The 144,179-nt window shown below is 41.5% G+C and overlaps 2 protein-coding genes across 2 annotated transcripts; both read right to left on the bottom strand.

Annotated features, from left to right (window-relative positions):
- Positions 1–25,611: 25,611 nt before the first annotated feature.
- LOC136872202 (uncharacterized) lies at positions 25,612–57,465 on the bottom strand. Its single transcript, XM_067146039.2, has 3 exons — positions 57,443–57,465; positions 42,921–43,008; positions 25,612–26,625 (listed from the first exon to the last, which is right to left on the bottom strand). Exons 2-3 carry the CDS (start codon positions 42,972–42,974, stop codon positions 26,116–26,118), a joined length of 564 nt encoding a protein of 187 aa, XP_067002140.1. The 5' UTR covers positions 42,975–43,008; positions 57,443–57,465; the 3' UTR covers positions 25,612–26,115.
- A 5,421-nt stretch (positions 57,466–62,886) lies between these two features.
- Positions 62,887–143,006, bottom strand: LOC136872192 (uncharacterized). The gene is made up of 6 exons (XM_067146030.2): positions 142,900–143,006; positions 119,006–119,118; positions 107,563–108,048; positions 100,473–100,524; positions 83,331–83,788; positions 62,887–63,128 (listed from the first exon to the last, which is right to left on the bottom strand). The coding sequence occupies exons 2-6, from the start codon at positions 119,063–119,065 to the stop codon at positions 63,075–63,077; spliced, it is 1,110 nt and encodes a 369-aa protein (XP_067002131.2). The 5' UTR covers positions 119,066–119,118; positions 142,900–143,006; the 3' UTR covers positions 62,887–63,074.
- Positions 143,007–144,179: the final 1,173 nt, after the last annotated feature.

Genomic DNA, 144,179 nt, shown 5'->3' with positions numbered 1-144,179 from the left:
TTCTTCGCCAGGCAGTTCAACAGCCAAGGTAATGGCCACCAGGATTATCTTTCTGTGGCTACCTCCTCAGACTTACACGAGGGGAAGGTTCTAATTTCTAACTATTAACCACCTGTTTTCTAAAATGTAAAAATTTCATAAAGACTTTAATTGTAAATCGGGGGGAGAGAGTGCTTTACCCTCTTGAGTTCCCCTTCAATTTATCTTGAGGTGACTACGATTTTGTAACCGTTTTCCTCCTGTAAATGTCCAAGTAACTTGTTCATTCTAGTCACCTCAGTAGTTTGGGATTAGCCTCTGTATCATCGGGCCGTGAGCCCAATTGTGGTTTTGTACTTAATTTTCTAGGAGCGCAAGTGTACGCCTCCATACATTTTGTGTTTGGGCCAGTAATTTAACCTGCTCTTCTCTCCACGAAGGCCCAGTAGTTTGTGTAATAGATACCTCTGCGTACAAATTGTAAATGTTAGGGTGGGACTAGGGAGGCCGGAAAGTGTTAGATTTTGTGTAATGTTGCCTTGAGTAGGCTGTAAGAAATTGGGAGCGTAGTCTCTTTGGTTAAAGTTGGAGAGCATGAAAGCTCTTTTCTGAAATTGCTAATTTTACCGTAACATTGAGAGGTGCCTCTGGAAGGCTGTAAAATTTGTATCGGTTGGAGCAAGGTGCTCTGTTTTGGGAGATTTCTCTCCTTGTCTATGTACAGTAAATGCTAATTGGCGATACTGTAAAGCTGGAAATTAGGGGTTTGAAGCCCAAATTGTTAAATTCCCTATTCTGGGGTTTCTACTTTTATATCAAAACTATCATTTTACCTGATACATTGTTGTTAAATCTGCGATTTGAAAAGAAATATAACCTTCATATTTAAAGTTTTAAGTTAATCTTTGATGTAGTAGATAGATCCATTCCACCCAGCACCTTCTTTCATCTCTTTCCGCTCCACGAAAACACGGTAACAAGGGCATTATCCAAAGTGTATTAAACCCTCACCCTATACACAATCTTGAAGAGACTGACTCAGATGAGGAAACCGAAGAAAAGGATAGAACCAGCTGGGCAGAATGTTGTATACAAGGAACTTGGTATACAGTGACACAACATAAAGTTTATTGTTTCAATGATTTGATACAATATATATAAGAAATAAAACTGAATTCTTCTTGAAACTCGTTTGAATGCACGCAATTAATGTTGAAATTAAATCTTAAATTGAATGTCTGTTGCATATGTACAATTATACAATACGAGAGTTCTATATACACTTAGTTCAGTCTTGAGGAGATAGTCTGTTTCACTAATAAATTGTCCTGATAGTCGAAAACTACCTTCTGTGAAATTACAAGCGTAGCTTGTAGAGAGAGGCAGAATACTGGTACTAGGTTTATACTTGCAAGGAACTTGCATTAATTTATTCAAATAGAAGAATGCTAAGGTGGATGTCGGAGCACTGGTGGGGACTAAAGGGAGTAGCAGAATGCTATACTCGGGGCTCGACGTGGCTTCGGGGATCAGGATAATGAGGCAATGTTCAGAAGTGAAACCTCACGGCCAGCAATTTGTCCACCTGTTCAAAACACGTTTTTAAGAGGAATGCCTCCGTGTCTGACTTGCGGTGTGGTCTGGTCGTCGAACACTGGGGTAGCCCTGGAGAGGCTCGGAACGAAGCTCCTTATATATCGCTGGCTGACGCCATCGGTGAGCGTGCCAGGCGCAGTGAGGACACCTCGTAGATGCTAGAAACTTCGGTGCTCCTGCGGGTTGCGGAGTTTGTAGGCGCAGAGCTTGCGATGCGGAGGACACACAACACAGAAGCCGCAGAGTCCCTGAATAAATTCATCACTTTTGCTGAGTGTAATACTAATTATAATGCCACTGAACTTATTGATTTACATATCATCAGAAATAACTTTTATGCCAAGCGACAACGATCTCGAAAAAAAAAAGATATTCGAGATTAGTACAGTACATGTATGTAAACTGAATGTATTGAATGAAAATTTGGTGCTGTCCTGATTTTGAGCTAAAGTTATTAAAATAATGATTATGCTGATCAACATTTTACTGCAAAACGCCGTGTTACAGCTGTTTTCGCTGTGCGCCTTAACCTATATCGTAGTAAGAGGTACCGCCCGATAGTCCGGCATTTTCGGTAATTCGGCACCGGGCCGGTCCCGAACCTGCCAGACTGTCGGACTTCTACTGTATTTCGGTTCGCGATGACATGGGGAAGGGGGGAACTCATGAGTCGTGCGAAACAAAACAAGCCCTAGTACTCAGTTTACGTGGTGGATGAAACAGTCAGGAAGCATGAAGTTGTTCGCCACCCTTCGTACGATTTTTTTCCTTGGTTAGAAGAAATTGAATCTATTAGCAAAGCGAGCTATTATACATGGTGAGTAGAAATGTTATTTCATTTTCTCGCGTTTTATCTGTTCTAGCATTGATCTATAGCGTTATCTTATAGCCATATCCTAAATATGTTATGTGTTATTGTTCATCTTATGTGAGTTATGCATGTTGCTACGAAGAATGATTGATTGCGGATTTATATTCAAGTATATACATTTCCGTTCGTGTTATGTGTCGTGAATCAGCTGTTTGTACGCAACAATTTGGCACCAATGTCTGATTTCCAGTTAACTGTCAAGTTGAAACTTGTAGAAACGGAACTATAGCACCCTCCTGCCAATGTTTCCTTCTGTTTGTACCAGCAACACTATTCTACAAAGGTTCTACTTCTGGGATGAAAATATGTCATTCTAAAGTAATTTACAGTGCTAAATTCAAATCTGTAATCAGAATTGCGCTGTCAGGGATAGTTTTCCATTAATCTGAACATATATGCATCATATGTGGTATCATTGTTTGCGGCAAATACGGTACTTTTATATAAAAAATAGTTCGCGAATAACTTTACTATTTCGGATTCCTTTTCAAACAATGATGTTGTTCAAGCAGTGTGGCATGTTAACCTTAAAATCACAGCGAGAAGGCAACGATTTCTACCAATTTAAAATTTATTTATTTATTTATTTATTTATTTATTTATTTATTTACTTATTTATTTATTTATTTATTTATTTATTTATTTATTTATTTATTTATTTATTTATTTATTTATTTATTTATTTATTTATTTATTTATTTGGATTCCTCAGATATACCAAGTGAGTATTTCTGTGAATATTCTCTTCTTTTGTATTTTTATTCGATATGACTGTATATCTGGCAAAGAAAACCGAGCCTCGTTATGTTTCAAGAAAGTAACACAAAACTTCCTTGGAAGTAGAAGAGACCCTAAATATACAGAGTTTGTGAAAGAAATGGTCAAATCTTATAAAGATTTAGGATGGAATATGTCCTTGAAAATACGTTGCATGGACTCGCATCTAGACTTCTTTCCAGAGAGTTGTAGTGATACATCAGATGAACATGGAGTATGTTTTCATAAAGACATAGCTACCATGGAGAAACGGTCTGAAGGGAAATGGATGCCCACAATGTTAGCCGATTACTGCCGGAGTATAATTCAGAACAAGATGGATGCTCAATACAAAAGGAAGGAATAAGAGATGAAACTTTGTGATGGCAAATTTCTGTCCATATTTTCCATTTTTTATAAACATTCCTGTGCATGACAGTTAAAAAGTGTGAAGATTATGTGAGCACTTCAACTATCACCTTCTGTTACTATCCTAATGTTTGTAGGCCCCCATAATTTAATTTTTGTCAGTATGTCTATGCCTCCAAATTAAAGCTAAATATATATAAACTGAGTGGCCAAAAGTCATTGAAGGACACTCAATGTGATGTTAATAACGAGTTGCTCCTCCGCGAGCCCTCAAAACGGCAGCAATACGATGTGGCATCGACTCTACCAGGTGTAGAGGGATGCATGGATCTTGCACTGCTACCCACAATTGGAGTTTTTGCGGGGTTCATGGAGCATACACCAGCATCGACAGTATCCCATAAATGCTCGACTGCATTAACCCTAGAATGGTAACAATACGCCTCATAGACGTACACGCAAATGTAAATGCCCGCCAAAGCGAGTCACCTTGACAGGGCATCCCTACCCTCCAGCTATGCTTCAAACAGCGCCCCTACGTGTGTCAGTCACGTCCCAGCCGTGTTCTTGTCTACGTTCGGTGAGTAATAACCCTCTTACGTAATGTACCATCAATTGGTGTGGTTCTTTCTAGTTTATTTCATATGAGTTTTTATCAAATTTGTTGTAGGTTATTTACTTGAGTTACTTCTGGAACAAGAATTTACTTTCAACAAGCTAGTAAGACTGTCTTGAGAGCCTAGATTTTTACTGGTGTTTATTTTTATGTACCACTTGTGCCTTGTATATCTTGTGTTGGAAATAGAATAATTAATTCAAGTTTTAGAAAGAAAATATAATTTAATTCACCTCTATACTTAGTGATGTAGTTAACATGAAGAACGTTGGAGAAAAGAAAGATAGGAGACGATACAGATGTTGTTTTGCGCTGTGTACGCCTAGGAAGCGTATAGTTACCAATAAGCGTTACATTTCCTTGTTACCATTCTAGGGTTAAGATCGGGGGATCTGGAGGGCCAATCCATGGTCGTAACTTCACTGAAGTGCTCCTCCAACCACCTGCGTGCCACCACAGAGCGGTGGCATCTCGCATTGACCTGTTGAAATATGGCTTCTCCATCGGGGTACTCTATAACCGGAAAGGGATGCAGATGATCTGAAAGAATGTCCACATAACGTGCACATGTCAGCGCTCCCTGAAGCCGGGTAATGGGGCCTAATTGCAACAACGAGAATGCCGCCCATACCAGAACAGAGTCATCTCCCGCCTGGACTCTACCTTGTTGACACGCGGAATCTGTAGCTTCATGGAGCATACGCCACAATCTTACGCGCCCATCAGCTGGATACAGCTGGAACCGGGATTCATCGGACCATACCACACGCCGCCACTGTTCCATGGTCCATTGCCGATGTTCGCGGGCCCGTGCACATCCTTGAGCTCTGTGTCGAGGTGTCAGCAAAGGAATACGAGTTGGACGTCGGCTGGTGAAGCATATGCGGTGCAGTTGCCTCCTTACAGTCCTGACAGACATGGGTTCCTGACTCCCAACATTCAACTGGATGGTGATCTGACTCAGAATAGCCCGTCGAGCGCTCAGTATGGTTCTTCGGAGGCGACGTGATGTCCGTTCGTTAAACATCTGTGATCTTCCCGTGCGGCGGTTTACGCGGGTGGTAACATTCCCTCTGCGATATTGAAGATCCACCCTCGGAAACCCGAATTCGCATGTAATCTCCGCAATGCTATGACCCATGCGCCGTGCGCCGATGATCATCCCACGTTCAAAGTCGGTTCACTCGAGGCGTGTTGCCATCTTCACGACACTGGTGTCTGTGACAGACTGCTTAGCTACACCCGCCCATAACCGCAACGCTCAGGGGTTATACACGGCAATTTTTCCAACGGGGCACCCCTTCCTGTGACTTTCGTCCACTCAGTATATAATGATAATATGAAAATATTAAAATAAATTAAAAATAGGATTACTCTTAAAATAACCCTGATATATGAAAACTGAAAACCAGATTGAAATTCAGCGTTAAAGTGTGTATAAGAATCACATATATTCCTCCAGAAATACGACATTTTTGTAGAACAGTGCAATCATTCTCGCTAGGTTCATATCTTTTACTACATTTTTTATGAATAAGATGACCTTAGTCTTCCGAGGTTTCTCTCCCGTAGAACGTAGTTGAGTTTACTACGCCTCGAACGTTTAGAAGAAAATAATTATTATCACGCCACTTCCTACAAGAAATATCCTGTTTATCTTTGAAGACCTTCACAACCATTAAGGAACTTCCACTGTCAACATCTTCCGGGATACCCGTGGTCTCCCACCACATCCGTTGCTTCTTTTACTTCGCTGGATATTAATTTAACCTTTCTCACATCTTATTTTGTCTGAGGTAAATAAAATAAATGGCATATGGCTTTTAGTGCCAGGGGTGTCCGAGGACATGTTCGGCTTACCTGGTACAGGTCTTTTGATTTAACTGCCGTAGGCGACCTGCGCGTCGTGATGAGGATGATGATGAAAACGACACGTACACCCACCCCCCGTGTCAGTGAAATTAAGCAGTGATGGTTAAAATTCCCGACCCTGCAGGGAATCGAATCCGGGACCCCTGTGACCAAAGGCCAGCACGCAAACCATTTAGCCATGGAGCCGGACTTGCCTGAGGTGAGACTAATAGGTACCCTTATGAAATACGCCTCGTACCCAGGGCTAGATTCAGGACTAGGCTGAATCTACTACAGCCCAGAGACCCTGACAACTTAAACGTGTTCAAAGTTAAAACTATAAATAATACTCTTTAACACACACATTCTTTAATTGATGTGTTTCCTGTCTTCATCCTAATAGAACAAAATAAGGAATGTACTTGGGGTGATCAGAAATGATTGACACTTTCCTTCAAGGTAATACTTTGTTGAAGTAAAATGAATACAGATTATATCAGAGGTATTCTCCATCAATCCATCCATCTTTGCCATCGTTCCAACAGTTTCTGTATTTCCGCAGTAAATTATTCTTTGGGGTGGGTGCCCTGGCGCCACTGCTAGACAGCTGCTTGAAGCTCGTCTTTGAAGGCGAAACTACACATGACCTCTTTCATTGTGTAGTCGCTAGAGTTTGGTTGACCTTTTCGATTATTTTCACATGTCAAGGGGAAGCGGATCTCTGTGGCTCACTGCTATTCCTGAAGCGACGCACTATTTTTTTCCTCGGCCGGGTGACTACTCATCTGTATTTTATCACCTCGCAGAGCCCAAGAAAGCAAAATTGGCTGGCACTGCGAAGGAGGTCGGCCTTCTCATCATGCTCTTTACCTGCGTCGCTCGTTCTGTCCCTCTTGAGCTGACAGATAACACCATCACCACGGCCCTCAGTCGATCCGGAGTCCCTTCTGCTCTTCGGCTTCTCAACAGCTCCAACTACCAACCGTCCGCCGATGTCCTGCTTTCCTGCCGCACATCTTCTGATGTCTCTACTCTTCTGCAACATGGCGCCCGTATCGGTGATTTCGACTACTACGTAGAACCCACTTCGGAGAGTCTTTGTGCACAGCTTCTGGAAGACGAATCGCCTTTACCTATCACCACCGCTAGCCATACCGCGACGTCACCATTTCCCTACCCTTCACCCCCGCCAAACGTGTCCTGCACACCTACTATTACTACTACTACTCCTGTCACTGCCATCACCACCTTCGCCCATACTTCCTCCCCGTCCCTAGTTACTACGACTATGTCTCATCCCTCCTCTCTCATTACGTCATCTCTTCCTTTCCTTCCCTCCACTCATCTTATCGCAACGTTGAATACTGCACTTCCATTCTCCACCGAGGGACGTACATCTCCAGCTCCGGTTGAGAACTTGGACACACCACCATCTAACGGCACTTCTACCTACAGCTGCGTAGTCTGTGGTGTGGACCCCAGCATAACACCAGCTACCATCATCCAGGACCTTCGCCGGACAGGGATTCCCGTGCAACGCGTCTTCCGGATCTTCAACGAGGATGGTCCAACCTATCTCATACGGATACATCTCCCTACGCTGGAAGATACAGAACGCCTCATTGCCAACGGAATCAACCTCCATGGCCGACACCATAGAATCGAACCCTCCCGCTCACCTCCTCGCACTTCACCACATCGTAGTCGTTCCCGGCCTGCCCCACCTGCCTCCCCACCTAATTTTTCATTTCCCCCTTTTCCACCTCCCCCTAGCTTCTTCCCACCCCCACCGTCCTTTGACATCCTTCGCCTGGTTTCACTTCTCCTCCTTCTACAATACCATAGCCCTTCACCTCTTTCCCTCTAACTTAGGCTAAAACCATTTCGCGTATTGTCATTGCTATTTGTAGTTATGTCTTGTTATTCTTAATAAAGCATTTCATATTAATTAGCCCAGAGGTCGCATTCCCCCCACTTCTCCTTCTTTCAACACAGCTTCACCCCTCTCCTTCCTTCAACGCTTCTCCTCATCCCCGTCACCTCTCCTGGCTAGAGAGAGGGCGTAACCCTCTAGGTGGCCCGCCCCACCCCTCACGCACGCACTCACATGTCACTGCTCCCCACACCCACCCCTATGGGTGCTAGGTGTGTCTTACCACCATAGTACTTTTTTCCAGATAGTAAGTCATACGTTTACAAAGTTTTGTTGAAATCGGTCCTGTAGTTTAGGAGGAGATATGGAACAAACATACAAACAATAAATACTTTTATTTATGTTAAGATTAATTCTGACACCAATATGTGTTTCCCGAAGGACACAGACTCACAAGTTGTTTTAAAATAATTGAAATTTAGGTTCCGTAATAAATTATCAATCAAAAATCGTGAACATCATTGGTGTTTGAAAGAATGTTATCTGAAGGAAATTAAGTACTGTGCTTCCCATAAAATGGTTCCGCGTTTTAAGGTTGAAAACATTTCGTAGCAGACAAAGCAGGTCCCCATACTACGAAAAAACGTAAAATTAATACATTTCCTCAATTGTACCGAAAGTTGAAGGGCTAAAGGGTTCGGATAGGGTTCATATTGTGAGTCTTGGATAGGTCTATCAAACTAAAGAAACATTTCAAAAATCACTTCCGGCCTAAATGCAGTTCCGGAATAACAGCCTAAAATTGTTTGTTTCTTTACATGTTTTTTTATTCAAATCCTAGCCAAATTAACTTATTTACATAATTCTTTCTGTAATGTATTGCTTGGTCCAATACTCTCAAGCGTTTTTTGATTTTTTGAATAATGTCCATACCGAATGTACTTGTAAGGGCTTAAGTGAAACTCTGCATTGACTCACATTAGCCCTCGTAGTGGCGCTTAAGTGAAACAAATTCATTGACTCACATTAGCACTCGTAGTGGTAGAAGAAAGGCAAACTGCGGTTATATTTTACTTACCTAAAATTCGTAGCTCATATCCCTAGGATGTTTTCAACATTGAGTTGCTTGCCTGATGGGCTAGGACTGCGGATTTTTATAAAGAAGAAAGACGCGTGGAACCAGAGCTGCATTTAAGTAGAGAAAATATTCCCGTTGTTTTCCTCACCGAGCTACAAGGTGCTGTTACGTATCAGTCTACGAACCCACAGCCATATGTTAAATCATGAGTGCAAGAAGGGACACGTTCAACTGATAAAATAGTATGTTGGGAACGTGAGTACCGTGTTTTTTGAAACCAGTACGAGTCCATCTGGAGACTGTCCAGTCAATAAAGTAGGTTTCGGTAAATATTTTTTACTTAAATATGTCATAGAACCGGCAGTCATCCGAAAATTTGTATGACGTAATTAGTGTATGTAACAAAATGTGTGACGGAATTGTATCCATAGCAACCGTTCAGGCGGTGATGTAAGATATGGATGGATGGTCAGATATTGTTACCTAGCAACCGTGCAGGCAGTGATGTAAGATATGGATGGATGGTCAGACAATGTTACCTAGCAACCGTGCAGGCGGTGATGTAGGATATGGATGGATGGTCAGATATTGTTACCTAGCAACCGTTCAGGCGGTGATGTAAGATATGGATGGATGGTCAGACAATGTTACCTAGCAACCGTGCAGGCGGTGATGTAAGATATGGATGGATGGCCAGACAATGTTACCTAGCAACCGTTCAGGCGGTGATGTAAGATATGGATGGATGGTCAGATATTGTTACCTAGCAACCGTGCAGGCAGTGATATAAGATATGGATGGATGGTCAGATATTTTTACCTAGCAACCGTGCAGGCGGTGATATAAGATATGGATGGATGGTCAGATATTGTTACCTAGCAACCGTGCAGGCGGTGATGTAAGATATGGATGGATGGTCAGACAATGTTACCTAGCAACCGTTCAGGCGGTGATGTAAGATATGGATGGATGGTCAGATATTGTTACCTAGCAACCGTGCAGGCAGTGATGTAAGATATGGATGGATGGTCAGATATTGTTACCTAGCAACCGTGCAGGCGGTGATGTAAGATATGGATGGTCAGTCAATGTTACCTAGCAACCGTGCAGGCTGTGTCTTATGGCTGGTGGTCATCTAAAATTAGCAGCCGTTCATGTATGGCCATGGTCGCGAATGATTATTTCACAGATAAATTTGACTCCATTTATAAAAGATGGATATGTTTTTGGTCTATCTAGAATTACCGTTACCAATTTCCTGACACCTTTGTAACCATGGTAACCATTCTTCGTCTAAGTATACTAGGCCAGTAGCGTCATCTTCTCACTGTGCGCTTTCTTCCTGTAACTATGGGCATCTCGTATCAAGTGAACCCCGTTCTACTCCTTATTCCGGAATTAAAATACTCGAAATGGACGAAAAAACGGACCGTGGGCCTTGCAATAAGGGGTAGGCACGCTGTCTCTACACCGGGGCCTCTGAGGGTGTATGCACCGGTGCATTGCGCAGCGGAAGGTGCAAAAGAGGACTTCGTTATGTTGACCAGAGCGCAGAACTCCCACCAGCAATAGCGCTCTATTTCTCCACGCTTGTCTCGCTCGCTCCAAATGTCTTCCCCTTCCCCTCTTGCTCCGCTGCCCGCCACCACCACCACCCGAGCCGAGTTGAGCCGAGCTTAGCCGAGTCGCCCCGAGACAAAACGCTGGTCCGAACCGAGCAGAGTCGGACTGACGCACGGTGTACTGAACCTCTGCGCCTCGGTTTGCACGCGTGAGATTTTGGGCGTTTGAGATGCCCTGCTCTACTCCATAGAGCTGGCTAATAATAAAAATAATACTTGGAAGAAATAGCCAACAAGACAGGTTTGAGAACCTCGGTAGAAAAAGACAAAATTTATTACAAACATCAAGAACGCTCCAAAATTTTTGGCAACAGATATTGGTCCAGTGGAAGGAGTAACGAAATTCAAATTACTGGGAGAAATAGTTCAAGTAAATGGTTTAGACAAATCTGCAGTAGAAGAAAGGGTACACAAGATGGAAAGAGCATATGGTATCATAAATAATTTTTATAACAAAAAGTGTCTGTGTAAGTACCTTAAAATAAGACACTACACTGCAGTGGTGAAACCGGAATGCCAATATGCAAGTGAATGCCTGGTACTAAACTATAGATTAGATAAACTTGAGGTACTAGAAAGGAGAATCATGAGAAAAATCTTAGGCCCTATGAAAACAACAGAAGTATGGAAATTGAGATCTAATGAGGAAATATACAGGAACGTACATAACAGAAACCATAAGAAAAAGGAGAGTGCAATATTTTGGACATATTTACAGAATAGATGATTCCAGTTTAACAAAAAGGATTTTCAAGTACCTTCGGGACCCAAAGGCAACAACTAGCTGGATTCAAGAGGTGAAGAAAGATTTAAAAAGAAATAATGTATGAGAGGAAGAAGCTATGGACAGAACGATTTTTAGAAAGAGGGTAGTAAGTATGGAAGGATTCCAAGGAAGATTGAACAAGAAGCCTGGTGCGAAGTAGTCCAGGACAGAAAAAAACCAGCATAGTGAACGCATGAAAAAATACTGGAAGGAACGGAAGAGAAAACAACAAAGTATAAAGAACTGAATTGAAATTGGCACGTGGTCCTTAGCAGGCCTCATCTGAAATAATATTAATAATATTAATAATAATACTGTAATAATAATAATAAGCAGATTAGTATTTACGAGGTCTAGAAATACTTTCATTTTCTCACAATTGGTGAGCCTTACCATTCTTTTATGGATACACGCACTTTTTATCGATTTATCGGAAATCCCTCTTTTATTTTTTCAATTTGCTTTACGTCGCACCGGCACAGATAGGTCTTATGGTGAGGATGATACAGGAAAGGGCTAGGAGTGGGACGAAGCGGCCGTGGCCTTAATTAAAGTATTTGCCTGGTGTGAAAGTGGGAAACCACGGAAAACCATCTTCAGGGGGTTGAACCCACCCATCTCCCGAATGCTAGCTCACACTTGTGTGACGCTAACCGCATGGCCAACTCTCTGGGTCGGAACTCTCTATCTCCCTTGGGAGTGGAATCATATTATGTATCATCTGTATCCCCCGCTCACGCTGCATGTTGTAAGACGCTACTATGAGGAGAACAATCAAAGAATCTATACTAGCTCTCTCGTCCTCTAAGCCCAAAAGTCCACAGTTCTCGCCCTTCAGGCAAAGCAACTCAATGTTGAAAACATCCTAGGGATATGAGCTGCGAATTTTGGGTAAAAAAAAGTATGATAATATGTTCTTTATTTATTCCTAAAAATTACAATCATTTTCTTAATCATTGTAATCCCGCCGATTAGATTAGTAGTTTGTCTTTTTCTATCACTACGAGCGCTAATGTGAGTCAATGCAAAGTTTCACTTACGGCCTTATAACATTGGGTGTGGATATATTTAAAATAATAAAGGAGTACCTGAGGTATTGAAGCAAGGAACACATTACAGAAAGAATTATGTAAATAAGTTAATTTGGCTAGGAACTGAATAAAAAACACAAAGAGCAAAGAAACAAGACATTTTAGGCTGTTTTTCCGAAACTGCATTTAGGCCGGAAGTTATTTTTGAAACTTTTTTTTTCAGTTGATAGAGCTAACCAAGACTCACAATTTGAAACATTTCCGGGACCTTAAGTCCTTCAACTTTCGTCACAATTGAGGACATTGCTTAATTTTAGGTTTTTCGTGATATATGGGGACCCCTACTTTGTCTGCTAAGGAAGGTTTTCAACATGAAAACATATCCACGATTCTATACTTTTCCGTGTAGCAGAGGAAATGCGTGAGTTTCCTTTTCCCGACTGTACCACTGAATACAGAATGTTACAGAGTTAAAGCAAGAATAACCACCAACACAGTAACAGATTGAAGAAGGAGGTAGAGTTTGAAACCGTCGCTTTACCTGTTTACCAGTTCATTCAGATTGGTTGTTTCACAAACCGAATGTCTTTTACGAAACATGGTCATTAGCGATGTTCGGCTCCTCAAGTATTTGCTCAATCCCACCGAGAGCCGAATGTAGAAACACGATCATTAGCAGAGTGATGATACCCAGAATAATCAATTCCTCTTTCATTAACGGTGATGGCAAGTTATTTTTACTGAAGGATGACGGCAGAAAACAGAAAGGAATGTGGGTGGGGAACACATATCTATGGGTACAACGAAGCACAGCACTTTGCACCACCTTCAGCAGTTACTGCTAACAAAAGTTCTAGTCAAATTGTGCAGACTGCTTACGAACATGTGCGAAGTATCAGGGGTACACAGTTCACCAAAAATCAACGCCGTAGGTCCGTATCAATCATCAATGATCTGCATGTGGAGCGATCGTCGAAGTCGCAGATTCCTTATTAACTTTTCACTCATATTCACATGTATTTGTAATTCTTTACCCAGCTTTTTCCTAAATATTTTCAGCAAACTTGGAATTTATTCCAATCCCTCACTCCTCCTCTTATAAATGAATATTTTCCCAATCTGTCCCCTTGAATTCCAATTTTATCTACACATTGTGATCTTTCCTACTTTTAGAAGCTACACTCAAGCTTATTCTTCCACTCATGTCATTGACGCCAAATCACCACTGACAGCTCGAAACATATCACATAGTCGAGCATCTCGTCTCTTTACTCCCAAGTCTTCCCAGTCCAAACTTTGCAACATTTTAGTAACATTACTCCTTTGTCGTAAATCATCCAGAAACAATAGTGCTCCTTTCCTTTGAATTTTTTCCAGTTCTCGTATCAAGTAGTCCTGGTGGGGGTCCCATGCACTGGAGCCATACTCTAACTGCGGTCTTGCCAGAGACTTATACACCCTCTCTTTTACATCCTTACTACAACCCCTAAACACCCCTTAACACGTAGGTACTTACAGTGAGCAGTGAAGTTTAACCCCACCAACGCAGTAATTAAAACTGAGAGCCCTATTAGTGAAACTCACCACCTGACTTTTCATCCCATTTACATTCATACCATTGCCTGCTATCCATCTCATAACATTGTTTAAGCCCCCCTGCAGTCGCTCACAATCCTGCAACTCATTTTCTACTCTATACAGTATAACATCATCCGCAAAGTGCCTTATCTGTGTTCGAAATCTTTATTCATATCATGTATATATATAAGAAAATATAAAGGTCCAATAGTAGTGCCCTGCGGGACCCTCCTCTTAATCATTACAGGATCGGATAACGCTTCACCTACTCTGAGTACTATTTTCTAGAAATTCAGCTACCCATTCAGCCACTATTTTGTCTAGTCCAGTCGCCCTCAGTTTTGTCAGACATCTCCCATGATCTACCCTATCAAAAGCATTGGATAGGTCAATACAGTCAATACAGTCCATTTGACCTCCTGATTCTAAAGTATCTGCTATATCTTGCTGGAATCCTACAAGTTGAGCTTCATTGGAATAACCTTTCCTAAACCCGAACTGCTTTCTATAAAACCAGTTAGTAATTTCACAAACGTGTCATATATAACCAGAAAGAATGGTTGGATACCCTATCAGTACACTCTCTGATTAATAGTACCCGGACATGCCCATTTTCAGGGATTTATCTGATGTACAGTTATCGAAAAAGTGTTTACATGGTCGTACTCAAAATCAGAATGAGTGCATCAACAGTGTTATTTGGTCAAGAATTCCAAAATCAGTTTTTGTGCCAATTAATGCTCTTCATTTTGGTGTTTACGATGCTGTAATGACTTTAAAAATGGCAATTTATCGTGATGTGAGGCATTGAAGAAACTTAGTATTAGCATTGTGTATCACACCAAACAAGTCCTGTACAAGCATGACAAAGAAAGGGTTAGGGCTCAGAGAAGGCGTTGAGGGAAGTGGAACATAAGACACGAGAGGAGAGAAGAAAATTAAAGAGAAGAAATTTATCAGGACTATCCATATGACCCAAGTTATGGTTCTGGAATTCATTGAAACATTGACAGCAGTTTCCCCAAAGTTTACTTTTTGAATGGTTTTAGTGTACCTTTTCTCGGAAATTACCTGCTTGAACTTCCTAAAGCTTTCACAGCCTTGAAAGTATATTTCTATGAGTATTTTATTATATGAGTATTATATTGTATTATACCTCGTAGTGTGTAAATTATTGGGTGTACAGAACCTCCAAAATAGCAAAACGAAATTGGAGTATTAAAAAAATCTACCAAACAAAACGGCACTTTTAGAAATTCCTGTGTTAAAGTATTAGAAAACCATCATAGGTTCGCCCTATTTATTTTCAGACCTTAAATAGTCGTTGAGAAAAGGTGCAATGAAATTTTTGAAAAATGCATGGGAAAGATGCACCCTACCGGAGCCCCTAAACAGCTGTACAGTTAACTTGCGATTTTGAGTTTGTTCGAGATAGAAATGAAATATAGACAATATAAATACCAGTAAAATAAAGATTAAAATAAGACTGAAACATTCTGTTACATGAAACACACAGCCAGTTTCTGCCATGGAGTTATGGTTCTCTAAATGTTGAGTTTTCTTTCTGAATTTCGGGAGCAATTTTTGACAGTATGTTTTCAATTGTGCCAATGTTCATTCGAAAGTATTGTAAAAAATACTTTCATGGTTCATCAAGTGAGGAAAGAAGGTATAAAATTCCCCTTCAATTTCCTATTTCTTAAGCTCGGATGTTTCCAACATGCCCTCAATTTAACTATCTACACTGACTGACAGAGCAAATGCAACACCAAGAAGGAGTGGTTCGAAAGGGATGAAAGTTGGGGAAAAAACAGAGACGGCACGGACGAATAATTGATGTTTTTTGAAACCGATATGCAGGTTACACAATGCGCACGGCATCGACTCAGTAGGATGTAGGACCACCGCGAGCGGCGATGCACGCAGAAACACGTCGAGGTACACAGTCAATAAGAGTGCGGATGGTGTCCTGAGGGATGGTTCTCCATTCTCTGTCAACCATTTGCCACAGTTGGTCGTCCGTACGAGGCTGGGGCAGAGTTTGCAAACGGCGTCCAATGAGATCCCACACGTGTTCGATTGGTGAGAGATCCGGAGAGTACGCTGGCCACGGAAGCATCTGTACACCTCGTAGAGCCTGTTGGGAGATGCGAGCAGTGTGTGGGCGGGCATTATCCTGCTGAAACAGAGCATTGGGCAGCCCCTGAAGGTACGGGAGTGCCACCGGCCGCAGCACATGCTGCACGTAGCGGTGGGCATTTAACGTGCCTTGAATACGCACTAGAGGTGACGTGGAATCATACGCAATAGCGCCCCAAACCATGATGCCGCGTTGTCTAGCGGTAGGGCGCTCCACAGTTACTGCCGGATTTGACCTTTCTCCACGCCGACGCCACACTCGTCTGCGGTGACTATCACTGACAGAACAGAAGCGTGACTCATCGGAGAACACAACGTTCCGCCATTCCCTCATCCAAGTCGCTCTAGCCCGGCACCATGCCAGGCGTGCACGTCTATGCTGTGGAGTCAATGGTAGTCTTCTGAGCGGACGCCGGGAGTGCAGGCCTCCTTCAACCAATCGACGGGAAATTGTTCTGGTCGATATTGGAACAGCCAGGGTGTCTTGCACATGCTGAAGAATGGCGGTTGACGTGGCGTGCGGGGCTGCCACCGCTTGGCGGCGGATGCGCCGAACCTCGCGTGCTGGCGTCACTCGGGCTGCGCCTGGACCCCTCGCACGTGCCACATGTCCCAGCGCCAACCATCTTCGCCACAGGCGCTGCACCGTGGACACATCCCTATGGGTATCGGCTGCGATTTGACGAAGCGACCAACCTGCCCTTCTCAGCCCGATCACCATACCCCTCGTAAAGTCGTCTGTCTGCTGGAAATGCCTCCGTTGACGGCGGCCTGGCATTCTTAGCTATACACGTGTCCTGTGGCACACGACAACACGTTCTACAATGACTGTCGGCTGAGAAATCACGGTACGAAGTGGGCCATTCGCCAACGCCGTGTCCCATTTATCGTTCGCTACGTGCGCAGCACAGCGGCGCATTTCACATCATGAGCATACCTCAGTGACGTCAGTCTACCCTGCAATTGGCATAAAGTTCTGACCACTCCTTCTTGGCGTTGCATTTGCTCTGTCAGTCAGTGTATAATTATAAAAGGAAGTGTTTGTCTGTCTGTGTGTCTGTGTGTCTGTGTGTCTGTGCGCGATGACCAGCAAAATCTACAGCACGCAGCGACTCTATACAGGATTTGATAACCGCCTGGATTCGGTTAGGAAGTGAGTCCACAGGGTTGTGCAGGTATGTCGCATCCAGGTTAAGTCACTCGCTGGGAATTACATCGCGCAGTTCCAACAGATTACGGGGATGCTGATGTCGGCGTTTTGTCCGCAGTTCCAACATGTCCGACAGATTTTCAATAGGTTTCAAGTCAGGTTATTTTGCAGGCCAATCGAGATGTAATAGGATGGGGAGAGTTTGTAAAACCAGTCACATATGCGTCCAGCTCGATAAACGTTGCTGTTGTTATCTTGACAAATCGGGGTGTCAATAGTGTACTCATCATGCAGTTAATGACTGAAAGGCAACACCTGATCATCCAGAATGTTTACATAAACATGCTGGTTCAAGTTCGTTGTCACCTCAGTGAGCAGTCCAATCCATGATATGAAAAGCACCCTCAAAACATCACAGACGCACCTTCGGCTTGAACCTGACCTTGCACACATCCAGGATGAAATGCCTCATTTGGCTTCCTGTGCACTCGACGACGTGCGTCTTTGGAATACAGGCAAAAACGTGATTCGTCAGACCACATTACGTTCCGCCAGTCAGCTGTTGTCCACATTCGATGATTTATAGCCCATTGAAGACGCTCAGCGTTATGTGCCGGTGTGAGCAATGACCTTTTGCGAGGTGCCGACTTCAAATGATTATTGCATGCAGTTCCCGTCGCAAGGTTCGGATGGACCTTCATTCACTGATTGCAACAGTTCCTTCCGGGGTCGGGATCGATTTTGATTCACAAGCCAAGAAACGCGCCTCCGGTCCCTCTCCGTCAAGATCTTATTCAGACCACAATTCTGACGTTGGGTTCGTGGCCTCGTGTAGTACACCACTGCTTGTAGCCACGTTGAACAGTCCGCAGCGAAACACCAACTAATCCAGCAACTTCAAGCCCCGTATGGCCATGGGCACGGCCAAACATGATTGCTCCTTTTTGCCACGCATGTTGACGTACAATGTCCGCTTGAAACATCAATGTCTCACTGATCGCTACTGCCTTATGCTCACGTAAGGACAGTGAGTGTGCGGTTGAGCACTAGACTCGTTCGCTGAACCATCTGTACAGGCTTAACGATCTATCTGCGCGTTCGCACTAATGTGACTAATTTTGTCATGTGAGCTTACTACAACCGCTGAATACCCCATACTCTTATGAAGAGATCTGTAACCTTTCTTAACAACCTTGTTAATGTTTACCCCAATGAAGATCACTCCTTATATCAGGGCCTCTCAGGGTGCATGCACTGTGCACGGTGCAAAAGACGACTGCGCTTGGTTGACCAGAGTGCAAACCCCCCACTCCTCGATTTGGAGCGATAGCGCTGTCTCTCTCTTTCCCCACGCCTGACTCGCTCGCTCTCCCTGTCTCCCTCTTCCTCACTTGCTCCGTAGCGTTCCAAATCCGAGCCGAGTAGAGACGAGTTGAGCCGAGCTTAGCCGAGTAGCCCAGAGACGAAGCGTTGGTCCGAGTCGAGCCGAGCGGGAGCGATGCACAGTGCACGGAGCTCTTGCGCCTCCATTTGCACGCGTGAGATTTTGGGCGTTTGAGAGGCCCTGCCTTATATTAACACGTAGGTACTTACAGCGTTCGCCATGAGGTCAGAGGTACTGTCACCCCATCAACACAGTAATTAAAACTGAGAGGACTTTTCCTCGTGTGAAACTCACAACGTGACTTTACATTCCATTCACTATCATACCAGTGTCCACTGTCCATCTCAGAACATTGTCTAGGTGTTTCCGTAGTCACTTAAAGTCCCGTAACGTATTTATTACTTACATCGTTTCTATACATAACAAAAAATAAAGGTCCAATGATACTGCCCTGTGAGACCCCCCGCCTTAATCATTACGGCTCAGAAAATGAACCTCGAATATTTTAGCATTTTAATTTTCTTGAATAATTATACAATAATTTACGTCGGTATCCACGCTGAAACAGTCCTAGTTCAGTCGTGAATCGAATACAGACACATGTTATTTACCATCGAGGGTCCATTGCACGTTTTTTTGGCAGAGTTCTTGTCAAAACAACAGTGATATTAGCACTACAGTCCGACACTGGTAAGAAAGAACATGACAGAATTGGCGTACGTCAATACGATAGTCGCTGACTTAGTTTCTATTGGCTGTTAGGTGACACAGTTGTCAGTGCGTGCTACTCATACAACAGAGAGAAAAATAGTTCGATTTTTGTTTGCCTGGAATTGCGGGTTACCACAAGATTTAGTTAGAAAATAAGCAGTAAGGTGATTCTGATTCGATATGTATCAATAGCAAGAGAACATGTTAAAATAAAAGTTTTTATCGATAGTACCCTATTACGGTTTTAACTATGACATTTGCATTACCCCCCGCCAACTTTTTAAATATTTTTTACAATTTGCTTTACGTTGCACTGACACACGTAGGTCTTATTCCTGTGAATCTGAAACGCACACCAGTTGGTTTCTGCTTGAAAAATGAATTCATTTCTCTTGGTAATATTTCTCGAGCTTTACCCTAATTCGTTTCTATGCTTTATTGTAAGGAGTGGCAACATATTAAGGTAACTTCTGGAATGGTAATAAAATATGGAATAGGAGATACCAGGGCAAAAGGATCATGGTTTACACCTGCCCGATTGGTGTTGCCATCGTGTGGAGAATTCGAAGAATAAGTCTTCACTTGAGGTCATGCCTGTGTTGTGAGTTAGATTCGCTCAGCTTTATTTTTGAAAATTTTAGACATGGAAACGTTGTTTGTCATCCTTATATAAGGTGAGTGATTGTTTTGCATTTTTTATGTCCCACAGTGTGTAACTGAATTTATGATACCAATATACAGTAGTTGGTCTGTTATTGGACATTATTATTTACCCAGCTAAATCATTCCTGGTTGCCAGCGTTTCGCCCCAGTGTGCTAGTGCACTAGCCATGCGTCTTGGTAGATGTGTTATTTAAAAACTGATGAGCCCAACTTAGCACACTGGGGTGAAACGCTGGCAAAAAGAATGAGTTAGCTGGAAAATTTATAGTGTCCAATAACGGACCAACTATATTGGTATTATAAATTTACTCGTTCGGAGCAAATATTTCAGGTTTCCTATGGGAATCAAAATCTATGTCATTAACTGAATATATTCGCGAGTATGTACGCCTACATTTCAAATATCATGGCATCGATTCGAACAGCAGCATTGAAGAATGCACGTTAGTTTGTCAGAATCACAGTTAAGTATCGGCAGATACCGAACTCCTCATCTTTTAGGAAAGAATTAGTCGCAAGTTGCTTTCCGTCGCACCGACACAGATATATCTTATGGCGACGATGGGACAGGGAAGGGCTAGGAGTTGGAAGGAAGCGGCCGTGGTCTTAATTAAGGTACAGCCCCAGCATTTGCCTGGTGTGAAAATAGGAAACCACGGAAAACCATTTTCAGGGCTGCCGACAGTGGGGTTCGAACCTACTATCTCCCGAATAGTGGATACTGGCCGCACTTAAGCGACTGCAGCTATCGAGTTCGGTACGAATTAGTCGGACAACGCTCTAGGATGTTAAATCAAACCAACCCACACCCTATGGCGCAACAGCCCCGGAGGACCATGGCCTACCAAGCGACCGCTGCTCAGCCCGAAGGACTGCAGATTACGGCCCTTATTCTTGGCTTTCTAGACCGGGGCTGCTATCTCATCGTCACATAGCTCCATTGCGATCAAGTAGGCTGAGTGGACCTCGCAACAGCTCTCAGATACAGATATAAATCACTTACAAGGCTGGAAATCGAACCCGGGGCCTCCTGGTAAGAGTCAGGCAACGCTATCCCTACACTGCGAGCGATCTAGGATGTAACTATTGTTAAAAATACTAACAATTACTTTGGACATTCAATTGATTGTAACCGGGCGAGTTGACCGTGCGGTTAGGGGCACGCGGCTCTGAGCTTGAATCCGGGAGATAGTCGGTTCGAATCCCACTGTCGGTAGCCCTGAAGATGGTTTTCCGTGGCTGTACCATAATTAAGGCCATGGTCGCTTCATTCATACTCCTAGCCCTTTCCTATCCCATCGTCGCCATAAGACCTGAAGCCATGAACAAAAAATATATTGTAACTTGTAAACATGTAAAACAGTAGCAGTTATAAAGAACATATAATAATAATAATAATAATAATAATAATAATAATAATAATAATAATAATAATAATAATAATAATAATAATAATAATAATAATAATAATAATAATAATAATAATAATAATAATAATAATAATAATAATACTGGCGTGTGGCCTCTATACAGTACGTTCTACGAGGATATGATGAAATCTAATGATGAAGACGACACTCATATCTAGACCCAGGTCCATGGAAATTAACCAATGAAGGTTAAAATCCCCGACCTAGCGGGGAATCGAACCGGGACCCACAGAAACAAAGGCCAGCATGCTAAGCATTTGGCCATAGAGCCGGACATAAAGAGCATAACGGACTAGTTCATCTAATTCCATGATTTCTCTTTCGGCTCTCCACATGGTACTGGAATGAACGAATCAAGTGAACGAGTCAACGAACGAATCATTTCATTGAATCGTTTCAAATGAATCGATTCTTCTAAGTGAAACCGATTGCCCACCTTCTAGTTCGAACACTCAAAACGTTGCTCTTATTTGATGACAACCTTATTCCACAAGCTGGAGAAGTACTGCAATGTTCGTAACAACATGCCGACTGTAAACTTTAGCCTAAAGACGAACTAAACCACCCTCCCCCCCCCCCCACCGGCCTATTATCCATCTCCTGAATACAGTACTTAACAAAATTGAATGACCACCAGGGAAATCTAGTTAATGAACTCCTGGTCCTACTCTTATGTTACTAATTGGTCTGCAAATATTGTTTGGCTTATCCGTGCTGATGTAGCCTACAACTTATGATAAAGAACCGTTCAAATGTGGATGAAGTTTACGAGTTATAATTTTTGAAACATTTTGACTACCTATAAAAATATCCCACTCTTTGGTGTAAATGCCACGCTCTTCACTAAACAACAGCAGGTATTATGGCTACTTGACATTTTAATTTTGAAAACACTTCTTAGCAGACAAAGCAGAGGTCCCATACTATGAAAAAAGTAAAATTAAGCAATTTCCTCAATTGTGTCGAAAGTTGAAGGGATAAAGGTCCCGGAAGGTTTCAAATTGTGAGTCTTGAATAGCTCTATTAACTGAAAAAAAAAAACTTTCGAAAATCACTCCCGGCCTAAATGCAGTTTCGGAAAAGCAGCCTAAAATTGCTTGTTTCTTTAGACGCTTTCTTTTTATTCAAATCCTAGTCAAATTAACTTAGTTACATAATTCTTTCTGTAACGTGTTCCTTGGTTCAATACCCTCGAGCGAATTTTGATTTTTTGAAAAAGCGTTTAAGTGAAACTCTGCATTCACTCACATTAACGCTCATAATGGTACTTAAGCGAAACAATGCAGCGAGTCACATTTAGCTGTTGTAGTGGTAGAAAAAAGCAAACTGCTAATCTAATCGACCGGATAACGATGATTAAACCCAGATAATTCTATGGTCCTATAGGCCTATGTAGGACGGTGACAGTTTCCGCTTCTGTACCTGATACGAAGAATGCTCCATAGGTACTAGATTGTTGATTGTTATGTGGGTACTCAAGAATGTGCACTTGAAATCTGCAACAGTCATTCTTTGTTCGAGTTAGGTGGAAGGCAAACGCAGAAACAGTAGTAGCTGACAGAAATATTTTCAATTGGCAGTATCTCATAATATGTAAGTAATAGATTATTGTTTCTATTTACTTTGACCAAATTTTTCAACAATCATTTTTTTTTAACTTCGCTCCAGCTAGAAAGTCTAAGGTGTAAGATAAAAGACTTCGTCCAGTGGAGCGTTATCTGGAAAAGTGCCCATAACACTGGCAGCATTTCCTCGCTGGATAGCAATTCCTATCCGCCGTCTCAGGAATTCTGTTGAAGAGGTGTCTCCAGTGATTGCTGTTAGTCGTTTGCCAATATCTGAAATCAGACTTAGCTTCTTGACACCACGTTTCGACTGCGAATACCACGAAGGTGTAGTTGTCCGTTATTGCTCTGTATTTCGCCCTTTTATTGCGCACGGCCATTTCTGCTGCAGAACCAGCAGCCTTGCCAGTGTGAGGCAAATGCGATGGTGCTAATGTGTCCACACACGTGGCATCCCACAGGAGAGATCTGCCTTTGTTCCATGGGACTAAAGTCAGACCATCAGGGCGTTTTCCGTCTGTGCGGCTAATTCCACTCCGTTCTAGGACAGAAGGGACATCGATAGATGTAAAAGCTCTTTTGATAATGTCATTAATTGAACAGTGTCTTGAAAATCGGCCAGCACACTTAGGGCAACTTAAAGCATGGCGTCTATAAACGCCGACTTCCGCTCCACATATGCACTTATGTGACTGGCATAGTTTCCAACCAAGACGTAAGCCGATTGCGATTTTGAACGACATGTTATCCATAAGTGTGCCCACACTGGGTGACGGCAAAGCCTTAAGCCATGAGCCCGCTTCCTTTTCCTGGATAGCAAGATGTCGTGCTCGATCAGTTTCTGTTGGACATGACAAAATCAAAGAATCGAAAATTCGACGGGTGTTTATCATATCCCAACTTCTTTGTGAATTCAGGGATACTGGAGGACTCAAGTTATTGGTCATGATATTCCAGTGATATCTTGCGTCAACCAGATGGCATATCTCGACATTATCACCGTAATCAGAGAACAGAGACTTGATAAAGTCAGATACTCCATGAGCGGAAGCAAGAAAAGCGGGGATGGAAATATCACTTAATCTACGAATTCCGAGGCCTCCAAATCTTACTGGTAAATACGCCAGAGTCCAGTTATGTTTCTCAAACGGTATATTTAGTAGAGACACGAGACAACTTCTTGTCAAATCATCAGCCTGAGCAAGGAACGAAGGAAATAACCATAGAGGTGTGGTCCGCAGAACGTAATTAATTTTTTATGTTATTAACGTATTCGTAAGGGATGAACTCACTACACTGTATCTTCAATTGGATGCTATACTCCTATAATCAGGATTTATAACAACACAAATATTGGTGTCCTATATGTAGGTCAATAGGATAATACAATAACTCTTATTTATTTACAGAATATATATTGTGAAACATTTTACTCTCAGGGCTTATTGGAAACATGAAAATCCCCCTACTCTGGACAAGACTGTAGCTATTCTGGAGGAGGATCGATGTGAAATAGCTGATTGCGATGACTGTAATGTTGCAGAATGTGGTGATAGACTCGGTGTAGATATTCCAGAATCATCACATGAAGTAACTCCACTTTTAGAAACAGGTGCTCGAATAATGCTGCGTACTGGGCGAGTTGGCCGTGCGGTTAGGGGCGCGCAGCTGTGAGCTTGCATCCGGGAGATAGTGGGTTCGAACCACGGCCGCTTCCTTCCCACTCTCAGCTCTTTTCTATCCCATCGTCGCCATAAGACCTATCTGTGTCAGTGCGACGTAAAGCAACTAGCAAAGAGAATAAAAATGCTGCCTGGTACTCATGTTTACTTTATCTTCTTCACCATAATCTTCGTCACTGAGGTCTACAGAAGCATTGTCAGGAGGAGAAATATAGAGAGGAAGACGATTATCGAGATTATGGACTCGAGGAAAATGTCATTCTTCAGTACTCTGATGTTCTTCAAACCCAAAAAACTGGTGCCATGTACCATTTGTATTTTGATAACTCTTTTACCAGTGTACCATTGTTGCCTTAATTAACAAAATAGGAATTTTAATACTACTGGTACTGCACCCTCTAGTGCTTACTCGATACAGTGAGGTGTTCTGATCTGAGCGATCTACACCACCCATATGTTTGCTGTAAGCAGAGAAGTGTCGAAGCTGCTTTACCTGAATTCTTTTTTGTCTTGCCGCGAGAACCTGGTGACACTTTGACATGGAAGAACGGGAACTGCATTTGAACACTCAAACACGACGTTGTTGTCATTTCATTTTCACACAACAATCCTTCCCTCTGCTATTTTATAATCAAAAGATCCCCTCTTCATCTTCATTATAGAAGTCTGTACTAGGGGACAGTGGAGAACCCTGTTGTCATAGAATTTTAAGACTCGGCACATGTTGTACAAACTAACAAGAAGGGAATAATAAATCATTATGCACATTGATATTTACGGGTAATTCATAGGAAATATGTTTGACAAACTCAGTTTTTCCATAATAAAGTAATTCAGGATAATATGGGTTAACAAATGGATTGTAAATATTGGGAATAAAAATAATATATTCTCATACTTTATTATACTCGTATTTTATTTATATAAAATTCGTAGCTTACATCCCTAGGATGTTTTTTACATTGAGTTGCTTGCCTGAAAGGCCAGAACTGTGGATTATATCTTTTGGTTCTTAAAATGTTTGAAAAAATCATAACTTCATTCGATATTTTAAATGGTTGGTTTTTCATATCAACACGAATAAGCCACAACATATTTTTCAGATCATTTCGCACAATAAATATAGGAACAGGAGTTCATTAACTGACTTTCGCTGGTGGTCTTAAAATTTTGTCAGGTACTCTACTTCCAAAAATTTTTTAAAAGCCGTATATATGCCCATCGCTCTTCGGCGTAGTACCCGGCACATGTATGTACGCATCCTTAGCTTCTTACCCACCAGATTCTGTTTTGCAATACAACTCATCTTACTTCTGTGCCACACCTGTTGTGTTCTTTCTTACGAATATCGGACTGTATCTTTAGACTAGAGTCACACTGGGCTTCCATCGTGTTCACTCCTAAATTAGCGGCCGAAAGGCCGGAAATCAAAGCTGGTTCCCAACTTTCCTCCAGTAGAAATTTCTGCCTTTCCCTCAACTCCTCCATTGTATTTGCGGCGCAGTTCAGTTCCAACTTTGCCCATCAATCCCCCGGTGATTCTGCCCTCAGCTGCTTGTCCACTTTCCCCTCGTCTGTGTCCTGCAGTTCCAAACAGTGTTCCTCCAACAGAGCCTCCAGCACCTGCGTGAAACTTGCGTCCTTTGTCGTCGTAGGTATCGCCAGCATAGCCACCCACCTGGGCGTGCTTCATGAGCCCCACGCCAGCGTCCAGGTCACTTCCCAGGATGGAACTCCCGACGTTCAGTCCGTACTCCGATTCGTGGCCCAATGACCCTGCGATACGATGGCCGCCATTGTCGGGCACATACTCGCCCATCGCCGTCAGCTTGCCGGCACGGCTTGCTCCGGCACGCAATCCAAACCAGCGATCTAGAGCATTCGGCTCTCCTTGTGACATCCAGTACGGTTCAGGCTGCAAATAGAGAGCCAGATTAAATTAGACATCTTCGTAAATATGGGTACAAGTCTTAAAGAAAACTGCACTTGCAAGCAAACAATCTGATCCAGTTGGATGAAATATGCAAATCTCACGCAAGGGAAAGCACTACTACAATACACGGGTATGGGCCCGATTTTCAAATGTATATAACATACCATTTCAAGGAGTGTTTTATAGATTAGAGCTATGGATAGTAAAGAGATATAGATAGATATATGTCTTTATTGGCGTAGTTAAGGCCATTACGCCTTCTCTCACAGTAAACCAATGGAAAATGAAATGTCGTATGGCTTTTAGTGCCGGGATATCCCAGGACGGGTTCGGCTCGCCAGGTGCAGGTCTTTCTATTTGACTCCCGTATGCGACCTGCGCGTCGTGATGAGGATGAAATGATGATGAAGGCAACACATACACCCAGACCCCGTGCCATTGGAATTAACCAATTAAGGTTAAAATCCACGACCCGGCCGGGAATCGAACCCGAGACCCTCTGAACCGAAGGCCAGTATGCTGATCGTTCAGCCAACGAGTCGGACACTAAACCAATTATTGTATATTACAATCAAAGTTATCACTACCGTAATTAATACTAGGTAAAGCACAATTAAACTCAATCAAAAAAACCTAACTGAAATACAATTCCACCCCAGTGAGACATACTGCTAATACTACTACTGCTACTACTACTACTACTCCTACTACTACTACTACTACTAATAATAATAATAATAATGATAACACCCGTGTGGGGATTTACCGGTTACCTCCATCGGGCGCGTCCCATTGGAATTGGGGAAGCTCGCTGGCTCTGCCGCCAGCAGAGTCAGAGGGTAGTAGGGAAATAAAATACCACCGTGAAAAAAAACTGGTCCCTTGCCAGGGTTACGGCGAAGACTGGTAAATGACCAGACGCCATAAAACATCTTGAGGCAACCTCTAGGGCTAACAACCCTAGTTGTAAAAGGATGGGTACCCGTCCAAAGCAAAGTCAAGTCAAAAAGCACGATGGCACAGCATTTCAAGAAACATACCCCAGGGGGTAAATCTTCGGATAAATCCCTCTTCGTGAACACCACGGCGCACGAGTCTCGTTCGGATTCTGGGGGAGACTCGACATCATGCAAGAGACGAGTCGGAGCGTCTCGGTGTACCCCGAAGAGTCAAAAACTCAGGCTAAAATCTAAAACCTTTCTAGCAACTTTCAACATAAATTCACTTATACAAACTGGCAAGCTGAAAACCCTCACCAAAGCTCTTCACGAAAATCAGATATCCATAGTGGCCCTACAGGAAACAAGGTACCCAGATGAAGAGATTTTTGAATCTGAAGGCTAGAATTTTTCAAGAGCAAAGCGCAAAGAGGAATCCTCAATGGTGCAGTGATGCTTGGAACCGCGTTTGCTGTTAGAACCAAGATCCTTAAATAGGTTGCAAATTTCGAACCTGTGAATGACAGATTGTCTATACTCACAATTAAATGCGCGAACAAAACCTACGCCCTAGTTATCGCACATGCTCCTACAAACGATAAGAACAAGTCTGATCCAGACGAAGTTGATAAGTTCTGTGACCTACTGGATGAAAAATTGAACAAAATCCCCAAACACCATGTCAAGCTTCTTTTGGGTGACTTCAATGCCCAACTAGGTCGTGAGCAGAAGTACAAGAAAGTTATAGGAAATTATCCTGCTCACAAAAGAACCAATCCCAACGGCAAATTGCGAAAATCACAACCTGCAGGTCATGTCGACCCCCTTTCGCCATCTACCCAGAAAGCAAATGGCTTGGCGTTCTCCCGTCCAAGCTCTCGGAGAGTTCCAAATTGATCATGTTGCGATCTCCAGGAGAAACAGCCCTGACAATATGAATGTCAAGGTAAAGAAAGGCATCAATGTGGCCTCAGATCATTATATGTCTCTTATCAAATTCAATCCAATTCCCGCAAACACAAGGAAGACAACCAAACAGATCACACGCTTCGACAATGATAAACTTCGGCAAAGGGTCGAGGAGTTCCAGGAGAAGGCTAGACCAAATGACTGTGACTTTAACAACGCCAAAAGTCTCCTTGTTGAGGCCGCCAAAGACGTTGCAGAAATCAAGAGAAGCAAAAAGCATGCCTGGTGGAATAGTACCTGCGAATCAGTCCTCCAAGAAAGACTCAATGCGTGGAAACAGTACTACTCTACGAAATCAGAAAATGATTGGGAAACCTACAAAACCCAACGTGCCCAAGCAGCTAGGGTGTTCAGAACTGAGAAACGTAAATACGAAAAATCTCTCATTGAAAAGATAGAACAAAACTTTAGGAAGAATGAAAGCAGAGAGTACTACAGAGCCTTCAAACGCAAACTCACTGGCTATAAACTACCATCTCTATGCTTTGAGCGAACGGACGGCACACTGGCGACGTCAAATGAAGAAAATTGCAGCATTCTGGCAGATTACTTCAAGAATTTACTTAATTGCTCTAAACCGCAAAGTGCCATTGAGACCAAGGAACCCTTACTCAGGTACCCAGATTCCAGACCACCCGACAGAGATGAAATCAAGCGCCACATTGCCCGTCTCAAAAATAACAAAGCGCCGGGGGAAGACTCAGTAGTAGCAGAACTATGGAAATATGCCCCAGAAGAATCACTTGATATCTTGCAAAAGCAAATAGAAGAAATTTGGAACAAGGAGACCCTACCCGAAGATTGGAAAATAGCTTTGATCCACCTATTACACAAAAAAGGCAGCATGAAGAACATCAACAACTACAGAGGAATATCTTTGCTACCCGCGACTTACAAAATTCTATCACTTGCCATCCTGGAGCGTTTGGAAGCACAAGTCGAACATCAAATAGGTGAATACCAAGGAGGGTTCAGAAAAGGTCGCTCAACAGCTGAACAGATCCAAAATCTCAAACCGATCATCAGATATTGTACACTAAGGTCCAAGCAGTATGTGTCTGTCTTTGTGGACTTTAAGAAAGCGTACGACTCCATTGACCGGGAAGTCCTGCTAAACATCTTAAATGAATTTGGAGTTGATTTGAAACTACTGGCATTAATTAGAGCCACCCTGACCGATACAAAATCCAAGGTGAAATTCCACGGATGTCTCTCGCATTCCTTTGACATCAAAACAGGAGTCCGACAAGGTGATGGGCTATCCCCGATACTCTTCAACTGTGTTCTTGAAAAGATCATCAGAACCTGGCGGGTGAGATTACAGGAAACCAACTACAGTCCATTGAGAATAGGAACCAAATCCAAGGGGATTGCAACAGACTGCTTAGCATTTGCCGATGATATTGCTGTTCTCTCAACCGACATAGAAACCGCTAGGGCTCAAGTTGAAATTTTAAAGGAAATTGCCGAACAAACTGGTTTGCAGATATCGTTTGAGAAAACAGAAGTAATGACTAACATCAAAGAGGCTCCACCAAAACTCCATACAAAATACGGGGACATCACCCGAGTAGACAAATTCAAATACCTGGGTGAGATCATCATGAAAAATGGACTGGACAAAGAAGCACTTCAGGAGCGAGTACGCAAACTGGAAATAGCCTACCAAACATCCCGCACAATCTACAACAAAAAATGCCTTTCCCAAAACACCAAGATACGTCACTATGAAACAGTTCTGAAGCCAGTAGTTCTATACGCAGCCGAAACCCTGTCTCTAAATGCCAACAAAGGACTCCTTGAAGAACTGGAGAAAAGAGAACGCAAAATTGTGAGAGGAATCTTGGGATCAAAGTACAGAAATGGAATCCATCAAAAGAGATCCAACAAGGAAGTCTACAGCAAAATAGAGAAAATTACCGACACAATCAGAAAAAGACGGGCACGATTTTACGGTCATCTGAAAAGAATGGACAGAAGAAAGTTAACTAAAGAAATCTTTCACTTTTTTGATTCCAACCCCAAAACCACAATTCCCTGGTTTAGAAATACCAAAGAAGACCTGCAAATGCTACATATCTCAGCTGAAGACGCCTTTAACAGAGATCTCTTCCGCAAGAAAATATTGACGAACGGGCTAAACCGAGACGAGCAACCGAAGCGGTAAGTGGTATAGCAGGATACGAGTGAATTGTGCGTTTCTGTCTTTCATTGATCGAGCTATTACAATATTATTACTAGCTATTGTTTTGTACACGTTGCCCCTTGGACAGAGGAGCGTAAGCAGGCCCACTCACAAAGAATGAGGGAAATTTGGGCTCTAAAGAAGGCCAAGTTCAGTGTCAAATGCAACAAGACTTAACGTGGTCCTTGATGGCCCCAGCGAATTATATATATAATGATAACAATAGCTAGACCGGACGAGATGGCCGTGCGGTTAGGGGAGCGCAGCTGTGAGCTTGCATCCTGGAGACAGTGGGTTTGAACCCTACTGTCGGCAGCCCTGAAGATGGTCTTTCATGCTTTCCCATTTTCACACCAGGTAAGTGCTGGGCCTGTACCTTAATTAAGGCCACGGCCGTTTCCTTCTCATCCCTAGGTTTTTCCTATCTCATCGTCGCCATAAGATCTATCTGTATCGGTGCGACGTAAAACAACAGGTCCAAAACAATAGCTAGTAATAATATTGTAATAGCTCGATCAATGAAAGACAGAAACGCACAGTTCACTCGTATCCTGCTATACCACTTACCGCTCTTTCAAATGGCACTGTAGTTGGTATTCCTCTGACGTCATCCGGTAAACGGTTCCATTCTCGTGCGCCAAACACAGAGACTGAACTGTGATATGCGACAGTTCGATGGTGAGGAATGACGAACAGGTTGAATGTTTGAGCCCTTGTATGTCTGTCATGAACATTTGAGAAGTAATGGAAACGTGAAGAATGGTAAAATGTGGGCGATGTAGTAAGAACTTGTGGAGGAGAGACAAAGTATGATGGTTACGGCGCATGTGGAGTCGCGACCACTATTGTTCTAGGAAAGATGATGGCACGTGGTCATATTTTCTTAAATTGCATATTATATATCTCACACATTTATTTTGAGCACGCTGTAGTCTTAGGAAAAACTGTGGCCCCACATCATTGAAAACAACATCACAACAGTCAAAATGTGGCATTACAAGAGCTTCGATTAATTTCTTTTTAGGTTTTATAGGAAATATATCTTTATATTTATATAAATAATGTAAAGTTGAGAGAACGTTTTAGCAAATATGTAAGACATGTTCAGATCAAGTCATGCGTTCGTCTATGATAACTCCGAGGCTCTTCACTTGTGATACAAAAGGAATTAGAACATCCTGAATGGTTATTGTTGGCAACGGACGTCCACTTATACTTGTCATTTGACTTTGATGGCCGAGAAGAATTACTTGCGACGTTGTAGGCTTCAATTTCAGGCCGTGCGCAGCAGATCAATCACTAACAGCCTGTAAGTCAATGTTTAGTAAGTCGATATGTTCCTGAAGGTCTCGTGCTGTAGAGTCTGTGTAGAGTTGAAGGTGATCAGAATACATATGGTATTTGCAATATCTTAAATTCGATATGTCATTCACAAAGAGTGCGAAAAAATAGGTCCAAGTACAGAGCCTTGAGGGACTCCTCTTTCCACATGCTGCCACGAGGAAACGATTCCATTATTACCTTTCACATATTTTTAACGTCCATGAAAATAGGAATGCATCCAAGCAATCGTTCTCTTAAGAAAATATGGAGCCTTCAGTTTTATAAGTAATATGTCAATGTCTACGCTGTCGAAAACTTTACTGTAATCTAGTAGTGCCAGAACTGTGAATTTTCCTCTGTCTATTGCTTGTCGAACGTTCTCAGTCACTTTAAGTAAGGCTGTAGTTGTACTATGTCCTTGTCGGAAATCGGATTGGAAAATATTGTGCTTTTAGAAGTATTCAGACATTCTAAGATTTTAGATAAAGCTGATAAAATACAGATTGGACAATAGTCTCCCTCGTTCGAAGGCGTTTGACTTTTCAGAAGATGTAGCACAATAGCCTTCTTCCAGAGAGATCGATATGCTGAGTATAGAAGAGAGAAGTTGATTATATGTGTCAAGTTTGGTAATATAAAATCAAGAACTAGTTCGATCGTGTCATTCTCATTGTCATTAATTCCTTACGCTTTCGTGCTTATTTTCATCATCATCATCATCTGTTTACCCTCCAGGTTCGGTTTTTCCCTCGGACTTAGCGAGGGATCCCACCTCTACCGCCTCAAGGGCAGTGTCCTGGAGCTTCAGACTCTTGGTCGGGGGATACAACTGGGGAGAATGACCAGTACCTCGCCCAGGCGGCCTCACCTGCTATGCTGAACAGGGGCCTTGCGGAGGGATGGGAAGATTGGAAGGGATAGGCAAGGAAGAGGGAAGGAAGCGGCCGTGGCCTTAAGTTAGGTACCATCCCGGCATTCGCCTGGAGGAGAAGTGGGAAACCACGGAAAACCACTTCCAGGATGGCTGAGGTGGGAATCGAACCCACCTCTACTCAGTTGACCTCCCGAGGCTGAGTGGACCCCGTTCCAGCCCTCGTACCACTTTTCAAATTTCGTGGCAGAGCCGGGAATCGAACCCGGGCCTCCGGGGGTGGCAGCTAATCACGCTAACCACTACACCACAGAGGCAGACTCGTGCTTATTTTAAGGAATTATTTTCTGATTTGTAGGGGCGTCATGTGACTGAAATAGAATTCCTCTACGTCAGGGGTAGGGTGTGTGTCCTAAAGGTTCAAGAGTCACTGTTCGTCGTCAGGTCGTACTGCGTACCAAGTCTTACAATGAATACTTCAACAAATTTGTCAGAAAATTGACACAAGATGCCGAGAGATACTGGGCAGTACCGTACCGAGGTGATCCTGCCCCCTTGGCACAACTGCCAAAGATGCTGCTCTCTTCTCCCCTTTACTACGTGCCACATTTCTGTTCAACTTTTCATCCCCTCTATGATCCGCTCCTCGCCTCAGGGAAATGCTATATTCCAGAAAACTATTTCTAAGCAGATTTAGAAAATTTTGTAAATAAAAACGGTATCTTCTTGAAAAATTATGAATTAATGAAACATTTATTGTAGCTAATTGCCATAATAAATTATGAATTATACACAATATTGTAGTTCCAATATAGCACAGAAATAACACAAGATTAATTTACACAATATAACAATCCTCACAGAGCATAATTTCTTCCAGGATTCATTCCGGAGTTTGCAGTACATTGCGTGGTAGCGTTCTCAAAGATTTTCACAGCGATCACATACATAATCCGGTCTTGGCTCATGGAAACGTTTCATTTCACACATTTTAAACTCAAAACCATGGACGGCGAACCCAGTGACTATGCCGGGTGAGTCAGCTGCGCCTGACGTTTTATGCTGTTAGGCATCCCACCGAACGTCACTGGGGTGATGGTCGATTTTCCTTTGCCATACATCAAGCTACAGTCGCCTTTAAAGCACTTACTGCGTCATCACTGCACGACATTTGCAAAAACATCTATGCGACAGGTATTTACACAATACATCAAACTGCCATACGGTTATGTAAAATGTACGACCCGATTATAAGCTTTCGATTGGTTATAAAATAGTAGCTAAAAGCGATGATATACTGATAGAAAACGTGTGTGATTTTGTGAAGCGGGACGTAGTTTTACACCAAGTAAGCTTTCTGATGTACAGGCAACTGTCACCGTAGTGTAGTGGACTAACCACAGACGTGTGTAACGCATGTTGCGTTGGTAGCTAGGTACGAATCCCACGACCGATAAATACTTTTACTCACATTTTAAAGTTTGAAGATCAAATATGAGGCTATTCGTGCTACATTCGACCAATAGCATGCATATTGATTGTGTAGTGGCCTGACACTTGGTGTAGCCTTGCAGTCCTGGTCATTTCTTCGCTATGAATTCAACAACATGCTCGTCATCTACAGTGAAGCAAGACAGAACGCACAGAAAGCACAGCGTCTGTACCAGGAAAGATTTCCACACAGACAACAACCAAACGTAAATACGTTAAGGATTGTGGAGCGACGTTTGCGTATAACTTCGTCACTTTCCGGAACAGGTCCTGTGAAAGAGGCACCAGTTACATCCAGCGAAACTGCGGAGATGGTTTGTACACTTTCTGGGAGAATCCTTACACGAGTACCCGGGCAGTAGCACAACAGGCCAACATCAGCCAGTCGTCTGTTGTAAGGATATTGCATTCCAGTTTTTTCGTCGGTATCACCTGCAACTACATCAAGAACTCCACGGACGATATTTCGAAACTCATGTTGATTTCTGTGCGTGGAAACTGACGCAAGTAGCAAATGATCCAGCGTTTGTATCTCACATTTTATTTTCGGACGTGGCATGATTTCATAATAATGGCTCAGTGAATCGTCATAATATGCACTACTGGGGTGTTGAAAATCCCCACTGGCTAAGGCAGACAGCGTTTCAGACACGACGGGGAGAAATTCTGGTTTGGTATACTAGGTGATCACCTAATTGGACCATATTTCTTTGAGGTTCATTTTACAAGAGCCCGGTACCTACAGTTTCTTCAAGAATAACTACCACTGCTGCTAGAGGATGTGCTCCTAGGTGAACGTGTAACCATATTGTGGTAGCAACACGACGGAGCTCCCCCTCTTACGTCAGCAGATGTTCGCAACTACCTAAATGTTACACATCCCGGTCGAAGGATAGGAAGGGGAGGACCTGGCACCTGGCCTGCTAGATCGCCCGATTTGACGCTACTGGACTTCTTCCTATGGGGCTATTTGAAGGATGTAGTGTACACTCAGCAGCCGGAAAATCCTGAAAGCTTTCGAAACCTTATTACGGAAGCCTGTTAATCCGTAACACCTACAAAGCTGTAAAGAGCCCGAATGGCAGTTCAACGGCCTGCTGAAACGTGCATTACTGCAGAAGGCCATCTATTCGAACACTTACTGCGCTAACAGGCTGTTGCTTAGTCAAGCGGATTCAAACCCCCAACCATCTATCCTCGTCCAGCCCAACTCATAAAACATCCACATAACCAGCACTAATGCCCTCGAACAGTGCCTAAATAAATAAATAAATAAATAAATAAATAAATAAATAAATAAATAAATAAATAAATAAATAAATAAATAACCCACGACGTGATGGCATTCGCATACATTGGCTCTGTGGATGATTCTCGAAGTACAAAATGCGAACAAAACTTACAGACTAATGTGGAATTCGAACTCACCTACCAAACGCAGCTGTATTAACAGAACAGCACTTAACCTATGACACTACGGCGACTCCAGCGAGTACGTTTCCAGAAAGCCTAGATGGACTACTACTTCCGCTTCACAAATGCATACACGTCTTGTATCAGTATGCCATTGATTTTAGCGTTTACTTCATACCCTACTGAAAGCTCATAATTGGCACGTACTTTTTACATAACCGTATGATAGTTTGATGCATTGTGTTATTGCCTGTCGCATACGGTACATGTTTTTGCACCTTTACAATTCCCATAAAATTTGTAATCAGCCACAAAGGCTAATTCTTGAGTTCTTTATTTATACGGCAGCTCGTACCAATCTAACGTTCTTGTTTATTTTCGTTCGTTCGTTCGTTCGTTCGTTCGTAATCTGTTTATTGTCCAGGGTCGGTTTTTCCCTCGGACTCCGCGAGGGGTCCCACCTCTACCACCTCAAGGGCAGTGTCCTGGAGCTTCAGACTCTCGGTCGGGGGATACAACTGGGGAGGATGACCAGTACCTCGCCCAGGCGGCCTCACCTGCTATGCTGAACAGGGGCCTTACGGGGGGATGGGAAGTTTGGAAGGGATAGACAAGGAAGAGGGAAGGAAGCGGCCGTGGCCTTAAGTTAGGTACCTACCATCCCGGCATTTGCCTGGAGGAGAAGTGGAAAACCACGGGAAACCACTTCAAGGATAGCTGAGGAGAGAATCGAACCCCCCTCTACTCAGTTGACCTCCCGAGGCTGAGTGCACCCCGTTCCAGCCCTCATACCAATTTTCAAATTTCGTGGCAGAACGTGGATTCGAACCCGGGCCTCTGGGGGTGGCAGCTAATCACACTAACCAGTACACCACAGAGGCGGACCTTGTTTATTTTAATAATCATTTTATGTGCTCCCTCTCTACTTTCGCTCTTGGCGGAGACCATTCTTGTCATCACTTCAGTACGGTCCTGATCCTGGGACTGTAATGAATACAAATCACACGTTCTTATTCAGAACAAGCATTTGTGCCCGTTCTTCGACTGGAATTTTCTCTGAATTCGTGTGAAGTTCAATGGCTTTTATATGTTAATTAGGGCATGTTGAAATATTTACGTATAATTGTAATAATAATCATATGGGTAGCAGCCAGGGACTCTCGCTCTACTCAGGGAGTGGCGTCCCTGCCCATGTGAGTCCCAGAATACACTGACCAGCACCTGGTAAGCCTCGCAGCACAGGGTTACGAGTGAAGACCTCAACGGTACCAACAGCGGAGAAGAAGGCCTTCAGTGCGGTGTCGGAGACGGAAGAGGCAACCCCAGTGCTCGGGTTAACTCAGTAAAAGGTATCTGTATTAAAACCGTTCAATACCCTGCTAATAGGCATGTCATGACGCCCAGCAAGACGTATGTGTCATTTTCCGCATCATTCTATGAAATATTTCGTTGTGACAGCATTTTATGCCCGGTCCGGGATACGCGAGCTCGGACGCAGAAGCTCTAAGTACGCGTAAAAAGACTGAGAGATCTCAGTACAGTGTGGCTTTGGAATTGCGCTCTCCATTGTGGAAGCGAGTGCGAGATAGGACGCTAGGCTCAACTGATGCCTACGTCAGGGGGCGGAGTTAAGTTTACAGGGTTTTAACTTGAGAAGTGGATATTCTCACCGAATTCCCTGCCTATTCTTGGATACCAACACACAAATTTCGCGCGTCAAGTAATAATAATAATAATAATAATAATAATAAAAGTTCGTCACGAGCCTAAGAAATTTACAAGTAAGAATTCAATGAACTCAGCATAATTTGCAGTATTTGATAATGTAAGAGAATTAATTACTTATCGAGCTCATTCTTAATGACGCACTTTAGACAGACGTGCGGTGATGAAAGCCAGACGTTTTCTTTTTGCTAGTTGCTTTACGTCGCACCGACATAGATAGGTATTATGGCGACGATAGGACAGGGAAGGCCTAGGAATGGGAAGGAAGCGGCCGTGGCCTTAATTAAGGTACAGCCCCAGCATTTTCCTGGTGTGAAAATGGGAAACCGCGGAAAACCATCTTCAGAGCTGCCGACAGTAGGGTTCGAACCCACTATGTCCCGGTTGCCAGCTCACAGCTGCGCGATCCTGACGGCACGGCCAACTTGCCCGATAGACGGTTTTAGTACTTATCTCAACACAGATAGGGAAGTCCCAATAACCCCCTTCTCCGCGCGCTAAAATATAAGATGACGCTTTAGAATTGACCAGTAAACCTGTGATGCGATCCAAACAAAAATAGACCAGAAAATAGAGGATGTCAAGATCTGTTGAATGAATACCTATTCGACTATGAGAGACAATTATTAGCGGAGCGATTTTTCAAATGTGGGAGGAGTTTCCCTCTCCATAGCCGACGATCCGAGTCTTTCATAATAGGCCAAGCCGAGAGCCATCGATGCTCAGCATATTCGGTATTATGCCAGCCAGAGGCTTACTCTACGTCAGTCCGATATGCAGTCATAGTGCAGGTACAGTTTCTTTGTGTGATGTTTTAGTTGTGGTGTGTGCATGTGCGAAATACCAAACTCAGTACTCAATAAGGGAATGCAGACAAGTGGTATCAGTGTAGTCTAAATGAAAATGTTTATAAAGAACGGGTAACACTCCTAAAAGTCGTCATGACGTAGTGAGTTACTGAAGATAGAGAACCAGTAGTTATTGTATTGTAATTAACGTATATGCAGTTGTCTGAGGCATCCAACATAATAAATAAACGTTGTCAGATTAGCCGGGAAAGTGTACCACCAGATGACAGCAGGTTACACATAAAAATGATAAGTACATTCCCATGACATCTTAGCATGAAAATCAGCCGTGTCGCATTAAGATGTAAAACTTAACTTTGTAAGTAGAATCTAGCAGCATTAATTTTGATTTTTGTAGAACGTGTAGATGACGCAATATGCGAGTTTCAGTAGGGTAAAGTTTCCTTTATTAGTTTTATTTTCTTGTCTTCTGTGATTATTGGTTAATCACAAAGTTACTCCGTGAATTTGCATGAGGTAATGTATAAAGCCCCATAGTTTGTTAGGTGTTTGAGTGAAGCATTCGTAAGGGTGGTCTTAAATAATTTGGCGGACTACATAAGCCTTTCCAAGTTCAATCAGCTGATTTGGAACTTCTCAATTTCTTGAATATAGATTTCTTAGATGCTTCACAACTTTAATGCATGAATACAGTTACTCTCCCTTTTAGCTTAAGGATGCTGACGAATGGAGAAAGGAAGGCTGACTCGAGGTACGAACCAATAACCTTAGATAGATACGCGAGTAAGTGATATGTTTTATGTTAACTCCCTGTCGTTAGCACCATCACAATGTGTGAATAAAATGAATACCAGGAGTACGTCTGTGAAAAATGGAGGGTAAAACATGTATGTGAAAATGTGCAAGGCGAAAGATTTGGTAATAATAATAATAATAATAATAATAATAATAATAATAATAATAATAATAATAATAATGAGATAAACCCTTATTGAAATAGGCTGAGGCATTACGATAATATTATATTTGAAGAATGTCCATAAATGGTCATATGCCCGGAGAATACGAGATAATTGAATTAAGAATTACATACTTGTGTCTGGATGAAATTGTATGTGTCTACTCAGCTGTGTTGAGAGCTGTCCTAGAAATGAGTGATTTATGACCTCTGAAGGAATGACAAGGGAGGGTGTGTGCTAGACCCTTAGCTGCTGTCCCGTTAAATACACGCCGGCTGCTTGCACAAACCGCATAATATGTTTTCCCTTTTCACACTGTATTGAATATTCATTTGTCAATAATTTGTTATCATCGCGACGCTGTGTGTTTTCATTGAGCCGATAGGTGATATACTGCTCCAATTAATATATTTAAATAAGATTGTAGTAGAGATTTTTAGATAGCACCACGAAGTCAAGATAGCGTGGTTTGATACCCGATTGTTATTGTCCTTGGACCAACACCACGAGACCTGAAAGAGGTCACAGATTTTCGGAGAATATTTATGTATGTGTATTATTTATTGTATTTATGTATTTACAGTGATAATGCTCCATCGTTATAGGTTCTTATATTTTTGTGCATTGTGTAAGTGTATGTTGATTTCTGTGGAGTTACAAGCTAACCAACATCATGTGTCCGCTTTCTAAATATTAGAATTAGTTATAACCCCGGATGAACACGTATATTCGATGGTGTGATGATAATTAATGTGATAATATAGACCTTATTAGCGACAAGCGACGACATGATTTTCATGACTAGATAATTATGCGGGAATGAACTTTTATTGTTGTGTCAACACAACGACGATGATGTAAGGTAATATATTATTGTTTTCTCACAAGAATGCCATCCTTTCCATATCATTAGTGTTGTTATGTAATAATATAGTGGATACCTACGGGTATCAGTGTTAAGGTAAAGGGACAGATCACTGTCGATTAATAATGAAAGTGTATACAAGCAGTGTTAATGAGTTGGTTCGGGAATGCCAGAATGAGTTTCAGAAGTAACCAACGAACTGATAAAGACATTTAACAGCATCAACCATATGATAAAGTTGAGTGTAAAATGTTTTAAAATTGCCACGAAGGCAATAATGTGGCATTTCTAGTGTGTGTAAATATTTTCATATGACTCTCTCAGTAATTAAAATTGTGCTTTTGAATTGGGAATAATCCATTCTTATCATTTAGTAGATTAGCGTATTCCTCTTACTTTAGTATTCTACTTTCAATATATTTAGGTTAAATGCCCATTTTTAATTTAACGAACAGGACCATTGACCCGTACACTCTCGAGCGTAGCCGTTGTGCTACATAGTTGAAGGTAGGTAGGATGGGACTTCGATGTCCGGGTTTGATTTTCCGAAGTCCCTCGCCCATAAGATTTCCTTCCGATGATATATATATTGTGAAGTTGGATTATATATTCAGCATTCTGTCGGGCCTGGGACAGGTGCAGTATCCAAGTTGGAAGCAGATGTCAGCCGTAGCGTCTGTAACTCAGAGAGGCGGTTATATACAACCGCGACTCTTCCATATGTTAAGGCGGTTGATGAACAGCCTAAAATGTTATTCTAGAAGGCAACGGGAAACCACCCCAATTAATTTTTCCTAAGACGTCGTGGAGCTGCCGAATGGCAGAACAACTTATGATGATGATCATGAGGTGGTTATGTTGATGGTATTAATAATAATTTTACGTCCCACTTCAACGTCTTTCGGAGACTCCGAGGTGACGGACTTTCATCTCGCAGGTGTTCGTTTACGTGATAGTGAATCTACCGATATGCATCAATCCGCAAGTGCGATGAAACATGTACTTCATGCACAATGGAGCTCCTCCTTATTTCAGCGTTATTGTCCTTCAATTTCTAAGTAGTAGGTTCCGTGACAAATGGATAGGTAGAGGTGGAGCAGTTCCCTGACCTCAGCGCACTCTAGACCTCAATCCAATAGACATTCGAAATCTCTTGTGTATCGAACCCCGGTACAAGATGAAGAGAGTCTTCGTACCCGTGTTGTGAAAAGCCACGAATCCAAATGCAATACTCCAGGGACATATCAGCGCTTCCGGGATTCAGTGCGATGGAGGGTTGATGTGTGTAGAAAATGAGTTCTAACATGGAAATAAAGCATTTCTGGACCCATATCCATATAAACTTTTTTCTACGTGTGAGGAATGCGACCAGAATGTTTGACCATATCATTTCTGATACAATTTGTAATTATTTGTGTACTTTTTGGGTCATCATCAATTCAATTATTGATTCAATAAAACAGCCAGTGTTTTATTCGTAAGACAAATGATATGCATCAGAATGGAATAAAATATCATAAGTACTAATATTGAAAGAAGCGTTCTGCTAGCTAGCGCAGAAGGCAGGGCGTACTGTTGTACCGTTGCGTGGTGCTGCCACATTCCTCATTCTTCTCGCTCTCGTGTTCATTCAGACCGCTGTATTCTCTTGTAGCGTGCGACAAGGTCTAGCTGAGAAGTGGAAGGTTTGGCAACTCCAAGCAACACCTAATGGGCAGCAGGCTCGTCTCCACATCGATCGCAGTTGCCAACCCACATTTTTACGTCAACCACACCCTTACTCCATTCTGTCCAGCCAGACAGACACCAATCGGAACCTCCCTGCGCTAGCTATCAGAACGCTTCTTTCAATATTAGGACTATAGCTGACAGAACTCTTCTTTCAAAATTAGGACTATAGCTGTCATAACGTTTCTTTCAATATTAGGACTATAGATGCCAAAAATCTTCTTTTAATATTAGGACTTTAGCTGTCAGAATGCTTCTTTCAATATTAGGACTATAGCTGTCAGAAGGACTCTTTCAATATTATTACTATATCTATCAGAACGCTCCTTTCAATATTAGGAGTGTAGATGTCAAAACGTTTCTTTCAATATTAGGATTTTAGCTGCCAGAACGCTTTTTCCATTACTAGGACTGAAGATGTCACAATGTTTCTTTCAATATTAGGACTTTAGCTGTCAGAACTCTTCTTTCAGTATTATTACTACATCTTTCAGAACGCTTCTTTCAATATTAGTACTATAGATATCAAATCTCTTTCAATATTAGGACTGTAGCTGTCAGAAAATTTCTTTCAATATTAGAACTATAGCTGTCAGATAGCTTCTTTCAATATTAGGACTATTGCTATCAGAACGCTTCTTTCAATATCAGGACTATAGTTTTCAGAACGATCAGGACTATAGTTTTCAGAACGATCAGGACTATAGTTTTCAGAACGCTTCTTTCAATATCAGAACTATAGCAGTCATAACGCTTCTTTCAATATTAGGACTATAACTGTCAGAATGCTTTTGTCAATATTCTATAGGGGAGAGGGGTTTCTGGTGAAATATCAGGTCACGCAAATCTTTAACTACTGGGCTCAGATGAGAAGAGAAGCTGAGGAAAGTGAATCAGATAGCAAAGACCTAAACTGAAGGAATTCTGACTCAGATAGATTCCACGTTTTCATATTGAGAATCATTTAGTACTGGTATTCAAAGTAAGAAAAACAGACTCACAGTTGGAAAGCATTGAGCCGCACTGAATATACATAGGACCAGTAAAATGCGCATCTTGCTAATCAGCTCCAGCGAATGGCAGCACCTCCTGGAACAGAAGTACATGAGTATTACAAATAGCGGCTCGTCTCTGAATAGAAGGAAAGACATGTGGAATGGCAAATAACTCTTGTTAACACTTACGACTGAAACAATGATTTGAAAAACTTCCCAAGTCCAAGTTTTACCAAATCGAGTGTTTCGTGGCATGTTATTTTATTAGCTGACAGCGTCCAGTGACGAGAAATGCTATCCAACTTTACATTTCACTCTCGTGTATAATTGCAATTTAATGCCACTGTGATTTCAAGAGAATCCCAAATCCAGAACTTGGGAAGTTCTTGAAATCTCCTATCGTCTTCTGTAACGCTACTGTCACCAAACGAAGGATGGGTAGGAGTAAAAAGGAAGAAAATTTCGTGTGGCTATTTCTAGCCGGGTGCAGCCCTTGTAAGGCAGACCCTCCGGTGAGGGTGGGAGGCATCTACCATGTGTAGGTAACTGCGTGTTATTGTGGTGGAGCATAGCATTATGTGCGATGTGTGAGATGCAGGGATGTCGGGGACAGCACAAACACCCAGTCCTCGAGCCAAGGGAATTACCCATTTAAAATTTCTGACCCAGCCGGGAATCGAACCTGGGACCCTCTGGACCAAATACCAGCACACTAAACATTTAGCCATGGAGCTAGACTTTCGGACCATAAGACGCACTCTGATATTTTGATGAAAACTTGAGGAGAAATATAACTGTTTTCTTATTTTTCTTTCATTATGACCGACTACTCGAATTCACCTTCGTCTGTTTCTGGGCTTTAATCCTCGTTAGTACGCCATTCTTTCACTCTGCAATCTCTTTCTTCTGTCCATGGCGCTTGGGTACAGGATCTGACTTTTCCTTGAAACTTCTTTGTGGCCTTGATCCTCGACTTGTAAGCATCCCTGTTGTTGATTTCCTTTTCTTGTATTCCAGTTTCTCCCAGGCACCTGTTCATCTCCTGGTACCAGCGCACTGTAGTTTTCCGAATCTCAAAAAATAGTATTATCTGATTGGTCAGTCTTCCCGGGTTCATTATGTAGATATGGCCGAAGAACATGACTCTCACCTTACGGATGGTATCTGTGATATTTTCCATATTGAGATATAATTATTGGTTTCCTTTCTTTCCGTATGATCCATCCTCTGTTCCTTGGGGATCCCAGTATCTTCCTCAGAATCTTTGTCTCTACCACCAATTCAAACTTCTTGAGTAATCCTGTTTCTATCAGATTCAAACATTCAGCTGCATATGAAGCCTCCGGGAGGATCACTGTCTAGTAGTATCCGAGTTTTGCATTGTTCGAGACATTCTTGTTGTAAGTGTTCATAGTTAGTTTATATGTCAAGTTCATCTTGTTGATTCTCGGTAAAAATAGTGGATGATTCGCCGGCCGCCGTCGCCGCTGGCCCTCTGAACGAGGCCTCCACCTCACTGACTGTGCTCACTTAGAGTACATGCTTAACCTCACATGACCTACTAGGTTGGTTGGCTAAGGGTTCACCCTTAACCTCACATGATGTTACACTGGCTACTTGTTCAGGCTTAACCTCACAGACCCCGGGTTCGACCCTATGCTTAAGGGTCTAAGGCCCAAGTTTGTTGCCAAAAAGTGCAAACTGGACCCAACTGCTAACGTGATTATAGTCAAGAGTGTAAGCTTAACCTAACAGGCATGGATTCGACTCCAAGCTTAACCTCATAGGCCTTGGATTCAGCCTTAGCCTTATGGGTGTTAGCCTTACGGACCTAAGTTTGATACCCACTAATGCTAGCTTAAAAATAGCTTAACCTAACTACCAACGTGATTGTGGACAAGTCAAATATCAATTAATGTCAAATAACCCCTACTGATAAATATCCTATTTTCCCAAGACCATTGTCATCTTACTAGTCCTCATTTCAGATGAAGAGGATCCATTTTAGTTTTGGACATTTTCCAAAAAACATAAAATAGAACTGACAAGTTTTGATTGTGTTAAAATACCATAAATTTTATATTCCTCACATTTATGTACTGTTCACGTTTTTTAAATATCATTTTTAAGTGGTTATGACTGTGTAACATAATTCAAATTTAAGAAGGTTAAATAAGGTCCCGGACCTTGACCTTAAGGTTGTCTACAGGCTGAAGATGCCCAAAATAAGGGTAAAACATGTACCTGATAGGTCTATATAAATTCATGTAGATCAAACTACATTAAATATGGTATTTATTGAACAGGTGGTTTCATTAAATTATCCTGGAGATATTTATGCATACTTAAATGTGTCATACAAATTGGCGATTAGCATGTTTGTTGTTGATGTGATGTACGGAGACTTCATATTTTCAGGGCAGAACGGTAAGTCATTATGAGAAATGTGTAACTCTTTAGGTTATTGTAAGTCGACTTCAAGGATATACTCTTTATTAGCTTTATCGCCTAGTGTGTGCAATTTTATATCGTCAATCTCGCACTGCGGTAACCAGCGCAAGCTATTTAATGGTAGATGCTGACTCATTGCCCACCCATACTGATTCTTAGCATCAAGATAAAAAATATACTGAGATTAACGTAAAGAAATAAATGAATACTGGATTAAAGCCACTAGGCCTATATATATTTAATGAAGCCTAGCTTTCAGCCAAATTGCGTTGGCCTTCATCAGGGCTTGTCAAGTTTTGCTTCCGACAGTGAGCAACGAAATTCGAAGGAACGTGGAAGTCATGACCGTAATATCCACGGCCTACCCCACTAATTGGACTCAAGGATCGTCGCGCTGTGCTGTGGTGGTTGGGAGGGAAGTTAATAATTCACCGCCCTCTGTCGACAGTTCCTTGAGTGCGTCCCGCTGAGTCATGGTGGTGTTATGCATGCATTTCTGCAGTACAGGTCTCCATGTATTTGAGCACTTGAAGCCGTCTTCCCTGTTGATGTTATTTGGGCGCAGTTTTATCTCTATGGGTTCCCTCACTAGTTTTCACCACAGACCGGAAGCTCAAATCTCTGTTTCGACCATTCAAAGTAACACCACCACTTGAAACACCGCGCGTGTATGAAGTTCCATGCGGATGTGGTTGCTCATATATTGGCATGACGAAAACGCTTGTCAGCACCAGGGTGAAGGAACACATCAGGTCGGGTATGTTACTCTTTCATACTCCACGGAGAATGCCATAAGCCAGTCTGCCATAGCAGAACATCTCTACAGTACAGACAATGAAATCCTCTTTGACCAGGCGAAGAACATAGCGCCTGTAAAAGACTTCTAAGCTCGACTGCCTACTCGCCATAAAGCGAAACGACTCAAGAAATCTCAATGTTATAGTATGTTTCTCATATACTTTTACGCATTTTGTAAATGCAATATACCGCTCTTTGTTCTGAGGGATTAGATATTTTTTTCATCCGAAGCTCCAAATTCCTTAATAATAAAATGTGAGTCGTAACCACATAAGTTATGCAGCATTACAGGAATGAATTTAGGAACTCTGTACTTAAGATTGCAGCTATCATGTGCTGGACATCTGTACAAGCCAGTTAAATGGTCATGATTGAAAACTTTTGGGTCATTTTCTGAAAATTCACCATCACAAATACATTTTGTAGCACGTTCACGTTTCATTCAGTAGTTTCATAGGAATGTTAGTATTTTTTTGCTAGGGGCTTTACGTCGCGCCGACACAGGTAGGTCTTATGGCAACGATGGGATAGGAAAGGTCTAGGAGTTGGAAGGAAGCGGCCGTGGCCTTAATTAAGGTACAGCCCCAGCATTTGCCTGGTGTGAAAATGGGAAACAACGGAAAACCATTTTCAGGGCTGCCGATAGTGGGATTCGAACCTACTATCTCCCGGATGCAAGCTCACAGCCGCGCGCCTCTACGCGCACGGCCAACTCGCCCGGTATGTTAGTATTTAGAATACGGCTAAGACGTACTGCATCACTTTCAAGTCTTTGTACAAAATATCTTAGCAGCATCAGGTCGTCTATACAGCTCTAACGTGTTAAGCGTACTATCATAACTACACTTGATGTGATACGCGAAGCTATACGGGACATGCATGTGTGTAGCATTAGTGAACGAGATGTCTGGATTAGGCACGCATGGGTTAAATGGTTTGAGGATGGCTTCAAAGTCTGCGTAGATAACAAAAGGCACCCACAACTGCTTGTCATAATTTTTAAATTTCAAAACAATATTGCTTGTGGTAGGTATCTCTGTACATACATGATAGCAGTCATTTTAGAATGGTTTGATCTGATTTTCACTTCTAAAATACTGCAAGCATCCATCGCATAGTCACTTTTTGTTACACCTTTTTAACAATTGACTACCAACAAGTCTACTCAATTTTTTAATCCAACAAAAGTGACTATTCTCACTATTTTCTACATATAGTAAATTAACATGAGAACCCTTCTTATCACTTGTATGACACAGAGGTCCTACCACAGCCTTTTTGTCTACGCCATATACATTAATGCTAATATTATTTAGTTGTTAAAAACGCTTAATGTCTTTTAACTGCATAGGAAATTCTATACCTTCTAAATTTAGTTGTGTTGAATAGTGAGGATACGATGATGTTCTTTTGGATACGTCTGATTTTGCCGGGTGTAAAGCCGACGTAACAGCCCATGCAAAACATGCCTCGTCATTGTTTTGGACGTTTACAACAGCTTCTTTTTGCTTAATACATGTCGGTAGCTCGTTGTACGAGGATCCTCGCATTGGATTGTACTCATTGATATTAACCTCTAGACACAAAATTTCAACTAAAGCCCACCCTGATGCCTTCTCTTGAAACTCTGCACGTTTAGTTGAAGTAACGTTTGAGATATCTCCAAAAATATTACTAAAATCAGTTGACTCACTTGCAACTATATTCTTAGTATTAAGTGATTTAATATCCGTTATTTCACTTTCATCTGTGCTCTTCATATCCAACGCAAAAAGTTCAAAATTAACTTTAAATAAATTATGATCGGACTATGTTTTGTTAAGAAGCTGCTACACATACGGTTTAACACAGTTAAAGTTTTCAGTGCTTTGAAACTTCTCACTAGTACGAATTCTGCAACTCAAAATCCTACTCCTGAATGCACTGCCAGTTACTTCGATGTTTATTTTAGCCTCAGTTCTACAAGCATTGTTTTTATGTGCATTAATGCTTAAGTGGGCCTGAAAATGTGAAGATTGTACATTAGTGTTACAGTGTTCACAGTGTATAGTTTGAAGTTCTTCACTGTGTTCTATTTCATTTTTCCTAGGTTTTTTTTCTTACTAGAGCTTTTTTCATTTACATCAGTATTTACACGCTTTCTCCGCATAGCCTGAGGGCTTCAGAAGCAAGTAGATGCCTGAGCCTGCTGATGTACTCCTACTAAGTGAGCCTGGTACTGTTCTACATTAGCCAAATATTCCCCACAAACTTCACATAAGACAGATGTAATGCTAGAAGAAACTAAAAATCGATTAATAAAGATCAGATACGGTAACCAGTTTGAAGTTTGAAGAGAACAACAATTTATCAATAGAGATTAGACGTATGAGTAAGGTGTTACGTACAGTTACAAAGTTAAACTCAGAAGAAACCAAGTTTTGCCCAACAGAGGTCAGATATCGTCGCGAGTTTAAAGTAAGAAGAGACCGACAATTTACCAATAGAGATTAAATGTAAGAGTAAAGAGTCAAACATAGTTGCAAAGTTAAAATAGGAAGAAACCAAGTGTTGACCAGTAGAGGCCAGACATCGTCGCGAGTTTGAAGTTAGAGGAGACCGACAATTTACAATAAAGATTAAATGTATGAGTAAACGGTCACATATAGTTGCAAAGTTAAAATCGGAAGAAACCAAATGTTGACCATTAGAGGTCGGACACCGTCACGAGTTTGAAGTTACAAGAGACCGATAATTTAGCATTATTTATGAAATGTAAGAGTAAAGGTTTGCATATAACTGCAAAGTTTAAATCGGAAGAAACCAAGTTTTGACCAATAAACGTCAGAAATCGTCGCGAGTTTGAAGTTATAAGAGATCGATAATTTACCAATAGAGATTAAATGTAAGAGTAAAGAGTCAAACATAGTTGCAAAGTTAAAATAGGAAGAAACCAAGTTTTGATCAACAGAGGTCAGGCATCGTCGCGACTTTAAGAAGAGACCAATATTTTATCAGTAGAGATTAAATGTAAGAGTAAAGAGTTAGTCTTAGTCGTTACGTTAAAAACGTCGAAAATGATTCAGTAAGAAGAAGAAGAATAAGAATAAGAACGTACCTTATCTAGTTTCCTTAGAGTAATGACAGACACGCTGTTGATAACTCCCGACTTTAAACAGCAATCCAAAATTCAAAAAATACATTTTTTTCCACGTGCAGACCGGGCAATGGTATGTACAAACACCTGCACAAAAAGTTAGCTGTAACATGAAACTTCCTATTTGCTTGTCAGCATTATTGCGAGTCTTGTAGTTAGATGAACACCTTCGCATAAAGATATATTTGCAAATTTTTTCCACGCGCTGAGCGGGCAATAAAATGTATGAACACCTGCACAAAAAGCTACATTTGCAAATTTTTTCAATCAGTTCTGATGATTCCGAAGAATGTTCTAACGTGAAACTTCCTGTTTTCTTATCAGCATAATTGCGAGCCTTGTAGTTGCTTTCGTCTCTGACGTGAGTGATTAACACGTCTTTATTATAGATTTTGTAATTTCCAGCTGGGTCGGGGATTTTATTCTCTTATTAGGGAATTCTGATATTACGCGAACTCCTGCAGGACTAAATTCCGGTACCAGACTGTTTTTACGTCTCATGTTAAGTATTCAGTACGAAGGTGAGTTGGATCTTCTAAATTATTATGGGGTGTGTGTGTGTGTGTGTGTGTGTCCCTGTGGTTGGGGGCGGCAAAATAACTCCTACGGTACACCCTACCTGTCGTAAGAAGCGACTAAAAGAGGCCCCAGGGGCTCTAAACTTTGAAGCCTGGGTTGGCGGCCACGGAACCCTTAGCCGAGTCCTGGAATTGCTTCAACATGTGTTATGCTCCTCTTTTTCATCTATCCTATCCGACCTTCCTTGGTCAACTCTTGTTCTTTTCCGACCCCCACGCTTTTAGGTTTACGAGGGTTAGGGAGTCTTTTATTTTCACGCCTTTCCTAGTCCTTGTCATTCTTTGACCGATACCTTCATTTTCGAATTGTCAGATCCCTTCTATTTTTTTCTCTAGTTAGTGTTATATAGAGGATGGTTGCCTATTTATACTTTCTCTTAAAACAAGAACCACCATCACCTGTGCGTGTGTGCGTTCGGCACTTAATAGTGGAATTGTCGGGCTGAGTAGCTCGGACGGTTAAGGTGCTAGACTTCTGACCCCTACTTACCGGGTATTGAGTAACTCTTGGACATCAGGGAAAATTACATTGAGGATAGCTGCCAGTCCGTCTTAGTAGATTTTACTGTCACGTAAAAGAACTGGAAACAATAACTTTGTATCCCCTGTCTCAGCAGTTACTTCCAAGTCTAACCAGCTTGCACTTGCAGTTAATTTGTTTGCTAAATTGCACATGAATTTAACAGTATTCTTATTCCGTTCACACTTAGTCGTTAGGGAAAGAAAAGCTCACCATCGATTTTTCTTCTTATACACAAGTCCAAGTAAGCTCCAGGTCGGGGTGGGGATTTCCCGCAGCTTAAACTTTAAGTGTATCAAATTAAACAATAGCACTACAGCTGTGTTGTTCCAATTAAACATACAAACATTTAATGTACAGTTATGCCTGTTAGCTACCCAAGTAGAGGAGCTACGGGTTCGAATCCTAGTCGGGTCGGTTTGGTCCAAGAAAAATCTAGTGTTCGATTTCCCTGGTAATGTTGAGCTTCAGTCTAAGCGAGTTCTAAGTTCGATATCCGTCCCTCCTTTGTTCAAGGGAGTCCTAGACTCGGTCTCTGTGTAGGTTAGATATTTTTACGAATATTACTTTTGTTCAAGGGTGCCCCCAGACTCGATCTCTGTTTTTGGTCAACTATTAATAATGTTAACTGCGTTTTAGATACACCGGAATTTAGTGCTGGAATTTAGTCCCGCAGTCGTTCTTCGATCTCTGTGTGTGTCACCTATTAATAATGATATTACCTTTACGTCCTGCTAAATACGTTTTAGAGTCGCTGAGGTGCCGGAATTTTGTCCCGCGGTCGTTCTTCCCTTCTTCAGACTCGATCTCTGTTTAGGTCAAAGTCCAGACTCTAAAAATATGAATAAAGCACATGCATTAAGCCTTACACCAAGCCCTTAGTTCCATGTGCAGCCACCATCTTGTTCCTAGTTCAGCTCCAAAAGCCTCTGAACGATGTCTCATCTTGTCTAGTTATGTTAAACCTGGGATCAAATCTCAAACTTGAGACTGTAGCGCCCTGGTAAGGTTAAGCCTGGCGTCAAATGCATGCCTGTTAGGTTGAGCTAGCACTCTTGTCCATAATCACGTTGGCAGTTAGGTTAAGCTAGCATTCTTGGGTATCAAACTTGGGTCTGTAAAGCTAAAACCCATAAGCCTAGGGTTGAATCGAAGGCCTGCGAGGTTAAGCTTGGAGTCGAATCGGTACCTGTTAGGTTAAGCTTACACTCTTGACTATTATCACGTTAGCAGTTGGGTCAAGCTTGTACTTTTTGGCATCAAACTTGGGTCTTAGGCCCTTAAGCCTAGGGTTGAACCCGGAGTCTGTGAGGTTAAGCCTGAACTTGTAGCCAGTGTAACATCATGTGAGGTTAAGGGTGAACTCAGCCAACCGCCCTAGTAAGGTCATGTGAGGTTAAGCATGTACTCTTAAGTCAGCACAGTTAATGAGGTGGAGGCCTCGTTCAGACTGCCGGCGGTGGCGGTGGCCGCCGAACCATCCAAAAGTATACTACTAACAATGCCTCTCTTTCTGACCGGTTATTGTCTATCTACTCCCCCAAATATTTGAATTTCTCCACTTTCTGAATCCTTTCACTCTCAACTGTCATTCATCTGGGTGATGTTTTGATCTTGGTATTGTTCACTGTATTTTCAAACAAAACTTTACAGAAACAATTTAATTTGTATACAAACACAAATTACCGGTAGGGTAGTGCAATATTGTTACTGTTACCAATCACACAAGCAGGTAGGCACTCACAATTCTCACACTTCTTTCTGAAATTTCATCTTTATTTTCTGATTCTTCAAACATTGTATGGTGTCTTCAGTACTAGGAGCTACCTGGCCGAAGCGGTAAAGGCGTGCTCGGTTCGCTCGAAAGGACGTGGGTTCTGTTCTCCGTCTGGAAGTTGAAAATTATACGAAACGAGATTTTCACTTCTGGAGGTGCACATAACCTTGAGGTTCACTCAGCCTATACCATAAATGAGTACCAGGTTAATTCCTGGGGGCAAAGGTGGCCGGGCGTAGATCCAACCACTGTACCCTCTAGATTGCCGACGTTACGGGTGGTGGGAACATTTACCGTCCACCTCTCCCAGGTACTCTTAGGCCTGTACGGAGATGACTTTGCTTTGCTTTACTTATACCGCATTTCTTAAATGACTTGATGGCAGTTTCTCTGTTGGTGGAGATCCATCTTGATATAGGTTGAAGACAGGAATTAGGGGACCAGATAATTTACAAGCAATTGGTTCTATATTCCCACGTAATTCAGGAGTGGCAAAATAGCAGTATTAAGGTTTATTGAATTAGTTTTGTTTTGTGGATAATTAACTCTGTTAATCCTATACTTAAACAGCTTATGTTAAGAGCACAACACTGGAGATGTTGGGGAAGTTACTATACTTTTAAGTATTTATATAAATATTAATACATCTGTATGCATATAAAATAAAAGTTTTGTCTGTACTGTAACTGTTCAAATCCCGTTACAAGGTGATATCTGTATTATTATTATTATTATTATTATTATTATTATTATTATTATTATTATTATTATTATTATTATTATTATTATTATTATTATCTCCGCATTATTATTATTATTATTATTATTATTATTATTATCATTATTATTATTATTATTATTATTACCTTATCTGTGAGATTACTTTTATTGTATTATTATTATGATGCTTGCGTGATTGTAGTCAAATTGTTATGTATATGTGTGTGTGAATATTAGCATTTAACCATGTAAAGTAAGACTTGCTACGTAATATCATATATGGATATGCATTGTGATAAGTTTTGACATTGCAACGCACATGTTGCAATACTGCTGGCGTAACTGCCGAGTCATCGCTACGTCATCGTGAGTATTTAGCGGTGAGCTCACTTTCTTGGAGTTACCTAGGGTGCCCCGGGCAATTTCACCATTGTATGTAACATTTGTCGCTGAGTGGGTGTAGATCATAGTTATTTCTGGAGATTGCGTAGGTGTGTCAACTAATGTCTATATAAGCTGGTCCAGTGTCTTATAGCGTCAGTCGAAAGGAAGGAAAGGCCTCAGTGAGTCAATAGTCATTAGTCAAACGGAAGGTGAACAGTGAGGGAGTCGAAAGTATGGAGAAGCCTCAGTGAGTCATTAGTCATTGGTCATTGAGAGAGTGAGGCCACAGTTGGTCGGTCAGTGCAGTTTGAAGGAAAGGCTTGCCACGAAATCATGGAAAGGTAAACATCCCATGAAGTCATATAGGACAGACCAAGAAGTCATCTGGATGGAGAGGAAGCAGTCACATGGATATTTTGTCGTCAGTGAAACAAAAAGGATAGATCACCAAATTAAGCTTGATACATCTACAGCAAACACCAATTCAAAGAAATACGTCGTAATTACACTCAAAGTGTTGAAGGTACAGTCAAGTGAACCAGTGAGGGATACATTTCGTGTATAATTGTTAAATGTCCGGTCAAGAAGAATTCAAATTTAATGCGGAGTTTCCTTCACTTGCAATGTCATAATTTTATATTCTCATCTGTTTTATCGCAGCAGTTCTTACTATTTTTATTGAAATTATTTCAAGAATATATTTTGTTCTATCAAATTAATTTATCGTTTTATTTCAAGGGTAGAATTAGATAATCTCAAATTTAATGGGGAAACCGAACGCCAATCTCCTTTTCCAAGAACCTATATGGTATGTTGTCAAAAGTAAGCTTATTACCCCACACCGTAGAGATAGTCAAGATTCTCGTTCTATTATTGTTGCACTGAGTTGCAGCTGGCGCCCATCAAATAACGTATGTATAAGTAATCAGGTAAGAACTAAGTGTGAGTACAAGGTCCGACGATTATTTTATTTAATAAATATTAATTTTCATATTTTTCAATTACAGTGCAGTTTTATATTTTTCAAAGTAAGTAAGCGAGTCATGAACCCTTACAGTACATTGCTCGGAATTTAAAACGAATGGTATTTCTGTATCGGTCGTGTTCACAACAACACTTTTTAATTTTCCGTTATATCTGTGTGTCTGTACGCGTATCACGATAAAACAGCTGAAGAGAATTTCATGAAAATCGGTATGTAAAGTCAGGGGGATAAGCTACGTCAATATAGGCCCTATACAATTTTATTCACGCTGAGTGAAATGGTAGATTAAGGGAAGGCCTAAAATTTCATTCTCAAATATTAAGTTATTTGTGGTCTTATCGATAAATACTACATAACTAAAATTATATAGTACAGCATTATATTTCCGATCATTTATGTCTTATACATTTTTAAGATACCGGTTATATTAACAGAGATATTTATGCATTTGAATTTAAGTTGCTAAGTCCATATCAACGCCAAACCACGAAAAAAAAAAAACGGAAACAGAATTTAATGAAAACCGGTAAGTAAAATCTGGGAATAAGGAACTACAGCCTAACCTATAAATAATTTTATCCACCCTGGAACCGTTGTGGTGGTGATCACCATTACACGGCCTGCGCTACACTTAGGGAGGCGCCGGTATGCGCCAATTGCGCGGGGGGCCACCCGGCCTCCCATCGCAGTTGCCCTGTATACCGGGCCATGGCGCGGGCAGAGAGGAAGGAGGCCCGGCGCCATGTCCCACAACCATCCAGCAGGTCCCCGCCTCGGCGGGCTTGGCCTCATTCTCCGGGATTGGAGACTGGGTACGAGGGACCTCAAGGGGGTCAGGCGGTGCGGTAGGCACTAGTGGCTATTGCCGCATGGCTTGGCAACCGGCACGGCCCGCGCTAGTCACAGCAGTGCTCAGAAGGACTGATCCCCTGAATAACTGGAATGGCGAGGAATAGGCTTATGACTGTGCATGATACCTATTCCCAACTAACACAATTACCTGGACCTCTCCAGAACCACATCCTTGCATGTGCTATCTACAAAATGTCAGGTTTTACATGTAGGCACCTTTCTATTTCTGCCTATGTGGTTTTGTCCTGACCCTTACTACCTGATTACACCACTATTGATACCCACCACCTCATCTGGCCTGGTAACATGCTGAGCATGGGGACAGGCATATACTCCTGTAGTATCACACTTCAATTCCTCCCTGCTATTCTCTTCTTAGAACTAATAGCATGTCGGAGGCCATGTAGATTGAGTCGATTGTCACGCGGGGGGAGCGGGCTTCGGGGGCTCCCCCGAAAAAAAAAAAAAGGTTGAAATATTAACAGCTAGGTACTTACAATGATCCCCAAATGGATATTTCCCCCTTCCCCCGATCGTGGCTTCGCTACTGATAAAAGGGTTCAACTGGTCAACTGCTGAGAGTATTGTAAGGATTATTTTGAGCATTGGTGGAGCAAATTACGTGTATTAAGTGTGTGACAGATCTTCGGGCCATAAGACGCAGCCATATTTTAGGCAGTTAATTTTTGTAACAAGAATTGCGTCTTATGGTGCGAAAAATACGGTATAAACATTTCAAGTTTGATGTGAATGAAGTTAGGGTAGATAAAACAATGAGTGTAATTATATAGGTCCCGTGCGTTAGAAGTAGAAATGCACCGCCGCACTGTGAGTGGTCAAAATTGTAAGTTAATGCGTTTTACAGCGGACCGCACAAACATCAGCTGTCATTTCACCACGTGTTGCCATGGCAAACTTGATAATAACAGAGGGATCTCGGAGTATTTTATCTTATAGTAATCGGCCCAATTCTTCGAAGAAACCTTAATACTGAGCAAAGTGTGAAATGTTATAGTTTCTCAATGTCAGTGAATAAAGGTATTTACAGAAATAGGCCTACATGACAAGAAAAAGGAACATGATCTTAATAGTCTACATAAACATTTTACAAATGTGTCATTATATATAAACATTAAATAAAGGAGAATTACCGTATTTTAAATAGTCCTGCTAAAGTAATATTGTGAAACCAGATAGTCCCGAAATAATTTGAACTCCAAGTTCTCTCAGTTGTAATTACTGCGTTGATGAGTTAAAAGTTCCTTTTGGGGATCATTGTAAGTACCTAGCTGTTACTGTAAGGAAAGATCTTCATTTGGGTAATCACATAAATTGGATTGTAAATAAAGGGTACAGATCTCTGCACATAATTGAGGGGGTATTTAGGGGTTGCAGTAAGGATGTAAAGCAGAAGACACATAAGTGTCTGTTAAGACCTCAAATAGAGTATGGTTCCATTGTATGAGACCCTCGCCAGGATTACTTGATTCAAGAACTGCAAAAATCCAAATAAAAGCAGTTCGATTTGTTCTGGGCGATTTCCGACAAAAGAGTAGCGTTAGAAAAATGTTGCAAAGTTTGGATTGGGAAGACTTGGGAGAAAGAAGACGAGCTGCTCGACTAAGTGGTATGTTTCGAGCTGTCAGTGGAGAGATGGCGTGGAATGACATTAGTAGACGAATAAGTTTGAGTGGTGTCTTTAAAAACAAGAAAGATCACAATATGAAGATATCGTTGGAATTCACGAGGACAAATAGGGGCAAATATTCGTTTATAGGTAGGGAGTTAGGGATTGGAATAACTTACCAAGGGAGATGTTCAATAAATTTCCAAGTTATTTGCAATTATTTAAGAAAAGGCTAGGATAACAACAGATAGGGAATCTGCCACCTGGGCGATTGCCCTAAATGCAGATCAGTAGTGATTGATTGATTTCAATCAGAAGTGTTAGAAATGCTGGGGCTGTACCTTAATTAAGGTCACGGCCACATACTTCGAACTCCTAGCCCTTTCCTATTCCATCGTCGCCATAAGACCTATCTGTGTCGGTGTGACGTAAAGCAAAATTGTAAAAAAAGAAAAAAATCCCTGTTATATTTACGAGTCCTCACAGATAGACCACCACCCCAAACGAATACTTATGTTAAAAGACTGTTACTCACTATCACTCGCTCTTTCGGGGAGTGCTTTAAGATCTGAGAGTCTTGGACCGAACACTTGCAATGATCTGCGATACCTAACATTCAATCTTTCTCAACAGACATTCGAGTACAAGATATTCTACCGAGGACCTAGACAGACAACACAAAGAATAGTAGGCTACTTACAGTTGGAAGGAAGACTGGAGAACCTAGACTGACGAGTTCCTCAATGTGTGGCGGCCATTTATCGCAATCGAAGAACCGCAGAGAGGATGTTAGCTCAGGGTGACCGCGAATCATAATATCCTGCTCCGGTTAACCATCTGAAATTACCAACACGCAACATTTTTTTGTTTACTACAGTATTGTGATAATACGTGAGACATGCAGTTTTCCAAAATCTCCTAAACGCTATCGATTTTCCCTGCAACTACTCTTCTCTTTCTTAAGCTTTCTCATTCATTTCGACGTAATGCTGACATCTAATCATCGCCAGAACTTTCCCATCAAACATGTGGTCAAAAAGTATTGTTACCCTCCTCTGGATGTTGGCTATGTGATACTTTATCATCATCATCTGCAGTTTCCAGCTGTTGGCCGGGTCTGCTTGGAACATAAGCCTCTCCATCTCCTCTTGTCTTCCTACCACTTCTCCCCAGTCACTCTTGCCCAGTTCTCTTCTCTTCTCTGTACACACTCTTCCACTCCTTTTATCCACCTTTCTCTTGGTCTTCCTCTTGGCCGTTTACGTGTTATCTCCATTTCGTGCATCCTCCTCGGTATCCCTTCCTCTGTCATTCTCTTCATGTGTCCATGCCATCTAAGTCTGGATGCCTCTATCCTATTCCGTAGTGGGTCTTCTTTTACTATATCTCGAACCTTCTCATTTCTTATCTTATCCCATCCGGTCACTCCTATCCTGCTTCTCAGAAATTTCATTTCACTTGCCTCGATTCTATTCACGGCTCTCTGCCTCATTACCCAAGTCTCAGGTGCATACGTCAGAATAGGTATATAGTACATCCTGTATATCACCCTTTTGTTTCTCTGAGGGATATCCTTGCTCCAAACCAGGCTTTTGACACCTTTCAGGAATGGTCCTGCTTGTCTTCCATACTCGATTATTTCCTTATCATTTCTTCCACTTTCCTCTATGATACTTCCCAAGCACTTGAAACTCTCTACCTTCCTAAGCTGTTCCCCTCCAAGCATTATCCCTCTCGTAGGTCTCTCCTTCTTTCTAGTTGTGATCACTATCTCGCTTTTTTGGGCATTAAATTTCATTCCAATTCAGCAAGTTTACTGCTTGATTTTGCACAGTGTTGTAGTGTTGCGTGACTGCCTGCTCACTTAATTTTTGAAAATAGATTTAAAATTTTACGTACATTATAAGTATATTTGAGGTTGCCGGCCTAGCTCTTTATTGTATACGGTCAAAATACATGAACTACAAGGAACATAGATAACTTATTTCTAACAACGTGAATTGAAAATGACGTGGATTTCTGCGCTCTTTCTTTCATTATTTTCTGCCTCCGTTTCAAACTCGAGTATCGCCGCAGTGATCGAGAGTGACGGGAAGAACTTCGCCCAACCTTCACGTCACTGGCTGAACAGCATACGCTCATCGCCTGCCAGCTCGCCGGCTTACAGTGGTGTGCGCCCGAGGGACGGAATGCTCAACTTGAGCACTTCCGTTCTATAGTTCATTCCATGTTAAGAAAACAGTATTGTTCTTATGACAACCGTGTTGCCATATCGAACGGCTCTGTTCAACACCATCAATCGAAAACGGCGGCACATAAATTTGTGAAAATCAGTATTTAAGTTTAAGATAAAAGGCGGAAGAAACTAAGCTCCATTTTATTCTTATGCACTAACGGGAAGAGGGAGGGTGGTTTACAGGGGCTATTTTTGGTTTGTACAGAATTAGAGGTAAACTACGGTACATAAAAGTACCTCAGCATTGAAATGTAAGGTAAACTGGGAGAGAGAATAGAAAAATAATATGTTTATGGGCTCGACGGGTGAGCGATGCATTTAATAAATTTCCCCGGACAACGCGGGGTACTACTGTGCTATCGCATCGCGCACAAGAACAATAGTAAAAATTAAATGCGGTTGTAAAAGAAGTAGTGAAATTAAAATGCGCTTAAGAAAGAACACCAAAATATTCAGTAACAACTTCTGTACAGTACAAAAATAGTAGAACACACACAAATACTATGCAATATACAATAAACTTTCACGCAAAGCAAGACAACTACGCAGTGACTTAAAGCCTAAAAACACATACGCAAAAAGTAAACACTGTAGATGACTGAACTACAGAAGTGAGCTGCCGGCGGTTCACAGAGTGAGGGACTACACGAGGCTTGTACTAAATCAGGGCCTCTCAAACGCTCAAAATCTCACGCGCAGAGTTGCTGTGCACAGTGCATCGGTCCCGCTCGGCTCGGATCGGACCAACGCTTCGTCTCTGGGCTACTCGGCTAAGCTCGGCTCAACGCGGCTCAACTCAGCTCGGATTTGGAGCGCTGCGGAGCAAGTGAGGAAGAGGGAGACAAGGGGAGCGAGCGAGACAGGCGTGGGGAAAGGGAGAGACAGCGCTATTGCTCCAAATCCAGGAGTGGGGGGCAGCACTCTGGTCAACCAAGCGAAGTCGTCTTTTGCACTGTGCACAGTGCATGCACCAGGCGCATGCACCCTGAGAGGCCCTGTAGTAGAGCAACACAGAAGAAGGAGAATGAAAGAAGGCAACGAAGCGATGCTTGTTCCTGCCACTGTGCTTCCTCCCTACGAATATATTTATGAAAAAGAAAATGTTATGCAGTTATTTTAATAATTCAGGTCAAAAATGCCTCATCCTTCTTATCTATCTTTCACAATACATTACAAAGTACAGTATAATATCCCTTAATCACGAGGAATTATGGGTGTCTCAGAGGGGGGGGGGGTGTTCACTCCTTGTAGGTCCATAAGAGCAAAACTGTTTTCTTAACGTGGAATGAGCTATAGACCAATGCCATTGCATTGACATGGCCATAATTACACTGTTAAAGGAATTTGTTGTAGCTCATGAATATTTTCGTTTATTATGGCTCCAGGGTGTGAGACAAACTTGACTTTGTGAAAGCATTGACGTTTGGCGACATTCCTTTCATTGATTCTGCGATTTAAGTTACATCATCGAGCACAGAGACAGTAATTTCCCTGCCAAAGGCTATCTCGGCCATCTTAGATCCATTCGGAATCCATATGTATTGAAAAGGGTCAGGAAGGAAATTTATGTATTTTCCCTTATAGCAGCAAACTTTCCTTCCATTTCCACATCAGACAGGTTCCCGTAAATACTTCTATGAATATTTAACTACAATTCACGGGACTGTGAAAATATTCCGATATGGACAGTTTGCTGGTTCATAATGGTCCGCTAAAGGCAGGTTATTAGAACTATAGTCCATCATGAAATCGTTCGGATGAGCATGTCATTTTTATGGGTGAAAAGACACTCAAAACTTCCATACAACGATCTGGTTGACAGTCTGGCCAAACAAGGCACACGCACTGGCTTATTTATTTCATTACGCCTGCCCTGCACTGATTTTTATGCAAAAATAAGAAGGAAAACTTACGTGGAACAGGACTACTCAATACAGTGGTCTCTATTACCCCTCCATACTATACCTGTCCCACACAAGACGTCAAATGGGCCAGAGACCAAGTAACCACCATCATTTGGATGAGACACAGTGTTGTCAACTCTCCGTTTTAACTACCTAGCCTCTGAGAGCGAGCAGCGGGACTGGATAGAACTACGTGCAGTTTTGCAACACTAGAGACCTGACAAGCGAGTCGGCTCCAGGACCGACACGCTTTTGAAATACTCCATGTGGACTGTCACTGACAAAGCAACCATTGGCTCGTAATCTGCTTCAATTCCCACTCACCTCAATATGATTGGAGTCCTCCATTCATCACAATGCCCATAACTAGATAAATGAAACAAACAAACAAAAAAGCAATTAAATGGGATTTGGACATGGGCTCAAACGTGGTTTTTTTACAATTATTTGTTTTACGTCGCACCAACTGTGGGATAAGAAAGTCCTAGGAGTGGGAAGGAAGCGGTCGTGGCCTTAATTAAGGGAAACCACGGAAAATCATTTTCAGGGCTGCCGACAGTGAGGCTCGAACCCACTATCTCCCATATGCAAGCTCAAAGCTGCTCGCCCCTAACCATACAGCCAACTCGCCCGGTCCCAACAGCCTGAACCGGCGCCGATAGCTGCAGTGCCACCGTGTCAATTAAATTTGATACGCGCTAAAAGTCACGTGAAGCACGTCGGAAACTTGGACCGTCATTTTCTGGGAAACGGTCGAGTGTCTACGAATAAGCTGAAACATGTGTTTGCTTAATTCGACTCCTCTTTCACTAAAAGAAGTTTCTAGGAAATCGGGTTGTCACACTTGGCGGTTTCCCCTCGTGAGACCACAATAAAAAATGTCAAAAATAAGCTGCGCTGTCAGCGCAGCCCTCGGCATGTGCACGACAATCTCATAATCTGTTCACTCTGCATATGACTGGTTAGGAATAAGGAAAAAATCGTTCGCCTCCGTGGTGTAGAGGATAGTGTGATTAGGTACTATCCCCTGAGGCCCGGGTTTGATTCCCGGCTCTGCCACAAAATTTGAAATGTTGTACGAGGGCTGTAACGGGGTCCACTCCTCCTCGGGAGGTCAACTGAATAGGGGGTGGGGTCGATTCCCACCTCAGCCATCCTCAAAGTGGTTTTCCGTGGTTTCCCACTTCTCCTCAAGGCAAATGCCGGGATGGCACCTAACTCAAGGCCACGGCTGCTCCCTTCCCTCTTTCTTGTCTATCCCTTTCAATATTCCCACCCCCACAAGGCCCCTGTTCAACGTAGCAGATGAGGCCGCCTAGTCAAGGTACTGGTCCTCTCCCCAAGTGTATACCCGACCCAAAGTCTGACGCTCCAGGACACTGCCCTTGAGGCGGTAGAAGTGGGATCCCTCGCTGAGTCCTAGGGAGAAACCAACCCTTGGAGGGTAAAGGTATTAAGAAAGAAAGAAAGAAAGAAAGAAAGAAGGAAGGAAGGAAGAAAAAATCACATGATTTGTTTTTATTGACTTTTTATTATGAATACATCAAAAGCTGAAGTATAATTGTATCCATTAACAAATGATGTTCCGAATATTAAGAAATATTCGGAAGTGTTCTGGTGTATACCTTGAAATATTCATTTTGTAAGTCCTCAGTTTCATTAGGGCGACCCTTATAATTATTTCTTTGCATGTGACAATGGATTAATAATAATGTATCAGAGCAGCATTTCTTATAGTCCTGATATTGAAAGAAGCGTTCTGAAGCTAGTGCAGGGAGCGTCCGTTTACTGCCTGCCTGCCTGCCTGGACAGAAGGCAGTAGGGGTATAGTTGCCATGGAAACGTGGGGGGACCCACTGCGTACACCACGGAGACGAGCCTGCTGTCCACTTAGAGTTTCCAATGGCACTACAGTAACCCCTCCCTCCTGCACTAGCTGTCAGAACTGTTCTTCTAATATTAGAACTATTACTTGACGTAGTGTAGTTTAACTTTGTGTGTGTGTTGCCCTTTATCCCTACCGTTTTACATCCAGTCAGCACCTAATTTATCACAATGTTCACAGCATCAACACTATATTATATTTTACGACATATACGCGTACGTATTATTTACGTATCTTCAGGCGCGCAGTAGAATTTCCTCGGCCACACGAAGAATATGCTTGCTTACAACATAACAACAATAAATGTCTAACCGAAATTATTCAGAAACTGGTTTACGGACTTGAGGGCTGTAATTGGAATCTGAAACAGAAGCAAAACAAAAAAAAAGGTAAATTGAGAGTGAAAGTTTGGCAAGAAAGGTTAAAAAATGGGAATGTACCTTTTTGACAGAGGGACTAAATTGCCTAAGATCAAAGAATTTGAAAGTGATAAGAAATAAAAGGAATACATGACTTACAAATTTAGGAGCATTTGAATCAGGATGTCTACCAGTCAAGAAAGTACGAAAGGTGAATAATAAAATTAAAATAAACATTACATGAGCAGATGAACTGCAGTACTTCCGTTTTAATTGAAGACCTCCGCGGAATAACGATGTAACCAACAAATCAGTAATTTTTCAGGAGAGAGGAACATTATTTTTGTGGTTTATATCACGATATACAGTACTTGAACCAGTTGAATAGGCAAGTTTACAAATGAGTTCATCTATTAAAAACAATATTTTATTGTTGTAACTTAAGGTTTAAAAAATATGTGAGTTGGAAGTGACACGCTGGAAAATTATATGCAAGTATGTCTTACACTTGTATACACCAGAAGATAAATCCTATGCACTCGAAATCTTTAGGCCCTGTTAAATACTACTACTACTACTACTACTACTACTACTACTACTACTACTAATAATAATAATAATAATAATAATAATAATAATAATAATAATTGTTATCCTATAAAATCAAAGTAAAAATAACCTGGCATGAAATAATTATGATTATCAGAGACGCAAGGGCCTTTGGAAAATTCCTATGAAGTTATTGTCAGCGCTGATCAAACAATTAAATGCACTATATTGGAGTGGGATTATATCGTCCACACTTCATCACAATTAAATTACAGTTAATTAATTGTTTTCCTTGATTAGGAAAAGCTAGTATAGCCAGAATGTTTAACCATAGAAACATGTGAATCAGTTCCCGAAAAGAAAAGAAAAATGGAGTTTGGAGTGGCCTCTGAGTGGGCAAGCCCCACCTCCTGGAAGACGAACACATGTGACGTTGTCTCGGTTAATTCTCCACAAAATATTCGCCCAAACGTTACTTGTTTCGTTTTCCACCCGGAATTCTTGTGATCGCGATTGTACGAGTATTTAGAATATAAGTGATAGCATATAATATTAGTGTAATAATAAAAATAACAACAATAAAAATGTCAAGAAAATATTTCAAAATATGGATATGATTTCGTCTATGATCTGTTAGAGCTGGTGCTGAACCAACATAAGCACTGTCCACCATCTTGACTGATGTTCCATCCGTACACCACGTAGGACAAAGTTCTGCCGGCTGTAAATCAGCTATAATTTCAATTAGGGCATAAGATGACACCATAGTATAGATGAGTGATTTTACACCCCATTTCCACTGAAATCTCATTTTTCAAATATTTGTTGCGTACACCCTTATTCTAGGGAGGTCCCGATTTATGTGGATAATTCGAGTAATTGACCAAATGATACAACCGAAGAGAAAGAAAGAATTAAAAGATGAAATGCAAAATGAACAAATGAATTTAGCCTATGACTTAGAGACCATAGAAGGAAGGAAACCGACACAAATGGTTGAAAACTGAAGTAACTGAAACTCCTGAAACAGAGAATATGACATTGAACAAACTGTTAACGTTTTGAGTAAGTTCATTGAGTTGTGGTTAGGATTTTGTCTCTTAAGAATTATGTTCTTCTAAGGGTGAATTTTTCAAAAATATTAAATAACGTTATCTGTTATTGAGATCCAGGATTAAGTCTGAACCATTTGTGTTTACATAATTATATTAACTAAATAGACAAAGGAAGTCTATTTTTTTCTTAAAATATAGCTTCAGTTTCATTTTAACTGGCATTTAGGTAAGGGCCTTACAATTAATTTTATTTATTTATTTAATCCGTTTACGCCCCAGGGTTGATTTTCCGCGGAACTCAGGGAGGGATCCCACCTCTACCACCTCAAGGGCAGTATCCTGGAGAGTGGGAAATTTGGTCGGGGATACAACTGGGGAGGAGAACCAGTATTTTGCCCAGGCGCCTGACCTGCTATGCTGAACAAGAGCCTTGTGAGGGAAACGGAAGATTTGAAGGGATATACAAGGAAGAGGGAAGGAAGCGGGCGTGACCTTAAGTTAGGTACCATCCCGGCATTATTTACTGGAGGAGAAGTGGGAAACCACGGAAAAGTACTTCGAGGATGACTGAGGAGGGAATCGAAACCCCCCTGACCTCCCTAGGCTAATTGGACCCCGCTCCAGTCGTCGAACCACTTTTCAAATTTCGTGGCAAAGCCAGGAATCGAACCCAGACCTCTGGGTGTGGCAGCTAATCACACTAACCACTACACCACAGAGGCGGCAAGGGCCTTTCTATTTATTTAATCCATTTACCCTCCAGGGTTGATTTTCCGCTGAACTCGGGGAGGGATCCCACCTCTACCACCTGAAGGGCAGTGTCCTGGAGAGTGGGACATTTGGTCGGGGATACAACTGTGGAGGAGGACCAGTATTTTGCTCATGCGCCTCACCTGCTATGCTGAACAGGGGCCTTGTGGGGGCAAGGGAAGATTGGAAGGGATAGACAAGGAAGAGTGGTGGTGGTGGTGATTATTGTTTTAAGAGGAAGTACAACTAGGCAACCATCCTCTATATAACACTAATCAGAAGGAAAAATGGAAGGGATCCGACACTTCGAAAAATGAAGATATCGGCCAAAGGAAGACAAGGGCCACGAAGGGCATGAAAATGAAAGACTCCCTAGCCCTCGCAAACCTAATAGCGTCGGGGTCCAAAAAGAACAAGAGTTGACCAAGGGAGGTCGGATAGGATAGGTGAAAGTGAGGAGTCTGGCACAAGTAAGTGGAAGCAATGCCAACACTCAGCTGAGGGCCCCGTGGTCGCCAACCCACGCTCCGAAGTTCAGAGCCCCTGAGGCCCCTTTTAGTCGCCTCTTACGACAGGCAGGGGATACCGTGGGTGTTATTCTACCGCCCCCACCCACAGGGGGAAGACAAGGAAGAGGGAAGGAAGCGGCCGTGACCTTAAGTTAGGTACCATCCCGGCATTTGCTGGATGAGAAGTGGAAACCACGGAAAACTACTTCGAGGATGGTTGAGGAGGGAATCGCCCCCCCCCCCCCTCCTGACCTTCCGAGGCTAAGTGGACTCCGCTCCTGTCCTCGTACCACTTTTCAAATTTCGTAGCAGAGCCAGGAATCGAACCCAGACCCCCGTGGGTGGCAGCTAATCACACTGGCCTTGTGTGGCAAGTGGAGGAGGATAGGTTATTAGGAGAATAATGGAGTCTACTGCAGAGGGTAAGAGAGACAGGGATGTAGAACTAGTTGAGGTAGTTGGAAATAGTGGATTGTGGAGAAGTATAGGTAAATCACAGGGCCTTGCAAGACTGAACGCTGGAAAGCGTAATATGTATGTTATTAACATGCTAATTTTTTTCTATTTGCTTTACGTCGCACCGACACAGATATGTCTTATGGGGACGATGGGATAGGAAAGGCCTAGGAATGGGAAGGAATCGGCTGTGGCCTTAATTAAGGTACAGCCCCAGTATTTGCCTGGTATGAAAATGGGAAACCACGGAAAACCATCTTCAGGACTGCCGACAGTGGGGTTCGAATCCACTATCTCCCGATTACTGGATACTGGCCGCACTTAAGCGACTACAGCTATCGAGCTCGGTGTTATTAACATGCGTGGTTAGACAATGAGGTTAGAAAGGTTCTGAATCCATTTTACAAAATGAGAATTTTTAGTATCTCATTTCTGTTACGATGCCAATTAGGTGGTAATTGTAAAACTCCACCGTCAACAGAAAAACACATTCCAGAGATTAAAAACTGTTTTATTGATGGTAATTCTGGAAGTCATTCGGATCTTGTTAACTTTTTATCTTAATAACAATGACTTTCCAAGAATTTTGAACGTTCCACGAGCTTTATGTTCTGGCGAGAGACAGACCCTTGCATGATATCATAAATATTGCCATTAAAAATATATTCTCCTTGGTCATCACGACTACATTCATAGAAAGCCTCCTTCGCGCTTAATAGCTTCTAAACCAGGGTCTTCTGATAACTGATGTGTGACACACCAACGCAATGTGCAGTGATGGTGAGGCAAGCTCCATCTTACTCTGGCACTGATAATATTTTGGGTTTATCCCAAATGATACGAGACAAACCGACTGTCAATCTTGACCTTTCTCGGGGACTTCTACGTCACTTCACACAACTATTCTAATTATGCTGAAAGGTTTGAATTAAATGTCAGCGTAATGAATCTGATAGAAAGACAAACTGTAATATTCTTATAAATAAACTAGCAAGATACCCGTGCTTCGCCACGGTATTATACTGAAATTTATAATTGAATGCTTATTGTTTTATATATAACCCGCTGATATTCGCGATTTGACTCGTTTTCTGGGAGATTCCGCCAAAATTCGCAATCTGACTCGTTTTCTGAGAGATTACGGCAACGTTCCTCCCATTTTCAATCTTTTTTCCAGCAATCGATTCCGTACTTCCCGGGCTAGGTCCAGGTATTCCACCCGGTCAGTTGGGTCCCTAAATCTTTGCCATCTTTTCTATAAGCATTTTTAATGTGGATCAAATCCTTGAGGAGATCCGGCGTGGTGTCGTCTTAGGTGCCTTGGCGGTACTGAACCGGCGGCCGGACTGCAATCGTAGTCATTACCCGTCCAGGACCCGTTTCCAGCACGGTCCGCATATTTTGACGACGGTCCAGAACATTCTTCTTCTTCTTCTTCTTCTTCTTCTTATTATTATTATTATTATTATTATTATTATTATTATTATTATTATTATTATTATTATTATTATTATTATTATTATTATTATTGATGCTCTGGACCCCAACAGCAAGATACAAGACCTCTACTTGGCGGTAAATTACATCTACTACCATTGCCATTGATGACAGTATGACCAGCACCATTGTCGCCCGTAGGCAAGTGCGCAGGACTTCTGGCGATACGAATGACATACTTCCGTGCTGGTGAACAATTGCACGGACAATCTTATACCTATCGTTTATTTCAAATGTGTTTAAATTTTTATTTATATGCCAGAAGAATCTACTGTAATCTAAGAAGGTTCTCCAAAGGAAAAAAATAGCTCTTGAAAACGAACCCAGGAAAGATGAAAAATGATCGGTTTATGATCGGAATAAGTACATTGAAAATCCACAGCCCGTTTCCAGTCATTCAACCGGGTCAGGAATGGAATGAATAAGCCCCCAGCTAGCGGTGAGGATAGGAATTGTGCCTGCTGCCGAAGCCTGTCGCACTCCTCTGAGGCAATGAATAATGAATGACAAATGAAATGAAATGATATTGGAGAGTGTTGCTGGAATGAATGATGACGGGGAAAACCGGAGTATCCGGAGAAAAAACTGTCCCGCCTCCGCTTTGTCCAGCACAAACCTCACATGGAGTGACCGGGATTTGAACCACGAAACCCAGTGGTGAGAGGCCAGCGCGCTGCCGCCAGATACGGAGGCTCCTTATAAGTACATTAGGAACAGTAAAATCAATTGGTCTCACCTCCGTTTTCACCCCACCGCGGTTAAGTTGATTTACCCCCCCCCCAAAAAAAAAGAAGGCGTGTTTCTTTATGTTTAAAGGAGATTCCAAATACCAGTGTTCACGTGTGTTACCTTCACTTTTGAGATATAAGTAATCCCATAAAAATAATTCACTTTTATTCACTTACTTTCACACTCCTTCCCCCCCCCCCTGAGTGAATTTTCCGGCAAAATATTTTTTCTTTAATAGTAAAGGATCTTCTAAATACCGATTATCTTCAGTTTTTGAGATATGTGCCCCCATGAAACGAATTCAACTCGTTTTCACACCCGCCCCCAAAGATGATTCCCCGCCGCCCCCCCCCCCGAAAAACACGTCGTTTTATTTTTAAGAAGATCTAAATACTAATTTTTACGTCTGTAAGAACTTTAGTTTTTATTAGATGTAAGTATCCTCATACAATTAATTCATTAATTTTTCAACTTTCACCCCGCCCACCTCCCTTCATTGGATTTTCCGAGAATACCTGTTTCTTTACTTTAACAGGAGATTCCAAATATCAGTTTTTACGTCTGTAACATTTTACGTTTCTGGGATATACTGTAGAAATACTCTTTCTAAAAATTCACCCCAATTTGTCACTCCTGTTCAACCCCCGTTAATCAGATTTTCCAAAAACAAAAAATAAATGTTTTTGTATTTTTAAAGGAGATTCCATATACTAACTGTCTGGTCTGCAATATCTTCATTTTCTGAGATATAAGTATCCTCATTAAAGACATTCAACCCCTTATTCACACCTTTCACCCCTCCTATTGGGATTTACAGAAAAAAAGTACGTGTTCTTTTATTTTTAAAGGAGTTGCTAAATATCAGTTTTTACATCTGCAGACTTTTGAAGTTTTGAGATATAGATACACTCATTTTTAAAACACACCCCCCTTTCACCCCGCCCCTATTTGGATTTTCGTAAAACAAAAAATACACGTTTCTTTATTTACAAAGGAGATCCCAAATACCGATTTTCAGGTCAGTAACATTTTCAGTTTCTGAGATATAAGGATCCTTATTAAAGGCATTCAACAATTTTTCACCCCTTTTCACCCCTCCCATTGGGATGGTCCGAAAACAAAATAATACGTGTTTCTTTATTTTGAAAGTAGATTCTTTTTTTTTTTGCTAGGGGCTTTACGTCGCACCGACACAGATAGGTCTTATGGCGACGATGGGATAGGAAAGGCCTAGGAGTTGGAAGGAAGCGGCCGTGGCCTTAATTAAGGTACAGCCCCAGCATTTGCCTGGTAAAGTAGATTCTAAGTACCAATTTTTACATCTGTAAACTTTGAAAGTTTTGAGATATAGATACACTCATTTTAAAAATTCACCCGCCTTTCAACCCTCCACTATTTGGATTTTCGAAAAACAAAAAGTACATGTTTCTTTATTTTTAAAGGAGATCCCAAATACCGATTTTCAGGTCTGTAATATCTTCAGTTTCTGAGATATAAGTATCCTCATTAAAGGCATTCAACCCATTATTCACTCCTTTTCACCCCTCCTATTGGGATTTTCCGAAAACAAAAAGTACGCGTTTCTTTATTTTGAAAAGAGATTCTACATACCCATTTCTACGTCTGTAAACTTTTACAGTTTCGAGATACAGATACACTCATTTCAAAAATTCACCCCCCTTTTCACCCCCTACATTATTTGAATTTTCCAAAAACAAAAAATACGTGTTCCTTTATTTTTAAAGGAGGTTCTAAATTTAAATTTTCATGACTGTAACCTCTTCATTTTTTGAGATATAAGTCTCCTCATGAAAGGTGTTCAACCCATTTTCCCCCCTTTTTACCCCCCTTCATGGGATTTTCCGAAAACAAAAATTACGTGTTTCTTTATTTTGAAAGGACATTCTAAGTACCAATTTTTACATCTGTAAACTTTGAAAGTTTTGAGATATAGATACACTCATTTTAAAAATTCAATAAGTATCCTCATTAAAGGCATTCAACCCATTATTCACTCCTTTTCACCCCTCCTATTGGGATTTTCCGAAAACAACCCCATACTATTTGGATTTTCTAAAAACAAAAAAAATACTTGTTTCTTTATTTATAAAGGAGATACCAAATACCGATTTTCAGGCCATTAACATCTTCACTTTCTGAGATATAAGGATCCTTATTAAAGGCGTTCAACAATTTTTTCACCCCTTTTCAGCCCTCCTGTCGGGGTTTTCCGAAAACAAAAAAATACGTGTTTCTTTATTTTTAAGTAGGTTCTAAGTACCAATTTTTACATCTGTAAAATTTGAAAGTTTTGAGATATAGATACACACATTTTAAAAATTCACCCCCCTTTCAACCCTCCACTATTTGGATTTTCCAAAAACAAAAAGTACATGTTTCTTTATTTTTAAAGGAGATCCCAAATATATTTTTCCAGTCTGTAATATCTTCAGTTTTTGAGATATAAGTATCCTCATTAAAGGCATTCAACACATTTGTCACTCCTTTTCACCCCTCCTATTTGGATTTTCCGAAAACAAAAAAATACGTGTTTCTTTATGTTGAAGGGAGATTCTAAATACCAATTTCTACGTCTGTAAACTTTTACGGTTTCGAGATATAGATACACTCATTTTAAAAATTTACCCCTTTTCACCCCCCCCCCTATTTGGATTTTCCAAAAACAAAAAAGTGTTTCTTTATTTTTAAAGGAGGTTCCAAATTTAAATTTTCATGACTGTAACATCTTCAGTTTTTGAGATATAAGTTTCCACATGAAAGGTGTTCAACCCCCTTTCCCCCTTTTCACCCCCTTCCATGGGATTTTCCGAAAACAAAAATACGTGTTTCTTTATTTTCAAAGCAGATTCTAAGTACCAATTTTTACATTTGCAAACTTTTAAAGATTTGAGATATACATACACTCACTTTAAAAATTCACCCCCCTTTCAACCCTCCACTATTTGGATTTCCCAAAAACAAAAGGTAGATGTTTCTTTATTTATAAAGGAGATCTCAATGACCGATTTTCAGGTCTGTAACATCTTCAGTTTCTGAGATACAAGAATCCTTATTAAAGGTATTCAACCATTTTCACCCCTTTCACACCTCCTATCGGGATTTTCCGAAAACAAAAAATACGTGTTTCTTTATTTTTAATTGAGATACCAAATACCAATTTTTATTACTCTAAACCTTTAAGTTTTTGAGACATAGATATTCTCATTTTAAAAATTAACTCTCCTTTTCACCCCTTTAGCGACGGAATATCCAAAAATCCTCCCTTCGCGAGCACCTACATGTTAATATGAATGTATCCCCAAAATATCATTTCTCTATGTCCAGTAGTTTCGGCTCGGCGATGATGAATCAGTCAGTCAGTCAGTCAGTCAGTCAGTCAGTCAGTCAGTCAGTCAGTCAGTCAGTCAGTCAGTCAGTCAGTCAGTCAGACAGGACAAGTTCTTTTATATATATAGATTATAAGTAAAGTCGTAGGGATTCCACTGTCTGTAATGCCATTTTTTCCATTATATATATATATATCCGTTTTGGGTGAACCCAAGGTCGTATCAGCAGTTTTTAGCTTTCGTGTCTGTTTGTTCCACTATCACGGGTAAACGGCTGAATAGATCTCGACCAAACTTCATATTTAAAGTCTACACATCCAGAATCAGGTTTCGATACGCATATAATTTAAAAATCACTGAACAGACTGGAGGGTTTGTAGGAAGAACAGAACAGATTTCTTCAATTTTCTCTTACACTATTGATTACATCTCGACCGAACTTCATATATTGAGTCCAGTCATCGAGGAATAGATTTCAATATGCATAACATTTAAAAATCACCGAACACTCTGGGGGTTTATACAAAGAACAAAAATTTTCTCTTGTACTATTGAATATATCTCCGCCAAAACTAATATTTAGAGTTTACTCACCCAGGAGCAGATTTTGATATGTACATCTTTAAAAAATCACTTAATGGACTGGGGTTTTATAGGAAGACCACACTTTTTTTTCATTTTTTAATTCAGCCAAAGAGTCGGACAGCGAATAGACACATCAAAAGAGGTATATTTCAAAGAGAATCCCTGAGCCCTCTCTGGTTCTGTTTGACACTCAATCCACTCTCACAGTTTGTTAAATCAACCGGTTATCGGTTCGACATTAAAGGTAACACCAGTGTCACGCGCAAGAAACCGCATCCCCTGCATATGGGCGGCTCAAAATACAATTGAAATATCTATTTCCAGTCACCCATAGTTTATTTCTGGACATATGCAGTTTGGACTTGACAAATATGGCATCCAGACCATCTGGAACGATCTCAACCAGCTCAAGGAATACATATCACAAACAGACGGAACATTCCTCCCCTTGGCCAGAACGAAGCATACGAGATCGAAGGCTACAACCAGCGAACAACGATAATGCATAAGAAAAGCTCACCAAACTTCATCTTCAACGGGTATATGAGTTCCTGCATTCTAAGTTCACAGGAAAGAACATTATAAAGGCTACTTTCGTTATACCAGTTCTAACATATTCGTTTGGTACTATCCAGTGGAGGAAAACTGATCTCCAGCATACCGTCGTTGCCGGGACAAAACCTCTTATGTGATAATATTTTCGGAGATATACTAACCCGCAGCTCATACATTATGAAGAGCGAGAATGCCTTGACAATATGCATACAATATTGCACCTTAGATGACAGAATCTTACCGGTCAAAATTCTAAGCTAAAATATTTCACATAGGAGGTTTTTTCCCGGCAGCGACGATATACTGACGGGGAAAAACATATTTATGACCAAAAAAAAAGACAAAAAATGCATGCATCAGGCAAGAACCTCCTGACAAATTCTCATATACGGTGATGCTACCCATTCTCGGCAGCGGGTGCCCTACCAAGGGCTGCACAAGGCTAGAAATAGCCACACGAAATTAATTATTGTTATAAAACATGTATTACTAGAAACGCTCGTCCAGCATTAGTGCTGAAGTATTTCAAACTTTAAAATACCCACCGCGCGCCAACAGAGTAGCCGGCTACAGCAAGCATGTGGCGAGTGACGTAGGAGCCAGCTAAAACTCGCCAAGGCTAAGCATAGAAGTTTCCATACTGTGAGCGTTCACGGTACTATAGATACCATATCGTGACATCTCATATCAATAATATGCCGTTTTCCGCGTCATTCTATGATGTTTAGTCGCATAAATAGCAGTCTCTAGTGCTGCACGGGACACGAAAGATGCGCTACTGCTTCATAGGATGAAAGTCTCTTTGTGCGTAATGACAAAGGTGAGTCATACGCTAGCCAGCAATTGGGATGTCTCTCTCTCTCTTGTGGGAGTGAGTTGGAAGAGGTAATAGTCATGTGACAGCCTGCGAGCCATACTTAATAAGTCGGGTTAACCTAGGGAGACGTAATTCCCTAAATATTTGTTGGTGAATTTTAAAGTTTGCCGATGCCAACCAAAAACCTTCATTTGTTTCAAAATTTTCAATATTAATACCAATAATCACGTGATTCTTGACATACGCGCTCAATATTCATGAACAGGAGCTTGTCATAATCAGAGAACACTTTAGTTAATTATGACAACAAAACATCTTCCAGTTACTCAACTTATCATTAGTTACGTGATCTGGAGCGTGTGGAGAATTACAGAACGTCGTCACGGGTCTGGCGAGGTGAGCCTACCTTGAATTTCGGCAAGACGTAAGTCAATCATTGCACAAGCGCTAGATGACGCTTTGACGATTATGATCAAACCACCGATCCTACGAGAATAAGATTCGATCAGTAAAATATAGAAGGTCAGAGCTATCTTTTGATATGCAAATCAACACCGACAAACGGCTATTTCCGGAGCGACTTCCGACGTGGAGGCGTGGCTACCTCCCACTCTTGATTTTTACCCTATGTATTACAAAAGAAGTTGGACAGAAGACCATCTAGCTATTCTCTACTATGTCTCCGGACTGTCCAGACGTGTCGTTATTTTGCACGACCAGTGAAATGGTGCAATAATTTCATTAGTGATGAAGTACTACGATTTAAGTTATAAGTGGTAAAAATACTGTGTAAAATCTTATTTGAGCGCATTGATTATTGACGTGCCGCAGATTGTAAAAAATTCGTGTATTTACGATATTCTGCACTATGGTGTAATCATTGGTGTTAGTGAACAAGGAATATTCCACCTACATTGAGCTGCATAGCACCCCAGCTACTTTTATACATGTGTAATGGATACGCGTGAGGCTAATTCGATTCACGATTAGTCAAATATAGTGAAGTGTTGTGGAAGCGTAATCGAAATTACAACTATAAAGTTGAAAAGTAAATTTATCAAGAAAAATAGTGATTCCCGTATAACAATAATAATAATAATAAATGGGCAGCGTCTGCCGAAAATATAAACGTGATGAGTGAGTTGTCTTACATTGTGAGGAGTTGTGAAATAGGAGAATTTCTGACCCTTAACATCAAATTACAGTGTTAGTGAGTACGTGATATTTCAGCAACATTAGAATAATGTTAAACATACTAGATTGTAGTGCGTATTACAAGTTGACGCAATTGTAATCTCAGTGTTTCCCCTTTGCATATTGGAACGAGTGACCGTCGATCTTGGAAGAGAATATACGAATCACCTACCTATTCTGCATCTCATTGTGTCTGGTGTCTTCAAGATCATTCCGACCCGGTAAAATCTACAACATGGAGAATCTCATCCCAGCAGCGAATCAAGGACCTCACGACATCGAAGACGCCAAGATGATAGCTTAAGCCGAATGTGCCTCCTCGGACAAGAATGATCACCCTAGATAAATACACCTCAATTTACTATGTTTGAAGGTCATACCCTACCTATTTATAATAAAAAACTTGCATGTCAATTAGATAAAATGTGAATGATGATCGCGGGCTGTTTCAAAGGGATTATAGTCTCTTAGCTTGTGTAGTAGGAATTTTGTTCACTGGTATGGTAACCAGCATTTAATTTAAACCCCTTGGAAAGTAATACATGTTAATTATAATGTTTCAGTATTGCTATTTTGTCTTCGTGAAGTGTTATAATGAATGGAAGTGGTATCCATTTAGATAATTTCAAATATTATGACAAAATGAAACGTTGTGTATCTTCAGAGAGTACATGGATGACTTGTACCCCATGCGTAAAACAAAGTATTTGAGGAGTTAAAAGTGAAATTTTGGACGCAAGTACGATTTCCAGATCGTGGATATAATATGTAAATTTTTAGAATGTTCTGAATAATAAGTTCTTATGTAAATATATGCCGGTGTTTGTGGTGTTGAGCTGGAAACGGTGGTCGGTTAATATGTTGCCAATTGATAATCAAAGCAAGATAGAGATATGTCACAGATAATTTATGTAAAGTGTTAGGAATCGTACCACACTAATTATAGTGGAATTAGGTTGAATAGAACCATATGAGAATTAACATGTTAGAGTTAAGCTCAAAGGAGTCGTGTTAGCCCGAACTTAATATTGAGGCAGCTGATTGAAGAGAGATATCTTCCCTTAACTGAATGGAAGGGAGACGGTCTAGAATACCGTTACGCTAAGTGAAAGTGTCAGCTGTATAGGCTTTGAGGAGATTGCGGGCAGGTTACAAGCTTTCGACTTTGGAGTGTTGACTGACCATTTCCGTTCTAGCAATATCCGACAAACACTCACAGAGAGAATGGCTAATTGTCATCGCAATTGAATTAATATGTTAGGAAACAGTAGAATTCCTCCCAATTTTATTTAATTTATTTCATGCGATCTGCAGATTTAAAAACATGCATCCTGATGCAAAGAGACCACGAGTTCGACCCCATCCAAGGGCAATGTATATCATCACCGTTATTTTGGTGATGGAAGGACCATTCCTTCCATATAATCATGTACATATGAAAAAAGGTCATCATATTTGTTTAATAGTAGATGAGTGTATTATTACATGTAAAATATTGTGTTATCGTTAATGTGTTATTCATAAGTTCAGTGTTATTTTGTATTGAACGATTCAATGTATTAATTCCGGCAAAATATGCCTATGTGATTATTTACATCTTTGTAAATAACAATGAAGTTAGTTACTAGGGGCTAAATATGACTTTCAGATATTTTGGGATGTGCTTGTCATAATCAACATATTGTCTTAATTCCTTGATTGCGTAATGATATAATCACAGGAGATCATAATATTTCAGACTCCAACTCATGAATAGGAGGTTGGGATGATGACATAACATGTGATCATTATTGTGACTATTATTATACATAATTAATTGACTAATTAATTAATGAATGTTTAACAATGTCGTGAATAGTGGAAGTGATATTAAAAGGAAATGCCTCTTAACATTGGGATTATTTGGTGTGGAATGCAAATTCCACAGGACAGTTGAATAATAATTTACCAATTTAAATCCCACATACTTATGATTAATGCTATTTTATGGCACACTTTATTTTAGTTGTAAATGTTCTTTTCTCAGGTTATGATAAATTTTATTTTGATAAAACTTTTAAAATGTCATTCTTCTAATTAAGTAGTGATGTTGTATTCCTCTTAAATATTTGAGATCCCTACTTATAAATGATTTGCATAATGCCCATTAGTACGGACGCACCATCGACCCGTTTTGCTCTAAAACTTTAGCCGCGGTTACTATAAGTAGGGGTGATGAGATTTCGATTCTGGGGTCGTTCGTCGAAGATCTCATCACGTATTTTCCATTCAACCGATGCACTTACGAATTATTATTATTATTATTATTATTATTATTATTATTATTATTATTATTATTATTATTATTATTATTATTATTATTATTATTATTATTATTATTATGCACTGAAGCCCTGGACAGGTGCAATACCTTCTATCCTGAATACTTCGCATACGAATTATGACACGAATATGAGAATAACTACACCGTACACATCATTTTAATATCTCCAATACCACCAAGTTTAATTAAAATCCACCCTGGATTAAGAAAGTTATTGAGAGAAATGAAACAGCTGCAATTTCCGCGACTTCAGTATACAGTAAATGACACGCGAAAATTCGACACAACACAGTCTTCTCCCACAGTCGAACCAGGATGGTTGGCTGATGGAAGTTGATGCTACGATGTAATATTGCGAAATCAAAGTCTACTGTTTCAACTTTACTAAATTACGGCGAGAATAACTTTAAAGCAATTCAATAGTCATTGTGAACTGTGCCGCACCTCATTACCTTCAAATCTTTCTTTACTGATATCGCATTCTTTGCGATGTCATAGATCAGTCAGTTGTGATTGGTTTATTGGTTAGATTTCTCTATGCCTAACTTGACGTGTAATTCATCCCCATTGGACAGATGGCACCTCATGTAAAGGATTGCCAAAGCATTTCTTTCTAGCTTACCTTTGATTCGTGTGATCTCTGATCTTCGGACAATAATGGCTTGGATAAAAAAGATGGAGACGTTAGTCTACGAGATGATTTTCATATAAATGGTATTTCAAAAAGATTCATACTTTACTTTGTATGGCTCTCTCAGTTCAGAGTCAATGACTATGATTACTTAGAACCAATACAATTGATTTCTTCAATCTCCAGGTATTTATCCTATTTATCCGTCCTTGGTTTGCCATAGTTATGCTGGTTTTGTTTACTGAGAGATCCTTGTTCTCTGTATTATTCTTTACTTTTTTGCTGCAGGCTTATTTCAGTGCCCTTCCTTTTTCTTCATGTCTGCTTTTTATGTTATCGTTCCTACGTTGAGCGAAATAAAGCAATGACCCGATTGTTTCGTGTGTGTGTTGAGTTTGTTTGTGGTTTCGATTGGAGACCTTTTACATCTCTTTGGCTTCGACATCTGGCTTGAGCTTATGTTCTATAATATGGTTTAACGCTGATGCTGCACGATTTATGTTCACTTTGATGTACGATATGAATGCGTGGATGCGGCGTGTAAGTTATTTTGGTTACGGTATCGACTGGGTGAGCCAGTTCTATTTGCGGCGACCCAGATATCTGATCTGGGCTCTCAGATCAAGCTCATGAGCCATCGACTGATTCTTGTCATGCTGTTACGATTCTTATCGTAACGTGTCATGATATTCATTCTGCTTCGCATATTTAGTCTCTGAGTATATATGCGCGTGTGGGTGTGGTACGGTTATTGGACCTCTGTTATTTTTCGTTATCTTATGGATATTTGCTTTTTCATTATTTTTGTTTTATCTCGCTATTGTTTCCGGCTTGCTCAGTCGATTTACATACTTATTATTGGGATTTTGCTCTCATTTTACTTGTTTCATTTGACTCATGTTTATTTGTTTCCGTTACTATGGCAACTCCGTTTAATCTCCTTGTGTTCCATATTTTTTTTCCTTTTCTGCCAACAGTGCTTCACTGGCGTTTTTGATTTCTGCGGATACAGTCTCTCTGGAGATTTTTATAAAAGCCTTGACTTTGTCTGGGAAGCCGTGAGAATATTTTTCTTGTGTGAAAGCTACTACTTTCAACTCTTTATGATATCTGGTCTCTAGGAAAGAAATACTTTGGATCACGTTCTAATTACCATTGTCTGGCAATGATTGAATATAATATTGTATCAGTTTTCATGATACCTCTGTTGCGACAGTGTAAAATTTCATGAGATCCAATTTGATGAGTCTAACGACTCGATTGCAATTCATATATCTTCACAAACTATGTATGTGAGTAATCAACCCCCTGTTTATCCCCATTTTGCTTGTTCTATGCCCATAGCTTAATCTTTTCTTGATAAGCTTATGTTAATAAACCTTACTCATTTTAATTGACCTATGCTGTACGTCATTGTCTCTCTGCTTTGTGGACATGCCTTTTACACTTTGTTTCTTTAGTCTAACAGGCCCAGATTTAGCTCCTGGCAGTTTCTAGCCAGTTTCGACCGATCCAGAGTAAATATTATCCGCACACTTTATGTTGGTGCATTTACACCCTAGTGCTGAATCGGTCGACCTCGGCGATCTTCGAGATTCGTACTGGCAACCTTTGAAACACAAACTATGAATCGCTTAAGCATCGTTGTGCGACATCTGGCGTACACTTTACGTACTAGTACTGTTGTTGTTTACACAACAAAGCCAAAGTATAGAATTCATGCTAGGAACAAGATTTGCATCGAGAAATGTTTTATAATGTTATATAATGTGTATGTGACATAGTTGTTGGCTTAAGATGATAATGGTTTAGAAACTTCGTATCGATCGATCATATTCTCGATTCAATTCAGATTTCATTTTCCTTCGGTTGGTAGCACTATCGATACCGGGACGCCTCCCTCCTTACTCCTCACCCCGAACACAAATGCACCAACATAAAGTGTGCGGACTATAGGTAGGTAGGTGTTATGGAACTCAGCCGTAAAATTGAGAAGTGCGATACTTTAAATATCTCGAGGTGATTGAAATATTCCTGCTGATAGTAAACTTAAAATCTTAGCCGTGCATCAGGACTTGTATTCTTTGAAGTGGAACTTGAATGTTAGGTAAACATTAAAACTTCGCGTGTGAATAAATCTTTGATTTCACGGTATCTTTAAAGGAACTTAGAACTACCAGTGAACGGAACTAACTTTCACGGTCAAATTATTATAAAGTCTTACCAGTATTACTATTCATGTTTGAACATAAATATGACAATGTAAGTGAACGGGACTAATTTCACTCCTGTATTAATAGTCTGATAGTGCTACCTTCTTGTGATATATCTGTATAACAGTACGTGTGAACGGAACTAAATTCTCATGTAAAGCTTTTAACTTCTTCTACCCAAAGTGGAGTAACTGCCATTTATAATGTCATAGCAGTGCTGAATTAACTTTGTAAATACATTCAAAGTAATCGTAATACTGTAGAACTCTGCAAATTGTTGCGTTACCTTCTTCCAACATTAAAAAGCATAAGTGAACTATTTGTTTTGTGTGAACAATCTGATAATCTGTGCCATGTGTAACGTTAAGAAGAATGCGGATTCGATTCTATTGACACTCGGCCGCATGAAAGTTAATTAATGTTATTTTCTCACGTCAGTGACCAGTTTATTTACCTTAAAGAAGCGTTTGTTTTCTATTCCAATGACATTAGATACGGCGTCTTTGCATTTTTAAATCATTTTATGGGAACGATTAAAGTTAGTTCAAAAATTACACGTCAGCTTAATCTGTCAAATATGTCCAGGGGGCTTAAATGTGTGTGTGTTCGCGCTATCCTTCAGAGTGAATGAGCCCGGCGACCCAAACTTCTAGACCTTCAAGACCTTCTAGAACTTCAAGAACATTTACAGCTGCCCTCGTTGGAGTGTACATGGCCCCATGGTACCGAGAGCTTCCCCATGGTAAGGACGGGAGCAGTAGCAGAGCAACGCGGGATATCGCCAGCCGCAAGATGGAGAAACGTCACGCTAAATCCATCTTCCACTCTACCGTATTGAGGTGATATGAATTTGACTTTATACAACAAACAAATAGTTTAAAAATTCAGAACTTCATTCAAAGCAAATCCTCTTTCTCTCTGTACCCACTCCAGTTTGATGTGCCGTACCCGCCCTGCGTACCATCTCATGCTCATCAAGATATAAAATACGGGCATTTCCTGGTACAATATGCAACTGAATCATTTGAAATAAAAACAGGAGTCAGACAAGGAGATGGATTATCTCCCTTGCTGCTTAATTTGGTTCTGTTAAAAGTGATTAGGATACGTCAAAATAAAACTACTACTACTATTGGTAGATAGGGGCTGCCTGGCTGAGGCGGCAAAGGCGTGATCGGTTCGCCCGGAAGGACGTGGGTTCGAATTCCTGTCAGGAAGTCGTAAAATATAAGAAACGAGATTTCCACTTCCGGAGGTGCATATGACCCTGAGGTTCACTTACCCTACACCAAAACTGAGTTCCAGGTTAACTCCTGGGGGCAAAGGCGGCCGGGCATAGAGCTAACCACTCTACCCCATCACGTGCCGCGGTTAACAATGGTGGAGGCCTTTACCTTCCACTCCTCCAAGGGCCTTCATGGCCTGTACGGAGGTGACTTTGTCTTTGTCTTTGACGATTGGTAGATGGCTCCAAAACAAAATTCTCCTTACCTGCCTAGCATTTTCTGAAGACATTGGTATCCTATCCAACAAAAGACAGGAAGCAATCCGGTCTGTAGAAAAACTCCATGAAATGGCAGCCAAAACAGAACTCCAAATTTCTTATGAAAAGACAAAGTGTGTGGAAGGGACTAGATCAGGTCTCAACAGTCAACCGTTGATCACCAAATATGGAAATATCGCTCAAGTATCTAGATAAAATTATTGAGCGAGCAGGGTTAAATCAGCAAGCTAACATTGAACCCGGGCCCTTTGGGTAAGAGGTAGGCACGCTACCCCTACATCACGGGGCTGGCTTATATCAGATAGACGGCGAAAATAAATATCACTGCGACGGGCCTTATGCTGTGCAGGCCTGCTGTAGAAATTACATATCGTAAATATTGGCCATCGGAAGTTAGTTAGGCCTGTGGTACAAATTTTCCCCTTCTTTATCGAGATATGGTCACCATAGTTAGGATTCAACCTGTGAAATTAGGAGGATGTGTTGAAATTTCTGCCCATGGTTCGCTGCAACATCTGCAATTAAATATAATAATAATAATAATAATAATAATAATAATAATAATAATAATCGTATGGTGGGTTTGAACTCCACTATCAGCAGCTCTGAAGATGGTTTTCCGTAGTTTCTCATTTTCGCCAGGAAAATTTTGGGGCTGTACCTTAATTAAGGTCACGGCCGTTTCATTCCCACTGCTAGCCCTTTCTTATGACATCGTCGCCATAAGACCTATTTGTGTCCGTGCGACGTAATGCAAATTGTAAAAAAAAAAGGAAACAAACAACTACCCTATGCAGACATTTTAATTTGGCACCATCTGGCTATCTGTTCGTCAATTTCGACGTTTCGTTTTACTCTAGACCTACTAGATGGCAGAGTAAGCCGAATCTCCCTTGGGCGACTAATCTTTACTTTTTTCTACCGCTTTTCCCACACCTGTGGGGTCGCGGGAGCGAACTGTGTCGCGCATATGGATTTGGCCCTGTTTTGGGATCGGATGCCCTTCCTGACGGCAACCCTATATGGAGGAATGTAATTACTATTGCGAGTTTCTGTGGTGGTTGGTAGTGTAGTGTGTTGTCTGAATACGAAGAGGAAAGTGTTGGGAGAAACACAAATTCCCAGTCCCCGAGTCAGAAGAATTAATCAAAGGCAATTAAAATCCCCGATCCGAGCGGGCATCGAACGCATCGGGACGCTCTGAACCAAAGGCCTCAACGCTTCAACGCTGGCCATTCAGCCAATGAGTCGGAACTCTCTTGGGTGTCTATGACTTTCAATTAATGTTAACAGGTAAACACCAAATGTGTCACCAGAGATCTTTTACATACCGACATCGTTCGACATGGAGTGTCGAATGGAGTTTTTTCCGCCCTTCGAAAATCCAACTACCTCTGCCGGGTTTGAACCTGCTACCTTGGGATCAGGACACTACCACCAATCCACAAAGACAGCTTACAGTTAAATGACGATGGTCAATAAATACTCACATTGAATACCCCGTCGTAGTTCTTGTTGACGCCAATATTTCCTGCTGTAGATCCTGACGCAGACACTGAAGATGAAGCTGATGAAGATGATGAAGAAGACGCTGCTACACTGTGGGTAGGGACAGCTTTTTCCTTGACGACCACACATCCATCAGGACCATCACAGCCTGCTCTGGCGTTCAGGTGGAAGTTGGCATCCAGTTTCGCTCCTGCTCCGGCAGCGTTTATCGTCTTGGTCTTCGTGATAACACAGCCTTCCGGTGTGTTCGCACAACCTCCAGTAGCTCCTCCAATAGCACCTCCATATGCTCCTCCAACAGCTCCTCCGGTAGCACCTCCAGCTGCATCTCCAACAGCTCCTCCAGTAACTCCTCCAGCTGTACCACCAGACGCGCCTCCATTAACACGGATATTGAACTTCGCCTGAGCTCTCTTCCGGAATCCTCCACCTCCGTTCACTGAAATATAAACATGGTTCCAAATAAAACCAAATTTGTACACACGCATACAATTATGTTCAACTATGAATGACCACTATTCTCTAATTTCTGTTTATTTACGAAGTCTCTGTCCTCCTCATAGCAGGTAGTCCGGCTCGCTGGTATTACCTGGAAGGCGGTGAACGTGATTGACACCCAACCTTACTTTCACTTCGTCTCGCAAGTCCAGTCGCCCCACACAGCAGCTGCATGCAGAGGTAAGTAGACTCCGTATATTTAGGCAGTAATTGGTTAGAATGCAGACTAATTTAGTTATTAGGAAGTGTTGCCTAGCCCGTTCTTCTGCTATGTAGCAAAAGTAACATAAATACTGGGGTTTCTGTTGGTCCGTACCCCTAAAGTTTATGCAAGACTCATAACACAACAATTGTGTAGGGTAGACGATACTTCTAACCTATTACTGCCAAAAAATCCGGGCTCTACAGATAAGAACATAGGGGTTCTGACCACGACAACACACGACAACTGTTCCCTGGCTCACATCTAGAGACATTCCGACCCTCACACAATCAACACAGACAATTCACATGGATACTCCACACAGTGAACTACTTAACACTAAAAACTAAACAGCAACAGCTTAACAATGCTAGCCAGCACTACACTACTCCTCATAACAATGTAATTGCACCATTCTACTGTTTCAAACACAGACTCCAGTCCACGGTAACAGACACACAGTACTCCAAGGCAGTGTACACAAGGGGATGAAAATGAAAGACTCCCTAGGCCTCGCAAACCCAATAGCGTCGACTGAAATAGAGACAAGGGATTCTGAATTTCGGAGCGTGCGTTGGCGACCACAGCTCTGCTAGAAGAACCTTAATTAAGGCCACGGCCGCTTCTTTCCCACTCCTAGGCCTTTCCTATCCCATCGTCGCCATAAGACATATCTGTGTCGGTGCGACGTAGAGTAAATTGTAAAAAACAAAGTCATTCCTCACCTACTCTCCACTGACAGATCGGAACATGCTGCTTAGTCCCAAGTCTTCCCAGCCCAAAGTTTGCAACATTTTCTTAATACTACTCTTTTGTCAGAAATCACCCAGAACAAATCGTGCTGGTTTTCTTAGGATCTTTCCCATTTCCCGAATAAAGTAATCCTAATGAGGGTTCCATACACCTTAACGATACTCTTATCACCCAGTCCCCAAGTCATAGGAATTAACTATACGCAGTTAAAATCCCCGGTCTGTCCGGGAATCGAACTTGGCCTTCTGAATCGAAAACTTTACGCTACCCGTTAATCCAAGAAGCCAATCCCGACAATAGTATTGCATCGTAAGGTTCATATAGATGAAGTCAAATACAGTAAGTGAATCCGCTTTATTGCTACTTGCATTAACTGGTAATGTTTGGTCTTCATCTATAAATCTAGAAAGTCGGAAGTAGTCTAAAGTTTGTTCCTTTGTTCGTTAGATAAAAGTACAGGCCTCCTGATCAGTGCCAAAATGTATACCAAGCGTATCTGGGCACAAAATCAACCAACCAACCAACAAACAAACAAACAAATCAATCACCACTGATCTGCATTTAAGGCAGTCGCTCAGGTGGCGTCCTCTGAAATAGAACGACTGGACACAGCTCATTTTACGTCCCTAACTGCGAGAAACATTACCCGGCAAGTCCCGTAGCGACCCCGGAAACAATATTTTAATGCCCTAAAATCAACCCCTTCCGAGATATTTCCAAAAAATCCACAGTTCTAGCCCTTGAGGCAAGCAACTCAATGTTGAAAGCATCCTAGGAATATGATCTAAGAATTTTAGGTAAATATAATAAAGTATGAGAATATTTTTTTTATTCCTAAAAATTGCAATCCTTTTCTTAATCATCGTTATCTGGTCGATTAAATTAGTAGTTTGCCTTTTTCAAAAAAATCAAAAAATGCCTGATGGTATTGAAGCAAGGAACACATTAGAAGCGTGTAAATAAGTTAATTCGGCTAGGATTTGAATAAAAAAGAAAACAAGTAAAGAAACAGGCGACTTTAGGCTGTTTTCCCGGAACTGCATTTAGGCCGGAAGTGATTTTCGAAATTTCTCTTTTTAGTTTGACAAGACTCACAATTTGAAAGCTTTTCGGGCCCTTTTTGTCCTTCAACTTTCGGCACATTTGAGGAAATTCCTTAATTTTACGTTTTTCATAGTATGAGAAGCCCTACTTTGTCTGCTAAGAAATGTTTTCAACATTAATAGTGAACCCATGACCTTTGGGACCAAAGGGTTCAATAGTTCTCCGCTCTTCGAAACAGATCAAGGAGTGGCCAGCCGTAACCACGGTATAAGGAAATGCTGTGTGGCCTCCGGAGAGGTAGGTGCAGGTCTTATGATTTGACACCCGTAGGTGACCTGCGCGTCTTGATGATGAAGACGGCACATACACCTAGTCCCCGTGCCAGGAGAATTAACCAATTATTGTTAAAATTCTCGACCCTGCAGGGAATCGAACCCTGAGACTCCTGTGGTTAAACGCCAGCACGCTAACCACTTTGCCATGGAGCCGTATCGTACCCACGGTAACGCTAGCTCAAGCGGGGCTAACTTCAATAACTGCGACATCCTCAAAAATGCTTCTTTTAACTCTTCAAGGAGGCCCCTGTTCATCATAGCAGGTGAGGCCGCCTGGGCGAGGTAGTGGTCATTCTCCCCAGTTGTATCCCCGACCCAAAGCCTGAATCTCCAGGTCACTGCCCTTGAGGCGGTAGAGGTGGGATCCCTCGCTGAGTCCGAGGGAAAAATCGACCCTGGAGGGAACGAACGAACGAACTCTTCAAGGCCTGATGTGTCAGTATCGTTGAAGTGCTGAGGTCAACATCAACCCGACCTGAAGAATTTACGTACGGGGCCAGAGGAGAGAGAGAGTACCTGCTCAACATTTTATTCTTCATTGACGGAAAACGGAGCTTAAATTTCACGCTCTGTTCCGACATTGACGACAAATAGGCTAATATCTGACATTTCCATTGTAAATAGTCTAGCTGATTTCAACGATACTCCTCCAGCCAAACACTTTTTATTCAACTGTGGACTAGTTAAATTAGTACTAATTTTAATCACTGCAAGACTGGAAAATGATGAATACTATAAACCTTTTCCCTCACAAAACTGAGTTGTTATAGTATACTAGCAATTGTACCCGTTCTTTGCGCGGGAAGTGGTAATGGATTATACGGCTCCTTCATGAATTTAAGTGAAATCACGTGCCTGTAATCAAACGTATCATAGGGCATGTTAAACTGACATTTTTCTACGAAAGCATGTGAAAGTAACTTGAAGTATGATAAAGCTGAACCAAATCGAGACAGAATGAGGACGATCAAAGAGTTTACTGAACGGTACACTTTCTGGTCCGAAGTTGTGCGAAATTTTCCCTATTTCTCGATTACATATTATTGTTTATCTGAAACTTGGAGCGGCGATGGGGCTGAGGAATCATGAAACCAATTGTTGACGATAACCTCTCTTGTTATCTATTCTACCGAAAAGAGTAAAATGGCTCTGTAGTTCTTCCCCTTAACCCATCTTGAAGAGACATGACTTAGACTACAAAACTCCCCGTAATGAATCTCCCTTATTAATCTTCATATCGAAAAGGGGGCACATGAGAGAAAAAAGTTTTAGAAATTGATTTCCGTTAAGGCTGGTTGATTTCCATTCAGGTTGGTCATGTATATTTTGTGGGAAGATAAAATCACTGTTCCGATCTTCCTATAAATCCTCAGTCCATTCAAGGATTTAGAAATAATATTGGCCCTAAAACCTACCCAAGGATAGGTGTATTCTAAATATGAATTTTGGTAGAAATATATCCAGTAGTTTACCAGTTATAATACCTCAGACAAACAGATAAAACCAACAAACAGAAAAGCAAACACCAAAGCAAAAAAATATGCAGATGGTCACTAAACACCTGAAACGGAAAACGTTACGAAAATTTCACACGGTCGTTACGATTTTATTTACATAGATTGTAAAATTCTCACTTATTAGTTTTATTCTCACATGCCACTGTTATATACGCATGTCTTATTTCTTGTATATCAAACTGAAGAACACCGTAACATACTGTAGGTCGAAACATATCCTTTAGACATAAAGTTTAGACAGATCATTTAATTTAAGAGTTAATATTTTACTGCATTGAACAGGTGGACAATATATGTACATTCTTACTAAGAATTTAAAAATATATAATTCCTCAAGTCGGTAGCAATGATCGGTCTATAAGTATGTCATATTTGCTTTTCAGGGACCGATTCCGAAAATTGATTTTAACTGCATTTATAGGTACATATAAGGTTTATAAGATGTAGCCTCCGTGGCTCAGGTGGCAGCGCGTCGGCCTCTCACCGCTGGGTTCCTTGATTCAAATCCCCGTCACTCCATGTGAGATTTGTGCTGGACAAAGCGGAGGCGGGACAGGTTTTCCTCCGGGTACTCCGGTTTTCCTTGTGATCTTTCATTCCAGCAACACTCTCCACTACCATCTAATTTCATCTGTCAGTCATTAATCATTGCCCCCGAAGAGTGCGACAGGCCTCGGCACCCGGCACAATTCCTATCCTCGCCGCAAGATGGCGGCTTCATTCTTTCCATTCCTGAGCCGGTCAATGACTGGATAACAGGTTGTAGGTTTTCATTTGCATAAGGTTTATAAGATAAGATGGCGAGTTCCGGATGATTAAGTGTGGGTGAAGCCACAGTACGTACCAATGCTGGACTCTGGACTCGATAGACACATTCATAAATACGGAAATAGCTCACTGAGTGTCACTGCATTACTCAGAGCTTGACGTGTCGTTTCCAAACAACACAGCTGCTGTTTCCTGTGATCAGAATGCGTTGGTTACTTATAACATAACATTATAGTTGTGTTATTTCTTAAGCTCTGTATTGCCTTCTCTGGGAGACTAAGTGCACTGTACCTACTGGTATGGGTTAGATAAATTTGAACCGGGTGAGTTGGCCGTGCGGTTAGGGGCGCGCAGCTGTGAGCTCACATCCGGGAGATAGTGGGTTCGAACCCCACTGTCGGCAGCCCTGAAGATGGTTTTCTGTGGTTTCCCATTTTCACATAAGGGTGATTCTGGAGCTATACCTCAATTAAGACCACGGCCACTTCCTTCCCACTCCTAGCCCTTTCCTATCCCATCGTCGTCATCAGACCTAGCTGTGTGGGTGCTACTTAAAACAACTTGTAAGCGGCCGGGCGAGTTGGTCGTGCGGTTAGGGAAGCGCAGCTGTGAGCTTGCATCCGGCAGATAGTGGGTTCGAGCCCCAGTGCCGGCAGCCCTGACGATAGTTTTCCGTGGTTTCCCATTCACGCACCAGGCAAATGCTGGGGCTGTACCTTAATTAAGGCCACGGCCGCTTCCTTTCCACCCCGCGAGTTGACCGTGCGGTTAGGAGCGCGCAGCTGTGAGCTCGCACCCGGGAGATAGTGGGTTCGAACCCCACTGTCGGTACCCCTGAGGATGGTTTTCCGTGGTTTCCCATTTTCACACCAGCGTAATTCTGGAGCTGTACTTTCATTAAGGCCACTTGTAAAGGGCCGGGCGAGTTGGCCGTGCGGTTAGGGAAGCGCAGCTGTGAGCTTGCATCCGGAAGATAGTGGGTTCGAGCCCCAGTATCGGCAGCCCTGAGGATGGTTTTTCTGTGGTTTTCCATTTTCACAACAGGGTCATTCTGGAACCGTGCCTTCATTAAGGCCACGGCTGCTTCCTGTCCCATCGTCGCCATAAGACCTATCTGTGTCGGTGCGACGTGAAACAAATTAAAAAAACACGTAAACAGAAATAAAAAACAATATAAAAGTGACTGAGGTATGAGCGACGCTAGTAGTGCCATTCCTTACGCAGCCAGCCCCTGTTATGAATGATGTGCGAATGTCGTTCATAGGGTCGGCTCGTGCGTGCAGTGTTGCCAATTTATCCATTTGATAGGTAGTTTAGGTATTTTGAAAAGTCATTTGCTACAACATTTTGATTCGAGGTATTAGCCACATTTTTAGCTATAAATTGCCGTTAAGTGAGCAATTTTGGTTTTCTCCCATGTTAATACATTTCTTTACGATTCATGGATTTTTAATATTGTATTTGTGAAATAAAATCAAAGTTGTTTGATATGTCTAACGCGATAACCATAAATTGGCCGATCCCTTTACCTGTCTATGTCAGCGAACAATAGACAAGCACAGTACAAGAGAAATACAGTCTTTTCTTTTTAGAATTGGCTTTATGTTACGACGATGGGAGAGGAAAGTCCTAGGAATGGAAAGGAAACCGCCGTAGCCTTAATTAAGGTACAACCTCCCCACCCCCCAGCATTTGCATAGTGTAAAAATGAAAAACCACGAAAAACCATATTCAGGGCTGTCGACTGTGGGGCTCGAATCCACTATCTCCCGGATGCAAGCTCACTGCTGCGCGCCCTTAACCGAACGGCCAGCTCGCCCGGTGAAATATAGGCTGATAATAGACAAGTCATATCTGTTGTAGAACTTTTGGCCGTAAGTATGCGTTATTTCAGTCGCAGTCTCAGTAAAGTAGTATTCACATTCCTCGCCATTGTGGAACTTGAATATGGGGAGGGGGTGGGGTTCTGATAGTATAGCGAAGTGCACAGTAGATCTGATCTCTGAAAGGAATTTGAACTCTAACAGCTTACAGTACTTGGTCTAGAGGGACAGATAGTGCTAATGGTATGATGGTGACGGAGTGTTTGCTCAACTCAAAGAAAAGTTACAAGATCCTTGCACAGCTTTGTTTCTGTATTGTGCCATTTCAGATAATTAGGGCGTGGTCTTATAGGCACTAAAAATACACAAAATAGGCACTAAAAAGGCAAAAACAGACACTGAAAACCAACTCAGATATACCGACTCGCTAGCATTTAAAATTACTCAGCATTCTCAGCTAAAGATTTACCACCAAGGAACAAGTGATCACCAAAATCAGGAAAAGGTAATAATAATAATAATAATAATAATAATAATAATAATAATAATAATAATAATAATAATAATAATAATAATAATAATAATGTACGCCTCTGTGGTGTAGTGGTTGTGTGATTACCCGCCACCCCGGGAGGCCCAGGTTCGATTCCCGGCTCTGCCACGAAATTTGAAAAGTGGTACGAGGGCTGGAACGGGGTTCACTCAGCCTCGGGAGGTCAACTGAGTGGAGGTGGGTTCGATTCCTGGAAGCAGTTTTCCGTGGTTTCCCACTTCTCCTTCAGGCAAATGCCGGGATGGTACCCAACTTAAGGCCACGGTCGCTTCCTTCCCTCTTCCTTGTCTTGCCCTTCCAATCTTCCCATCCCCCACCAAAGCGAATGTTCAGCATAGCAGTTGAGGCCGCCTGGGCGAGGTACTGGTCATCCACCCCAGTTTTATCCCCTACCCAATGTCTCAGTCTCCAGGACACTGCCCTGGAGGGTAAACAGATTAAGAAAGAAGAAAGAAGGAGAAAACTTTGCTTGTGTCAGGTAATGTATTTTTCAAATTGAGGAAATGACCTTTCCAGTTCACAAGAGGTCAGAAGACAGTACATAAGAGCAACTAGCTCTGCTGGGGTGAAACCTGGTGGTGGTGCTACGTCTTTCCCTTCAAAAACAGCGGCAATGGCCAAAGCATCCTTCCTGACTCCTCTGCATTATACTGTGAAATTTGGCACTGATCTCATCTTCTATCGCTCCATTAAAATTAGGAATGGTCACCTCCACCTCACAAACAATCCCTACAGCCTTTACAAGAGGTAATTTCTCTCTTCCAGATGCTTCATTTTGGAAGGTAGCTGTACAGACTTGGAACAAATCTACGCGAGACCGCAGAAAATCTTGGGGTTGGCCAGTGCAGGGTTCAGATTCAAGGCCAGCTCACTCCAAGCAGAATCTAAGGACAGAAAGACCGCTGTTGTCCTTTAATCACATTTAAGTGCCTGTCTTCAGTAGCTGCCTGCAAGGAATGCCAGCTTTCAGCAGCGATCTTGTACAGACAACTAACAAAGTAGAGATGGGTGGAGAAATACGATTTTTTTTATTTTTATTTTTTTTGCTAGTTGCTTAACGTCGCACCGACACAGACAGGTCTTATGGCGACGATGGGACAGGGAAAGGCTAGGAGTAGGAAGGAAGCGGCCGTGGCCTTAATTAAGGTACAGCCCCAGCATTTGCCTGGTGTGAAAATGGGAAACCACGGAAAACCATTTTCAGGGCTGCCGACAGTGGGGTTCGTACCTACTATCTCCCGAATACTGGATACTGGCCGCACTTGAAATACGATTTAAAAAATATTTGTTGTTTTAGGCACTTAACATGCAAATAACTTCAAAATAGGCATTAATGCACGAAATAGGCATGTATTGGCACTATAAAACCCGTGTATTTCCTTCATTAATCGACTGAAACAGATTTTAGACTTACGAGCCTACAATTTGGGGTTGAGGATAAAAATAAGCATTTATGACGAAATCCTCGCCTTACTTATCTTATAACATAGACATTGGTAACCCAGTGGAAAAACATTTCTTACACGAAATAGGAAAATATTTTAATAAGTTACAATAGATTTTTGTGTCGAGATAGACCCTATCAAGAACTTGTATTCTTGACATATATTGGGTCGATGTATAAATTCGTGCAGTTCTTATATTTTGTATTTTATTTTACTGTCACTGTCACGCACTGTAACTCACAATCACAATCACTCAATGATATATTCACCTCCACTCTCTAAGAACTTCTGCCAACGTTCAGGTAGCAGTTGAATGCCTCGCCTGTAGAAACAGGAAGAAATCTGTTAGCTATTGTTCAAGAGGAGTTTCGTCAGGAAACTCTTGCCCCTGAATGTGGTTAGAAGGACAGAGAAGAAATGGAAATCTGAGGGGGCAAGGGCAGGGCAATACGGAGGTGAGGAATAGGTTCCCAGCCAAGTTCAGCAATCACACCTTTGGTCAATTACGCTGTATGCGGTCGAGCGTTATCATGGAGCAATAAGGCTGGTTGTTGTCTTTGTCTTTTGTTGTCAATAGCAACGGCAAGCTGTCTTAGCTGGTCACTATACACAGTAAAGGTAATCGTTAAGTTTCTAGGAAGAAGTTCATGGTGAAGAATGCTATCTTTGTTCCACCAAACACACAACATGATTTTCTGTGGATGGACACTATCCTTGGCACGGGGAGTTGATTTTTTGATGGGCTGAGCCACTCTTTTCTCTTCTTATATTGACATACAGGCACCATTTCTCGTCACCTGTGACGAAAGGAATGCTTTGTATCTATCACAAGCCAACTGGTGCTGGGCAAGCAATGACGAATAGATGTTTACTAGTTGATTTTTGCTACTGTCACTTAGCAAATGTGGTACCCTTATACCCAATTTCTGTACCTTACCCATCGAATGCAAATGGTGTACAATAGCTGACTGATCACTTTCAAAAACTTGCGTCATTTCCCACGTTGTTTAACGAGGATTCTCATGAAGCAGCTCATTCAAGTGTTCGTCAAAATCTGGTCCTCCAGAACGTGGATCATCAGACAAGTCAAACCGTCCTGCTCGAAAGCGGGAAAACCATTTTCGTGCTGTTCTTTCAGCAATTGCTTCATTCCCGTACACTTCACAAATTGTTCTCACAGCTCCTGCTGAACTGGATCCTCGGTTAAACTCAAAGAGTATGTGTCGGAAATGCTCACTGTTCTCAACTTGAAATTCCATATCCGTTTGTCTGAAATATACACAAATAATACGTTCACAATCAAGAAAACCTGTATTTCACAACACACCAACTCCAAACTCAGCTAGATAAACGAAATAACGGTAAGCAATCCCTTCACGCCGCATTGTTGACAACCCAAAAGAATACTGCACTAACTTATGCATCGATCCAATATTAAGACTACTATATTCAGATGCTGACATAGAACGTGTCTTTGGTCAAGTTAATATTGTAAAATCAAAATCAAGAAACAGAATGACACAAATAGTAGAAATTAGATGGCTTTCTGCTTGTAAATTTTGGTCCGAGAAGAACCACATTCACACTAACTCCCAACAGCAGCAAACTCTTTTTAGGGATGCTTATAATACTGCTACGTATCTTTTGATACATCTAGTAGTGTTCTTCAAGACGTTAAATGTAATATTGGAACTCCATTTCCAACCAGTGTGCCAGTTCTTCTTTCTCCTGTCAAGCAGAGAGTATATGGTATTTTAGCCGAATTTCAAAAAAATAATGATCTAAATATATAATTTGTGTCTTCCTCTCTTTTTTTTACCTTTCTTACTTAATAAAAAATTTGTACTGATTTTCGTCACGTCAAAAAAGTGCAAAGCATGAATTGTGAATGTCAGAAAATCCAAGGAGTGTGTAGTGTGAAAGGGATGGTCTTCAACCAGCGTGCCAGTTCGTCTTTCTCCTGTCAGAGTACATGCGATTTTATCCCTATTTCTCAAAAATAATGTTTTAAATATATTTCTGCCTTTTTTGTCTCATTTAATCAGACATTTGTATTGATTTTAGTCATGTTTAGGAAATAAAAGTGCAAATCATGAACTGTGCACGTTAGAACATCCAGGGAGTTTGTGGTGTTAAAAAGACTGTTTCAGGTGATATTTACTGTTTGCCATTTACGTAATTTCTTTCCTGTGTCTGTCATATATATTACTGAGTGACTTGTGAATTTTTAATGGTTTGCTGTCTGTATGGTTGATGGGACCAAAAGCCAAATTTTTTTTAAAGGCGTTAAATTAGGAGATCATATTTTTCAATACTTAGGACAGTTCATCTAGCCTTTTTAAGCTATTTCAGTCTGTAATTTTAGCCAATTTCAGCTGCATTTTTGAGACAGTTTAGTAATTTTTTGTGCTCGTGAGTTGGCAACACTGGGTGCGTGCATTTCAATGAGCTTGGCAGACTGATACGTAACAGCAACTTCTGGCTCTGTGACGGGGACTACCTCACTCCCCATTTCCCTTGAACGACTCTTCAGCGAAGTCTAGACCATCTATGACAGCTAATGGTGGAGCTGTTGAGGATCCAACGAGCCTTCGGGCTCAATATTAAACAAACACAAACTCTATAAATAAATTTAAAAATCGCACTCATCATTTTTTTCTCGCTACACGGAAAACCATAGAATCATGGAGATGTTTGTGAGCTTAGAAAACGAGAGAGCGAGTATAGATTCTTTGATTGTTCCCTCTTAGTAGCCTTTTACGACATGCAGGGGAGATAAAGAGTTCCGATAAATCGAAAGAAAAATGAGAGTATCCACAAAAGAATCGTACGCCTCATGAATTGTGAGAAAGTGAAAGACATTCTAAAGACAAAGACACCTCCGTACAGGCCATGAAGGCCCTTGGAGGAGTGGAAGGTAAAGGCTTCTACCATTGTTAACCGCGGCACGTGATGGGGTAGAGTGGTTAACTCTACGCCCGGCCGCCTTTGCCCCCAGGAATTAACCTGGTACTCATTTATGGTGTAGGCTGAGTGAACCTCACTCCCTTGGTCAACTCTTGTTCTTTTCCGACCCCGACGCTATTAGGTTTGCGAGGGCTAGGGAGTCTTTCATCTTCATGCCCTTCGTGGCCCTTGTCTTCCTTTGGCCGATACCTTCATTTTTCGAAGTGTCGGATCCCTTCCATTTTTCCCTCTGATTAGTGTTATATAGAGGATGGTTGCCTAGTTGTACTTCCTCTTAAAACAATAATCACCACCACCTGAGTGAACCTCAGAGCCATATGCACCTCCAGAAATGGAAATCTCGTTTCTTAAATTTTACGACTTCCTGACGGGGATTCGAACCCACGTCCTTCCGGGCGAACCGAGCACGCCTTTACCGCCTCGGCCAGGCAGCCCCTGAAAGACATTCTAGACCTCGTAAATATAATACTAATCATTATTATTGATATTATTTTTGTTATTAGCCAGCCCTGTGATATAGAGGTAGCGTGCCTGTCTCTTATTCTAAAGCTCTTGGTTCGTTTTCCGGTCAGTTCAAGGGGTTTAATTCAGTACTAAGAAGTAGAACGGGGTTCACTCGATACATTTTCTCAAGTTCTTATACCCCTATGGGTGGGGGAGGTAGAATACACCCATGGTTACCCCTGCCTGTAGTAAGAGGTGAGTCAAAGGGGCTCCAGAGGCTCTTAACTTGGGAGCATCGGTTGGCAACCACGGGGCCCTTAACTGAGTCCTGACATTGCTTCCACTTACTTGTGCGAGACTCTTCATTTTCATCTATCCCACGCCACCTCCCTTGGTCAACTCTTGTTCTTTTCCAACCCCGACGGTATTAAGTTTATGAGGCCTAGGGTGTCTTTCATTTCTACGCCCTTTGCGGCCCTTGTCTTTCTCTGACCGATGTCTTAATTTTTTGAAGTGTGGACCCCTTGCACTTTTCTCTCTGATTAGTGTTATATAGAGAATGGTTGCCTAGTTGTACTTCCTCTTAAAACAATAATCATGAACACCACCACTTCTTAAGTTCTTAGTTACAGGAAGAAAGCACACAATGAGCAGATGGCGCTACTGAACTAGTACCGACACTGGTTGCCATGGTTGTCGGGAAACTGATAACGCTAATTGCAGATAGACTACCCAGCTCACAAACATATCCATGATAATTTACGTTTTATGCATTATGAAAATGATCATTTTGGTTAATAAAATACCCGGTAATTGAAAGAGGTTAGAAGCTACACGTTTAATTCCTGTCTCTCTGTACGTATTGAACCCATTACGTATGCATGTTCATTAGTGATTTAAGCCCACTAAAGAGCGCTTATGTCTAGTTCTTTTTGGATGCTCGCTTTCGTTACCAATAATTACTTCTGGAGACCTGCTATTAGTTTTTCCTTCTTTTCTTTTGAAAGATATTTGCGAGATTTAACAACGTTTAGTAGAAGAGACCACAAGTTTACCATTTTACCGAATTTGGGGCGGTCTGAGACATCAGTATCAGAAATCCCAGCGGAAGCAAAGTTTTTTTTTTTTTTTTTTTTTTTAACTTCAGTCCTGTAGCCAGCCTGCCGATGTCCATTCTCAGAAGGTGTCCGTAAAAATTCAGCCGCCTTCGTCGCACGCTAGTGTTAGCCGCTTCCAACTGTTGGTACTGTTCATAATTCGCTTTCAGTCGGTAGCTTCCATCCGGGAGCATTCTTGGCCCATAAATTTTCTGGAGGATACTCTTTCGACTTTTTCCAGGTCGTATATACGTATGTGTGTATGTGTGATTTCTTTGTTGGATTATCACGTGAAAACAGCAGGTTATAATTTTATAACACTCTAGTGATTCGAAATTGTATACCACCACCTCTCCTATCCTGCCGGTCAACATTCTAATGGTGAAAATCTTTTTCCACCTACGGACTCGAACCAGCTAACTACGGTATCAAACCGTAAATACGAGCACTGCCACTCATGTAAAGAACTAGAAGAATTAACCGGACCTGATTAAAATCGAGCCAATGACCCTCTGAACCGAATTCCAGTACGCTGAGCATTCAGTTAGAGTGCCGGACAGATACTGCAATTTTCAAAGGAAGAAAGGAGTGGGAGAAGGGGTAAAAGGAGGTTTGAAAGTGTTCCTTTCTTACATTTTGATAACAAGGAACTTTATTCAGAACTGTTTCAAACAGCCGGGCTAAGTAGCTCAGGCGGTAGAGCACTGGACTTCTGAGCTCAAGTTGGCGGGTTCCAACCCAGCTCAGTCCGATTGTAATTGAAGGTACTCAAATACGTCGGCATCATTTCGGTAGATTTATCGGCGCATAAAAGAAGTCCTGCGGGACAAAATTCCTGCGTCTCGGCGTCTGAGAAAATAAAGGTGGTTTGTGGGACGTAGAACAAATAACATCATAATAATAAATCTGAACATTTTATACCACGTCAGCTTTTTAACAGAACCAACCCTAACTGAGGTTAATTTAAATTTGTATTTTTGAATCCATCAACTTCGTTGACGGTAGTGGGGAGTCGAACCGACTAAGCACGGGGTCATACGTTATAGACTTGACGTCTTAACGATCATGATTAGCAGGCGGGCATTAATGGTCTTGTTCTTTTCCGACCTGGACAGTATTAGATATCGAGGCCGAGGGAGTCTTTCATTTTCACGCCCTTCACGGCTCTTCTCTGTCTTTGGCCAATAACTTCATTTTTCGAATTGTCGGATCCCTTTCATTTTTCCTTTTTAAAATTATTTTACTATTCAGAAGTGTTTCAAACAGCCGGACTCAATAGCTCAGCCGGTAGAGCACTGGACTTCTGAGCTCAAGTTGTCGGGTTCGACCCCGGTTCAGTCCGACAGATAGGTCTTATGGTGACGATGGGATAGGAAAGACCTAGGAGTGGTAAGGAAGCGGCCGTGGCCTTAATTAACGCACAACCCCAGCATTTTCCTGGTGTGAAAATGGGAAACCACGGACAACCATTTTCAGGGCTGTCGACAGTGGGATTCGAACCCACTATCTCCCGGATGCAAGTTCACAGCTGCGCGCCCCTAACCGCACGGCCAACTCGCCCGGTGTTTTGTGATAGTAGAGGATCGTTGCCCAGTTGTACTTGTAGGCTTTGCAACAGTATCTTGCAACAAAATGTATGACGGAAGTGTTACCTAGCAACCGTGCAGGCTATGTCTTATGGCTGGCGGTCATCTGAAATTAGCAGCCGTTGATGGATGGCCATGACCGAGAGACATACTTTTGATCTTTTAATTTTTCCAAAGGGAAATTTGACACCATTTTTTCTTTTATGACAAATTTTGCCTCAGTTTTCTGACACTTTTCGTCATCTAATTTCAATAATATTGGTTTCTTTTTAAAATAGCCCTGTTGTAGCAAGCATAGGTTGTCGGTAAATACACCATAAAATATGAAACAAATCCACTGAGTAGATTATGAGAAAGTCCACCTCTGTGGTGTAGTGGTTAGTGTGATTAGCTGCCACCCCCGGAGGTCCGGGTTCGATTCCCGGCTCTGCCACGAAATTTAAAAAGTGGTACGAGGGCTGGAACCGGGTACACTCAGCCTCGGGAGGTCAACTGAGTAGAGGTGGGTTCGATTCCCACCTCAGCCCTCCTGGAAGTGGTTTTCCATGGTTTCCCACTTCTCCTTCAGGCAAATGCCGGGATGGTACCTAACTTAAGGCCGCGGACACTTCCTCCCCTCTTCCTTGTCCAGCCCTTCCAATCTTCCCACCCCCCACTATGGTTCCTGTTCAGCATAGCAGGTGATGCTGGCTGGGCGAGGTACAGGTCTTCCTCCCCAGTTGTATCCCCCGATCAAATGTCTCACGCTCCAGGACACTGCCCTTGAGGCGGTAGAGGTGTAATCCCTCGCTGATTCCGAGGGAAAAACCAACCCTGGAGGGTAAACAGATTAAGAAAGGAAAGAAAAGATTATGAGAAAAAGTACACACCATACAAAAATATGTACGTTTTCGGGAATCAGGCTACAAAGTTTGAGATTACATTTTAGTACACTCTACTTACATAATTATGATGTATTATTTTCATCTTCTGCGAACTCCTATAGTTTTTCTTTGTAATGTTATCCTCCTTTTATCCAAAATGTCCATGCTCCTAATTGCCCTAACAAGTTCCTCGTTCATCCCTTTTAGTTACCGTACCATGTTACATCCAGCATTTAGCCATATTCTTTTGAGCACTTCACATCGGCCCACCTCCGTAGCGTAACGGTTAGTGTTATTAGCTGCCGTACTCGAGGGCCCGAGTTCGATTCCTGGTACTTCCAGAAATTTAAAACTGGCATGAGGGCTGGTATGTGTTTGAAATGGTACATGCAGCTCACCTCCACTGGGGGGGGGGGCTGAAAAGAGCTGCACCACCTCAGGGTGAGGACACGAGTTTACTTTACCATTATTCAAGATTATTCCACAAAAGTGCCTTTCGGGATCCAAGACAAATGTTTACACCATAACAGAAAAAGCGTGCACATACATTATCAAAACGTAAGTTTCCGGAAATCAGTGGCATTTCGACAATATTCTCCCAACGGCCCAATCTCGTACAGGTTTTATTTAAGGCAGTTTTTATAAGTATTTACAGAGTAGATAACGGCAGGTATTATACCACCGGAAAGGGGAGATGTGTTAGTTTCTTGATACGAAATAAAAGAAAATATGACAATTTCGTTCCCTTTTCGGAGTTACTTAAGAACGGAAAATCCTATTTAATGTTATAGAATGAATTTCTTGCACTGTATGTCGTTATAAATGATCAAACAGAGACCATAACACCTTTCAAATAAAATTTGCACAGAACATGTCATAAGTATCAATACATTTTCCTACTGGTGCTCATATTGGGACCTTTAAGGAGATCAACGTAAAAACCGCAAAATAAAAAATAATACTTTTAGCCACTGCAACAAATTCAGCTCTGAATTATGTAGGAGAAATATCACTGCCAGAAATTAGAAGGAAGGCTTAACAAGGTAACAAGCAACAAGAACAAAAGTGCAAAGCAAAAAGATACAGCAGAAGAAAATCACCAAGCATAAAATAGAGAAGAGTTTAATTTTATCAGCAGCAGAAATATACAAAATTATATACAATTGAATGTAGCAGAAGCAGCAAGCCATGAGGGACGAAGCGATGTTTAAGATGCTGGACTACTTGCCTGCCTTGTTGTTGAGATATTGATTCACGGCCTTCAGCACTGATGTTGGGATCTGAAACAACACAATACATGGTGTAAGACTTCGCTAAAATTATAAGAAAACAGGTTCTCCAACTGACTACTGGGTATGGTTACCAAACTTTGGCAGGATATGTCTGTATTTTTGTATATTGACCAACCATTCGTGCTTATTTTTAAAATATTGACGAATATCAGCATTTTGAGTGTGATTGTTCATGTTTTCAGCACTGTTTATTTTTATTTCTTGCAACTCTATTGCGCTGCTATATTTAGGTGGAATGCGTAACAGAATACAAATGCTGCAAGATGAACTTTCTCCTTATTTTTTTCTGGAGTTCATTGAAATGACCTGACATTACGCCTGCACCATCATAACACTGTCCTACTAATTTGTGCTCGTAGCCAAATTGTCCAAAGGGTTTGTCCGTTAAAGCAGATGAAGTTTCTCATATCACCTCTCCATGTCTCTTGAAACCTTAAGAGAAAGTTGAATGCTCGTATGTACTAAAGTTGGGTTGGTACTACATGCGATAAGACGTTAAGTCCCATCACGAAATCTGTGAAGTATGGTCGCTCATAATAAACGCAGATCTTGATAACACATACGAAAATTCTGGTGTGATACACCTAACCTTCTTCTTCTTCTTGTTCTCGTTGTCATGCCAGGCATGACCATCATAACACTGCAACTACTCTGCTTTGAGATAAATAGCCAAATCAAAACCTTCCCTCTTCCGTTCTATTCCTTTCGCTCTGAACACCTACTGGACTAGCTAGCTATGACGCTACTGGTGCATAAGACTTGTTTCCTGATTCAGAGATAGAATACCCACTGTTAAATGTCCAACAGCAAAAAGTCCACTAGTCAAAAAGTCTGAAGGTGATTGGGATTATCTACCAATCTGTACAAATTCAATGAGAAACGAGGACTATGAATAAGAAGAAGTAAACCAAAAAGGAGTGAGACAAGGCTGCAGTTTGTACCCTCTCTATTTCAATGTTTATATAGAACAGGCGAAGAAGGAAATCAAAATTCTTAGATGTGCCGATGATATTGTTATTTTATCGGAGTCTGCTGAAGACCTAGCGAAATGGGTGAATGGTATAAACACAGTCTTGGAGAAGGAATATAAGATGAAAGTAAACAAATACGAAACAAAAGTAATGGAATGCAGTCGAAAGAACTCAGGCGATGCAGGAAATGTTAGAATAGGAAATCAAGTCTTAGAGGAAGTTTGTACCATGAAAGTAGCACGCCGATTTCGCTTGGCAGGTGTAGCAGGGACAAAGTGAAGTTCATATGCTCATGAACCACTACTATAATAACAATAAAGTTATTGGCTTACGTTCCACTAACTACTTTTACGGTTTTCGGAGACGCCGAGGAGCCGCAGTTTAGTCCCGCAGGAGTTCTTTTACGTGCCAGTAAATCTACCGACACGAGGCTGTCGTATTTGAGCACCTTCAAACACCACCGGACTGAGCCAGGATCGAACCTGCCAAGTTGAGGTCTGAATGCCAGTACCTCTCTACCGTCTGAGCCACACAGCCCGGCAACCAGTACTATAAGCCATGCCACGAATAGTCAGTGACATTCTATTTGGATTACTTTCGCAACATTAATGTTATCCTCATCTGCATTTATCTGTCCTGCTGGCAGTGCCGATCATTTATTTCCGTTGCTGTCCAGAGCTTGTTCAAACTTTCGCATGGGGTGATCGCTGGATTGTTTAAAAACACATCAGTTGTGGACTGTTACTTGTAAGAAGAACATAGATTATTCAAGGTGTCTTTGTCTCTGTGTTTTAAAAATACTCTAAGTCGTATTATTATAGCAGTAGAAGTCCTTTCACTCCCCTGGGAAGCATAAGACCTTGATGAAAGCTTGAAAAGAAACTCAGTTCTTCCTCAGTGCCTTGATCTCATTCGAGCTGTTTCCTTGTTGCTCACCTTCATTTCATTTCTTACCGTCTCCCTTCTCTGCGTATTTCATGGCAAGCCCAGTCGAAGGCTCATGTGGGGATGTTGCTATTCTCTCTTTTCAATTATATCTCCAATCCATCTCCACTTTCCGTATTCGACAAATAATTTACCTCCTTCCAACATTGTTCAATCAATCAATCAATCAATCAATCAATCAATCAATCAATCAATCAATCAATCAATCAATCAATCAATCAATCAATCAATCAATCAATCAATCAATCAATCGATTAATCATTCAAACATCACTGATCTATTCACGTGGCAAATTCCCTATGAATTGTTTAGCCAGCCGTTTCTGAAATGATAACAAAGAACTTGGAAATTCATCAAACATCTCCCTTGGTAAATTAATTATTCCAATCCCAAATTCCTCTTCCTATAAATGAATATTCCCCCCCCCCCCCATTTCCCTCTTGAATTCCAAATTTAACTTCATATTACGATCTTCCCTACATTTAAAAACTCCACTCAAACTTATTCAACTACTAATGTCATTCCATACCATCTCTCTACTAACAGTTTGGAACATCCCGCTTAGTTGAATATCTCGTCTCCTTACTCCCAAGTCTTCCCAGTCCAAAGTTTGCAATATTTTTGTAACACTACTCCATTGTCGGAAATCACCCAGAACAAAATCGTGCTGCTTTCTCTTGAACCCTTTCCAATTCTCATCTGACGAGTTTCCCATACACTAGAACTATACTGTAATTGCGGTCATACTAGAGACTTACACGCCCTCTCCTTTACATTCTTACTATAACGGTATAATCCCTAAATACTTTCATCACCATATAATAATGATAGTGTGTGGCCTTGGGACAGGCCTCGTGCAGATCTTTGGTGTTGACGCCTTATAGGCAACCTGTACTTTTGTGAAGATGGAGTCCTATCTATGATGCTGATGACGCCACACACACCTAGCCCCCGAACCATCGGAATTAACCAATGAATGTTAAAATCTACGAGCCAGCCGGGAACCGATCCCAGGACCCTTTGGACCAAAATCCAGCACGTTAAACATTTAGCCATCGAGTTTGAACATAATCATAGGAAGTGATCAGTAAACTTTATTAACAGCCCTACCGGGCGAGTTGGCCGTGCTCGTAGAGGCGCGCGGCTGTGAGCTTGCATCCGGGAGATAGTAGGTTCGAATCCCACTATCGGCAGCCCTGAAGATGGTTTTCCGTGGTTTCCCATTTTCACACCAGGCAAATGCTGGGGCTGTACCTTAATTAAGGCCACGGCCGCTTCCTTCCAACTCCTAGGCCTTTCCTATCCCATCGTCGCCATAAGACCTATCTGTGTCGGTGCGACGTAAAGCCCCTAGCAAAAAAAAATTAACAGCCCTGTTAGCCCAATGAAGAGCTTTCCTTATACCACCGTCTAAGAGTGCTAACAGTAGTCCCAATGAGGAAGTTTCACCCCACCAACACAAATTAAAACTGAGAGGATTTTTCCTCTCGATGAAACTTACAAACTAACTTTCCATTTTAAATCATACCACTGTCTGCTGTCCATCTCACAACACTGTCTAGGTCTTTTTGCAGTCCCTCACAATTCTTGAAATTATACTTTACTACCAATAATATAACAACATCCTCAAAAATTCCACAGTATGAGAATATATTTTTTTATTCCTAAAAATTACAATCCTTTTCTTAATCGTTATCCGGTCACTTAGATTAGTAGATTGCCTTTTTCTACCACTACGAGCGCTAATGTGAGTCATTGCATTATTTCACTTAAGCCCTTGTAACTTCATTCGGCGTGGATCTTTTTCAAAAATAAAAAAAACCGCCTGAGGGTTTTGAACCAAGGAACACATTACAGAAATAATTATGCAAATAAGATAATTTGGCTGGGATTTGAATAAAAAATAAAACGAGTAAAGAAACAAGCGATTTTAGGCTGTTTTCCCAGAACTGCGTTTAGGCCGAAAAGAGAATTACGAATTTAGTTTGATAGAGCTATTCAAGACTCATAATTTGAAACCTTTCCGGCCCCTTTAGCCCTTCAACTTACGGCACAATTGAAGAAATTGCTTAATTTTACATTTTTCATGGTATGAGGATCCTTACCTTGCTAAGATATGTTTACGACATTAAAAACATTCCAGTTTTCAGCTCCTGTGCAATGTTCCATACATCGTTTACTTTCCTTTATTCCGGTTAGTTTTCATCTTGATTTCTTTGATAGGAGAATTTAAGAAGAGTGAGTTATCAGCCCACAGCTTCGGATTCCGGTGATGAGGCTGCCATCTAAGCATCCGAACCCGCAGTCCTCCGTTCCTGACGCAGAGTTTCGACACTTCCTCCCAACTCAACAATTACCGTATGGTATTCCCGCCAATAGCTGGGAAACGGACGCCGTGGTTTCTCATTGCACAGTGGGTCTGCCACATCCCTACGCGAAACATAACTTATTACCACTCTGTATATATACAAACGTCCACCTCTGTGGTGTAGTGCTTAGCGTGATTAGCTGTCAATCCCGCAGGCCCGCGCGGGTTCGATTCCCGGCTCTGCCACGAAATTTGAAAAGTGGTACGAGGACTGGAACGGGGTCCACTCAGCCTCGGGAGGTCAACTGAGTTGAGGGGGTTCGATTTCCCCTCAGACATCCTCGAAGTGGTTTTCTATGGTTTCCCACTTCTTCTCCAGGCAAATTCTGGGATGATGCGCAAACCCAGACCTCGGCCGCTTCCTTCCCTCTTCCTTTTCTATCCCTTCTAATCTTCCCTTCCCCACAAGGCCCCTGTTAAGCATAGGTGAGGTCACCTGCGCGAGCTACTGGTCCTCCTGCCCAATTGTATCCCCGACCAAATCTCTCACGACCTTGAGGGGCGGTAGAGGTGGGATCCCTCCCTGAGTCCGGGGGGAAAACCAACCCTGGAGAGTAAACGGACTATGTATATTTACAGACAATAATTTAAGGATATTACCGTGACATTTCTCCAGATATCACCGATTAAAGCCAACTACATTTTTCCGTCACGGAACGATATTCCCATAAGACCAATCAATGTATTTTAACCCCCTTTAGGTGGCCAATCCCTTTCCCCGACCAATGGCCATGAAATTCGTTTACCGAGCTCGATAGCTGCAGTCGCTTAACTGCGGCCAGTATCCAGTATTCGGGAGATAGTAGGTTCGAACCCCACTGTCGGCAGCCCTGAAAATGGTTTTCCGTGGTTTCCCATTTTCACACCAGGCAAATGCTGGGGCTGTACCTTAATTAAGGCCATGGCCGCTTCCTTCCCACTCCTAGGCCTTCCCTGTCCTATCGTCGCCATAAGACCTATCTGTGTCGGTGCGACGTAAAGCAACTAGCAAAAAAAAAAAAAAAAAAAAAAAAATTCGTTTAGCGCAGCTGTGAGCTCGCATCCGGAAGATAGTGGGTTCGAATCCCTCTGTCGGCAGCCCTGAAGATGGTTTTCCGTGGTTTCCCATTTTCGCACCAGGCAAATGCTGGGGCTGTACCTTAATTAAGGCCACGGCCGCTTCCTTCTCATTCCTAGGCTTTTCCTGTCCCATCGTCGCCATAAGACCTATCTGTGTCGGTGCGACGTAAAACAAATAGCAAAAAGAAAAAGTAAATTCGGTTATAAATTAACAATATATCCCTTTTGAGATGACCAGAAAACTATTAAGAAAATATTTACGTAGTGCACAAGTGACACACCCCTACATGCACTATTCCTGGAATGCACTGTCATGGTTCGAGTTCAACTCAGCCTATGTGAATACAATATTGAAGAGCTATCTGACGGTGAGATAGCGGCCCCGGTCTAGAAAGCCAAGAATAATGGCCGAGAGGATTCGTCGTGTCGACCACACGACACAGGCCTTCCGACTGAGCAGTGGTCAATTCGGGGCTATTGTGCCATGGGGTTTGATTTGGTTTGGTTTAGTAGGGATTGAAGGAGAGGGCGCATGTCACTGCTAAGACCAAAATTAGAGCATGGTTCTAATGTACGAGACCCTCACCAGGATTACTTTATTATCCAGCCGAGTGGTGGCGCGGTTTGGGTCACGAACCTGTCAGCTTGCATTCGGGGGACACTCCGTTCGAAGCCCACTGTGGGCAGCCCTGAAAACGTTTCTCCGTGGTTTCGCATTTTCAAAACCAAGCAAATGCTGGGGCTATGTCTTAATCAAGGCCACGGCGCTACCTTCCCAACCTTAAGTCGCCGGAAACCATGTATGTGTTAGTGCTACGTTGAAGCACTAGAAAAGAAAAAATGAAATGGCGTATGGCTTTTTGTGCCGGGAGTGTCCGAGGACAAGTTCGGCTCGCCAGATGCAGGCCTTTTCATTTGACTCCCGTAGGCGACCTGCGCTTCGTGATGAGGGTGAAATGATGATGAAGACGACACATACACCCAGCCCCCGTGCCAGCGAAATTAACCAATTATGGTTAAAATTCCCGACCCTGCAGGGAATCGAACCCGGGACCGCTGTGACCAAAGGCAGCACACTAACCATTTAGCCATGGAGCCGGACACTAGAAAAGAAAAGTTACTTGATTCGAGAACTGGAAAACATCCAAAGGAAATCAGCACGATTTGTTCTGTGTGATTGTCGATAAACGAGTAGTGTTGCGAAAAGTTTGCAAACTTTGGGCTGGGAAGACTTGGAAGAAAGGAGACGAGCTGCTCGACTAAGAGGGATGTCCCGAGCTCCTAGTGAAGAGATGGAGTGGAATGACATTAGTAGACGTATAATTCTGAGTGGAGTTTTAAAAGTAGGAAATATCACAATATGAAGATATTCAAGAGGACAAATTGGGGCAAATATTAGTTCCTAGGACGAGGAGTAAGGGTTTAGAATAATTTAGTAGATCAATTTCAACTTCTTTTTAATAATTTAAGAAAGGGCTAGGTAAATAATTTACAGAGAATCTACCACTTGGGCGATCGCTGTAAATGTAGATTAGTGTTTAACGAAGAAGTGTGAAATTGGTGTTATTTTTCCCGGGCTTCGGGATGTTTTAAGAAAGTTGGGAAACTTTTTAAGGTACATGAAGAATATTTGACAGTTAATAGGATAATGCACTCTAACAATAATAAATAAGGTCTACTTACGTTGAAAATATCATCGAAGAACGTCGTTGGTTTCTGGACGACATGAATGGTGCCTCCGATACTGCCTCCTGCTCCTCCAGATACTGTCTTGGTCTTGCTGACGAACACCCCGCCACCGCCGCTGCCACCTGCTGTCTTGACGACTCCGGTTTCACCTCCGACGCCAGCGCCGGCAGCCACTGCGCCAGGAACACCTGCCTCGGCGTGAAGCCCGCCCTCGGTGCCGGCGCTTCCAGCCACACCTCCCAGCCCTGCACTAGCCTTAGGACCGCCAGCGACACCAGCACCGGCGTACGCCCCGCCTGCAGCGCCCCCAGATGCCGCTCCACCTAGCCCAGCTGCCGCCCCCGTGCCATCAGGGAGACCTGCGCGAGCGAACAGCCCGCCTTGCGCACCGCCGTCTCCAGCCAGGCCGCCCAGTCCGGCACTGGCATGGTACCCGCCGAACGAAGCTCCTACGCCGCCCTTGCCGATGGTTACTGTTTGCTGGAAAATAAAGAGCGATCCACAGTCAGTCACTGTCTAACGACTAGCACTTCGCACTTAAAGATGAGCTTAAATGATATTTCAGAATATTCAGACACAAAAATATCTGTGACTTTTATCTTCGATTCAGTCAAGGGAAGCACGGGCATTATGATTATCGTTACGGTCACGGGCGGCCAATATAGAAATACTTCTAGTTGATATGATAACAATGTCGGGTAGTATTTTTCGGAAGATTCGGGACATTAGAAGTGGGAAAAATAATATTCACATTTATAATTTGAAGTTTTAATAATGTATAGTGAAAAGGTTGTTAACACGATGCGCAATAAATTAACAAATGGAATGTGATTACCCGTGTCGTGTCTCTGGAATTACCAATTATTTACAGTACTTAATGTAGGTTTAAAAATAAAATGATTAAAAAGAATAAATTTATGAACTTAATAAGGAGCCTCCGTGGCTCAGGTCGCAGCGCGCCGGCCTCTCACCCCTGGGTTCCGTAATTCAAATCCCGTTCACTCCATGTGAGATTTGTGCTGGACAAAGTGGAGGCGGGACAGGTTTTTCCCGGCTACTCCGGGTTCCCCTGTCATCTTTTCTTCCACCAACACTCTCCATTACCATTTCATTTCATCTGTTGTACATTAATCATTGCCCTAGAGGAGTGCGACAGGCTTTGGCAGCCGGCACAATTCCTATCTTCGCCGCTAGATGGGGCTTCATTCATTCCATCCCTGACCCGGTCGAATGACTGGAAACAGGCTGTGGATTTTCCCTTTCATGAACTTAATACAAAGATTCCTCCCATATACAGGGCTATTCAGCAAAGTTGTCCACCTCAAATAACTCACGAACGGTTAGAGATATTAGACATTTCGTTTTCACTTTCAAGAATGGAAACAAAGGGCTAATAATCGGACTTACAGTACTGTATAATGACATTAATATTTTCTGAGATCATGGTACTTATTTCGCTTTTTTAACGGTACCAGACTATTTTGCACACATATCCTTAAATCCACAAGCATTACAAATTCAGAACAGAGATTATTTTGAATTTCGGACAAGTGCTTCTCGAAAAATTATTATATATTCCAAACGTGCTTCATTTGCCAGCTGAGGACTGATCTGTTCGATTCGCGCTGCGTATGAAACATGAGCTAGCTCTTGACAATCAATCAATCAATCAATCAATCAATCAATCAATCAATCAATCAATCAATCAATCAATCAATCAATCAATCAATCAATCAATCAATCAATCAACCAGCCACTACTGATCTGCATTTAGGGCAGTCGCCCAGGTGGCAGCTAATACAGTAGAGACAATACGCGACACTTACGGATTTAGCCTTGTTAAAATGGGAGACAATTCGACGGTGGCGCTCCTAGTGACGGCCTGAAAAGTCGCGCTGAATTCAAATATCAATGGAAATGCATATACGGAAATGGATAAATAAATAACGTCTAGAAAGAAAGTGTTATTGAGATATTAACTTCGAATTTGCTAAAGCAATTCTGGATAAATAAATGAAGAATTGTTTACAAGGTTATTATTTTAAGACTGAAATTAGACATATAAACAAGATGTAAAATGGACTGCTGTGAAAGGGCTTGATCTTTCATTTATGCATTACTTTTTTTTTTTGCTTTAGCATTCCTGCCTGAACTTTTACGGTTAGATTTGTCTTTTTTCTCATTTAAAAATCATTTTATCATCACATTAAGACACATGTCAATAAAAATATCGGCGCATTCCTTAAACACATGATGCAATGAATTAACATTTATGATGATGATGATGATGATGATATTTGTTGTTTTAAGGGGCCTATCATCGAAGGTCATCGGTCCCGAATTAACATTTAAAAGCAGGAGAATTTTCCTCTTAATTCTTATATAATCGTAACGTTCCTTCTTTCTTGTACACTTATCCAATTCACTTCTGTGACATTTGAAAACCCACAGATCACACCTACAACAACACATCTGTATTGAAGGTTAACTGCTGCACCATACAATAAAATATTCGTATTATATTTTAAGCCAGTTAAAATATGGGTCGAGCAGGCCAGAAGATTATGGAGTACTATAAAAATCTCTTTGTCACTGGAAGAATATATATGCAAACACAATATTACATTTTCTTATCACGAGGTAAACGAAAGAAAGCCCGCGCATTCTTCTCTACTTTATAGTAACTGCAGCCAAACACAGCAAATACCTTTTCCCTCATGTTGAGAGGAGATCTCAAGGAATGACACACGCTACTATTTTATTATGTCGACTCACTGCAAATGCATAAATAACACCAAAAACTTCACACACAAATACATGTGCTCTTATGACAGAAACAGTAGTTCTCAGGTCCATCCGCTAGAGAGAGCTCTAATAGCTGTCCCTCGATATCTCGCTGAGTGTCGCGTATTGTCTCTAGTGTATTTGGTGGCAGATTCCCTATCTGTTGTTTTCCAGGCCTTTTCTTAAATGTCTGCAAAGAAATCGGAAATGTATTGAACATCTTCCTTGGTAAGTAATTTTTCCAATCCCTTTCTTAAAAAGGAATATTTGTCCCAAATTCTTAATATTGTGATCTTTCCTGCTTTTAAAGACACCACTCAAATTTATTCGTCTACTGATGTCATTCCACGCCATCTCTCCACTGACAGCTCGGAACATACCACTTACTTGAGCAGTTCGTCTCCCCTCTCCCAAGTCTTCCCAGGCCAAACTTTGCAACATTTTTGTAACGCTATTCTTTGTCGGAAATCACCCAGAACAAATCGAGATGCTCTTCTCTCTCTCTCTCTCTCTTTTTTTTTTTTTCAGTTCTTGAATTAAGTAATCCTGATGAGGGTCCCATACACTGAAACCATACTCTAGTTGGGGTCTTACCAGAGACTTATAGAGTTGCTAGACAAGTATTCTCTCTACTGCGCTCATAAATATACTATGATAAAATGTATGATTGAACAGCTCCAATAGCGCCATGGCCATAGAAACTGGTAAATGAAAAACGGATATAGACCTCGAGCTACAGCAGATAACGTAGCCCTGTGAAAGTGATCCAAGTACACAACTTAAGCGATATTTTGTCACAAGTTTCCCGCCTTAGAATACGAGAACCCGAGTTCTATCTAGTGATGGGATAATCGAATACAAATAATCGCTTATTCGATTATTTTATCATATTTCCCATTAGGTTATTTTTCGATTATTCAATCGAATGAATGAGCCAATCAAATGAATGAGTCAATCGAATAGTGAATTTTTCCATTCGATTACTTTTTGATTATATGTTATTATTCATTCGAAACTCCATTCAAATCAATGAGGCTATCGAGTAGTGAATTTTTCCAATCGATTATTTTTTCGATTATTCATTCGGAACTGCATTCGAATGAATGAGGCAATTGAACAGTGAATGCTTTCGAAATTATCGAATGAAAAGTGATGTTATTAAGACAATTAATTCATTCGTTTAGTTTCAATATTATTTGGAGATATGTTTGGAAACTCATCATAAGAGTTCATCTATTCGCTTATTTCAATCCATTATCCATCCGCATGACGCATCCGAATATTCTATGCGAGACAACTGAATGATATCTGAAACTCGTTAGATTATTTTATTCGATTATTTTGTTCGAAAATATATTCGATTATTTAGATAATCGGATGGAGGCTATTCGATTATTAAAATTATTCGATTATCCCATCACTACTGTAGGTCTATCCACAACTCCATGCTTTACTACTACTACTACTACTAATGTGTTCATTACTCCCCTGAAGGGGGCCTCTTAGACGGTGACGCCGTCTCTCAGGCCGGGAGATTTGTTCGGTGAAGGAGATGTTCGGAGAAGGGGAGGGGGTTGGTGGCCGTGTCCAATACTAAGTAATATCTTGGCATTCGCCTTGATGCAGGAGAATGGAAAACCACTAAAAACCATTCTCAGGACATCCGACGGTTGGGGCCAGCCGTGAGGTCCAGTCCTGTCCCGTCTCCCAAAAACACAGGCGTAGAGCCACGGTAGAGCCGTGGCCACCTCTCCTTTGCTCGATTGGCCGGTCGGAGTGCAGCGCTGTCGGACCACGGACCAGCTGTGACCACTTGTGGGCCGAGACCCACTCTACATCCGCCGACTGTTATTACCACATAGCAGAAGCGCTGTTAGACCTCCTTTATTGCTAGACATAATTGCACGCGAGACTTTTTTTTAGACTTGTGTGTCATTGGGCTTTCGCAATTTTAAATCTCTCCTCTTTTAGATCTTCTCAGTGGCGTAACATCACGGCATGCAAGGTCGGCAATGCAGATGGGCCCAGGGATTAAGGGGTCCTGCAAAGACTTCCGGCGCAGTAAATAAATAAATAAATAAATAGATGATTAAATAAATTAAATAAATAAATAGATTATTAAATAAATAAATAATTCACCGAAATGTCAATCTGCACAGGAAAGGTGATCTCATGATTTTTTGTTGAAGGGTTGGAAAAAAAATATTAACTACAGGAATTGTCATTTGGTTGTATCTGGCTGCAGTTATTAAATTAAGACGTTTTAAGATGAACTGAATCTGTATCGGATCACACAATTTCTTAGATAGTTTTGCATACATTCTATTTTCGAAAATGATGCTTTCATGAAAGAAATAGTAGCAGGGAGAGTTAGAAACAGAAAAGGCGCCACTGGTTTTTCCCTTGTGTACGGGGGCAATAGAATAACACCCACGGTATCTTCTTCTGTCGTAAGAGGCGACTTAAACGGAGCATGGGTTGGCGACCAGGTGCCCATTAGCCGAGTTCTACATTGCTTCCACTTACTTGGGCCAGACACCTCACTTTCAACTATCCTATCTGACCTCGCTTGGTCAACTCTCGTTCTTTTCCGACCCCGACGGTATTAGAGCATTCGAGTTCTAGGAAGTCTTCCATATACATGCCTTTCGTGTCCTCGTCTTTCTTTGGCCGATACCTTCATTCTTCGAACTGTCGGACCGCTTCAATGTTTTCTCTGATTAGTGTTAAAAGAGGCTGGTTGTCCAATAGTACTTCCTCTTAAAATAATAATCATCACCACCCTCCTCACTGGTCCACCTAAGAGTGCGGATAAACACTTAGAGGTCAGTATAGATTGCGACTGGCAGTAGGCAAAGTGGACTGCCATTATAATGAAACTCCCCAAATCGATTGTGACTCTGTGTTCCAAACTCAACACATTGTGTAGATCTTTCACCCCTTTTCTCACTCAATAATTTTGCAGTAGTGAGGTCATGGTGTTATTTGCAAATAAGCACAGAATTTTTTCAAGTTCATATCAGAGAGTTGTTTACTATGTTCTGGTTTGGAGAGCACCCGTGCGTGTTTGCAGTAATAAGATTCCACAGCTTACTTTGCCATGCAATTTCTAACCTAGGTATGTTTGCCCTCCAGTTTGGTTGTTATATGCGCGTTGGTCACCTGATCAAACTTTACTTTCTACTACAAGATTCACTGCTTCACAGTCAATGTATTGCTTGTCTACCTCCAAGGACGGAAGACTAATATTGTGTGTACGTGAGTGTTTTTAAATAATAGTATGTTGTTCTAACAATACTGTTGCGGAATACCAACTGGTTAGATTTCCTTCTGACATTTATAGAAGAGCAAATTCCGATTTCAAGACTACAGGTGTGATAAGTGGATACCGACATTAACCTTGAGGCTTTGTCAGGCACGTTCGTTCACATTAACTGTTCGGTTACAAATAGGTCTTCTTAATACTTTTTTTAATTTTTTATTTTGCAATTTGCTCTACGTCGCTAAGACACAGATAGGTCTTATGGTGATGATGGGCTAGGAGTGGCCTTAATTAAGGTACAGTCCCAGCATTTGCCTGGTGTGAGAATTGGAAACCAAAGAAAACCATCTTCAGAGCTGCCGACAGTAGGGTTCGAACCCACTATCTCCCGCATGCAAGCTCACAACTTTGTGCCCCTAACCGCACGGCCAACTCACCCAGTTCTTCTTCTTAATACTGATTGAAAAGGAATGACGATTTGTTTGCACGCCTCAGTTTGATCACAGCGGTCGCTGTTACTGGATATCCTTTTCTACAACCAAAACTCATAAGTTCTTCACTTTATTTTCTATGCAGAAATATCCTGATAAACATTGCTATTCGCAAAATACCTGGTGACATTTAAATCCAAACACTAATTGAAATATAGCTCATCTACATAGTTACAACATTCTGTAATGCCTAAAAAAATTTCGAAGCTTGCTAAAATATATTCATTCTGAATCAGTTTAGATGTCTTACCGCCAAAGTTGATTACTTTTCTGATGAACACTTAGAAAGGTCAGTATAGATTGTGATTGATAGTAGGCAAAGTGGCCTGCCATTATAATGAAAACTCCCCAAATCGATTGTGACTTACTGTAGAAAACGGGAGTCTAACATTATAGTGAAAACTCCCAAAGTCTAATATACTGGAAGTAGGATGAAAACTCCCCAAATCGATTGTGACTGGCAGTAGGCAAAGGCTTCTTCCATTATAATCGAAACTCCCAAACTCGGCTGTGACGGGCAGTAGGAAACGGGGTCTGCCATTGTAATTGTAATTGTAATGAAAACTCCTTAACCCGGATTTTACATGAGAAGCGACGTATGGCGACCTCCCAGTGGTGTTTCAGGGGTAACGTTAAGAGCAATGCAATCTAATAAAATCTTACTCACAACGTGTATAGCATTCTGCTTAGAATTCCTTAGTGTGAGATATAAAACTAATGCTAAAATTACTCTTTTGATTATGCGATATCGCATGGCCTACGGAGATATCTACTTGACACGCATGGGCGTCCTGCGCTTTTGGGCGTGAGATGATGATAATGCGGTGTGGAAAGGATAAAATCTGTTATCGGTATATAGTCTTCTCCTGTTGAATAACACCAAGGGGTTTTGCATTTGATAGCTGACGTAGGGAACAGTAAAAAAAGGGCAATATGTGTCATTGGGAGTGTGGGTAAGAATTGCCGGCCTCGGGGTGTAGTTGTAGCGTACTTGCGTCTTACCCCGAGTCCCTGGGTTCGATTCCCGGCAAGAGGGCTGGTTCGAGGTTCACTAACCCTACGTGATTACAATTGAGAAGCTATCTGACGGTGAGATAACGGCTCTGGTATAGGAAGCCAAGAATAACGGCCTAGGGGACCGTCGTGCCTTCGGGGTGAGCAGCGGTCGCTTTGTAGACCATGGCCCTTCGGGGCCGTTGCGTCATGGGTTTTGAGGCCTTGCTTACGCTATTTTACAAGGCTGGGAAGTACAAGGCCTCGCTGGTCGTGAAACGCACCATTTCTCCGCTAGGTGCGCTCTTCTTAGTCATAAAATTGCGCAAGCGAAGTACTCATTCAAACATTCACGAGCGTGTCAAGGAGAACTGAAAACTAAATTCCGTGGCCCTACTTCTCATTGCCCATTTCCCAGCCTTGTATAATAACGGTTTGAGGTTTGGTTTTCGATAGGTGAGAATGAAAATGGCGAGCGATGATGCAGTTGCTGGCTCTTACGTCATAAGTGCAGCCTCTGATGTAGAATGACTAAGCTCCACAGCACAGAGGTCAATAATTGTGTTCCGTGCCAGAGAAAGTACGAGGAAGTAGCTCCCGATATAACTTTCTTCCAGTTCTCCGAACACCGTACAGCAGGGGTCACGGATAAGCACATTACAAAGTGTTCGGTTTTAGAGATGATCCGGCTTGTGAAATGTATGTAGTGTAGATGGTCACGTAACCCTCAGTTATTCACTGTTCACTGAAAAGTGTTCTCAATATTGAAGACCTCGGTGCAAAAACTGGTCAAGTCTAACTTTTTTTTTTTAAAAAAAAAGAGATTTTATGTGTACTGGGTAGAGAAATATACGCCATACATTTGATAAAAAAAAAAACAGACACGTAACATCTCTGCCGTAGAAAGAGACTTGACTGCATACCGAATTTTCATTTGAGGAGTGTTTGTTCAAAGGGCGCTATTTCTACCTTAATGAACTTGTGGAAACGAAACGTATAATAAAAGGCATATGAAACATACCCATGATCGGGTATGCTACTACTTTTAAAGATTTACATCTTTCAGCTCTCCATTGCTCATGGCATCCGGTAGTATTCAACTACTTCAATGTATGTGGACGAAACACTATTAACAAAACCCACAGTTCTAGTCCTTTAGGCTAGTAACTCAATGTTGAAAACATCCTAGAGATATGAGCTACAAAATTTAGGCAAATAAAATGTAATAAAGTATGAGAATATATTCTTTATTTATTCCTAAAATTAATCTTTTTCTTAATCATCTTTATCCGGTCGATTAGATTCCTAGTTTGCCTTTCTGTACCACTACGAGCGCTAATGTGAGTCAATGCAGAGTTTCACTTAAGCACCACTACGAGCGCTAATGTGAGTCAATGCATTGTTTCACTTAAGTACCACTACGAGCGCTAATGTGAGTCAATGCAGAGTTTCGCTTAAGTACCACTACGAGCGCTAATGTGAGTCAATGCAGAGTTTCACTTAAGTACCACTACGAGCGCTAATGTGAGTCAATGCAGAGTTTCGCTTAAGTACCACTACGAGCGCTAATGTGAGTCAATGAGAGTTTCACTTAAGTACCACTACGAGCGCTAATGTGAGTCAACGCATTGTTTCACTTAAGTACCACTACGAGCGCTAATGTGAGTCAATGCAGAGTTTCGCTTAAGTACCACTACGAGTGCTAATGTGAGTCAATGCAGAGTTTCACTTAAGTACCACTACGAGCGCTAATGTGAGTCAATGCATTGTTTCACTTAAGTACCACTACGAGCGCTAATGTGAGTCAATGCAGAGTTTCATATAAGTACCACTACGAGCGCTAATGTGAGTCAATGCAGAGTTTCGCTTAAGTACCACTACGAGCGCTAATGTGAGTCAATGCAGAGTTTCACATAAGTACCACTGCGAGCGCTAATGTGAGTCAATGCATTGTTTCACTTAAGTACCACTACGAGCGCTAATGTGAGTCAATGCAGAGTTTCACTTAAATACCACTACGAGCGCTAATGTGAGTCAATGCAGAGTTTCACTTAAGTACCACTACGAGCGCTAATGTGAGTCAATGCAGAGTTTCACTGAAGTACCACTACGAGTGCTAATGTGAGTCAATGCATTGTTTCACTTAAGTACCACTACGAGCGCTAATGTGAGTCAATGCAGAGTTTCACTTAAGTACCACTACGAGCGCTAATGTGAGTCAATGCAGAGTTTCACTTAAGTACCACTACGAGCGCTAACGTGAGTCAATGCAGAGTTTCACTTAAGTACCACTACGAGCGCTAACGTGAGTCAATGCATTGTTTCACTTAAGTACCACTACGAGCGCTAACGTGAGTCAATGCAGAGTTTCACTTAAGTACCACTACGAGCGCTAACGTGAGTCAATGCAGAGTTTCACTTAAGTACCACTACGAGCGCTAACGTGAGTCAATGCAGAGTTTCACTTAAGTACAACTACGAGCGCTAATGTGAGTCAATGCACTTAATCCCTAATTACATTTTTCAAAAATAAAAAAACCTGGGGGGTATTGAAGCAAGGAATGCATTACAGGAAGAATTATGTAAATAAGTTTGGCTACGATTTGAATAAAAAAGAAAACGAGTAGGGAAAAGGCGATTTTAGGGTGTTTTTCCGGAACTGCATTTAAGCCGACAGTGATTTTCGAAATTTGTTGTTTTAGTTTGATGGAGCTATCCAAGACTCACAATTTGAAACGTTTCCTGGCTCTCTAGCCCTTAACTTTCGACACAATTGAGAACATTGCTTAATTTTGCGTTTTTCGTAGTATGGTGACCCGTACTTTGCTAAGAAATGTTTCCAACATTAAAATCCTCACCTCTCTGTTCATGCAGACATCCCAACCATCAGTAAAGGAAGGCTTTACTCTCGTCACCCACCCCCGAAAACTTCAAGAATGTTAGTTGACAACGGGTTTAATATTAATTACTCTGAAGACAGACATGGCAGATCAATGCTACGACGAACCAACTTAAGTTGCCGTGCATATCGTCCAAGCTAACTGGTTCTGAACTGCTATGCAAAATCTGGTCGGTTCTTAACCGAATAAGAACCAACACTGGCAGGTGTGCCAATTTCCAGTACAAACGGTACAAAATAACTTCTCCAAGTTGTGACTGCGGCGCTGAAAAGCTGACTGTTGCACTATTCACCATGTAGATCAACAATGTCCTCTTGAGAGCTTTCCGTGACGATCCAAGAGAGTTCCTCGTTATAACGGAGGGATCAATAAACTACATTCGAGGCCTGTAATTTGAGATAATTGGAAATAGGCTCTATTAATTTTTAATGATTTTAACGTAGGAAAGTTTCTCTTTTTTTTTTTTTTTTTGCTAGTTGCTTTACATCGCACCGACGCAGATAGGTCTTATGGCGACGATGGGACAGGAAAGGGCTCGGAATAGGAAGGAAGCGGCCATGGCCTTAATTAAGGTACAGGAAAGTTGACACCACCTTTTTCGATAAAGCATGTCCCTTTTAACATTCAGCTCGGAGTTGCTGGTGGAATGAATTCAAATGTGCGAACATTGTTCGACGAAATGTAGTTCTGTGGGTCAAGCCATAACCTGTAACAGTCGGCACCTATTACCCTACCATTCCCACCGTCTATATTTTGGTATTACGGTCTGAGATATTGAAGTCAGCTTCATCTGTTGATACCACTGCAGTTCGAAGAATCGACTAGGTTTTAGGTTCGTCGTAAAATACAAAATGAAATATGTCTCCCTTATTCATGGAGCTGAGGCAAGCTGTACAATAAATCACAAAATGAGACTTACCTTGTTTAATATTATATATTACATTCATTTACCAGAACATCCTACAAAACACCGTCCCAGAGCCGTGATGTAAAAATTTAGAACTTACCGGGTACGAAGAAGCAATGCTGACTATCGTGGTGAGTATGAGTGCGACCTTACTCCCCATCTTCTTTCTTCCTCAGAGGTCGTGGAAATAATGAATTTAAAAAAGCCCTGTGTCTGAAACAGAAATGAAAAGAGACAACTTTAGGTTGTGAATAAAAGAGGGAAGTTTTCCATTCAACGTTTAATAATAATAATAATAATAATAATAATAATAATAATAATAATAATAATAATAATAATAATAATAATAATGTCTGATATTTTCTCAGAATGCTGAGACCTCCTTTTCATCCACACTACTTCCATGCATACTGGGCCAAAGATCTTTCTGAGGATTTTCCTTTCTTGTATAAAGTTTTCTGATGCGTATAATGGTTCAGGCTTAATTACAGCTTAAAGGTGTTTTAATTTACTCCACCGAGATATTGATTTTTTTGTTGTACTTGTTCCACGTGATGCTATAGGCTTTTTTGTAATTTAGAAATTCTTTGCTTGCTTCATGATTTAATCCGGATGGCTGGATGATTTCCGTTAATTATTTGACATTATTCACCTGAGGAACTTTGCCAAACTGAGTTACCAGATGTTGTTTTCTGTGTATTGACTTTTTTTAATGATATTTGTTCTGGACGTCGACTTAGAAAGATCTTTTGCTCCTACTTGCACCATATGTGAGGAACCTGCGTGTATTTTGTAAATGGCGGAAGTGTAAAGTGTTGAATGTGAGGAAGGGAACGTTAAGGACGACACAAACACCAGTCCCCAGGCCAGGGATATTAATCATTTACAATTAAAACCCCTGGCCCGGCCGGGAATCGAACCCGGGGCCGCCGGGTGACCAGTGGACGCGTTGCCCCCTACACCGCGGAGCCGGACATGTATCGACTTACTAAAAAGATATTTAATTATGTCTTCTCACTAAAAGTCAAGAATAATTGGATAATCCAAACTGAAAAAGACCTTCGAGAAATCAGCATAACAGGTGAAATTATATGGGATAGGCCTAGCTTTGGAACGTTGGCGAACAAATATCATTTTGTTGAAAAACCCAAGATGAGAACAATCACTGCATCGACAGAAGAACGAAAGAAAAAACCTCAGCAAGAGGATGAAGAGATTCTGTAAAGAAAAGAAAGCAAATTCATCTGCTAAATAAATTAAATCGCGCTCCTTAGTTGGGCACAGCGTTGTGAATAATAATAAGAATAGTTTTGCGTTCCCCTAAGTACATTTGTATGGTTTTCGGAGACGCCAAGGTGCCGAAATTTCGTTCCGCAGGAGTTCTTTAACGTGCCATAAATCTACCGACACGAGGCTGACGTATTTGAGGACCTTCAAGTACCATCGGACTGAGCCAGGATCGAACTACCAAGTTGGGGTCAGAAGGCTAGCGCTCTACCGCCTGAGCTACTCAGCCTGCCACTCAATATTCTATTCAGCAACCCCTGATAATAAGCAATGTGTTGGTAAAATACAAATAATTTTATAAACTAGGATCTCCAGCTTCTCCAACTTGTAATACATGGAGAGGCATTCGCTGGCATACAGACATTCTGTTTTTAATACAGTGTTGTAACGCCTTATTTTGTCATTCCATGAGATGCATTTCTTGTTGTAGATGTAGATGCAGTCGCGAAAATGCTGTCAGTGAGCTATCACGCTCCTTACGCGGTGATGGTACACCATTGTTTAATACTGGACATTCTGTAGCCAATATAACCTTTATTGAGTAGGCCTGCTAAATAAATACAGTTAATAATAATAATAATAATAATAATAATAATAATAATAATAATAATAATAATAATAATAATAATAATAATATTTCTTTCTTTCTTAATCTATTTGCCCACCAGGATTGGTTTTTCCCTCGGAATCAGCGAGGGATCCCACCTCTACCGCCTCAAGGGCAGTGTCCTGGAGCTTCAGACTTTGGGCCCGGGTATACAACTGGGGAGGAGGGCCAGTACATCGCCCAGGTGGCCTCGCCTGCTATGCTGAGCAGTGGCCTTGTGGGGGAATGGGAAGATTGGAAGGGATAGACAAGGAAGAGGGAAGGAAGCGGCCGTGGCCTTAAGTTAGGTACCATCCCGGCATTTGCCTGGGGGAGAAGTGGGAAACCACGGAAAACAACTTCGAGGATGGCTGAGGTGGGAATCGAACCCACCTCTACTCAGTTGAGCTCCCGATGCTGAGTGGACCCCGTTCCAGCCCTCGTACCACTTTTCAAATTTCGTGGCAGAGCCGGGAATCGAACTCGGAACACCAGGGATTGCAGCTAATCACGCTAAGCGATACACAACAGAGGCCGACAATAATAATGATAATAATAATCGTATAGACTAAAAACATCTACAACAAGAAATGCATCTCATGGAATGACAAAATAAGGCGTTACAACACTGTATTAAAAACAGAATGTCTGTATGCCAGCGAATGCCTCTCCATGTATTACAAGTTGGAGAAGCTGGAGATCCTAGAAAGAAGAATACTACAGAAAATCTTAGGCCCAATCCAGACTGAAACCGGATGAAAACTTCGGAACAATAATGAAGTATACAAAAATGTGAAAACAATTTCAGAGACCGTGAAAAAGAGGAGATTATCGTTTCTCGGACATTTTTACAGAATGGACTAAACCGGACTAACCAGAAAGTTATTCGACTCCCTGTGGAACAATAAGACAACGACGGCATGGATTAAGGAAGTGCGTAAAGATCTAGAGACGTCCAGCATCCAGGAAGTTCAGATGTTAGACAGGAAAACATTTCGGACCATGGTTCAAAATTGGGAAGGGTTTCAAGTTCAATGAACTGCAAAGATGGAAAGAGCCTGGACGGATGAACAGAAGGAACAGCATATGAAGGAGTACTGGAGGAAGAGGAAACTTCAAAGAAAAAATAAAATTGTCAATTCGCAAATAAAATAATCATCATGTATGAGGAAGGAAATCGAGCCTCCGTGGCTAAGGCGGAAGCGCGCCGGCTTCTTACCGTTGGGTTCCGTGGTTCCATTCCCGGTCAATTCATGTGAGATTTTTTGCTGGACAAAGCGAAGACGGGATAGGTTGTGCATATTTTTTATAGAAAGCGCTAAATCATGTTTCGACAATCGACCATTAATCAGCAAATTCCGAAAAAAGAAAAATCGAGCAAGTGCCTGTCTGGTGTGGGTCACGTCGCTATCAGCTTGAATTCGGGAGAGAGTGGGTTAAAACCCCACTGTGTGTAGTCTTGAAGATGGTTTTCCATTGTTTCCCATTTTCACACCAGGAAAATCATGGCACAGCGTGGAGTATAAGTGTGTAAACCTTCCGAAAATTATCTTCAGAGCTACCTACAGTGGAGTTCGAACCAAAATCTCCCGAACAAACCCAAACCGCGCAGCTAACTCACGCGGTAAGTTCCTTCTTGATCGGAAAAACTTCCCACTCGTATATTTTCTCCGTCTTGCGGAAATGTACAAAATCATGGATACCGGTATGCTTTTGGGCTTAGAAGACGAGATAGCGAGTTTGGTTTTTCCCCTCTTAGTAGCCTCTTACGACATGGAGGGGTACAGATGATACATCCTTTAAATGCATCCTTTGGCTTCAACCGCAGGGAGGTAAAGAGTTACGGTAAATCGAAAGAAAATGAGTGTTTCCACAAAAGAATGACAAGACTCGTGAATTGCGAAAAAAAAAAAAAAAAAAGAGAGACATTCTCGACCTCGTGAATATAATCTTTCTTTCTTTCTAATTTCGTGGCGGAGCCGGAAATCGAAACCGGGCCTCCGGGGGATGGAAGCTGGCCACACTAATAATAATACTATACACAGGATAGGAGCTGTGCCGACTGCCAAAGCCTGACGCGCTTCTCTGGGGCAATGATTTTAATGACTGACAGATGAAATGAAATGATATTGGAGAGTGTTGCTGGAATGACAGGTGACATATTATTATTATGGTTATTAATATTTTCCCTGTGGTGTAGAAGTAGCGTGCCTCTCTCTTATTCCAAGGCCCTGGGTTCGTTTTCCGGCCTGTTCAAGGATTTTAACTCTGGACTCAGGAATATAAATGGAGTCGCTTGATACGAGGTTTTCTCAAGCTCTTAGTTACAGGAAGAAATCGCACAGTAAGATGGCGTCACTGACCTAGTGTACATACACGAACACTGGTTGCTATGGTTACAATTGTGTCGGAAAACTGACAACGCTAATTGGAGATAGACCAAAAACACATCCTTGTTAAAAGGTGTAACGCATCGTATCGAACCTGAGACTACTGAAGCAAACAAACTGATAGTTGTAAGTGACTCTTGATATCGTAATCTTAGGTACAGGACCTCCAGAACATGGCAAGCGGAACTGGAAGATTCTCAACCGGGTGAGAACTGGAGTAACACGATGCAAAGTAAACCTTAAGAAAGGTGGTTAAAATGTGAATGTGACGTACGAACAAATGATCAAAAGCAGTGGCGGTTCGTGATATTTTACTCTGCGGCATCTCTTTCTCCTCCCCAATTGGTCCAGTTTTCACTGACCGGCACCACGATACTTTTAGATGAACAATAATAATAATAATGATAATGAAATGAAATAGCGTATGGCTTTTAGTGCCGGGAGTGTCCGAGGACACGTTCGGCTCGCCAGATGCAGGTCTTTTGATTTGACTCCCGTAGGCGACCTGCACGTCGTGATGAGGATGAAATGATGATGAAGACGACATATACACCCAGCCCCCGTGCTAGCGAAATTAATCAATTATGGTTAAAATTCCCGACGCTGCCGGGAATCGAACGCGGGACCCCTGTGACCAAAGGCCAGCACGATAACCATTCAGTCATGGAGCCGGACCATAATAATAATAATAATAATAATAATAATAATAATAATAATAATAATAATAATAATAATCCGATGACAATGGCTGAACAGAAATCTGCTTGCACTACTACATTAATTAACTACACTACAATGGCATTTGTTCACACACATTAACAGGCTAAGAGCCTCCGTGGCTCAGGCGGCAACGCGCCGGCCTCTCACCACTGGATACCGTGGTTCAAATCCCGGCCAGTCTGTGAGATTTGTGCTGGACAAAGCGGAGGCGGGACAGGTATGTAGTTCTCGGGGTACTCCGGTTTTCCCTGTCATCTTCCATTCCAGCAACACTCTCCATTATCATTTCATCTCATCTGTCAGTCATTTATCATTGCCCCAAAGGAGTGCGACAGGCTTCGGCAGCCGGCACATTCCATATCCTCGCCGCCTGAAGGGGCTTCATTCATTCCATTCCTGACCCGGTCGAATGACCGGAAACAGGCTGCGGATTTTCATTAACAGGCTAACAGCTAATGCAATCCCGACTACCACGGCATTGCACTATTTCACTGATCACAATCACAAGTGGTAATAACAACATTCATAAAACAAATAAACAGTGCTCTCCCGAATTCCTCTGTCCTTGCTCATGTTTCAAGGAATGACAACGTATTTAACAATTTGGCCACCCTACAAATAGTGCCTTCACGTTATGGTTATATTTTGAATCTTTATTTTAGCTTCTTTATAGAACCGAATGGTTTAAATAGTCAGTGTAATGGAATTCATTGTTTTGTAAACTGTTTTGGAATTAATTTCTAACAACAATTAATGTAAGAATGGTGGAGGGGGGGAGCCTAGGTACGTTGTAAATTGGTTGGCGTTGTTGGTAAGGGCTCCGCCATTCAGCGATTACACCCGTATGCACAGGAGTCCCGGGTTCGATTCCCGGTAGGGTCGGGAATTTTAACCATGATTGGTTAATTTCGCTGACACGGGGGTGGGTGTATGTGTTGTCTTCATCATCATTTCATCCTAATCACGACGCGCGGGTCGCCTACGTGCATCAACTCGAAAGACCAGCATCTGGCGAGCCGAACATGTCCTAGGACACTCCCGGCACTAAAAGCCATACGGGGGCCGATGACCTACGATGTTGGGCCCCTTAAAACACCAAGCATCATCAAAAGCCATACGCCATTTCATTTCATTACCCTATGCACTCTACCCTTCCCCTGACAAACTCATATCATTCCAGGCTCCTCCCGCACCCCGCACACATGCTAACTCTAGGAACCTACTGAGGGTTCTCCTTGCCAGAGCCCGACCACCTCAAGACTCAAAAGATAACATCGTGCTTGCTGGACAGCAGCCACGGTCTGAAAGCCTATGCCATTTTCTTGAAAATAGAAAAGAAAAATGTTTAGAGCCGAAATAATAAAGATAACATTGTATAACACCACGTAAGTTCAAATTCGCTACATTTATCTATCTCTTTATGTAATAAATTACAGAGTGAAATAACGTTAATATGTTTTTGAAAAGGTGGCGGGGTGGCGCCCAAAAGCCCTGCATGAACCGTCACTGATCAAAAGTAACCGGCAAATACCGCGCGCATGACAGCCCTATTCGTGTCAAGCGGAACACACAGTAGATTGCAGCACGCAGGACAATGATAGTAAAGGAGAGGAATACGTTCTCAGCACTTTCCTTAGTCATCAAGAGAGAGGTTGCAGAATTACATCATGCGTTGGTTTACCCACCTCTTGACACCTTTATGTCAGCTTTCTTTCTCCCAAGATGATCATGCATTACGTTCGTGTTCCGGACGATTGTTGCAGTGAAGATGCTGTCTATTATTGCAGGTTGGTTCAAGTGGCGCTCTTTCTCTATTATAGTAATAATTTACTATTTGCTTTACGTCGCACCGACACTAATAGGTGCTGTGGTGACGATGGGATAGGAAACGACTTGGAGTTGGAAGGAAGCGACCGTGCAAATGGGAACCACGGAAAAACATCCTTAGGGCTGCCGACAGTGGGCTTCGAACCTACTATCTCCCGCATGGCCAACGCGGTCGGTAATAATAATAATAATAATAATAATAATAATAATAATAATAATAATAATAATAATAATAATAATAATAATCTTTGTGGTGTAGTGGCTAGTGTGATTAGCTACCACCCCCGGAGGCCCAGGTTCGAATCCCGGCCCTGCCACGAAATTTGGAAAAGAGTGGTACAATCACTGGAACGGAGTCCACTCAGCCAGGGATGTCAACTGAGTAGAGGGGCGGGTGTTCGATTCCCACCTCAGCCATCCTCAAAGTGGCTTTCCGTGGTTTCCCCACTTCTTCTCCAGGCAAATGCTGAGATTGTACCTAACTTAAGTCCATGGCCGCTTTCTTCCCTATCCCTTCTAATCTTCCCATCCCCCACCAGGCCCCTGTTTACCATAGCAGGTGAGGCTGCCTTTGCGAGATACTGGTCCTCCACCCCAGTTGTATCACCCAACCCGAAGTCTCACGCTCCAGGACACTGTACTTAAGGCGGTAGAGGTGGGGTTTCTCGCTGAGTCTAAGGAAAAACCACCCCTGGAGGGAAAACGGATTAAATAAATAAAACATTATTATTATTATTATTATTATTATTATTATTATTATTATTATTATTATTATTATTATTATTATTATTATTATTAGTTAAACGTTCGGGTCCTTGGCTGAATGGTCAGTGAACTGGGCTTCAGTTCATAGGGTTCTGTGTTCGATTCCCGATCAGATCGTGGATTTGAACTTCATATGGTTAATTCGTCTTGCTCGGGGACTGGGTACTTGTGTTTGTCTTAATAACACTGTCCTTCGTCTACATACAAAGGATCATAGTAACAACCACCAAAGAAACACACAGTAGTGAATACATCCCGTCACACAACGTCGGGAAGGGCATCCTACTGTAAAATTGGGCCAAATAGAAATACCTTGCTGACCAAAATAAGTTGGGAAAAATATCAGGAAGAAGAGAAGAAGAGGAGGAAGAGGTTATTAGATCAACAGTCCCCCACCATTCCATTCATGACAATTCTCTGTTCAAACTACGCCGTCCACTGCCATCCTGGGTACCGTGGTGTTTTTATCATACTGAAAAAATGAAATGTATGGCTTTTAGTGCCGGGATATCCCAGGACGGGTTCGGCTCGCCAGGTGCAGGTCTTTCTATTTGACTCTCGTAGGCGACCTGCGCGTCATGATGAGGATGAAATGAGGATGAAGACAACACATACACCCAGCCCCCGTGCCAGTGGAATTAACCAATTAAGGTTAAAATCCCCGACCCGGCCGGGAATCGAACCCGGGACCCTCTGAACCGAAGGCCAGTACGCTGACCGTTCAGCCAATGAGTCGGACTTTATCATACTGATAGTATTTCAATCAACATTCACCGCCGGGTGTCCTAATGATAGTTTTCCCTGGTTTCCCGTTTTCACACCAGACATTTGCCGGATTGTCCACTTCTTTTCAGGTCCTAGTCCCTTTAGGATCTACAATGACGTGATATTTTCAACATTCCTACATGCATTGGTTTGGATTCGAGCCGTGGCCGCCTTGATCCGATACTATAGTGGCAATATTGAAAGCTCTTAGAGGAAGGTTCGGTTACTGCCTGCCTTGTGGGGGAGGGGGGGGGGGGGAATGGAGCAGGAGCTACTGTTGCCATGAAAACGAGGGCGGACCTACTGCGGTTGCCATGGAGATAAGCCTGCTGGCCGGCTCGTGTTGCTTGGAGTTTTGAAACCTCTCACTTTAACGAACGAACAAGTGAGTCGGAAGCGAGGGGAAGGAGAAAGAAATGCAGGAATGTGTCAATATCGTGCAATGGCACGTGCAATTCTCTTCCCTCTAGTCCTGTCTGTCAAAACGCTTCTTTTAATATTATAGGTTTAGAGACTCTGCTACCGAGCTCTATAGCTGTAGTCGCTTAAGTGCGGCCAGTATCCAGTATTCGGGAGATAGTGGGTTCGAACCCCACTGTCGGCAGCCCTGAAGATGGTTTTCCGTGGTTTCTCATTTTCACACCAGTCCACTCCTAGGCCTTTCCTATCCTATTGTCGCCGTAAGACCTATCTGTGTCGGTGCGACGTAAAGCAAATTGTAAAAAAGAGAGAGAGAGACTCTGCTACCGGGTTGTAATGCCTTCCCAGGACACAGAATGCTGGTAGAAGACACCATTCACACACATCAGCAATGAGCGCAAGAATGAACTCAACAAATTGTATGGTAAGTTGTTCCTAGTTGAGAAGTTCCATGTAATTACAGTGGAATATGAGAAATGACCACGGCAACCTGTTATTGCTTCATACCGTTCTTTCTACCTTTGTTTCTCTCAAGGTCGACAGCGGCATTAGTCTTACATTGCTCACACTAATTCGATTGCGTTGCAACCAGAACTAATTCACACAATTGACTTACGACGGACTATGAGATGACAAAACTGATAAAAAAGTGGCGTATGGCTTTTAGTGCCGGGAGTCTCCGTGGACAAGTTCGGCTCGCCAGATATACAGTGTATTGGAGGAAGTCAAAACCTGGAGATTTGTCGATGATATCTGAGTCCGCAGAAGATCTAGAGAAAATGCCGAATGGTATGGACAGAGTCTTGAGGAAGGAGTGGAAGATGAGAATAAATAAGTCCAAAACAGACGTAATGGAGTGCAGTCGAACGAAGTCAGGTGATGCAGGAAATATTAGATTAGGAAATTAAGTCTTAAAGGAAGTAGATGAATATTGTTACTTGTGTAGCAAAATAACTAATGATGGCAGAAGTAAGGAGGACGTAAAATGCAGACTAGCACAAACAAGGAAGGCCTTTGTTAAGAAAAGAAATTTGCCTGGCTCGAACATTGATTGTAGGAATTAGAAGGATGTTTTTGAAGACTTTCGTCTGAAGCGTGGTATTGTATTTAAGTGAAACATGGACGATAACTAGCTCAGAATAAAAGAGAATAGATGCTTTTGAAATGTGGTGTTACAGAATGCTGAAAGTGAGATGGGTGGATCGAATCAACTCAAGTGGGGTTCACTGAATTAAACTTGTTCTTTAGTGAGATGCTAGTTTATAACTGATTGCTTGAGCGTTATTGGGAAATGCACTAAATTGAGTTATACAACAGGAATTAAGGATTACTAGGGTTTGGTCCATGTGCCGTCGTATGTTTAGAAAATAATCGTGTTGGGGCGATAAACATGATGAAAATGTAACGGGAGATAGTACTCGAGTGGCGTTAACTGAATTAAATTTGTTCATTAGCGGTTGTTATTTAAATCGGCCTAATATCTAGGTAAACGGTCCAAGGAAAGAAAGAAAGAAAGAAAGAAAAAAAGAAAGAAAAAGTAGGTTTAACAATGAATATTGTAGCACGAGTATGGGTATAAGTGAATGATGGTTATGATCAACAGCACATGATGCAGCATCGAATAGAAAGTGACGTGATATTTTTATTTAGTTATTTCTTCAATAAAAGTTTTATTATCCATGAAAACAGGATTAAAGACGTTTCAGGCTCATTTTCTTGTTTAGCTTGTAAAGAATCTGTAAGGACATTAAAGACTTTTACAATGAAGTACAAGAAATTACATTTTGTTATACTAAGTTTGGGTTTGTATAACATAAAACGGTCGTACACCTTATTGCGTGTTGGATATTCATGGTTAATGTTCTGAATTATATGTTTGTTTTTGTTAATATATCAGTACCTACATTTCAAGGGCATATAGCTGCTGTACGTTAAGTATATTTACTTCAGCATATAATTGACCAGTTGAGTATAGTCCATCTTTCTGGTACATGGTCCGTAATATTTTATTGATTACGTTTTAATGTCGAAAACATTTTTTAGCAAGGTAAAGATTTCCATACTAAGAAAAACGTAAAATTAAGCACTTTCCTCAACTGTGCCGAAAGTTGAAGGGCTAAAGGGCCCGGAAATATTTCAAATTGTGTATCTTGGTTATCTTTACCAAACTAAGAAAACAAATTTCGAAAATCACTTCCGAACTAAATTAAATTCGAGAAAAACTGCCTAAAATCGCTAGTTTCTTTAGTCGTTTTCATTTTATCCAAATCCTAGCCAAATTAATTTATTTACATTATTCTTTCTGTAATGTGTTCCTTGGTTCAATACCCTCAGGCGTTTTTTTTTTGATTTTTGAAAAAATGTCCACACCGAATGTAGTTATAAGGGCTTAAGTGAAACTCTGCCTTGACACACATTAGCGCCCGTAGTGGTGCTTAAGTGAAACTCTGCGTTGACTCATATTAACCCTCGTAGTGATAGTGAAAGGCAAAAGGCAAACTGCTAATCTAATCGACCGGATAACGATGATTAAGAATTGTAAATTTTAGGAATAATTCGCATACTTTATTATATTTTATTTACCTAAAATTCGTAGCTCATATCCCTAGGATGTTTTCAACATTGAGTTGCTTGCCTGAAGGGCTAGAACTGTGGATATCTGTAAGTTTCTCCCCGTGCCAAGTGTGTGTGGAGGAGAGAGAGAGATTCTGAAGGAGATGAAGTTATTGTATATGTGTCTATTGTAAATACTGATAAACAGAACAAGTGCCTGCGTGATTTGAGTCACGCAGCTATCAGCCTGCATTCGGGAGATAATGGGTTTGAATGCCACTGTCGGCAGCACTGAAGATGATTTTTCCTTGGTTTCCTATTTTCATACCAGACAAATTAATTAAGGTCACGGCTGCTTCCTTTCCACTCCTAGCTCTTTCCAAACCCATCGTCGTCATAAGACCTGTATGTGTCGCAGGGAGGGGGGGGGGTTAAAGAATGTTATACGGGCCCCCTCAAATAAAATGTAAAACCTATGAATAAAACTTAACTCCATGGCACAACAGCCCCGAAGGGCCATAGTCTACCAAGTGACAGCAAACCTATGAATAACTAATACAAATTCAATCACAGCAGCAAGAAGTAATGCAATATATTGTCAATTTATGTAAACAAAGGGATTATTCATTATTGTGAAATTTCAAAGAAAAAATTTTAATGGGTCTTATAATATTATGCGAGCTTAGAGCTGATACCGTCCTGGCCGGAACATCCAAATGTTGTCATCGACTCATCAATAATATCACAGGGAAATTGAATTAAAATTATCCATTACCATTCCCTGACAGGATTACAGGACGTGTTTGCGAGGGACGATCGGTCTCTGGTAAGACTACCGAGCTCGATAGCTGAAGTCGCTTAAGTGCGGCCAGTATCCAGTATTCGGGAGATAGTAGGTTCGAACCCCACTGCCGGCAGCCCTGAAAATGGTTTTCCGTGGTTTCGCATTTTCACACCAGGCTGTACCTTAATTAAAGCCACGGCCGCTTCCTTCCCACTCCTAGCCCTTTACTGTCCCATCGTCGCCATAAGACCTATCTGTGTCGGTGCGACGTAAAGCAACTAGCAAAAAAAAAAAAAAAAAAAAAAAAAAAAAAATCTGATAAGACTTCCGAAAATACTATGAACTCATGCTCCACATGTGTGAATGAGTCATGCACTCAAATGCTATTACAGTATTGCCTTATCTACAAATAAAAAATCGGTAGATTGTACGTAAATATTTCGGGAGTTTTAATGACAATGTCGGTAGTTTCTCGAGCACTGAAGTGTTATAATGTAACTAAATTACAGAATGCAATAGTCATTTGAAGTTATTGTGAGAAAAATATATGATTTCATCCACCCGTACTCCCTGGTTATTCTTCTCGTTCTGCTTCTTCTTCCCTTTCTCCCCAATCTATTCACCAGGTATAGAATTTGTATGCCAATTCTGAAGTCGTAGCAGGATACAGATTTTGTATTCTATATGTGGGCCGGTGATTTCCCTTCCCTTTGAGTTCAATAAAAGGGGGAGAGATTACGTAATTCGAGCCTAAAATGAATGCAGGCAAGTACCTAACGAGTGATGTTATCGATAAAACGTCACCCAGTGAGACGAGGAAAGAGGTTTTCGGCAGAAATATATTATGCACCGTTAATCATTGTTATTAATTTTCCTTAAATTTCGACTTTTTTGGTTTTCTGGTATGTTGCAGAAAAAAAGAAGATCTCCTGAAATTTCGGGATACTTGGCAATACTGTGCTATCACTTAGGAAATGCGTAACTAATATACTGCATCACGCGATTATGCGAAGTGCACTTAATTTATCAAGTCATAAATTAAAGTCCACCAAAACTGTGTATTATTTTACATACGGTTTTTTCAAAGAGCCTGCTGGGCCCCTAGAGCTTTGCAGGCCCTAACGTTACGCCCCAACTGTGTCGGTGTGACGTAAAGCAACTTGTAAAAAACACACACACTATAATACCGAACCCAGGGATCTCGCGTGTTGACGCGCTAGGGCAATGAACCCAAACTCTGCATTCAGGAGACGAGTGGGTTCGAACCCCAACGCCGGCTGTCCTGAGAATAGTTTTCTGTTGTCTCCAGTTTTCACTTCCAAACAATAATAAACATGTAACACAGTTAGACAGACAGACAGACAGACAGACAGACAGACAGACAGACATATAGCTGAAAATTACAGGCCAGTAAGTTTGATATGCGTTGCATGTAAGCTTTGGGAAAGCATTCTTTCCGATTACATTAGACATGCTTGCGAAAGTAATAACTGGTTTGATAGAAGGCAGTTCGGGTTTAGTATAAGTTACTCCATCGAACCTCAACTGGTAGGATTCCAGCTAGGTATACCAGATATCTTGGATTCAGGAGGTCAAATGGATTGTATCGCGATTCACCTGTCTAAAGCATATGAAAGGGTAGATCATGGGACACTACTGGCAAAAATGAGTGCAATTGGATTTGACAAAAGAGTGACTGTATGGGTGGCTATATTTCCTGAAAATAGTTCACAGAGAATTAGAGTAGACGAAGCTTTATCTGACCCTGTAATAATTAAGAGGAGAATTCCTCAACGCCGTATTATTGGACCTTTATGTTTTCTTATATATATCAATGATATGATTAAAGTAGTGGAATCAGAGATAAGGCTGTTTGCAGATGATATTATTTTGTACAGAGTAATAAATAAGTTACAAGATTGTGAGCAACTGCAAAATGACCTCAGTAATGTTGTAAGATGGACAGTAGGCAATGGTATGATGATAAACGGGGTTAAAAGTCAGGCTGCGAGTTTCACTAATAGGAAAAGTCCTCTCAGTTTTAATTACTGCGTTGATGGGGTGAAAGTTCCTTATGGGGATCACTGTAAGTACTTAGGTGTTATGTAAGGAAAGACCTTCATTGGGGTAATCATATAAATATGATTGTAAATAAAGGGTACAGAGCTCTGCACATGATTACGAGGGTGTTTAGGGATTGTAGTGAGGATGTAAAGGAGAGGGCATATAAGTCTCTGGTAAGACACAAACTACAGTATGATTCCAGTGTATGGGAACCTCACCAGGATTACTTGATTCGAGAACTGGAAAAAATCCAAAGAAAAGTAGCTCGATTTTTTCTGGGTGATTTCCGACAAAAATGCTGCAAAGTTTGGACTGGGAAGACTTGGGAGAAAGAAGACGAGCTCTTCGACTAAGTGGTATGTTCTGAGCTGACAGCGGAGAGATGGCGTGAAATGACATTAGTAGACGAAAAAGTTTGAGTGATGTCTTTAAGAGTAGGAAAGATCACAATATGAAGATAAAGTTGGAATTCAAGAAGACAAATTGGAGCAAATATTCGTTAGGAGTTAGGGATCGGAATAACTTACCAAAGGAGATGTTCAATTAATTTGCAATTTCTTTGAAATCATTAAAGAAAAGCCTAGGAAAACAACAGATAGGGAATCTGACACTTGGGCGACCTCCCTAAATGCAGGTCAGTATTGATTGATTGATTGATTGATTGATTGATTGATTGATTGATTGATTGATTGATTGATTGATTGCTTTCATTGATTTTTAACTATTATCGGTATTAACAGACGCCTGGGTGCCGAAATTTCGCTGTGAAAATGAGTTTTGCAATTACTGACAGGGGCGTAGTCGAGAGGGGTTAATGGGGGATAGAAACCCCCCTCATCCCCCCATGGAATGTTTTTGAAAGTATATGAACAAAAACTGACAATAAACAAACGAAATTGGACTCGATGGGTGGGCTCTATTGAACATTCACGGAGACATAATTGAAAACCAAACAATTTCTTGGATATATTTTCTAAGAAGCCTCGAGAGTTAAATTTTAAATTGTAATTGAATATATGATCCGTTGTAAAACTATTGACATTGATCACATTGTTCTTGGTCTGTACGTTAATGTAAGATTCTGTAGTGTGCTCCAATCTGAATATCAACATAATTCACTTGTATCTCCTTATAATAACACTTACGCATGCACGCACCACAACCGCACAAGCAACTTCATTATATTCTATCATAATTTTGTAACTATAATCCCCCAGTCTCCCATCGGTTGATCCTAGCCACGCTACTGATTACTGATCACTCCCCGAGTCCTCTTAAATGTTAGAGAACAGAATCGCGATTCCATCCTTCAATACAAGAAGAGAATTCACAGTCAGTTGCGGCGCCATATATTTGGTTTGTCAGTCTATCCATTGATCTTGTTGATTTATTTCCTTAAATTGTATCGTCAGTCTGTAGAATAGTTACATGTAGCTCTTCCTTTTATTTTTGTAGGTTTTACGTCTTAACGACCCGTAAAACAGGGTTAGGACTGAAGAGGAAGGGACTGTGAAAAAATGGAAAACCACGGAAACCATCTTCAGGGCTGCCAACAGTATTGTTCGAATCTATCTCCCCAAGTGCAAGCATGGCTCGAACTGCTCCAAAAACTCGCTCGGTATTAGATATAAGCTTCGCGTTTTAATTTTTTTTAAACCACTACGTTCTTTACGGTTCTGCGTGCCGCAGTCAGCCGAATGGAGTGTGGAAAACACTTCAAGTGAGTCAGCGACATCTGCTGAGATGCCTTCCGTGTATATCAACAGTCACGATGACCTCCCTTAAGAGGATGAAGTAATTGTTTCCAACTTTCCAGTTGAGTAACTTCCACATGTTTTCATAGCCTTCCTACGCTTTCTCAACTAATGCAAGGACTCAGGATAATGCATGGGACCCGAAGTTCTCGGATATTAACCGATCGTTCTTAACGAATCGGGTGTAAATCGAGTAAATCGGGGGCCAGTATATCGTGCAGAGCTATTTAATCTGGTACAAAAATCTGCGAGGATTTCACTGATAACTGTACGCTCAGCTTTGAGATATCCTTTACCGAGCCAGTTGCTCGTGCGTTTAGGGGCGCGCAGCTGGAAGCTTGCATTCTGGAGATGGTGGGTTCGAACCTCATTGCAGCATGTTCGAAATACTACTATTTTGTCGAAAATCACCCAGAACAAACCATGCTGCTTTCCTGTGGAACTTTCCCAGTTCTCGTATCAAGTAGTCCTGGTGTGGGGTCTCATACAATGGAACCATACTCTAATTGGTGTCTTACTAGTGACTTTAGCGCCATCTTCTTTACATCCTTCCTACAACCCCTAAGTACCCTCATAACGATATGAAGAGATCTATAATCTCTATTTACAGTCACATAATGTGATTGTCCCAATGAAGACCTTCCCTTATATTAACATCTGAGTAATTTAGAGCGCTCTCCATGAGGTATATTCACCCCATGAACACAGTAAGTAAAACTAAGCTGCCATGCCCTTTTGGTGAAACTTACAACCTGACCATTAACCCCGTTTACCATCATACCATTGCCTGATGTCCATCTCACAACATTGTCGAGATTTTTGTCTATACTTAAAGAAATATAGAGGTCCAATAATACATCCTTGAAGTACCCCCAACTTGATCATTTCGGGATCTGATATGGAACTACGGAAAAAGAACTCTTACTCCATGATGATCACCAACCTTCTATGAGAAGATGGCACCAAAGGAAGGCTGAATTTTTTACTAAACAGCTAAACATAACTGCAGAGCAATCGGCTTTGTGGAAAGGTAAATAGTCTTGTGGAGAGAGATCGAGGAAGATGGTCATGGGGCGACTTGTTATTCACCGCACCCAGCCGTTTCTTCTCTGACATGAATACCGAAGTTCACTCAATACACATGGATAAGAATTATTGCGACGACCGTGTTTGAATAAAGATCTTCAAGGATACAGCCGCAGTACTTGTCACTTGTAAAGTTATTAGGAGATGGGTCAAGTGGCAGCGTCTTCCTTGAACCGCTAGCAGGGCTTGGTACAGAAGACCTTGGACAACAAGCGGACAATATTATTTCTTTAACGGAGTGACCAGTATGTTCCGTCCTCTAAGACATCCTACTTCTTTCTGAGCAGCCGTACTCACTGCTCGGCGATTTCTGTGCGAAGTGGGAAGGGCGATATGGAAAGTGAGAGCTGATAATTGGCGCACTTGCAAAGTGTGCTCCATTCTAATGAAATTATTTATGACAGTGTAAATTATTTTCAACTGACTAGAAACCTCAGCCATCTATGAAAACAACAGCCGTGAAAAATCGCCACACTTACCGCTCTCACTACCTACTTTTCCCATTTATTCCCATGGAAAAATATTTGAAAGGGTACTACAAAAGAGAATGAGAAGAAAGGTAAAACGAAATGGCGTATGGCTTTTAGTGCCGGGAGATTCCAGGACGGGTTCGGCTCGCCAGGTGCAGGTCTTTTGAATTGACTCCCGTAGGCGACTTGCGCATCGTGATGAGGCTGAAATTATGACGAAGACAACACATACACCCAGCCCCAGTGCCAGAGAAATTAACCAATGATGCTTAAAATTCTCGACCATGCCGGGAATCGAACCCGGGACCCCAGTGACCAAAGGCAAGCACGCTAATCATTTAGCCATGGATCCGGACAGAAAAAAGGTGAAAGAACAATTACAAGAAGAGCAATATGGCTCTCGAAATGGAAGATCAACATTAAACCCCATCTTCGGTATGAGTCAGTTAGTGCAAAATACAGAAGAGATATGGTAATACCATTCCTTGATTTAGAAAAGGCTTACAATAGTGTATCCAGAGCAGAGGTATGGAAAGTAATCGAGCAAAAAGAATTTGGAAAACAAATGATAGTATATGTGCAAGCAATGCACAAGTCTTGCAGCAGTGACAAGAATGAAACTAGACTACCGCAAGGAAGTGCGCTGTCACAAATGGTATTCAGAATGGTTATGGACAAAATTGTAAAGGAGACAAAGGTAAAATATGGGGGCAGGAAGCTGAAGGTTTGCAAATGATAATGTGGTGTGGGAAGAAAACAGAGAGGAAGTACAAAGGCAACTTGACATTTTGAGTGAGATTATTGAAAATTATGGAATGAATATCAGCTTGGAAAAGGGCAAGTCGCTGGTGTTGACTAGAGGAGAAAGCACACGAACATTGACTATCACAACCCACGACGATAAGTACAATTGGCTCGACTCCAGACAAGACCGATAACTCGAACAATCAACTCACGTGACCGCTCCACACACACACTGAACTCAGCTCACGATTCGTAACTGACAACTTAACACAACACAACTCTTCGAGGCAAGCCTGCTTTTTTGTACCTGGTGATGAAATTCTGGAATCTTCGAAGTGCGGCCAGAGCACGAATATTGTAGCTTCGCCAACCAGAAAATTCACAGAGACACCGGACGAAACGGATAATAGAAGGCGCGGTCGTCACGTGCCTGCGGGTCTGCCGATAGCTCCCCAGCCCGGAACTCACACCTCCCTTCAAGGAAACAGCAAGGAGAGCTCTAAGAGGGCAGACAGTCGCACCCGTTGTGCGTCACCCGCTGCTTGATTGTTCTGCGGTAACCTCTCTACCTACTACAATCCTAATATTGAAAGAAACGTGCTCAAATATGATTCTCACACTTGCCACGCATATTCGTCAGCCTATCAGCCTCTCTCATTCAATGTGTCTGTGTAGTTCTATCTGGTGTTTGTTACTTTGTTAGTATGTAGTCAGATACAAAATGATTTTTAATTGTATAATCATGCCGTACTTCTATTTAATTGTAACACATGTGTAATTGTTCCTTTGGGGAAAGTTTTATTGTATAGTATTAAATCAAAAACTCTATTATTTCTTTCTTTCTTTCTTAATCTGCTTACCCTCCAGGGTTGGTTCTTCCCACAGACTCAGCGAGGGATCCCACCTCTACCACCTCAAGGGCATGAGACGTTAGACTGGGAAGGATTGCCAGTACCTCACCCAGGCCGCCTCACCAGCATGCTGAACAGGGGCCTTGCGGAGCGATGGGAAGATTGGAAGGAATAGACAAGGAAAAGGGAAGGAAGTGGCCGTGGCAGTAAGTTAGGTACCATCCCAGCATTTGCCTGGAGGAGAAGTGGGGAAACCACAGAATAACGCTTCGAGGATGGATGAGATGGGAATCGAACCCCCCTCTACTCAGTTGACGTCCCGAGGCTGAGTGGACTCCGTTCCAGCCCTCGTACCACTTTTCAAATTTCGTGGCAGAGCCGGGAATCGAACTCGGGCTCCGGGAGCGGCAGCTAATCACACTAACCACTACACCACAGAGGCGGACATTGCCGCACTTAAGTTATTAAACTGTAAACCTTTACCTCTCTGTCGATATTTGCTCCAAGAGCATCACAGAACTTGCCATTTTGTAGCTTTTGTTCTTTCCAATTTTGATGTAATCCCCCCGCCCACTATATCCCTCAAACTCAGGTATCTTTTGTTGTCTACGAAAATATTTGTGCCCCCCACTTCTAATTCCCAGTCGCCGCTACTGGTAAAAGTGAAGTCTTATGTACATTGCTCTCTGACGTCCGGCTCTATGGCTAAATGGTTAGCGTGCTTCCCTTTGGTCACAGGAGTCCCGGGTTCGATTCCCGGCAGGGTCGGAAATTTCAACCATCATTGGTTAATTTCGCTGGTACGTGAACTAGGTGTCATCATCATTTCATCCTCATCACGACGCGCAGGTCGCCTACGGACATCAAATGAAAAGACCTGCACCCGGCGAGCCGAACATGTCCTCGGATACTCCCGGCACTAAAAGCCATACGCCATTTCATTTCATTTGCTCTCTGATGGAAGAAGAATGTCTACGCCATATTCCGTTCAGTAGTGGAAAGAGTAATTGAATTCTGTAAGTACACTTCATTCCCTGGTATGAAATTATCTTTAAACACGGTGCTACGCATAGAGTTATAATACATTGTTGTCAGCTTCCTATGTCAATGCCCTTGTTGATCTCCGTATTAGCTCGATAAGGGGTACTGAAACCATAAAAAGAGAAGCTTTTGAAATTCTGAAATTTTCGTCCCGAAAACAAATTTACCAATTTTCTTATTAAATTGGTGTTTGATTTCTTACTTAAGAAATTCGTTTCAAAAATATCTGTTTGATGTTTGCTAAGTTACAGTTATCCCTTTTTCATGTGTTTCTCTTTTAAAAAAATACGCATTTCCCCCAAAGCGAAAGAGAATTAATTCTTTACGACCCACTAACTAACGATTACGGAGACATCGAGATTTCAGAATTTTATCCCCCAGGAGTTCCTCTTCGTGCCAGTAAATCTACCGATCCGATGCTGTCGTATCTGAGCACTTTCAAATACCCTGGAACAGATAAGAATTTGGCTTGTTCTCATTTTGAGGAGCAACTTCATTATTTACGTTCGTAGCATTGTCATGAAATATGGCTTCTTGGAGTGAAGGGTTTGGTTGTATTTCAGTAATTCATTATACGAGTAAACGTGATGAATTAGTTTGATAGCAAATTTTGACATGATGTACATAATGTTTAATAAAAAAGAAACCAAATTTTCCTTTGCGAAAATCAAATGATCATAAATATGTCTCCCGGTCATGGCGACCCATCAACGGCAACCAGCCATATGACATAGCCACCACGGTTGCTAGGTAACATCATCTGACCATCCAGCCATACTTTACATCACTGCCTGCACTGTTGCTATGGTTACACTTCCGTTACACATTTCGTCGCGTCACGTTACACAAATTTTCATCTTTGAATCAACTAAAAGGGATTACTCAATCAAAACATTATCAAGTTAATATGAGGGACTGTTTGGTAGTTATTTGTTATATAATATCTTGACTCTAATCAAACCATTCAATTCTGATGTTTCTAGTACGCATTGTTATTCCTATATTTGCGTAGATACTTGGAATGTATTGTTTCTCATCTCATTCTCAATTCTTTTACTTCGAAAGAAAGAAACGTTTCATGGACCAACCTTTGGTTTCATAGGTATATTGGCCAAGAAATTGAAAGTGCACTACCAGCCTCCCCTCGATTTCCTTAGCTGAAGATCAGTAATCTTTTTGTTGTCCTCGTGGGGGCTGAATTAACTGTAGTCTTAACTTGTTACTAAATAAGGACACCAGGCAAGTTGGCCGTGCGGTCAGGGGCACGCGGCTGTGAGCTTGCATCCGGGAGATAGTGTGTTCGGATCCCACTGTCGGCAGCCCTGAAGATCGTTTTCCCTGGTTTTCCATTTTCACACCAGGCAAATGCTGGGGCTGTACCTTAATTAAGGCCACGGCCGCTTTCTTCCATCTCTTAGGCCTTTCCTATCCCATCGTCGCCATAAGACCTCTCTGTGTTGGTGCGACGTAAAGCAACTAGCATAAGCACATATAAATAACGACATTTTTTAGGGCCAAAAATTAACTCCGGATCATCTGAACAAAAGTCAACAACTCGAACCACTACTTTAGGGCAGTGTGCTTTCTCTATCTAATAACTTCTAATAAGACACTCAATTCCATCTAAATACATTTTCAAGATAACTCATCACTCATCAGCTTCCTCTGGAGCTCTGTTTGACCTAATTGATTAGGTGCCTAAAAGTGAATTCTTAAGGCTCTAAGAATATGGTATGACGTACAGACCTGCGCGGGTATACAAAATATTATCCGCATCCGCCCCGCATCCACACTTCCTTCATCTGCACCCGCACCCGCATCCGCGAATTTTTATCCGCGGATATTATAAATATTTAACTACAGTACATTGCACCCAACGTATTGAAACGGATAGGTCTGTTAACATAATACAATAGGCCTGATACCTGGTACTAGAACTCCTACAGTCACAGGTTATGAGGGATTTTCTCTTGCGACAGCTACCGACGTACTGACCTTTGTTCCTTCCTTCCATTGACTGCGAATAGGAACCAGGTGATCTTAGATCGGATTTAGGAAATGTATGGTCTCAAGGCTCTTTATATGTCACCATTACTTAAACCAGTGCCAAGGATCGCCTAACCACAAGCAAAAATAAGAATATTCCTGAGTGAAAATCACTAAACTTCATTATTTAGAAATTATCAGCAAAATGATCCGTAGTGCCATACAGTTTGTGTCCGCCAAGACACTAACTTTGCGGATATCCGCATCCGTGGAGGCCTCTAGGTATGGGCAGTAAAGATAAAATTTAAGGCAGCTATAAATACAATTTTGCGCACGTGAAATGTGTTTCTACTTATTCAAATTACAATGATTCTAAATTATATTTGGAAAATAATTATAATGAATTCATCGGTGTTGTTGCACTGTAGATCGTGATACATTAATGTCACTTCTATACTAACTTAATTATTTAACAATGAAATGACAATTAACTCTAATTGAAGAGCTCAATAAATGTTTTATGAGTGTCAAAGTGTAGAAAATTAGTTTTTCCATATATGTGATTACTAATCTAAATGTGGTACGAGAGAAATGTATGAAAACAAGTGGAATGCATAGAATAAATTTGAGCGAAGTGCCATACGAACCATACACAAATATGAATGGCATTAATTACTAATATTTGCATTGTACAGTAACTTGTATAACTTTTTTTGGTAAGGCTTTTCGTATTATAATTGGCATTTTTCAGGAATTTCTTCGTTCTTTCAAACAACCAATGAAATTGTCTTTGAAACAAACCCACCCTATGATATTCAACACTTGCTATTTCATTCCTGCATGAAAAGTAAAATAACACATTAACTAAGTAGAAATAGTCCGGTGGTGGTGATGATTATTGTTCTAAGTGAAAGTGCAACTGGGCAACTGTCCTCGATTAGCACTAATCAGAGGGAAAAGATGGAAGGGTGAAATATGAAGGTATTGGCCAAAGAAAGACAAGGACCACGAAGGGCGTGTAAAAGAAAGACTTCCTAGGACATGAATGCTCTAATACCGTCGGGGTCGGAAAAGAACAAGAGTTGACCAAGGGAAGTCGGATAGGATAGATGAAAGTGAGTATCTTGGCACAAATAAGTGGAAGTAATGTCAGGACTCAGCTAAAGGCCTCGTGGTTGCCAACCCACGCTCCCAAGTTAATTGCCCCTTTTGGTCCCCGTCTTACGACAGGCAGAGGGTACCGTGGATGTTACAGCCCCATTCCGGCTCCGTGGCTGAATAATAAGCGTAGTGGACTTCGATTCAGAAGGCCCTGGTTCGATCCCGGCCGGATCGGTGATATTAAAACGTGTATGGGTAATTCCTGTGGCTCGAGGACTCAGTGTCAGAAACACTCAATAGTTAATACATACCTCTACATGGAGCTGGATTCAGGAATACGGCCGCTGGGCCAAACTACCCGAAATTTTGGTTATCAACATTTCATATCCTAAAGCCATTCGTGGAATTGTCCTTGATGCAGTTGATAAAGGAATCGAGATCAACGAGAGGTAGGGATTTTAATCCACGCGACCCCAAGAAATTTGGTAAAGTGTTCAAGATGAAGATTAAACAGACATTTTAGGACCTAAGACGTTAAAGTAACTCACAGTGGGCAAAAGAGGCACTTTAGGCATCATAACATCCATACCAATTTTATGCATTAATGTTATAAAAGCACATGCTTTTGCCAGTTTTAGTTTGGTTCTATGGAAATAATATGAATTTAGCCGAAAATCCGAGTTGTAACTATCAGCAATGAGACTTGATAAGTAACCTTAAAGAACAATCTTGGTGTACCGGTTCTTGCGCATAAAAAAAATGTCACGAACATACATACACACAAATAAGAGAGTAGCTACCTGTTGAGATGCAGCTGCCTTCCTCAAGAGCTTCTTGCGAACTGTTCAGATCTCACCACACAAGTTCTCCAGCCAGGAAGAAGAAGAAGTAGTGTGGTGTGACGTGGTTAACCTGAAGGCCACAGGTACATTGCTTATTCTTGCGTAGAAGTCTCCGCTCACTTGTAAGGTTTTTCTTTTCTCTATCATACGTACCATCTCTGCCATATTCTTCCCAGTGGCTTAGAGGCATGCCTGAGGCAAGACACGATGAAACTGTTTCATAAAAAGCTAATTATTACGGAGCGCGGACTTGCCGGAATCCAGTCTACCTGGAATAATTACCTCAGACTCAACTAGAAGAATATTCGGTTAAGTATGCGATGTATGACCCACGTTAAATGTCTATTGTGGCTCTAGGATCGGGGGGAATTTCGTAAATTAATTCAACAGTTGTCAAAAGAAAATAACATGGATTAGTTGGTAGACAATAAAGTTAAGCAAGGTATCTTGTTGTACAGATTAAATTACGAGAAATAGTCGCCACTTGTAGTGTTCATTACTGAATATGTATATATTAAAACGGGTATGGATAATTCCTGTGGCTCAGGGGCTCAGTGCTTGTGTTTGTCCTAATACACTTCTCTTCATCAACACAATCAACCACCACAGAAACACTCAATAGTTAATACATACCTCTACATGAAGTTGGAATCACTAATACGGCCGCTGGGCCAAATCTACACGATACTGCAGCCAGTATATTTTATGCGCAAGAACCGGTACACCAAGATTGTCCTTTAAGGTTACTTATCAAGTCTCATTACTTATAGTTAAAACTCGGATTATATATATGTAATAAGCGTTTTGTCTCTACATTGTTAAGAATTTTAAAGGAATGGTATTTCTGTATCGGTCGTGTCCACAGTAACAATTAAATGATCCTTTTACTTTTCAATCATTTCTATCTGTCTGTTTGTCCGTCTATCTGTATGTACGTACGGGCATCACGAGAAGATGGCTGAATATAATTTAATGAAAATCGGTATGTGAAGTCGGAGAATGATGCTCTACAATCTAGGCTATAAATAATTTTATTCACGCTGAGTGAAATGGTAGTTTAAGGCAAGGCCTAAAATTTAATTCTAAAATGTCCATGCTATTAGCCTATCGATAAATAATACTACATAACTAAAGTTATAGAGAATTACATTTCGGATCATTTACGTCTTATACATTTTTACCGCACCGGATATGATAACAGAGATATTCGTGAATTTCGATTTTTGTTGCTAACTCCA

This window comes from Anabrus simplex, chromosome 1 (genome assembly GCF_040414725.1).
Source record: "Anabrus simplex isolate iqAnaSimp1 chromosome 1, ASM4041472v1, whole genome shotgun sequence".
NCBI lineage: Eukaryota > Metazoa > Arthropoda > Insecta > Orthoptera > Tettigoniidae > Anabrus > Anabrus simplex.
This window is presented reverse-complemented; position numbering and strand designations above follow the sequence as displayed.

What these genes read in the sequence shown, in the direction of transcription:
- LOC136872202 (XM_067146039.2), bottom strand. Translation starts at nt 42,974, where the DNA reads ATGCGCATTTTACTGGTCCTATGTATATTCAGTGCGGCTCAATGCTTT. An exon ending in CGGCTCAATGCTTTCCAACT is followed by an intron (nt 26,626 to 42,920) that starts GTGAGTCTGTTT and finishes CTCTATTTGCAG; the next exon opens with CCTGAACCGTACTGGATGTC.
- LOC136872192 (XM_067146030.2), bottom strand. Translation starts at nt 119,065, where the DNA reads ATGGGGAGTAAGGTCGCACTCATACTCACCACGATAGTCAGCATTGCT. An exon ending in GCATTGCTTCTTCGTACCCG is followed by an intron (nt 108,049 to 119,005) that starts GTAAGTTCTAAA and finishes TTTATTTTCCAG; the next exon opens with CAAACAGTAACCATCGGCAA. An exon ending in ACTACGACGGGGTATTCAAT is followed by an intron (nt 63,129 to 83,330) that starts GTGAGTATTTAT and finishes CTTCTGTTTCAG; the next exon opens with ATTCCAATTACAGCCCTCAA.